The following is a 144,179-nucleotide window of genomic DNA, read 5'->3' on the forward strand; positions in this document are numbered from 1 at the left end:
CAACTCACATCTACTTAACTTCAGTTAATTGTGTCTTTAAGTTATGACCTTCTCCCAAGTATTTTCTATCAAAAATAAACTCTTCAAATGTTATTTTTGTTTATTGCTGAGACTGTAAAGCACAAGAGTGGCCAAACAATAAACAAATGATACTGTTCTATGGTATGGTATGAATTTAAAATTTCCAAAATAGAAATACTTAGATATTTTGTGTTATAAAAGTTGAAATAAGAAAGCTTTAGTATGGCCACAAAATATTTTCAATTTCTCACATCAAATGTGAATGTTTCCTAAGCCCTGGGTTTGATTCAGTTTTAACCAATAGCATAAGGACAAAATGACTTTATGTAACTTTTGAGCCTAGGCCTCCAAAGTTTCCAGGCTTGACTTGAAAATGCCTCTCTGTATGTAACTTGCACTACCTTGCTAGAAAGTTACATAAAGAAGATTCTAGGCATTGTATTTTGCAGGCCAAGTTACCACTAGACTCACAAGTGAGTCTATCTTGGAATATTAATTTCTGGTCAGTCCTCTAAGTAATCCTGATTTCACACAAGTAATGCCAGACAAGAGCAGAAAAACTACCCAGCTGATGCAGACTAAAATATAGTCATGAATAAATAAATGGTTCTTATTTTGAGCTACTAAGTTTTGCTGTGGTTTGTTGCATGACAAGGTAACTAGAAGAGATCATACTTATTCTGATGATAGTTTTTCTTTGAAAAATTATCTTTCTTTGTATACACTGGACAGATGGCTCAGTTGGCTGAGCCTTGTTCCCTACACCAAAAAGTTGCAGGTTCAGTCTCTAGCCAGGGCCCGTACTTGCAGGTTCGATCTCCAGTTGGGGTGCATATGAAAAGCAATGGATCAATGGGTCTCTCTTACACTGATATTTCTCTTTCTTTCCACCCTTCCTCCCTCTAAAAATAAATTCAATAAACATATCCTCAGGTGAGAACTTTTTAAAAATTGCCATTTCAAAAATATTTTGTTTGTATTAATGGCACCATGATAATCAGGATAATAGTAATTTTATCTCAAATAATAACGTGCACTTTAACAACTCTTATTCTAAATGCAAGAACTTAAACACGGGTATAGTAACAGAATCCTAAATATTTGTCTCAGTGTTATCAAATAAGCCATCTGAATAATAATTCATTTTTGATTTACTCTGTTGAAAAAATACTTGTTTTTGCTTTGTATAAATAAAAATAAGTTTTTTTCAATATAAATAATTAACTTTTTAAAATATATTGGTTATGTTTGCTTACTTAGAGAAAGAAAATTTATTCTTCCTTTGATATAATTGTTCATTGACTCAACTTGATAGGTCCTTCAGAAGCCATATTTTTTTAATATATTAGACCCAGTCAGAAGCAGCCAGTAATCACTTTAAGGAAAAAGCGACACTTTAAATATTTATTATTGTTTTTTTTTAATCTATTTCAATGTTATGTTTTGGCTGACCTTAAAGCTAGTCAACAAATTGTTAAAACATGCCACTCAGTGCTAAATATATAGATTTTGACAGTGATTTTTATAGAGATATTTCATGTATTCAAGCCTGGTTGAATTTTTGAGCAGTTGGACTAGGTTATAGTCTAAAAGTATAATACATTTCTGTCTTCACTTTGAGACAGATGTATTGGACATTTATGATTTTGAGTTTTCCCTTTCCTTTACCCATCACTTCTTTTGAAGACTGAACAAAAAATAGGGAAGTCTCCATTTGAGATTCTAAGCTGGAATCATTGCTAGAATTTTGTTTCATTAGAAGATGCTTAGTAACATCCTGCTCAAGATGTATACATTCTTGTATAAAAGACCAAGTTCATACTTTGGAACACATTATTTGATGTAAACACACTTCTGACAAAATAAGCAAGCAAAAGACAAATTCAGAAAATAAGAAGGCAACAATGAAAAAAACACAACAAATTGTTTAGCAAATTTATGGCAATCTTCAGATTAATTTTAACAATTAATAAAACAGATTTTTGGAAAAACAGTTATCAATGAAAATTAAGCATTTTTTTCAAGTTTTCTTTTGTCTGGATTTTTTTAGACTTCCTCATCCATTAAAAAATATTTATCTAATATTAATCATATTTGCAACTGCCCAAATTTATGTAAGAATGCAATTGCAATATGTATATTCTGAGTTTATTAGTATAATCGGGAAATTAATAATTATATATTTTTAATACTTAGACAATTCTGAAATACAAAACCTATCATATAATTTCTATGGCTAAGATACAAAATACATGAGTGTCTGAGATGGAAAACTAGAAAGTCTTTGGTTCTCAGGCCTAGTATTACACAACTGTAGAGTCATCTATGCTTCAGAAAGTATATGTTAAAAATTTAAAATTAGAATAAATCACAAGTTAGATAGAGAAGATTATTACCTACCAGATCAATTTCCAAACACCAGTTAATTTCAAAGCACTCATTCCAGTTGGTGTGATTCTCAGCCTCCTCACTCTCAAAGTAAGCTCTTGCTGTGATCCCAGCAGGAAGCCCAAGTTCAGTAGTACATTTAGGATCAACCTCTTAAGCCCAGGAGATGCCAGGGATTGCTCAAATATGAAACATTTATTTGGAAAAGAGTTTTTAAATATGCATGTATTGTTTTTAATTTGGCTTCTCACAGAATATTATATACAACCCTGAGATTTGCTGAGATTAGACTTTGACTCCCAGATTTTTTTATACTCAGTTTTACTGAACTTAATGTTTCTGCTCTTGGCAGTAAAATAAAATAATGGGAATTGCTTTGAGACAGCTAAACAATTTTTTTTTCACAAAAATTTTGTCCTATTATGGATATACTGATAGTAATTCTCATGACCATTTGATGTACGTTTTCAATAACTCATGTTTTGATGAATTTGTAATATCATCTGGTTATATGAAAGCATAGATGCATTCACTAATTTACTAGTTCAAAATGTTTACTGAGCAACTACTATATGCCAGACTCCCTTCTAAGCTAAGGAGACAGTAGTGAACAAAACAGACAATGTTCCTAACAATGTACACTGTTATCAGTGTACTTGGGTTCAAGTGGGAAAAGTCATTAAAAGTATGTAGTAAGTAAGTATACACGTGTACACACACACACACATATAAAGTCAGGCACTGATGAAGAAAAAATTGAGATAGCAATGAAAGAGTGTATAAAGAGAAAACTTATTTTTGATAGTATATTCAGAGATCTCTCTAATAAACTTTTGAGAATTTCCCACAGGCCTGAATAAAATGAGAAAATGAGCCAAGCAAATATCAGGGGAAGTAGCATTCCAGTCAGAGGCCTTAAAAGGAGAACTTAGGAGATGTTTCCAGGAACAAGGAACAGGTCAAGTTGACAGGACTGCATGAATATTAGATTTTGCTGGTTACTTTAAAGAAAAAAATTCCATTTGAATTTTAATTAAATTTGTCAGAAATTTTGTTCTTCGGCCTCACTTCAATCAGATATATTTATGTAGCATTCTCTTCTCAATTACTTACACACCTTCCACATACTTTTGTAGTTATAAACTTCAAAACTGCACATTGCACTGCCAATGGCCTACCCTCTGAGGATGAAGACAGTTAAAATGTTTCATCTAGATGTCAATGTGTTACAGAACCCTGCCCTACGCTGTTCTGGAACAGCCATGGGGCTCCATTGCCCACTGCCAAGGAATGGGACTCCCAATCCAACAATTTGGGGAAAAAGGAAAGGTGTTTACTTACAGGTTATACAGATTCAGAATAACGACATATTTTTGCTGTTAAATCCCTCTCCCTTTAAAACACCCCAAAACACATAGTTCTGACCCCCTTTGCCAACCCAAACCAGTCTCAGAATATGCCAGTCAGAGGTACTGTCTTTCAGAAGTCTGTGGCTCAGCATTTCCAGTCACAGTTCAGCATTCCAGACATTTCCCACTAATCTGTGCTTGGTTAGGCAGGTCCCTGCAATTCCCAGCTCCATCAGCTCTGCCACCATGTTCTCAAGGTAGGTTTCCCAGCAGATCCCTTCTTTCTTACTCCAGCTCTTAATCCAAAACCACATAGCACCTCCTTACACACCAGACCTCATGGCCTAATACCCCTACCCCATGGTCCCTTCCTCACTGCTGCCTCCATCTCTCTCAGCCCACATGACTGCTGCTCACTACTGACTTTATGGCCAACAGAGTGGCCCTTCCACACCCTTTCAAACCACATGGATGCTACTCTTGGCTCCCCACCCTTATTTTTAAATGCTGACCTGGAACTTCCTATATGACCTCATATCCAACCTGTCCTGCATTTGTGCTACCTTTGCCAGTTCCCCCCTATCTTTTACCTTCTTTCAGCTGCCATCTTTAGTCAGGGCAAGAGTCTTCCATGACACACAGACATTATGGTGGGCCACCTCCCCTGGCTATGTCACAAGTCACTGAATGGTCTGAAAGTCACTAGACCTTTCACCTGGGGTGGCAGCACAGCTATCAACTAGCTATCAACTTGCCATAGTTATGCAAATAACTTAAGCACAGTATCATTCACTTCCCCCAACCCCAACCATGGGCTGCGGGAATATTTTCTGAGACCCATACTTTGCACCCCATTTCATATGCATACACCCTATTGGCCTCACTCTTTTTCTCTATGTTTTGGACATAACTACTCACCATAGCCTGAGACCTCATTTTGCCAAATGTACTTTTCTATTGCAATTTATTCATTTTGTCTTTCCCCGTTAGACACATAATTGTAGAAATCCCTTAGTGGTCTCTCTTTGGCCACTTTCTATTTATTGCTGTTATTGGTACATGATGGTTTAAATTTCAGCCTTGTTCTTAAAGGTTCTGGGTTCTTGCTCCAAAAACCATTGTCATCATAGGGATCTTTCTTTTGTCACATAATTGTTGATTGATCCTGGAGCAGTACTTCCCCAGGGCTGAGGGTGTTCCAGTGAAGTCTCTTCATTGATTTCAGACTTCTACCCATTGTGTACACACTGAACATCTTGCACCAGATTTATTTAATCTGATTCTTCATTTTCACATAATCTCCAGAGGATTCACATACATACTCAATTTTGAGAAGCAATGAAATACATGGCCTCACAGCAGAGTTTCTCCTAATTATACAGTCATGCACCTCTTAACCACAGGGTGCCTTCTGAGAAATGCCTCCTTAGGAGATCCTGTCATTGTGCAAACATCCTTGAGTGCTCTTCCACAAACCTAGATGGTTTGACCTACTACACACACCTAGGCAACATGCTGTAGCTAACTGCCCTGTAGGAGAGAAAAAATAATTTTCTCTCCACCTTTCTGTGCTCTTAGCTTTATCCTTGTAATAAAAGACAGATTAACCAGAGAAAAACAAAAGCTTAATAATATGTATATACTTCCTTTATACATGAGAGAGACTTGGATAACTCAATAACTCACCAAAATTCTGAAGTTGTCACCTGAAGCTGTCACCAACATCTTTAGCTGAAGACAGAAGATGTTGGCTATGAGAGTAGTCAGTTAGGGAGGATACCAGGAATAGTACAGTAAAAAACAGTAAGATTGTTATGCAAATTTAGGCATTTGCCTTCTTCATTGATAAGAGGTTCTAGAGATGAATTTAATCTCCTATTCCTGTTACAGGGAGGGAGACATCCTTACAAATGGTGATTTCTTTTACACATGTAAATATTTTTACAAAGCATGAGTTCTACTTGGTTTTCCAAGCTTCACCCCAGTTGTTTCTTAAAATAAACCAGCATCAGAGAATCCTTATGCCTAATAGACTTATTTTTGGGTGACAAATTCTGTTCCCCTATAGCTCCCAGGCTGCAAAGTTGTACAGCATGTTACTGAACTGGATACTGTAGGGTGATTGTAACATAATAGCAAATATTTGTGTCATGCTTTGCACTGTAACATTAAGACAGCTGTAACATCACTTAGCAATAACAACTTTTCAGCTTCATTATAATCTCATGGGCCACTATCATACATGCAGCATTGAAAAAAATTGTCATTATGTGACACATGACTATAAGGCTCTTTAAAAATAGTCTCCAAGAGATCAGGGTGTGACTGATTCTCCTGAAGAGGAACATAGCAACCAATACCACACTGTATTGCAATTACCCTACCAAATTTGATTATTTTTGTTGTACACTCAAACTAATGCTCATTTACTTTCTCACCCTAAAAGATACTCCCATCTCATCTTGTATATTTCCTATCCAGTCCTAGAATCAGCCATTTCTCCAAAGTCCCTGGTTCCTTTTATGTGGAGAATAGTATCAGAAACTACAATAGGGCACTGGGTTTGATACTGAGGTACTATTTCTTCTAAGTTCTCCAGATAACAAAACAGAAAATATATTGTGTATACTAACCCACCCCCATACACACACAAATATTTCTCTATATAACCATTTACACCTAGATTCAGAGTTCATAATGATGTCTGCAACTCTACATTAAAATTTGGGTTATTCTAGCTTTCTCCCCTTACTTACTTGTACATTCCACTACAGCAAAGAGGAATAGGCTCCTACAACATGCTATCCATTTACTTAATTATACCCAGCATACGTGCATAGAAATAACAGAATTACTAACCATACCCCAGTGGGAAACAATTTTATTAACTATATATAGTGCTAATTACCAGCATTATATATATTATACATATTTTCACCTACATCATATCTGTGAAGGATACTCAGCATCCATGGTCCTCACACACATATGATATCAGCAGGACACATAATCCTACACATTTCTTTAGCAACCTCACTTCGTTAAAAACACTTTGTTAAAAACACTTTCCAGTAGGAAAGCCAACACCAATACAATAAATAAAACTCCCTTTAAGAAAACATAGGCAAATTTTGCAAACTGGGATTGCTTTTGTGACCAGAATAATTTTTATACCGTGGCAGTGCTCTACAGCTCTCCTGTGCTGCATTCTCTAGTGGTTTTGAGATACTCAGAGTATATTCTTTTGAAAGAAACTGAGCCTAGTGGTTGAGTCTTTAATACATGGGGGGAAAATCTGACAAGGTATTAAAAACACATTTTCAAAATATTTAAAAATGTTTTCTTAAACACTTTTTATATGGTGAGATAAACACATCAAATTACTAAGAAGAGGCTGTGAGGGTGATTTTGGCAGCTCATTCAAAGAAGACGGGTTTTATACTGAGGACTTAAGTGAAGTTTACCTCAAAGAGGAGAAAATACGTGCTTTTGTAGCTTTGTATGATTTTTAGGTAATTTTATTCTACTTCACAGTTAAAGCTCCTGTCATAATGAACTGATAGCAGTGACTCTTGAAAATGAATACCTGAACACCGGGGTTTAGTGTATTTTAATTGTATTCAACATTAAGGAGTTTATAGTGACATATAAGAATGAATTTGTCAGAGTACAATTTTTTAAACTTTGTGCATAAAACATCTATTAATATTTTGTCTTTTAGGGGGCAAATGAGTGCAAGTGAACACACACAGGTGAAGAGCTATGTTCAGAAATAGCACATTATTACTTCTAACTCATCTAATTGGCTGAAGATATTGCCCAAGATGAAAAATTATACTGCACTTGCATGAGGAGACATCCTGAGTCTTGTGGGGCCAACAATTTGCGGAGGGACAAACTGTATAGACATTTCAAAGTTTCTTGTGATTCTTACTGAGTACATATTTATTTCTACTTTTTAAATTATACTTCTTATTTCTATTCTACTCCTATTAATTGGGGAATCTTATAGAAGCAATAATTTCTATGGTTAAACCTGTAAACTAAATACTTTCTAACTCAAATCAAGAGCACCTTGGTTCTCCATATCTATAGATTCAATGGCATGTAAATTTCAATACCCCAGGCTTCCTCATCATGTCTAAAACTGAACATTGAGCTTATTTTAGACATCATGAATTTATCAGATTCTTTCTCTGGAACTCAGTCTTCTATATTTTATACTTAGGATAAACATCTAAAAGTCATCTTTGATACTTCTTCCCACTTTTTTTTTTACCTGATAGACAATAATTTAAGTTGATGGTACCAAAGGACAGAGGTTTGCTTACCTATGCACATCAAGCCCAATCAGGTGTGAACAGAATTAGTAGCAAAACAAAGGTTTAGTTAAAGAAATGGCATCAAACTCAGAATCACAGGTGAGCTGTAGATCTAAGATCTGGCTCCCAGATAGCTTCTAGGGGTTGGTGTATTCAGGAAGAAAATCATTAATAGAAAGTTAGGATGATGGCCTCTAGTACTTGGTCAGCACTAAGGTAGGGGGTAGTTAATCACTGCATCTGTTCTAGATGTTAGCAGTGGTGTTGTTCTGTGTGATTTAGCAAGGGTGTGGCTGGTGGGGTCCTTCTGCTTTTGGGGGTCTGTAGCTAAAACACACCTGAAACCCATATGTTATCTTTTGTTCGATTTAAACTGTTTCCATGGTCAACAGACCCAAGGCTTTGTTCCTAATATTGTTTGATGCTGACCAGAGCCTAATTGTCCTGAGGAATTAATGAATAAGGGAGTAGACATGCAAAGAAGGAAGAAAGCAAGTTAGTTTGAATCAAAAGAAGAAAAGGTAAAATTAAAGAAATAAGGCTCCTGTGCTGTTACGTCATTATCTTTTTGCTGCCCTTTATCTCTACCATTGTTACATAATCAAAGTAGGATCTGGCTGCCCACTATCATCAAAAGGAAAATTCTAGAGGCAGAAGTTGGTGAGAAAGGAAAGAGGTTTTTATTCAAAGTCTCAATGATCTGGGAAAACAGGGGATTCCCCATTTCCAGGTTCATAAGGCTTATCTCTTCCACTAAGCATAGGAAAAATCCAGCTGGCCCTAGCAAGACCAAAACCAGAGGCAGTGCCCAGAATTCTTGCTCTATTTTTAAAGTTCTCTTCTTTGGAGCTTGAGGTGGCCAAGCAGGCTGCTGTCTGACTTTCAGCTCCCTCTTGGAGGCTATGTGTGGTGCTGGTATCACCATTGGCCATGTGGCTTCTATGGTCAGAATGTCCACTAGGTGGGTAAAGAGAATATCCTTTCCTTCCCTTGGTATTATATTAGTTTGGGATGTGGGAGAGACCAGGTGCTTTCTCAAAATGCTCAAATAACATCCTAAACTTCCACGTGCTCTGGGAGGGTGAGCCAATGCCTTCTTCTCCCCAGGTTAGACTGACAGTTTTTCTGGACCTGTATCTCCCCCAGCAGCCATTCTGACCTCCATGGTGCAAATGCCTGCATATCCCCTGTCCAGCCCCATAATCAGGTACCACAAAAGTTATGAAGGCCTTTTCCCCTATCTAATAATTTCTCTAGCCTTGGTGTGCTCAGTGAAATGCTCCCCTGTGCTGCCATCTTGCTGGGGTGTGGGCGATATGTTCCCAGAAACAGGATGCTGGCACTTGGGGTGGAATGTTGGCACACACCACCCTGGTTACCTGGACAACTCGGCCTCATCTGAAACCTAAGGGTTGTTTGCAATCTCCTCTGTGGCTCCCCCTGTTCCCTGCCATTTGGCCAGACTATTGGTATCACCATTATTGCTTTACATCAAACCTTCATTATCAATATATGAAGTATCCATATGAATGCTCATCACATTCCCTTCACTCTAGACTTACCTACTGTAAATTCTGTTTCATTTAATAATAATCTGATTATTTCAAAATGAAAATCTGGTGATGTTTTTCTTATTTTAAACTTTTTTACTATTACTTCATGGTTGAGTAAAAATCTGAAGTTCTATGATTCATTCTAGTTCTAAGAATCTAATGTCTACTTCCAACTACCTGCTGCATGAAGAAACTACTTTCTTGTTTCTCAGTAAGTCATATAGTATTGCCATGGCTTTGGACATGCTACTTGTTGTACTGGATACACCTTGCCCCCCTGGTCTGCCTGAACCTGCTATTCATCTTTCTTCTCTAACTAACCTGGATTAGTTGATTACTCTGTAGTCATTGTGCCATTACCCATGGCCGTAATAATGCTACATAACAAACAAACACAATACTTCAATGACGATGACAACAAAGCAAGGCATCTAGATGGCTCTGCAGATTTCATCTGGATGTGCTTGTACCAAAAGGTCAGCTAATAGGTGGCTAATGTAGGCTGTCCTCAGCTGAAGGGATTAGTGCAGTTCAGCTCTGCCATGTGTTGCTCATCAATATACTAGCCTGGGCATGTTCTCATGAAAATGGCAGAAGTGCAAGTGAGAGCAAGGGAAAACTTCCACAACTTCTTGAGATTTAGGTTTAGAAGTGGTACACCATTAATTGTAACTCATCCAGTTGGCCAAATAAGTTGCATGAGATGAGGAATTGTATTGTACCTGCATGGGGAGAAATCCTGAGATTTATGGGTTCAGGGAAGGGTGAAGAAGTGAACCCATTAATGTACTCATTTAACCACACCTCTTTAGAGCATTTCATACCTTATTATTGATTGCACGCTTCTCATTGTGTGTTCTTAAACTAAGGGCCATGTGTTATTCAGCTCTCAACTTTAGGGACACACATGTAATTATTCTTAATAGGTATTTATTGACTAATATAGGTCATCATAATTTAATAGCAATCTAATTTTTTGCAATATCATTTCCAAAACATTAAAAATCCTTTATTATCTGAAGTGACATAAAACATTTGTTTTATATAGAGCAATCATAAATATAAAAATTAAAACTTTATAGCATCCTAGCAACTAAGTAACTTATATGGCAACAGTTTATTCAGTCCAAAGACATGGTTATACTTGTTTTACTCAGAATCTACAGTTACTAGTACTATTGAAAATATATTTTTTCATATGTTTTCATTATATTAATCTATCATAATTAATTAGTCTACTCATACACTTTGTGCTTTCAGTGAATTAATGAATTAGTTCATTAATACATGAAAAGTGCAAGTCAGTACTAACATCCCCATTTTGCAGAAACAAAATTTTCTTTTTGATGATCAGAGCATATAGAACAAAAACTATTCTTATCACTTTTCCCCCAGTAATCAGAAAAAAATATAGTGCATGATTGGGTATACTTTAGTGCATTTCCTCAGTTTTTTGATATACTCACACAATAAGAAATTTGGATGGTATAAAAAAGAAAGAAATGTCTTGTCTTTTCTTTTCAATATTTTTCAATTCATAATTGATGTTACTTAGAATAAAATATGTCATTATAAAATAAACTTAGGTTATTTACTGCATGTGGTTTGGGTCCTTAACAGAGCACACATTATGAAAGATCATCAGAATACCTCACCCTTTTGCCCTGATTCCTTCTTGTTTCACTAGTTACCCCATTCTAGAACATTCAGTAGATGAGAGTTTTTTTTTTTTCTTTAGGGATACACACATAGAAATACTTTAGAAATTTGTTCATAATTTCAAGCAAAGTCAAAGATTGCATTTGCCGTGAAATTCAAAAGGGTTGTTCAATATTTCTTTAGATGTATTAAGCTCAGTTCATACAATAGCAGCTTTGGTGACCACTGGTTCATTATCAGTCATGTGAAGGGTGTACACAATTGAAAACTACACATTAGTGAAGGTATGAATTGTTGTAAACTTTTAGAAAACTGATGTGATAGTTGCTATCACAGTTGCAAATGCCTATTTTTAAAAGCCTTTGAGGGCATCTCTCCTACAGAAAATAAATACATATTTTTTGCAGTGATCCCAAATCAGAATCGTCTGGAATGTCTTTTTTAGTTTTTGAATAAATTTTGTTTCACCCATATGAATCAATTAAAGCCATACACAATGACCTAGAAAAATACTTATGACATATTAACTTTATAAAGCAAGTTATAGAGTAAAAAATATTAAAGTTTAATTTTCATTAAAATATTTTAAATGCATATATATTTCTATTTATATAGGTTATAAAAATACAATGATGTGTGTATGAATAAGTCTCATGATCTCTTATTATTGAATACTTCAGGGAATGGGAGTCATATAAGAACATGGGATCATGACCATTATTATTTTCTATTTTAAACTTCCATATTTATGAACTCTTTTACTGACCTTAAATATCCTTTTACTTAAAAATAAGAATTATAAAGTAGTAAATAGAGGAAAAAGGTAGAAAAATTCTACCTGAGTAAGTTTTTGTTGAAAAATCTCAATGATTAGGGTTGAAACTATAGAAGAGTTATGACATGGAATATTGAAGAATAGTTTCTGATTTCTTAGACTAACTCCTGATTTAAACTTATAAAAGCTTACTAATTAATTTCCCATCTTCCATTTCTCCATTTTATTGCTGTTCTTTTTGTTATATGTTTATGGGTGTTCAATTCGTGGCCCACAGACCGCATGTGATTCAGGATGGCTCTGAATGTGGCCCAAAACAAAACTGTAAATTTACTTAAAACATTATAAGACTTTTTTTGTGATTACATGTACCAATGTATTTAATGTGTAGCCCAACACAACTCTTCTTCCAGTGTGGTCAAGGGATGCCAAAAGGTTGGTCACCCTACAACCTTTTCAAATTTTCCATGGTTTGTGCCTGGGATCTGGTCATTCAAACAAAGGCATTTCCTGAAAATAAATAGGTGGCACATTAAAGTTTCATCCACATGTTGCTTGTTTTGAACCACTACACGTTTTTCAAAGCTTGGATGTGATCCCAAGTTTGACCCACATTTACGCACTTGATCCTGACTATTTTTGTGTGATTTTTGAGGTAGAACTCTAGAACATTACTGATCTCATATCCTGGGCCTTGAAAATGTCCGTCATAAGCCCTGAATTTCTCACCTAACCTGATGCCTTTCAATTCTGAATCCATCTGATCTCTGTGCCCTTGCTGCAGCTTCCCTAACTCCCCTGCCAATGGCTAACACTTGAAAAAGAAACTTTTTCAGGAGAATATCATAAAAAGACAAACCCAAGTTTGAGGAAGGACAGCGGTACAAAGACAGGAATGTCAAATTAAGACTGGAGACTGAGTCTGAGAGATTGTGGAATGAGCCCGGGCAGAGGCTTACAGGATATACAGGGCTTTTGCTATGGAATATTGATGGCTCTGTGTTGGGAGCCAAGTTAAACAAGGACCTTTTTATACCATATGTTGCCCCGTAAAATACACACCCACAATTTAGTGCTGTTCATGTATAATGTGCATCCTTATTTTTCCCTTAAAAATTTGGGCAAAAAAGTACACATTATACACAGCAAATATATGGTAATAAGTGCTATTTAAAAAATCACCAATTTATCTTATTAAGAGTGTTACTGAATGATTATTTAGTACTTTTTCACCAAAATGATCCACTAGAATTAGCAACCATTTTTTTAAATCTTCCTGTGCGCTAAAAATTTTATACACTTTGACTTATTTCTCAAACAAACTTATAAAGTGGATATTATTATTATTATTATTATCCCTATATTACTTAGGAAAATTCAACTAATTAACTCATCCACTGTTATACAATTAACTTGTGGGAAAGCGGGGATTTGAACCTAGAAAAGTCTAGTTTCCAAGACTCTCTGCTCTTGGGCGCTATCCTAGGAAACACCCTCTCTTGCCTCCTCCATAATTTATTCTTTAAACTCTGATGTGCTTTTAGGATTGACGACTGTTTTTTTTACCACTTAAACTGCCTCTTTTTCCCAATGCAGCAGAGACCAACTAAGAGGTTAGGAGGAAGCAGCCTAATTAAACATATTCATATTAATGTAGGGAGTATTAATCACTAAACTTTCCCAAAGGTATTTTCATTTTTAAAGAGGATGCTTATTAAAACAAATTAATCTATCATTGGTGAAACATCCATTTATGTAAAACCAGCATGTAAAATAATTTAGGACTGTAAGATGGAAATAGGCTTGAGTGGGGCACTACCCATTAAACCTACTGACCTTTAGCTCCCCTAAATCACTCCTGTCTTTATATAGCTGCTTTAATTCTGCATGTTCCAACCCAAATTATCATGTTTTGGCTTGCTGCTTTTTCACTGCTTTTTTCAGTTTTAGTAAGAACAAGGAATCTGGATAAGAAACAAAAAGTTGGGGAAATAGAGCATGTAAAGAAAATAAAGTGTGAGGAAAGATAAATAGCCATTTGAGCAAACTGCAGGTACAACCTGAGGAGGAATGTGGAGAAATGGTGTCTGTATAGAAATATATGAATTTATCAAGCTTGGTAGGATTTACTGGTATCAGTAATCATTAACTATTTTACAAAAACATAATTCATTTTAGCAGCTACAATGATAACCCAGGATACATTCCTAAAATTATTAACCATGTATATTCTCTTTAAAGTTCACATGAAAAAAGTGAAATAAAATACACAAAGCCTGTAATTTAAATTAACAACTGCAGATCACTAGGATAAACTATATTGTTAAACTAATTAGCACCACTATAAGATAAACCGATACTTTAATCCTGAAATAGTTTTAGAGTCCAGCCTAATTTCAAGTGGGTCCTTCTGTGTGTGGGACCTCCTTTTGCATATTTAAATGTATTTAATTACTGAAATCTACTCTATCTACTTGTAAAAAAGCTTAGAATGAAAAGACTAAAATTGCAGCATCAATAAAAATTGTACAAGGGTATTTTCAAATAAAACTATAATTAAATAATTGTGTGATAGTATAATCTATTCTTTCCTTGTCTTCAAAAGTTCCAGGCAAAAATTTCCTAATCAATGGTGAGCTTTTAGCAGCAGCATCTTTATGAAATTTGCCAGACATGAAAGACAAGATATAAGACCCAAATAAGTGGAGAACAGATAAATATTTGTGCCTAATTCTACTGAATAATAGATCATCTTTTCATCTTTTCTGCATCTTTGTAGAACAAGCCTATGTACTGAGAATGTCCTTCAGAGTGTGAAATTGCCCCATGGTGTTGTGGAACAAGTCAAGAATATTTTATGGATGTGGTCATCTATCCTGACTGTTCGCTCGCTCTGATACACTCTGCTCAGTTGAGAAAAATCATCAATGTTATTTTATAAGAAAGTGTATTTAACCAAGTGGATTTAAAAGGTACATTCACTCTCCTTTTCATTTTAAGCAAAAATCTGAATTTGAATGTTTAAGTGGAACTAAGAAGAAAGAAACTTAATTTTAAGAGGTAATGATTTCATTTTTCACACCAACTGAGAAAACACAAATTGAGTTTTTAGAACAATACTATTGTTCTTACACCAACATTGCACCAGAACTTTGCTGTGAGGAGAAGGCCAGTTACAGTGACACATCCCTGGTGTGAAAGAAACCCCCAAGTCACCACTCTAAGTTGTTCTTTTGTTTCTTTTTCAAAAATTCCAAACACTTGCATCTTTGATTTGTGTCCCCTGGAATGTGTAATTGCAAAAACATTCTAAAAATCACAATGCTCCTATATTTGCTACCCATTCATTACTACTGAGGTGTTAAAATAATTTATTCTGTTATATTGACGATTGCTTGATACATCAAAAGATAATTTGCAATGTAATTTTGTTAAACCTGAAACGGTAGCATATTTTCTTGATAATACCATTAATATATCAAGAGTAAATAAAATGTTTAGTGGTAGGCACATTAATTATCGCCTTCATCTATTGGTGTTTAAAACTTAGAAATAATTAAATGTGCTTTAATAAGATATGGTTCCGAGAAAGCAGGATCATTTATGAATCGCTAGAGGTGCGTGGAGCTGCGTTTCCCTTGAGAGACGAAATTTATGCCTAGCACCCCGCTGATTGTTCAGTAGGTACAGAACCAATAGCTGCGTGTGCAGAGGTTTAATTTAAAGTGTGTTTCTCACTAGGCTGCTCACAACACTTAATTAAACTCTGCTGTTTTGGCAATGACAAATGCTGTAGTGCAAAAGGACCCTGAGCAGCAGTGACTGAGAGGCTTTTGTAATTTCTTTCGTGTGTGCTGGCAGCCAGCTCCAGGTCAGAAAAGAAAGTGAGAATAAAAGAAGAGGCATTTAAAGTGTTTGGATGAAGTCGCCACTTTTAAGCAAGCATCTGTTTTAGGTACTCACACGTACTGCAGTATTTAAAGGATGTAATCGTGTGGTGTTTGTGGAAAATACAGCAAACAATCTGAATTTTTAAGTTGTCACTTTTGAAAAAGCTTCCTTTTCATGAGCAGTTATAAAGCCTGAAGTACTAGTTGATTTTAACTTTGATAAACATGAAATGCTTTTAATTCCAGGCAATGTTTTCTTGTTTCATTTTATGTACCTGGAACTATATGTATAAGTTTATTTCTGGGCATACTTTTAAACTCAAGAACTCTATTATATGGATCAGAGGAAAAACCCACATGTTTATATTTATATGAAATTAATTATAAGGTGAAACACAATCAACTTTTAAAAATACGTTCTGTTGAAATGCTTAGTTTAAAAAGTGGCCTAAACATCCCTTCATATGGAACTATTATCTCTTATATCCAGGCTCATTTATATAGAACAGTGTTTTTAATAACTCATGGACCTATGACTCCATTTTTATATTAAATTTGTCCCAAAATTACATACAAGGCAAAAAAAATAAAACATAGAAAAGATAAAAAAGTCAACATTTATTTAATGTTTACTCTGTGTCAGGACCCATGTAAACATTTTTACATGTGTAAACTTAGTTAGTTCCCAGGACAGTTTATATATTTACTACCTTCATGATCTCGTCCACATGGATCAGAGGACTGCAGAGCAGAGAAATTTAAAAATTTATACAAGATCACTAATCATGATCATCCAGTGAGAGAAAAAGGATTTAAATCCAAGTGGTCTGTTGCCACAACTATATCCTTAATGAGTACACTATACTGCAAATCAAAATATTATGAATTAGGAGCAGAGAAGTCAAATCAAGTCAAAGAGAACATGACATACACACAATTCTGATTTCCTTGCTTATCATTGAAGGCTTCGACTATAATTCTGAGAATCATACTGATGGAATAAATTTAGTATCTCCTAACTCCTACCTAGGGACAGAAAGTAAGGCCCAAAAAGGTTCAGAAAATGCACAATATTGCAAAACTAATCAATGGTAGAGCTAAAAACTAAGCTAAGCTTCCTATCGCAAGTCCCTTAGCTTTCCAGCATGCCATGCTTCCTCACTCTTAACTGCAGGCATCCTACTTTAGAAGTAAGTAATTGCACAGGTTATTACAAATAATTCAAAGTGATGTTATTAGGTTTATTATTGTATTCTTTATTAATTAAAGTATGGTAATATTAAACAATTAGATCAAATCTTTCATGTGATTCAATTTTGTGGATAATAACTTCTATAGACATAGTGTTCAAAGTGGTTCAAACTATTTTATTGAATGATTCATTGTGTCATAATTTTAAATAGACCCAACTCATCTTATGTCATAGAATTATAGAAAGAACTTTGGAGCATGAAGAATTTAACTTTTCATCCCCTGATGGATGAACATTCATTCTGCACTTGAAAACATCCAGGGTATAAAATCTCAACTTTGCAAGATGGCATTTTCACCTTTGCAAAACTCCAATAAAGGATTTTCTGACTTATTTCATCTATCAGAATTTGCCACATTGGTTAGTCAGTGGCCAGAGCTCAATGTTGAATAGTATAATGAAATTTGCTACAAATCTGAAACCATTAAAATTTGTTTGAAAACAAATAGCATGAAAATATTGTAAAATGTGCAGAATGTAATTAGCTTAGTTTGTTTTTCCTGAAGATTTGGGGAAGTTCTAGAACATGCTATATTTAAAACCACATTAGAAGTTTCTGTAATTAAATAATATCAAATATTAGCTTATTCATGTACATTAAAAATATGTGGACTTCCAAAATAAGGGACTCAATAAGAATGTGTTCAGTTTTAACAGTTCAGGAGAATGTATCACAATAAGAAGGGAATAAGTCATAATTCTCTTACCTATTGGAATTAATTCAGCTTGACTGTTTCTAAGACACTACACCAAAATGTGCTGGGACATGTGAAATAATATCTCATATGAAAACATATCATGCTTTCAATTGAAACAGTTTTAATTCCATTCATTGTCAGGGGAGACATTTTTTTTTAATTTGGTGGGCTAAAATGGAGTGACACTGATACTAATTTTGTGTTTTCCACTTTGTCGTATTTAGATAACTTCACTTTTAATGAAATATTCACCTTCCTTAATAATGCCCCAGTAGAACATACTAGTCAGGTGATTTTAGCATCCGCATTAAACTTCTCAAAACTTTGTATCATATTTAGTTTATGAATATTTGAAAGTTACTGTATCTGTATGAAAACTATTTTCTTTATTTTTAAGACTATTTATTAGTCAAGACTTTTTATTTTGGCTTAAGGTGCCAACTTACAGATTCATCCCTTGACTATCCTAACAAAATTATGTTCTTTATCTTCTTAGCAATGGTAAACTATATAATATTTATATAATATTGTTATATAATAATAAATAATAGTACATTATAAACCTAGACCAGGAATAAAATCTTTCTTATTCCTGATTCAATACTCAGAATCAATACATTCCTTGTCACTAAATTGCTCACTAAATATTTACTGAAAGAATTAAGAAATGAATGGACAAAAAGTGGTCTAATTGCCTATATATATATTTACTATTATATATATATATATTTACTGTTTTATATATATATATATATATATATATATATATATATTTTTTTTTTTTTTTTTTTTTTTTTGCTGCCAGTCTGTTAGGGCCTTTGCCTGGATCTTGACTCATGAGATTTGTCCTGCTAACCAAAAGTTCACACTCTGCCCAGAAGGGAGAAAACCACTGAAAAGCTCTCACCTTCTGAGGTGCGGTTTACGAACCATAGGCTTCCTGCAGCCTGAGAGGTATTTCTCCACAATGGGAGCACATAGTCAAGGAGAGATAGGATTTCAGAGATGAGAGCAGCGGGTGTGACAGAATGTCGATGTGCTTGTGTTCAGTTTGCCTTCTAACCAACCACGTGATGTTGAGCATATCATTCTCATCTCTCTGATATTTGTATTATTTTATGTAATATGTGGGGATAATGAAATTTGGTAAAATTGTGGCAAAGAAACAATTGAGGTAATATACTTGAAAGAGCAATGGCAAGCTAAATAATTATACGTGTTCAAGTTATACTAAAAATTATGACCAGTATATTGAAAGTATAATATTCAGTAGTCTTTCATACAAAAGGAAATATTTTCTTTGAATTTTGTTTTGTTTTTTCTATATTCAATAACAGTAATTTATTTTACTCAAGCATTCCAGCAACTGTTTTATCTTGCAAAACACATTTGAGCGAATTCAAAAAAACACTATAGTAAGGTGTAGTGATAGTTACAGTTTAGTATTCCAAGCATCTGTTAGACTTTTTCTCTTTGGTTGGCCTACATATTCACCCCTATAGATCCTCCCAAAAGCTGAGTGGCTTCTGAGAAATCAAAATAGCACCCTCCCCTGTAAATGTATTAAAATGTTTTAAAACGTTTTAAAAGAACTTAATCTGTAAAGGGGCTTAGTAAATTTCACCTTTCTAGATACTCAACTCTCTTTGCTCACATCCCATCACCCAACATGTAGTGGTTATAGAATGTACTTGAGTGGTTAAAGCTGAACTTCAGGTCCCCAACATTTAGAGAAGCAATTCAAAGCAGATAGTGAGCAATTCAGCCAGGGCCTATTTACCCTAGTCATTTATTTTAAAACCCTAACACTAAAAAACAGACCATTTTAAATGGTAGATAAAAGGCAGTGAAATTGATGAATGCCTTTTGGCAAGTACAGTTGAGTTTCCATGGGGTTTTATACATTATTGACACTGTCAGTGATTTCGGTGATTATGGCTACAGCTGGGATGTTATTATTACCATGTTGCCGTACTTCTGTTGGGAGGCTATTCCGTGGTCACAGCTGGAAGTGTTAGTGGCATTTGATGTTCATGACCTATAGTAATTGTACCATTTTATAAGAGGAGTTCACAAAATCCATAGTCAAGAATTAAGCTGTGCCCGACCAAGTGACTTACGCTAGTAGGCAAAAGAATGAACAGGAGTGGCCTCAGTCAGAATTCAATAGCTGCCACAAGAGACTGAGCAGGTCCTTGTGAGGGGAATGTTACCTCACAATGGTGCCAATCTGCGCAGAAGTCTGGGGTTGCTGTGTTGGCACTGATACGTTTCCCTCAAGGCTGTCTTTGGGTGGAAATTTTTTTATGCCTTTCAGTCCAAGTGAATTCTATTCCACAAATGTATTGTGTGATGAATAACCCTATTTTTTTCTCTATTTTTTTCAGATTATAAAAGTAATACATGTTTATTACAGGTAATTTGAACAATACAACAAATAAGAATAAATTTGAAATCACATTTAATCCTACCACTCAGAAACAGCCAATTTTAATATTTCTTTGGGCAGCTTTTGAAATATATGTGCATAGAAAAATTTTTCTAAAAAATTGAATTAATGCTGTATATACAATGTTTTTAAGTAAAATTATGCTTTTTAACACTGATTTTAGGACTTAAGTAATAAACTGATAATATATAAAGAAAAGAATCAATGAAATGCATTTTCAATTTCCAAGATAAAGAATAAGTGGATTTATTACAAAAACATTAATTAAACTTTTGACAAAAATAGTCTGTAAAATATTTATTCTTTGGTGTATAGCTTAAGATGAAATTTAAAATGACAAAGATCCTATCTAGGTAAATCAGTCTTACCCTACAAAGTACAATGGGTGTTAAGAGACAACTCTAATATTCTTTGTCCAGAATTCTTTTGTTATTGATAATTTCTAGTTACTTAAATTCAATCCAGAGGACTTATCTTTTGTATGCAGAAATCCTCTGTCAAAAAACAACCATTTTTAGTGAAGTAGGGCCAGTACATAATCTGTTATTGACACAGGCTAGGTGGCCAATGACTTCAGAGGTTTTGGAAAGCAAAGAACAGGAAGCTGAGGAAAAGCAGTTTGTGATGAGGTAAATGAGAAATATGATTGGTGCATAGACTGTAATTTATATTTGTGTACAAACATGTTTCCAAAGTCATAGGACAGTCAAGGTCACCCCATAAAACAAAAGTAAAAATCAGCAGATATGATGGTTAATTTTATGTGTCAACATGACTGGGCCACTGGGTTCCTAGATATTTGCTCAAACATTATTCTGGATGTGTCTGTGAGGGTGTTTCTAAGTGAAATTACACATGATTCAGTAGATGGAGCAAATCAGATTGCTCTCCATAATGTGAGGGTAGTGTTCCCACACAATGGTGCCAATTGTGGCCTTCTCTCAGTCAGGTGAAGCCCTGAATAGAACAAAAAGGCTGATCTTATGTGAGTAAGAACCTCCATAATCCTGTGAGCCAACTCATTGTAATAAGCCTCTTTTAATATGTATATATGTGTGTGTACACACACACACACACACACACACACACACATCCTGTTGGCTCTGTTTCTCTGAAACACCTTGACCAACACCAAAGGTTTGCCTAAGAGAAGACTCACTCACTAAAGCCTGGAAACAGAAAGAAATATGATCCCTTTGAAGGGAATGTCACATGAAAGAAAATGCAAGGAGATATTTTCTCATTGAAACTATTTCTTGCTCTGACCAGCATGGCTTAGTGGACTGAGTGTTGTCCTGCAAAATGTAAGGTCACCAGTTGGATCGCTGGTCTGGGCACATGCCTGAGTGGTGGGGCCAAAGCCCCCGTTGGGGGTGTGAGAGAGACAAACCATTGATGTCTCTCTTGCACATCTGTGTCTCTATTCCCCCCCCTTCCCTTTTTTTCTAAAAGTAAATCAATAAAACAAAAACTAAAAATAAATTAAAAGAAACTATTTCTTTAAAGCAACTGCATGGATTTTTACATGGTGTTCTTTCACACTTAGTCTGTGTGTCCTGACCCTGGTCTAGACTCACTAATGTGGCACTTTAGCCCCGGGAAGCAGAGGTGCCATGGTAGTGCCTGCAGGGCCTGCTGATTTAAACGGTAACCATGACATGTTTAATGCCTTTTAAGCCCATTCATCCCATAATCTAGTTCTTTATAATAAGGTGGCAAAACTACTAATGGAAATTAAAGCCAAGAAAAATTCATGTAAAATAAAATTAACTTCTTTATAGGAAATGATCTATTTTTGTTTGATTCTTTTACTTTTTATTTGTTTTTCTAAGTAAAAGTATTCAGGTATATGAAAAGTGATGACACATTTTCTTTTAGCTTGCATTAAAGGAAAGAGAATAATTTGTGTAATTTAATTAGGAGCCTACCATTTTTAAAATTAAGGTACAATTTATATACTACAAAAGCCACCTTTTAAAGTCCATAACAATGGTTAACGTATCCTCAAAATATACAACAGTCACTACAGTCTAATTCCAAAGCATTTCCATCAATTCAAAAAGAAATTTCACACCTGTTATCAGTGAGTTTCAGTTCCTTCCTGCCTCCATCCTCTGGCTACCACTAATCTATTTCTATTTCTGTAGATTTGTCTACTCTGGCTATTTCAGATAAATGGAATTATACGTGGTCTTTGTAATTTGAATTTATTTCACATAATGTTTTTGAGGTTCATGTAAGTTGTAGCACGTAACAGTATTTCACTCCATTTTTGCTGCATAAAAAATCATCATATAGATATACCATATGTTGTTACTCACTAACCAATAAATAAACGCTTGGATTGTTCTCATTTTGGCTATTATTAGCAATGCTGCTTTAAATATTTCTTTATAGGTACTTGTTTAGATATATATTTTCGAATATCTTAGGTATATAACAAAGAGGGAAAATTGCTGAGTTATATGGTAACTCTATGTTTAACTTCTTGAGAAATTAATACTATTTTTGTAAGTGCCTATACCATTTTACATTCTCAAAAGAGATGTAGGAGGCTTTCAGTGTCTTCACATCCTGGCTGCACTTACTAATGTTTTTATTTGTTTGTTTTTGTTTTTGTTTTTAGCTATCCCAGTGGATGTGAAGTAAACTCTCATTATGGTTTTATACATAATTTTCCAAATGAATAATAATGTTGACCATCTCTTCTTGTCTTATTGATCATATAAATTAAATATCTTCCTTGGAGAAATTTCCACTCATATCCTTTGCTAATTACTTAATTAGGTTGCCTGTTCTTATGTTATTGAGCTGTAAGAATTCTTTATATATTCAGAATACATGTCTCAAATATGTGACTCATAAATATTTTCCCCATTTTGTACGGTGGGTTTTCAAATTTTTAATAGGATCCTTCAGTCCACAAAAGCTTTAATTTTGAAAAAATCCGTTTATTCCTTTTCCTTTTGTTAGTTGTGTGTTTGGTATCACATCTAAGCAATAATTGTCTACTCAATGGTCACTAAGATTTTTGCCCAATTTTTCTTCTAAAAGTTTTATAGAAGGTTACCTCTAACATTTAAATCTTTCAGAAATTATGAGTTAATTTTTACATGTTCTGTGAGATCTCTACCTGACTTAATTTTTTCTTCTACAGATATCAAGTTGTCTATACATCATTTGTTAAAAGATTATTCTTTCTCCATTGAATTGTCTTGTTACCTTGTTGAAAATAAATTGATCAGTATCATCGTTTTCTTGCTGGACTCTCAATTCAGTTCCATTGATTTATATATTGATCCTTATGCTAGTACAACACTGTATTGATTACTATAGCTATGTATTCTAACTGAATCATAAAAACAGACAGTTATGACCCCTCTGTCAATTCCCAGACTTGAGCTGGTTTATTGACCCAGGACCCCTTGAATAAAGGCAATGCCAGGTTCTCTTGTTGAAAGACCCCTAAAAACTACCAAAATTTTATCCTGTTAACCTTTCTCAAAACTTTTCCCTAAGGGAACCTTTTACCAGGGTAATTGTCTACTTCAGAAGAGGACATAACCTGACTTTTCAGAGACTTTTAGATGCTGGCTCTGAACTGACACTTATTCCAGGGAAGCAGAGACATCACTGTGACCCTCCAGTCAGAGCTGAGGCTTATGGAGGTCAAGTTCATCTCATGGTGGGCCTGTCCTGTGGTTATTTCCCCCACTTCCAGCATGTCTAATTGGAACAGACATACATAGAAGCTAGCAGAATGCCTAACTTGGTTCACTGACCTGTGGAGTGAGGACCATTATGCTGGCAAAGACCAAGTGGAAACCATTAGAACTACCTATACCCAGGAAAATGTATGTCAAAAGCAACAGTGATGCCTACAATGACTGCATTATGGGCCCATGGGGAGTAACCTGTGATTAGGTGACAGAAGAAAAGAAGATTCAGGCCTTGTTTACAAATCGTTCTGTATAACATTCAGGGGACACGCAAATGTGAACAGCTGCAGCACTGCAGCCCCTCTCTGGGACATCTCTGCAGGAAAGTGGTGAAGAAAGTCCTCCTACTGGACAGAATTTTGAGAAATGTGCCTTGTTCACTTTGCTTAGAATGAGAAATGGCCAGACATGAGATTATATACGATTCATGGGCTCTCACCAATGGTTTGGCTGAATGGTCAGAGACTTGGAAAGTACATGAATTGAAAATTAAAAATTTTCACACCTAGTAGTGGATTGATTACTCTGAACCACCCCCACTGTGGAAGGGGCAGTGTTTATTCTTACTGAAATAGACACTTAGTCTAAATGTGAATTTGCCTTTCATGAACATGTTTTTTTTACCCCAAAATACCATCTGTGTGCTTACAGAATACATTATCCACACAGCATTGCTTCTGATCATGAAACTGACTTTATGGTAAAATAAGTGTAGCAATGAGCCCATGATCATGGGATTTACTTGCCTACCATGTTCTCTGCTACCCTGAAGCACCTAGGTTGATAGACTGGTGGAACGGCCTTTTGAAAACTTAGTTACAGTACCAGCTACGTGACAATGTTTTGCAAGTCTAAGGCAATGTTCTCCAGAAGGCTACATATGCCCTGAAGCAGTGTCTCATATATGGTGCTATTTCTCTAGTAGCTAGGTTCCAGGAATTAAAGGGTGGAAGTGAAAGTAGCATCACTCACTATTACCTCTAGTGACCCTAGCAAAATGTGTACTTTCTGTTCCTTCAATTTTATGTTCTGATGGCCTAGAGGAGTTAGTTTCAGGGGGAGGAATGTTTCCCCAAGAAGCACAACAATGATTTAATTGAACTGAAAGTTAAGACTGCTGTCCAGCCACCTTGGGTCCCTGTTGCTTCCCAATCAACAAAGTAGGGCATTTCAGTGTAGGCTGAGGTAACTGATCGTGACTATCAAAGGGAAGTGGAACTACTGTTTCACAATGGAGGTAAGAAAGAGTATGTCTAAAATATAGGAAATCTTTGAGGGCATCTCTTGTGGTTAAAGTCAATAGAAAACTATAACTCAATGCAGGCAGAACTAGTAATGGCCCAGATTCTTCAGGAATGATGGTTTAGGTTACTTTAGCGAGTATAGAACCACCACACCCAGCTGAGGTACTTGCTGAATAAAGGCAAAGGCATGCAGAAAGAATCGTGTAAGAAGATAATTATACATACCAGTGACAACCATTTGATCAGTTACAGAAATGAGGATTGTAATCATCATGACTGTTGCCTCCTAATTTTGCTATGAATACGTTTATGTATCTCTATCTTTCTATCTAATTTGTGTATCTATCTGTCTATATCTATCATCATGTATCTATATCTTTGTTTTCCCTTTTTATTCTCTTATCATGTAAGATAAGCTATATTGATTTTTATTACAGTGTTTAAGTATTCTTAATTTTATATAATAGTATTTAATTTATAGAATATGAAGGAGAAGAGGAAATGTTACTCAAAGACTTTACCTGCTCTTCTAAGAAAGGGGTTAGAGGGATTTCACTTATTCACAAAATAGTTTGATCATATTAGGCAGAATTATGACCTTGTTATTGTCTCTGTTTGGATATTCAGTATGGTTTAAGGAAATGCATATGGGTGCCAACTTGACAAGGGGTCAACTTGTCATGATTAATTTTATGTGTTGAATTGGCTGGCCATTGGGTACCCAGATTAAACATCATTTCTGACTCTGTCTATGAGGACGTTTCTAGATAAGATTTGAATTGGTTGACTGAGAAAAGAAGACCCCTTCCTGAATGTGAATGGGCATTACTCAATCCACTGAGGTTCTGAATAGAACACAGTTGAGGAAGGAGTTATATGTTTCTTTCCTTTCCTTTCCTTTCCTTTCCTTTCCTTTCCTTTCCTTTCCTTTCCTTTCCTTTCCTTTCCTTTCCTTTCCTTTCCTTTCCTTTCCTTTCCTTTTTTTCTTTTCTTTTCTTTTCTTTTTTCTTTTCTTGTATATTCTCAACTGAGCTGAAATAGCTCATCTAATCTTCTCCATCCCTAGGCTGGGATTTATATCAGTCCCCTAGTTCTTAGGCCTTTGAACCTGAACTGAATTGCATTAATGGCTTTTCCAGGTGTTCTTCTTTTAGACTGTAGATCATGGGAGTTCTCAACCTTCAAGTCATATGAGTCTATTCTTTATAAGAAAGAAACAAAGATAGCAATAAAGAAGCGAAAGGAGCGAGAGCAGAGAGAGAGAGAAGAGAGAGAGAGAAATGAAAGAAGCCAGACCTAAATAAAGACTAAGAATCCCTCCCTAAAGAAAGAAAGACGAAAGAAACGCCCTCTCACATGTCCTAACTTCCTGATTCATTCCCTTCCTTCCCGGCTGCCTTGTCCTGCCTTCCGAAGCTTCAGTGAGAGAAAAATTATTATTCTTTCATGATCCTCATAATTCTCAGAAGTTCATTCCCAGTTGGCTAAGGGGTTGTATTTGCATTTGGGGCACCTTCTAAACCTCAGGTACTGGTGAAAACTTCTCTTTAGTCTTCCCTTCCTGCTTATACTGAGCATCAAGTGTGGTGACATGTGGGAGGACAAATTATGTTCAAAGGCCTGGGCATACCAATAGCCATAATCATATGTGTGTTCTATATTCCCAGAAATATCAGAGATTTTAAAGACCCATAGAGGCATCATGCTCACCATATTTTTCTTTTAGCTTTATTGTTAGCCTGTTGTTTTGTCTCAACTGCTATCCACTGCTTTCTCAGCCATGATAGTAAAAATCTACCACTGTTTGTTGTTGTGACATACTATGAGAAAAAAAGATTGTTTAGAATAATGAGCTGAGTTAGGTCACATAGACAAGCTGTCTCTGAGTGGGGTCTTCAGGAAAACCACTGCAGAAGTCAAATCATGACAATTTTCTTGGAATGGAACTTTGAAAGAGGGCCAGTCCTTTTCCAACACTCCCAGTGGCAATCAGAGTACTGCTTGTTTTCACAGTACTATACAGGTTAGTGGTTTGCAAAGCAAGAATGAAGATAGGGTGCAGGTGGTATGGGCCAAAGCAAAATAGCACAAAATTACCTGTTCTTACTGTGAGTCTGCCTTTTTTTTCTGCAGCTTGAGTTGTTACAAATCTGGTTAATTTTCAGAGTTCTGCAAAAGCTATTGTTTTGCCAGTATTTTCATTGCTTTCATGAAAGAAAGGATTTTTGATCCTTTCTTTGATCCTTTTATGGTTTCTAACACTGAACTAAGATATATGTGCATTAAGAAGGTTCAAATTAATTAGTTTATAAATTATGGGGAACTGAAAGCAGAGAAAAACAATGCAATTAAAAGCAAAAGGGATTCTTACAGCATGTGTGAAAGCATGAGATTTTTATGAGCATATGTAATAGTGGAATTGGGCAGGGTAGAGTTTAACCAATTCTTTTCACTATATTATATAAACATAGTTAATGGTTAACTCTTTCTGTTTCTGGTTATAAAATGTTACATAGCAATAGCCTTAAAGTTACATTTTATATTATGGCACGATGCTGTGTTTTCTAGTCTAAGTGGAGGGAGAGGTAGAAAGTCATTTGAAACTAAAATGTAAACCTTTGTAAATTATCTAAGAAATTGAGGAATGGATGACTAGATATCAATACACTTTAGGTAAAAGTTATGCAATTATAGGAAATTCATAGGAAATTGTCTTGAATATGTAGAGTTTATATTACAAATATTCACAGCATGTAATATTTCAGAGTAAAGCAATTTCCAGCATATACTCTTCTAAAAATTTTTTTATTGATTATGTTATTAAAATTGTCCCCAATTTCCCCCTTACCCGCTTCCACCCAGTACCCAATTCCCTCTAGCAATACCCCCCTTAGTTTCATGTCCATGGGTCATGCATACAAGTTCTTTGGCTTCTCCACTTTTTATGCTGTTCTTAACATCCCACTGTCTATTTTGTACCTACACATTTGTACTTCGTAATCCCTGCACCTTTTCTCTCATTTTCCCCCCTCCCCTTCCCAACTGGTAACCTTCCAAATGATCTCCATATATATGGTTCTGTTTCTGTTTTGCTTAGTTTGTTTTTTTTTTTAGATTCAACTGTTGATAGTTGTGAATTTACTGCAGTTTTAATGTTCATAATTTTGATCTTCTTTTTCTTAAATGAGTCTTTTTTAACATTTCACACAATAATGGCTTAATGATGATGAACTCCTTTAACTTTACCTTGTCTGGGAAGCACTTAATCTGCCTTTCTATTCTAAATGATAGCTTTGCTGGTTGGAATAATCTAGGTTATAGGTCCTTGCTTTCCATCACTTTGAACACTTCTTGCCAGTCCCTTCCAGCCTGCAAAGTTTCTTTTGAGAAATCAGCTGACAGTCCTATGGGAACTCCTTAGTAGGTAACTATCTACTATTCTCTTGCTGCTTTTAACATTCTGTCTTTATCTTTAACTTTTGTCATTTTAACTATGATGTGTGTTCCATTTTGGTCCATCTTGTTTGGGACTCTCTGTGCTTTCTGCACTATTTGTCTATTTTTTTCACCAAATCAAGAAAGTTTTCTTTCATTATTTTTTCAAATAAGTTTTCAATTTTTTGCTCTTCCTCTTCTCTTCTGGCAGCCCTATAATTTGGATGTTTGTACTTTGAAGATGTCCCAGAGCTTCCTTAACCTATTCTTGTTTCTTTGGATTCTTTTTTCTTCTTACTGTTCTGATTGAATGCTTTTTTAATCCTTATGTTCCAAATCATTAATTAGATTCCTGGTTTCATTCTCTCTTCTGTTGGTTCTCTATATTTTTTTCTTTTTCTCATTTAGTGTAATCTTCATTTCTGCCTGAGTCTTTTTTATGCTGTCAAAATACTCAATGAGTTACTTGAGCATCCTAATAACCTAATAATAACTGGGAGTGAGTCTGTGTTTTGAACTCTACATCTGATAGATTGCTTATCTCCATTTTCTTTAATTCTTTTTCTGGAGTTTGCTCTGTTCTTTCATTTGAGCTGTCTTTTTTTGGTCTCCTCACTTTGGCAGCCTCCCTGTGTTTATTTCTGTGTATTAGGTAGAGTTTCTTTGACTCCCTTTCTTAATATTGGGGCTTATTGTAGAAAAGTGCACCAGTAAGTTGGATGGGGTAGAGCCTTAGGTAATTGCCAAGGTGGGGCAACCCATGTTGCTGCCTTATGGCTCTGTGGGGTGGGAGAGGGCTTGGAGAGGGGACAATGCTACTGTCTGGTCTCTGGAGTTTTGTTAGGGAGGGAGCTGTCTCCTGACACTAGCCCTCATGCCAGTCACTTCAATTTCTCCTTGAATGCCACTAGTACCCTTCTAGCTGTTTTCCTGGTGCTGAAACCCAGTGAGAGTGAGTCTGTGTAAGTCCTAAGTCCATTGTGGGCTCTCTATTAGAAGACTCCTTAGAATCCTGAAGTTTCTTCCACCTCCTCAACCCTCACTCATTTTTACAGCCAGAAGTTATGGACACTTATCTTCCTGATGCTGGAACCCTGAACTGGATGGTCTCATGTGGGGTTAGGATCTCTAGCTCCTGAAGTATCCCTCCCAATTTTTATTTACTACACATGTGTGTGGGGCCACTCCTCCTTCATCTCCATGTCTCTGCCTCTCCTATCCATCTGCATGAAAGTGGCTTCTGTAATACCTTGGTAGTTGGACTTCCATACAGCTTGGATTTCTGAGAATCCTGGGTGATATTTGTTTTGTTGTCTAGTTGTAATTTTCGATGTGATTGTGTGAGGAGGCAAGCTATGTTTACCTATGCTTCCATCTTGACTGAAAATAGCATATAATCTTGATAAGAATATTAAGAAAAAATTTTAATTCTTATAACATAGAAAATAAATATCCATAGCAATATAATTCTTTAAAATACAGAATCAATCAAATAAAGCCTTCTAACTTTTGTAGTTTATTATAAATTGAATATTTTATATGATTTAATATCTTTTAAAATCATTTTGGAGAAATAATTTGAATTCTTTGGGAGATTTGTGGGTATACATATTCTTTCTCTCTCTGTCACTACTGTGTAAAACAATATATATACATTTTGCCCTGGCTGGTGTGGCTTAGTGATTGAGTGCCAGCCAGCAAATCAAGGGTCACCATTCTGATACCTAGTAAGGCGCATGCTTGGGTTGCAGGCCAGGTCCCCAGTAGGGGGCACACAAGAGGCAGCCACACATTGATGTTTCTCTCCCTCTTTTTCCCTCTCTCTCCCTCTCTCTAAAAAATAAAATAGACAAAATCTTTAAAAATTTTATATATACCTAGAACATAATTTAAATACAGTGATATTAAACATTGTAATTATATAAGAAAGATAAGACACTGAAAAAACATCTTGTTAAATTCTAACATTGCTCTCTTCAGGATTTACTCCCAATTTCACTCTTTTGTGGTAATAATACAAGAAAACATCTCTCAGATAAACTACTGGATCTCCCAAGAATTTGGAAGATGAATAATCCCACAAACAACTTTGTAGATATGAGACACAAATTTACTGCTTAATAAGGAAGTAGGTACCTAGCATATTTAAATGTCTCATAAATAAGAAATAGAATTTTTTCTGTTTTCCAATATTAAAATCATCAAGGAACTATAGGATGTTTTCTCTGTATTCTGAAGTCTGAATTGTCTTCTATTCACTTGTTTCACCTCTGTCCACAATATTCAAAGAGATATGTCTTCTAACTACTTTAGCCAGTTCTGTCAACCTGGTACAATGTTTAAGCTAATAAATATAGGCAATAAGAACACAGTTAACTGAGACAAACATACAGTTTATTTTGTTGATTACATTTTCCTTCTCTTTCTTTATGACCCTCATTTCTCTGCTTCCTTCTCTTTTGCTCTTTCTCTTTTTTCTCCTGTCATCCTTATTTCCTTCCTCCCGGCTTTCTTTCTTTCCCTTTTCCCTTATTTCTGTGTGCACTGTGTGTATGCTTGCATGTGAGTATTGACATCCTCTCTAATTTTTACTTTCCTGTTTTTATTAGAGGATCCAGTGGGGTATCTGAGAGATGTCTTTTCTCCCCTGCATTTTTATCACAAAATTAAAAAAAAGAGAGAGCAAACTAAAATGGCTACTAAAATTTAGGAATCTGTTCCTTAGAGAATTTATCCTTGGAGCACTAGAAATGAGTGAATGGAAGCAGATTTGTTTATTCCTTTTCCATTTTTATCAGGGTGAACCTTAAATACACAGAACTTAAGTTTAAAAGCTCAACCTTCTGTCAAATTAGTATTTTTTAATTGTTGTTCAAGTACAGTTGTCTCCATTTTCACCCCGCCTTTGGCCCTCTGCCCCACCCATCCCCACCTGGTGATTAGTATTTTTTTGTGAGAGAGCTTTGCCAGATATCTCAGAGTCACTTTATGATGATCTTAGGGTTATCTAAAAATCCAAAGGATTCTGAGGTTGTGGTAATGAAAACTATCTTTTTGCTGATTAAAGTGAGTACAGACTAAAGAGAAGGTGCAACACCTTGGGGCAAAGCAAAAGATGAGATTACCTGAACTCTGTTTTTCTCAAGTGGCTACAACAGTTGTCCTCAACAGGGCTCACAAAATAGAGTGTAGAATATGATCATAACTTTAAATATTATTGCAAAGATCCATCCCACTGTAAACTGTGTCTGAGCCACTTCTACTTATATCTTTAGCTCAGAAGGTGCTACTACACTTTTAGTGAAAAATAAAAGATATTTTAATTAAATTTAGAAAACATGCATCTTTAAAATCCACCATGAGTTATGATCAACATTCACAAAAAATTAATTTGCCATAACTTTAAAATTGAGTCACATTAAACCTTCTTCAAATTTTAAAGATGGCAACCAAAACATTTGCCCAGCCTAATGAAATCAATCTAGAATTTTTGTTATTGTTTCTCCCAAAACTATAACCTATATTTTTATATTTAACTTTTTCTTTATTGGATTTACTTATATTACCTAATACCTTTTATTATACAATAAATGAAATAATACAAGGCAAAGTTTATAAAGATTAAATAAACATCTTCTCTTACTTCCCCTGCACTTCTTCAGTCCCACCACTCTGAGGAATCAAGATAAAAAGCATCTTTATGAGGTCACTCAGGCAGGGCATATTGTGAAAACTCTCTAGTTGCTCACACACTTGCAACTGTTAAATAGAGAGGATTCACATCCTTTAGGGCACATCTTCGACTAAACAGGGGCAGAATTTCTCCAAAGGGATATTCTGAGATACATTCCTTAAAGCTTCTTAGATTGCCCTGTATGATCAAGCCACCATTTGTCTGTAGCAATAACCAATTTAATGAAATATCTTTGTATTGACTTTTTCTCTATCCATTTTTAATCCCCCATTCTTTTTTTCTAATGCATAGTTCAAATACCCAACAAGTTTGCAAAATGCTGGGGACACAGGGTATGATGTCCCAAAGTGAAGGCAGAAAGGGATGAAAAATGGTTGGATTTGGAATGTACTCTCAATGCAGGAAAATAAAGACTGAACTTTGTTTTATCAATGTATATTTGAAACAATGAAGTGATTGAATGCCATAGTGGGATGGGTTCATGCAAAAATAAGACAGAATTGGAGAAAGTAAATACTGAGGATACTTTGAGAAATTCTTTTTCTGTTGCCATGTTAGTTTTGCTCCTTTACCTTTTCTGTCTCAATGCCAACACTGCAGTGTCTTACTACTTTATTTTTACTGTTATTTTATAATATGTAGACATTCATCTACTTTGATGATCTTAAAATTATCTTGGCTACTATTGAATTTGATCAAACATATAACTTTTAAAATATTTGTTTTATTGGTTAGTAATTTCTCCCCAAACTCCATCCTTCCTCTAGATCATTTATGAATTTGACTGTCTTGTTTTTCAGTTTTAACTATGAAGTAGTGCTTCATATTTATTTTTTCTCAGATAGATAGACTTGTGTGTTAGAGTCATTTGTTTATTAAACTATTGTTTTCCCTTCCCATTGAGGATAAACATTCTTTTTATATTTAAATCTCAAAGTAGTTATAGACTAGATGTTCGTGTCCCAGAAAATTTGTATTTAGAAACCCTAACATTCCCTGAGATGGTATTTGGAGGTGGGGCTTTAGGGAGGTAATTAGGTTTATTTTCGTTCATGAGGATGAGATGCTAGTTTTAGAATTGGTGCCCTTATAAGAAGAGAAAGAAAGGGAGATCACACTCTTTCCTCTTGCACATGAAAGAAGGCCCCCTTAAGCAAACAAAGAGAAGGTGGCAGTCTACAAGCTCAGAAGCAGGATCTCACCAGAAAATGAATCTGCTAACACCTTGATTTTGGATTTTCAGCCTCCAGAACTGTAAGAAATTTCTGTTTTTTAAGCCACTCAGTTTATACTTATAGTGGCCTGAGCTAAAACAGAAATATATTTCTGGAATCTCTGAGTTCTTTTGGCTAATGAATTTAGCTGGGCAGCTAAAACCTATACACTCAACAAAATTAAAGCCAAAAAGAAAAAGGTTTTATTTGCACATAATAATTCCAATATGAATATTCTGGTACAGTATGGGAGATGAACAATTATTTACTGTGGCATGGAAAGCCCTAGAGGTATGTTTTGACAATGTTTCCTGTCCTACATCTTCATCAGATTCACTCAGAGGCCCTGTGTTACGGTCTTACTAAACTCCACTTACTAAATTCTCCGAAATTACTCTGAATCTTCTATCCTTTGACTGTGTGTTTACTTTGTCCTGGAAAGCCTTCACTACCTTAGATCATTTATAAAGCTTGCTTATTAGGTTTGTAATTCATAGTAAATCTCTTGGGTCTGAATGGGTATAACACATCTGCTAGTAGTGATCGTTTTGTTTCCAAATTTCCAGTAGTTTCACCTTTTATATCTATTTCATTTCTTTATGCATTGAGACAAAACATTGAGGACAATGTTAAATAACAATTACTTTGGTTTTTCCCTTATTTTTATAAAGAATATATCTAGACCAGGGATCTCAAACTCATTTTTACCAGGGGCCACATCAGCCTCGAGGTTGCCTTCAAAGGGCCGAATGTAATTTTAGGATTGTATATATGTAACTATTCCTTAACTGGGAGCTTGGAGATCGGAGGCAGCACCAGGTAGAAATCAGTGGAGGACCTGATTCAGCCCATGGGCCTTGTTTTTGCCACCTGTGATCTAGACATTTGCATCATATTTTTTTTAATATGTGTGAAGAAGAAAAAAAGAGGGGGAAGAAAAAAGTGTAAGGAAGGGAAGGAGAAGAAAGAAGAGACAGAAGAGAATTAATTCGCAACAGCAACTCAAATTTGAACTATAGTATAATATAATTTAAAATAATACAGTTTCATTACCTCGTGTTAAATGTTAAAAAAGCTATACTGAATTGTGTAGAAGACATTCTACAAGGGTTGTTTTGAGTAAGTAAAATACCACTGTTTTAGTATAAATATTTTATGTCTTGAGTTTGAATAGCATATTTCTTTATGCATTGTAAATGTTCTTTCAATCTTACATGTGATCTGTTGCAAGACACAATTTAATCTATACATTGCCCAAGTTATAACTAAACCTTAATTACTGTTCCTTGAGTCAATTAACATGTAGTTGTGCTTAAAAATCTAAAATTTGGGGGAAAGTCTCTACTAAGATAATATAATTTTAAAAAAGCTATATTCCTGTTGAAAGCCAGACCATGTATTACTTGTGTTCTGCTTTCTTTATAGGTATTTATTATGATTGTGAGAGAGAATAAATAGAAGTATATTGATGGTGAGTCAGTATAATGTGTTAAAATTTCAAGATTTTCTGGTGAATTTCCTTTGTTTTCATCTTATTTTTCACAACTTGCGCTATTACATATTTGATATTAAGAATATAATCACTTTTGTCAGATTTTTCCCTGAGAGAAATGGTAATGGAGGGAGAGCAAGAGAGAGAGGGAGAGAAACATTGATGTGAGAAAGAAACATCGACTGGTTGCCTTGTATGACCCCCTCCCCAACTAGGGACCAAACCTACAACCCAGGTACATACCCTGACCAATATTTGAACTGTGACCTTTTTAGGTTACAGGGCAATGCTCCAACCAACTGAGCCATGTTGGACATGGCCTTTATCAGATTTCTTAATCTCTGTCTACCTTAATATCTGATTGTATAAAAGAGGATAAGAATAGTACATGCCTCAAATGGTGTACCAAGTGGGAGTATTATGAATTAAATTACTGTAACAAATTTATGTTACAGCCCTGACCCCAAATGTGACAATATTTGGAGGTGGAGGCTTTGACAGATAATTAGGTTCAGATGAGTTCATGACAGTGTAGCCTCTATGACAGGGCTAGTGTCTATAAGTAAAGGAACAGGCATCAGAGTTTCCTCTCTTGCCAGGTGAGAAGGCAGTTGTCTGCAAGCCAGAAAGAGGTCCCTCACTAAGAAACCAACCATATTGGCACTCTGGCCTTGTCCTTCTCACTTTCCAGAACTGTAAGAAGTAAATTCTTGTTGTTTAAGCCAGTCTTCTGTATTCCTTATGTCAGCCTCAGCTAAGACATGGTGGTAGAAGTGGATGGCTGAGTGTAGGCTGTAAGAGGGTTTATTGTGGTAAGACTTTAAAAGAAATATAACTGAAATTAGTCTGCTTTATTTTTCATCATGTCCTGGAAGTTCTACAAAGTGTCTATCAGAATAGTTTTAAAAAAACTAATTTCTGCCTTACTCAGCAACCATTGCCTACATTCTTTCCTCACCCAACCATTGATACCTCACTGGTTTCAAAGGAGATTTAATTATATGGTGTTCATGAAATTCTTAGAAGATGGTTTGGTGTTTGGTATGCGATTTTAAAAATGTAATTGTGTCTGTATTATGTTTATCATGGCATCTTCATTATATAGAAATAGAAGCATGAAAACCCAAAGGTCTATTATGCAAATATTGAGAAATGTTGTACCGCATTAAGTAGTGCCCCACATCTGTCTGAAAGGAGAACATAAATTCCACTTGTAAAGGTGTCCCCTCCTCACCTCCATTCCCCTCCAGGAAGGGGATAACAACCTTATCACTGGAGATGAGATGACACCAGAAAAGACCTACACAAACAAACCTTAGTAATCAGCACTTATCTTCCATCAGTTTCCTTATATATTTGCCTTTCCATAATTTTCCATTCTTAGAGGCTCAAAGTCTTCTTCCTCTGCCTTGTCACTTTCATACATAATTATTGCTCTTTGCTAAGATGCTGTATAAGCCCCAGTACTAACCATACCTCGGAGTTACTCATCACTGAGTGCTCCTGCATCATATAGGCATGATGTTAATAACAGTGTTTCTTTTTTCTCTTGTCAGAAAAAAAGAGAAATGCAGTAGGTTTCTGATTGGTGATGATGAAGAGGTTATTTCTGTACCCATTCTTGACAGTGAACTAGATCCATGAATGTCACCTAGAAGTAGAGGATTAGAAAAATGCAAGTCATCAAGTTGCAGCTGTCATTACTGGTGCCTCTTAACTGTCCTGGAGCACAGTCTCAGACCTGATACTGCTTTTATTATTTCTGAGACAAATAGTTATAAAAACCCCATTAGGGTAAGGGATCTGCAGTTGTCACAATCTAACACAACAACTGCTTTTTATGTTGTTGGAACAACAAACTAGCAGGGCTTTGGGGTCAGTAAATATAAAATGAAAACAAAATATTGTTTTTTGCAAGATTTTCTTTTTGACCAGTGCAACATAATCAAACAGCTTTTGTATTAAAAATCTGGATACCAAGAATGATCTATTTTAATGACCCAGGAAGGTGGAGAGGATTAATGAACATGAGGTTATCTCAGCATATGGTGGAACAATAAGATTCTCCACTGAGTTCTGCAATTTTAGTGGAATGCATAGTAGACTCCAAAGAAAGAAAGCCACTGCCATCCTGGAGCTTGAACAAAGAATAACCAGCCCCTAGAAACAATTAGTTTTGTATACAAGACTTTGCATAAGGACTAGTAATGGGACCAAGGCAGAGAAAAAATAGAACTCATTTATTTTATGTGGGTGGTCCAAGATCTTCCCACTGTTGTGACTCTATTGCTTCCTTCTGATTATAGGTCTTTCCTTTACAGAACTAAGGACATCAGCAACTGAAGTATGTAAACGAAGGTTACTCTTAAACAAATATAAATCAGAGAAAACAAATTTGTATTGTCTAGTGTGAAAATAGTGTTCTCTATTTTAAAATAAGGTTAGACAAAATTTTGTTTTCATTAACCAGAGAATTTCAAATATACTTTTGGCTAAGCAAAATTATTTAACCCAGAAAAAAATGTAATAAGATTACATTTACATCACTTAGCCATAAGTTTTTGTCATAAAAGTACATAGTATATAACCATGGACACAACATCCCAGGCTCAGACTGTTAGGTTGAAACAAGGAAAAGAAACCAAAACTTGATGGCACAGGAGTAGAATGCAAACGATTTTCTTCAGTATAAGGAATAGTCAGATCGATGTTCATGATTACATGGACTTCTCCATACACTTCCCACATATAGATACACACTAACTAGTTTAGAATTTGTTGTTTTGTTCTTTTTCAGGATGGTCTTACCTAGGGTTAAAATATTGAGTGTTGGTCTCACAGTTACATTTTGCTATTATGGGAAATTTATAGAATAAATGCTGATATAATTGTATATGTTCGATGTTCAAACTGTTTATTAGGATGAAGAAAACTCAATAAATATGTATGACTTTACTACTTTCTATATCTAACTTCCCATACTTTTGGGCAATTTCTTTTCCTTTATGAAAATTTAAACAAATGTGTGAAAAATGTCTGTTGTGTTTTTGACTCTGTTGCCTGTAGATATTACGTCTGCTGGTTAATTTAAAGGTAAAATGAAAACATGTAACCACCAAGGATAAAGTGAAGTTATGCTTAGTTTTGATTAGAACAAAGAAAGAAACTGTGGCCCCCAAAAGGGCAAAATTCAACAATAAATTAAAACAAATAAAATTTCATATTAGGTATGGCTGAGTGGATTAAGACAAATAATTATGAAGTTTAGTATTTTCTCTATTTAGAAATTTTTGATATAACCTTGAGAAAACTAATTTACCAGAGATTTACATTATTCATGATTTCTTTCCCCAAAACAGCCAAAAATATGCTTTAAATACTATTAATGAAAGAAATTGTGTTAAATTATAGATTATACTCTCTCACTTATCCTACTTTAATCAATTCTGATTTTTCTAAACTATAAAGAGAGGTTATGCTTTCTATATTACTTGTCTCATTTTTGTTCACCCTGAATCAGGGTGCTATCTCCTGCGTTTACTCTTTAGACCAGTTCTGTTACTCTTACTTCCATATTGCTTGGGCTCATTTCTATAATCATGCCCACTTTCATAAGCTTGAATATCTTACCTGTATTTTTCAATAAATACTATTATAACTCACTTCCTTCTCTTATGTAAGTCCTCATTTTAACTGATATCATCTATTTCTGATACACTTACGTTATTAAAACAAAAATGTGATATCAGTCATTTTTAATGTAAACAGTAAAGTTGATTAGTTTATTTAATTTTACCTTTTGTGATAATAACTACAATTCATGCAACCCTTTTAGAACTCCATAATTTCTATAAGCAGAAACAGTTAACAGTTAAAACATTCTGAGATGGAAAATTTCTATGCCTCCATTTATATAGTCTAGGTGTGGATACCAATGTTCTTTGTAAATTTGGATTTACTGACTGAGCAAAATCAATACATAATTTTGATTAATAACTCCAGCTAATATAAGGTTTATATTCTATGTCTTTCAAAGATTAATGCAATAAATTTCTCCTTTTGATGTTCCTTGACATTTTGCAAATTAAATGGAGCCTTAAATATGATCCTCTTTAGTACAAAAGTGGACAGAATCCTTTGTGACTACTTTATTAACAATCTATCAGAGCACTCAAATCATGATCCCACAAGACAACTGTTCATTTGACAGATGATGATTATTGTTATTATATTTAAGATCCATAGCCTTTAAACGTTTTTTGTGGGAAGGTGAATAAGCACACATAGATGAAGTCTCAGTCAGAGGTTTAAAATTGTGAAAGAATTAAGCTTATTATGATTATATCCTTTCATTAAAATTGTGCAGCAACTACATTAACTCAGTGTTGTACTTGCTGAAGTGATTCTGACATCCATCAATATTAATAATCATAATGTAATTATAGTAATAATGACAAAAATATTCATAATAACTCAGTGTTTACTAAGTGATAGGTGCTCTTCAGAGTGAGTTACTTACATTAAGTAATTTAAACCTTACAAAACCCTATGAATTAGATATTATTATTAACCTCAATGCCAATGTAGGATACAAGATACAACTTCATTAAGTAATATTTTCCAAGATCACAGAACTAATGAACGGTAGAGCTATGGTTTGAAATTAAACAATCTAGTTTCAGTATCAATGATCTTCACCAGTATGATATACCTTCTTTAACTTAAGTTTTAAGAGCATACTATATGGAAGGAACTGTGGAAGACAATTGGGAATTTTAGGAATCCTACCACATGCTTCCCTTGTTTATCACAAAGTAGACAAAAATGTAGCCAATAGCTCTTCAAGTGTTGTGCATTTTTGCAAACATTCGATTTTAATTTTGCTGCTGTATAATCTGTATAGAAAATGGTATGTTCTAAGTATTCTATATTCTGTCTTTGCTCCTTTCCTTTAATAATCCTTCATGTGTAATGACCAGTTTACATAAAGTCTTTTCTGTTCTTTCAGGACCAGAATTCACTCATTTTTTGTGATCCCATGGGACCTTGTTTTTGCACTCTTACTTAGGGCCTTAGGCCTAGTGTGTGCCAAACACTATGGTACAAGGTTCCCATAAATGAGAACTAGAAACAGCAAGAACAGCAGCAGTGCAGCACAAATAGTAATAATATGACATATTTGTTGACCTGGCATTGATTGTGGCACATTGAAGATATTTATTAGCCTCTATTTCCTCTAAAATCTTTGCAAAATATTTACAAGAGAAACATGTTTCTAAAAAAGGGAGCGGTGGTCATGGATAAATCCCCTAAATTAAAATGAATGTTTTAAAAAGTGAAATATTTTTTGAAATTTGAACATGATAGATGAATGGTCACTGTCTTAGAAGACTCCAGAAACAAAATACTATTGTCCATGCAGAAAAACTGAAGAAACTTATATACATTTCTAAAATTTCACTAGGTGACCCCTGAACTCCTCTTCTCTTCTAACATTCAACGTACAATATTTTACTTGCCTTTCTTCTTGAAATTCTGACTCTTCCAACCACCTTAGCCTAATTTTCTGACTCTAAGCTTAAACGGGAAATTGTTGAGAATTAAATAAAGTCTGTTAAAACAAATGTTAAAATGCACTAACAGAAACTTTTAAGAAAAGTGTTCTGGTTTATTTTTAATTCTCAGCCCCTTTTCAAATCATTTTTATTATTTCAGGTATTACACTGAATTTTTTTAGGTAGCTTATGAACATGTTTCAAGCTTTGTAATGTAGTCATATTAACACCTAATAACAATATTGACAATAATAATAATAATAATATCAATAGAGTTAAGTCAGTAATAGCTAATAGCAAAATTTTTGAATACATAAAGCAGAAAATTAATAGAAACAAAGAAAAATTAAAAATCAACAATCACAATTGAAGACTTTAACATTCATTTCTAAATTATTGACAGAACAAATAGATGACAAATCAATAAGAAGATAGAATTGAACAGTATCTGTTAAGTTGACCTTATAGATGTCTATATAATAAAGAGGCTGTTAATAGCAGAATACTATATTTTTCTCACATGTGAATAACACTGAATAATATTGAGCATAAACTAGGCCATAAAACAATATTAAATACATTTCAAGAGGTCAAAGTTATACAGAGCACGGTCACTGACCACAAGGTATTTAATTAGAAGTTAATAATAATGAGATGTTTTGAGTTTAAAAATCACACTACTTACTAAGTGGCTGAGGGTCAAAATGAAAATCACACAAAACATTGGAATATAAATAATCAACTGGTACTAATAATGTACCTATTGAAATTCACGGGCAGCAGTCAAAGCAATCCTTAGAGGTAAACTTTCTGTATTAAAACTTTCTCCCAGTCTTCCAACATCTTTGACAATCCCTCCTTGTCCTCCTCTGATGTTACTTTTTCTCTTCTATATGTTTCTTATATCTTGGTATACTTTAAACCTCTAGCCTAATTTCTTTTTCTTCTTATACTTTTCAATCTCCAGGAGATCCAATACATCTTGAAATACTAATGACTATCATTACTTTTCAGTTACAGCACAATTTTTTGAGCTCTGACCCAACAGCCTATTATGAATCTTAATTATGATTATTCATAGTTCCCCAAACTCTGTTTATAAATACATCTGATTTTGCATCTCCTCCATATTATTTCTCTTATTTACATTTACCTATTAATGTCTCCTTAATAATTTGAGAGTCATCTTTGTTTTTCTTTGCAGGTATTCATTCTCTTCCTAATGTAATCTCCAGATTAAAGGCAGAGTGATATTTGTGAAAATGCAAATTTAACCATGATTCTTCCTTTGTCTATTATCATCAGAATTCAATAAAAAATAATTGATCATTTTTAGACAGCTCTTAAGACTTTTTAAAATTTAAATGTAAGTAAATGTTTGAAGTTTTTTAACCAGAAGTAAATATGCCTGTGCAGCATTAAATGGCAGAAGTCAGCAAGGAGAACTTGATTGTCAGAGTAGTTGTTATTCGTGTGTGAATATTACAGCAATATTTAATTGAGAAATAGCTCAAAAGGTATACTGTATGTCTTTTCAAATATTTTAGACAATATGAATCAACTAATAGATAGAATTAAGATTGAAAAACTTGTTATAAATATATTTTGAATAAGTATAGAAAGTGTGGAAAAGTAAATGTGTACTAAAATTATATATGTAATAAAAATATCATTTAGATGAAAAATAAGGTGAAAATAAAACAAATATAAAATATTTTAATAGATTTCCAAGCTGACAATAGAAGGGATGGTGCACACCGAGCTACACCCCCAGGTCCCTTTGCTGGAAGACTTGTAGCAGCTTCCACCGGACAACCTCGAGCTGTCAGCAACTTTCAGGTACACCTCAGCTTTAGAAAACAGCCTTTCCAAAGGGCACACACTTCCTAGAGTGTCTGACATCTAACGACTCACGGAGGAGACTGTATCGGGACAGCCATTTTGACTCATACGGAGCATTCAGGATGGGTCATACATGCTCCAGGCCTCCACATAGAATTACCTGAAGTGTGTTAAACCTGCATCACAGTTCAACTTTCTCAATCCTCTTTTCCACCTTCCCTTCCACAGCTGTTGATTACTAAAAAAATATCCTGCATGGTAAAGTCTATATTAGCATCCAATTCTGAAAATAAAAACACACCACAAACTACAAAGAAAGATTACCCATGGTTATGAGGAAATGGGCTCACTTGTACTGTCTATACATGAAGGGGGACCCAGGAAAAAAAAAACGAAATTATCTTCTGGAGGGTGGGACCCTTGTAGTATACAGTACAGCTTTCCTCTGCAAAGTCAGTATTCTAAGAACCTATCTGTAACAGTGAACCAGATGGTGGTATTGTGAGAGGCTGTGTTAGGCTGCAGTGAATTTTTTTTGAAGACCCTTTCAATGCTTTTGCCCCTCTCATGATGGGTGATTTATGAGCCCACCTGCCCACACCATGCTGAGTGTTCAGTTTTTGACCAAAAACAGCATTACCTTCCTGCCCCACCCTCCCTATTCACCTGATCTCTCTCTCCAGAGATCTCTTTTTTGTTTTCCTGAATGAAAAAAGTCCTCAAAGGGAAACATTATGCCAAGGTGGAAGAGGTGAAACAAAAACTGGCAGAAGCACTAACAGGCATCAGAATCAACGAGTTCAAACACTGTTTTGAGCAGTGGAGAAAACATCTTATTAGGTGTATTAGACCAAATGGAGAGTACTTTGAAGGTGACTAAACTTTAAACGTGTAAGAATAAATACACAATTTTTTATGAATAAATTCTGGGCTTTTGGGGGTCCTCTCTCATACTGATTTATTTTACAATAAGCATGTTTTCTTTTTTTCTTTTTTACATGTAATCTTATAAGATAATTACATTAGTCACTTTCTTTAATCATTATACAAATTTTCAAAAATTATAAACAAACCTTTAGGCAGGAAAGAAATATCAAACTACTCAACTAAAGTGACCAATTCCACTTGACACTTTGAACAGAAAGAAACCAAAATTGTAACTAAAAATTACTTGGAAAAGAACTATAATGAGAATGTTGTTTATAAAAAGTCATGCTAATTCTTCCAGATTCATGGCCCAAATTGTTCCAGATTCATGGACCAAGATGCTTTTTTATTTAAAGAACTCAAATTGAAAATAAATGACTGAGCATATAATTTATGAAATTGGGCCAAAAATAGGTAAAGAAAACTGTCTTTAGAATAAGGAGAAATAAATTATGTAATAATCAAACGATCAATTAAGAAAAAAGGAGAAAAATAATTATAAACATATAAATATACCCAAAATATGGACATGATATGTAAATAAATTTCATCAGAAAAATATCAATAAAATATTCACAACCATGTGACTTAGGCATGTAAAAAAAATTATAAATATATAAATAAAAAGTGATTTTTAACAATTATCTTACAACTCAATGCTAATAAATGTAGCAAGCCCAAAGGAATTAATGAAGTTGAGAAAATATAAATTATCAATATTAATCTGTAATAGTGACTACATAAATTGCCTTAGAAGAAATTGAAAAATATTTGAATTTGCAAATAATAATATTCAGATATTACACCAATTTCAGACATTTCCATTGGGTGATTTATGACAGAACTTTATGGAATAAATAATCTATATGTCTTTTAAGTCATACTCCATAACCCAGTTAAAAGGAAACAATTAATTTAAAAAATGCTTCCATGGTCTTGATATAAAAAAAGCTAATCATCAAAAAATAGGAGAGTTCTTGACAAGTAATATTTATGACTGCATGTTTATTGAGCATACCAGTGTCTATGCTGAGTACTTTACATAGAGCATACCATTTACACTCTCAACCACCAGAACAAAATGTTATTTTGTTATCTCCTCATTGCACATAAATACTAAGGCTTCACTTGTTTATACAAGTTGTGCAAGGTTACAACTTCTCATTATGGTCTCCAAACCCTGCTTAATTTGTGCTTCAATTTACCTCTCCATCTGCAGCTCTTTACTGCACTCTTTGTCACTCTGCTTCAGCCACACCTGCCTCCTTACTGTCCTTCCAGTGTGCCACATATTATTCTTTGCATTTGCTCTTCTTTCTGCCTAAAGTGCTCTTTTCTGTCTGGAAATTTCTTTTGTCAGATAGCCGCATATATTATTTTCTCATCTCTGATAAATTATCTTCCAGAAAGGCCTGCAGGTTCTGACCACCCCATTTAAAACACAACCCATTCCATTTCAAAGAGTCTAAGATGGAAATATACCTGGTACCTTCAAAGAATAGCAGGGAAGCTCTGTGGATGCAGGAGAAATAAAATGTCTAATATGTTAACCTTTGTTTTTTCTTGGTGATAGGGATTTGGATATATATTAATTATGCCTTCATGTTTTCTTGTATTTTTGAAATTTTCCATAAGAAAAATATATTACCTTGATATTTGGAAAAAATGAAATTGTAATAAATAATAAAAGTTATACTGATAGTAAAACTAGGTGACCCCAGAAATCAAGAAGCAAATATATAAATAACTGATATACAAGTGATTTCTGCAGCCACTCTCTTCTCATTGTGCATAAGTATTTCTAATGGTGAAATGCCACTATGCCATCCTCTAAAACCGGTGGCTTTTCTGCTTTTGCAACTGCTCTCAAGTCTTATTTATGCTGCACTTGCTCTCTCAGTCTCCTTGGTCTTCTTACCTCAGTGCACTATGGGACAAAAGAACTGCATAGATCACTCCAGGAATCTATGCACCATTGATACATTTTTGTGCATTAGAAAATGTGTTCTACTTTAAAATATCTGGCTGCTACTAATTTATATTTCATTATAGTTATATAGTTTATAAAATAATTTTCTCTTAATATGTTGATTGAATGGAGAGTGAATTCAAGAAATAACTACATATCTGAGTCAATTTCTTCATTAAACATGAGGCAACATCAAATCATCTTTGAAATCTAAACTATTATATTTGAAATGTATGTGAGTTTTCCATGAATGTTAGAAATATAATCTTTACTAATATAGCTTATAGCTAAATATGTACAGATAACAATATTTGATAGCATAAAATGGGAGTGTTTGGAAATTATTAAACAGTTAACTAAGCATTTCTTATTTAAATTCTTCCTCAATATAAAAGCCAATGGTTAAATTTCATTAAAATAATTATATAAAGAGTAATCACCATAACATTTATGATTTTTAAAATTTTGTGATCTTTTGATCTATTGACATCAGACATAAGGTATCATATGGCCAAGGTAGCTTTCTGTCTTTTGAATAATTTATAGAATAAGCCAAGCATAATTTTGAGGAAAGAATATACCAAATTATCTAGCCTATTTCAAGATACAATGCAATTATCATTGTGCAACATTTGGGGAAAGAAAACTTTATTATTTAAATAAAATTTGATTTAAATAAGAAATGAAGTAACAAATAAAGAATAAATGTTAATGCTGATTACTATAGATAGTCAGTGTGTGGGAAATGAGTTTATTAAAAAGTACATTTTTTTTTAGGTAGACCTGTATCACTATGATCTTCCCTCCCAGGACTGCCTTCACTGTGTCCCATAGGTTTTAGATTGTTGTGTGTTCATTTTCATTTGTATCCAGAAACTTTTTGGTTTCTTCCTTGATTTCATTATTAACCCATTCATTGTTTAATAGCATGCTATTCAATGTCCATGAATTTGTGGGGTGTTTTTTTTTTTTTAGTTTTTTCCTTCAGGTTGGTTTCTAGTTTCAAGCCCTTGTGGTCTGAGAAAATACTTGATATGATTTCAATTTTCTTGAACTTGTTGAGACTTGTTTTGCATTTTACCATGTGGTCTATCTTTGGAAATGTTCTATGTGCAGTTGAAAAGAATGTGGTCTTTGGTATGAAAGTTTCCATATATATTAATTAAATCAATTTGATCTAATGTATCATTCAGTTCCACAGTATCCTCATTGATATTTTGTTTGGGAGATCTATCCATTGTTGACAGTGGGGTGTTAAAATCCCTTGCTATAATTGTGTTGCTGCCTATCTTTTTTGAAGTCCTCCAAAATTTTTCTTTTATATCTGGGTACTCCTATTCTGGGTGCATATATATTTACAATATTTATGTATGGAATTTCCACAAAAAGCTAAAAATGGAACTGCCTTTTGACTCAGCAATTCCACTGCTGAGATTATACTCTAAGAATCCTGAAACACCAATTTAAAAGAACCTACACACCCCAATGTTCATAGCAGCAAAATTTAAAATAGCCAAGTGCTGGAAGCAACCTAACTGCCCATCGGTAAATGAGTGGATCAAAAAACTATGGTCCATTTACACAATGGAATTCTAGGCAGCAGAAAGAAAGAAGGAACTCCTACTCTTTGCAACAGCATGGAAGGAACTGGAGAGCATTATGCTAAGTGAAATAATCCAGGCAGTGAAAGACAAATACCATGTGATCTCACCTATAAGTGGAATCTATCAACCAAACAAACAAGCAAGTATAATAGAACCAGAGAGATGGAAATAAAGAACAAACTGACAGTAACCAGAGAGTGGGGAGGGGGTAATGGGAGAAAATAAGGGAAGGGTCATTAAGGAACATGGATAAAGGACACATGGATGAAGCCAAAAGAAGAGAGGATTGAAGGTTGGAGGTGGATTGGGTAGGGCAGGAGAAAGTGGTGGGGGTAAAATGGAGACAACTGTACTTGAACAGCAATAAAAATAAATAAATGAATACAAGGAACATTTTTATATACATTGTAGAATTGAACAGAATTTACACCAAAGTGAAAGAAACACATTACTGCCCATATGGTCAAAACTATTTAAAATTTTTTTTCTTTCTCAGGTTGAAAACATATGTGAGTTATTAAATATGACCTTTGCACTTGAAAATGACCAGGCAGACATGTGAAAAAGAAAGGGAAACTGTGTTTATGTTGTATTTGTATTTGAGGGCTACAGGTAAAAATATAGTTGTGGTTTTCTTCTACTCTCTCATGGAAGCATTTGCATATGTTAATTATCACAGAGTATAATATGAATTAGGACAGCACTCTTCTCTCTATATTACACTTCCTTTTATCAATAGCTCATAAGATACCTGAAACCTGTTCTTGAAAGGATTCAATAAAATTCAGCTGCACTGTTTGCTTTTTCAAAAGTAATCCTGAGGTAAGTATATATATTTTTAAAAAGACTAATAATAATTACCATGAGAAAAAATAAGCCTTTTAATTGAGATTTTGTTTTAGCTTAGTACTTCATTGAATGGAATATATATATATATATATCCTCTTAAACAAAATAGTTATACAACAATGCTAGATTCAGTTCATACTCTAAGGCACTGTACTAGAAGCTGGTAGAAACTCGGTAATATTCTTAACTTTCCTCTTGTCTGCAAGAAGAAACACAGGAAGTCATACACAGAGTTCAATAAGCATTTTTTAAAGTAGATATATTTATAAGAAAACCAATTGTCAGATTATGTTCTGAAGAAAAATTAAAGAAGGTAAAGAAGTTAAAGAGTGCTGCAGCTGTGGCTGGGACTATTGCACAGAGCACACTCAGCATAGGACTTAGATCAATAACTTCTGAGTATACATGGAGGACTTGTGAGTGTGAGCCATGCATCTAGGAAAAAATAACTACACACAGAAAAAATCACACACAAAGGCCCTGGGGCAAGAATGCATTGTGAGTTCCCAAACTGAAAGCCAGGAAATGGTAGGAGATGAAATAAGAACTAAACAGGAATTACTCATGTAGGACTTTTGTGAGCCATGAAAAACTTGTAATTTTACTCAGACACATGAAAAGTCATTGGATGGCTTTAAACAAAACCAGTGACACTATGTCATGTATGCTTTCAAAGGGCCACTGGTTTTGGTGTTGTGAATCAAATGTAGAGCGATGGAGCACAGTTAGAGCAGTGGGGAGCTAATGATGGACACAGGCAAGACTCTGTGATGGCCTAGAAGACAATAGCAGCAGTGGAGGTGATTAGAACTTTTTGGATGTATTTTGACGAGCTAACATCATACCATTCTTCTGTTTAAAATCTGAACTAGTTTTTCATCACTCCAAGTAGCAAGGTCCTAGAAGGGCAGGCCCTTGACTACTTTCACACTGAATTTCTGTTATTTCTTCATGAATGCTACCTGATGCATAAAATCCATTCACAAACACAATGTCCTCAAAAAAGTCTTCTCAGAATATTTTGCCTTAAAAACTCCTACATCACTTCATTCCCTCCTTGCCCTGATTTTCTTTGCTGAATGGCACTGAATAATAGCTGTCATTAATTATTTACTTATTTTCTGCCTCTCTGTTTACAACATAAACACAAAAATCACATTTTGAAATAAATACAGAAAAGTTCATACCAGATTTTATACATGAAAATTGCTATTACACTATAGAAGTGAATTATGTTAATTGCTGAAAAAAATTTAAAATCTTAGAAATACTAATTGAATTCTACATTCATTATAATTTATGTTTCATACCTTATTCATGATGCTGTTTTCCACTGATTAGGTAATTATCTTTTAATCATAAATGTAAGAAAAAAATTTCTAAGCCTGCATGTTGCATCTTTTCTCACATTCGTGTCTTTCATGTTAAAAAATAAGTTAAATTTCTATAAATAATACAGGTGTGTAAATATGACATTGTTTAACTACATAAGGGATCTAATATTGTCAATGTATTCTCAGCACTTCTTAATTAATTCAAAAAGTTTACTGAAGATATAATACACACAAGCCTACAGAGTTAATTAAGTTAGATATTACTGTTGCCCTCAAAAAGCTTATAGTCAAATAGAGAATAACATATTATTATCAACTTTGAGAGAAATGACATCTTAACAATACTGAGCCTTTCCAACCATAATCACAATATACCTTCACTTATTTGGTATTGTTTAATTTCTTTAATCATTATTTAAGCAGACAGATTTGTACATATTGTACAGGATTCATACCTAAGTGTTTCATGTTTGTGGTGCTATTTTAAGTGGTACTTTTTTCAATTTTACTTGAATTTCCAATATTTTTTTTGCTTATATATAGAAATACAATTAATTTTTGTTGACATTATACCCATGACCTTGCTTAATTACATTATTAATTATACTTAATCACTTACTACACTTGATTGCACTTAATCACCTATTAATTACAATAGTTTTGTTTTGTAGAATCTCTGGGATTTTCTAGGTAGACAATCATATCAATCAGAAGACTGAGATAGTTTTATTTCTTGCTTTACTATCTATATGGATTTTATTTATTTTTCATATCTATTGAACTGTTAGAATCCTCAGTATGGTGCTGAATAGGACTAGTAAGAGAACATAGTCTTGCTGTGTTCCACATCTTAGGGAAAAAAAGCAGTCTTGTAACCATTAAATGTGATGTTAGCTATAGTTGTTTTGTAGATGTACTTTATGTGGTGCAGGACTTTTCTTTATATTTTGTGGGCATTGTGATTTACCTTGATTGGCTTTTGAATATTGAACCAACCTTAGATTCCCAAGATGAACTTGGGAGTGATGTATTTTATATATATATATAAATGTATAAATATATATATATATTGCATTCTATTTACTAATAGTTGAAGTACTTTGTTGATATAATATTAAAAAAATATTGACCTGAAAATTTTTTTCTTTTTTTTTGCTATCTTTTTCAAGAGATTATATTGACTTGGTATGGCCGTTGCCCCCTTATCCGTGGGGAAAACGTTCCAAGACCCCCAGTGGATACTTGAAACCATGGATAGTACCAAACCTTATATGTTATGTTTTTTTCTATACATACACATACTTTTTGGCTTCTCTTTGGCATACTGAGAGCATATGCCAAATTGAGAGCATCAGTGCCCTTGAACTTTGGGGACATTATTAAGTAAATTAAAGGTAACTAAACACAAGCACTGCAATACCACAGCTGTGGATATGATAACTGAGATGACTACTAAATGGCAAATAGGCAAGTAGATGTGCTGGACAGAGGGATGGTTCATATCCTGGTTGAGACAGCATGAGATTTCATCATGCTACTCTGAACAACCCAAAATTTAAAACATGAATTGTTTATTTTTGGAATTTTTCTTTAATATTTTTGGACCAAGGCTGACCAAAGGATAACTGAAACCATGAAAAGTGAAACCATGGAAAAATGGTTATTATTACTGTATTATTTCTTCCTTAAATGTTTGGTAGAAACCACTGATGAAACCATATATCCTGAGTTTTTCTTTGTTGGGACACTTTTAACTACAAATTCAATTAATTACAAGTTCATAAATAATGTATAGAACTATGTAGGCTCTTCTTTGAGAGTAAATTTTGATTGCTTGAGACTTTTAAGGATGTTATTAATTTCATAGAAGTTGTTGAATCTATGGGTTTTAAGTCATTCATAATATTTCCTCATTATTTTTTATTATTGTTGGATCTTCAACAATAATCTATTTAAATTCCCTATATTGATAATTTTGACACCTCTTCTCTCTCTTCCTTTTCTTTCTGTTTAGTTGAGCTGGCTAGAAGTTAATCAATTTTTATGATCTTGTCAAATAAGAAAAATGTTTTTTCAGATTTACTCTAATTTTCCCAATTTTCAGAGAATCTTTTAAAAATCTTTTTAAAAAGATTTTATTCACTTTTAGAGAGAGGAGAAGGGAGAAAGAAAGAGAGGGAGAGAAACATAAATGTGTGGTTGCCTCTCTTGCACCCTCCACCCTCCTGGGACCCAGCCTGCAACCCTGCCATGTGTCCCAACTGGGAATCGAACCAATGACCCTTTGGTTCACAAGCCAGCGCTCATTACACTGAGCACACTAGCCAAGGCAATTTTCAGAGACCCTTTATTTCTTTATGTGGGTCCATGTCTTTGTCTGCCATTATGGTGATTCTGCCTAAAAAACTTTCTCTACCATTCTTATAGTAAAGTTTTTGTCTGTAGATATGTCATTATTTCTTCATTTTTAGAAAAAAGTACTGTGCTTAAAACTGTGTTCAAAAAGTTATTTATTTTTTTTTCTTTTAGCATTTTAATGTTTGCTTAATTTCTCGTGAGAAGTTTGTTCTAATTTTTATCTTTGTTTCATTTATGTGTAATAATTTTTTTGTTTTCCTTTGGCTAATTCAGCATTAACTTTCCTATCATAGGTTTCAGCAGTTTTATATAGTTAATTGGGACGTAATGCTAGGGATTATTTACCGTGTTTGGAGCTTGTGAGATTTTTGCATATAAAGTTTGATATCTTGCACTATTTAGGGAAAATTCTCAATCACTGTCTGTTCTTTTCTTTTTCCTTGTTGGATTATTTTTCCTATGTGTGTTTGTCTGTGTGTATGTGTGTTATGTGACAAGGTTCAGAGCATGCTGCTACAAAATATGCCACATTAGCTCAAAGATTACTTTGAGCTGACTGTAATCAGGTTCTTTACTTACTCCTTAACTGCCTGAAAGAGGTATAAATGCCCCCATTTGCAGAAGAAATCTGTAATTTAAAAAATTTCTAAATTTACATTAGGAAGGACACCAGTACCAGAAATATAGCTTCTACCAGAGATAATTTCTATCTGCTGTGTAATAGGGTAACTTTGTTTACCTCACATTTCCTCCCCTCACCTTTCTATGAATTAAATTCCTGAACCCAGAAGCTCCAAACCTCTATCCCTTTCCTCACCTCAGAATGGTGTAGAACTCTCAATCATGTCAGCACCTTTTAAGTCTCTTATCTTTGTGAGGTTTCTGTAAATAATTAAAATAGTTTTCTTTCCTCTTGTTAATCTTTCATGTCAATTAAATCCTTAGACTTTCTTAGACTAGCCACAGAACCTAGAAAAGTAGAAAGGAAATATTTTCCTCCCTAACCATGGTAGAATGATTGATATCGTCTCTGAGCTCTTCTGCAACGTTCAGTTGTTCTCTCTTCCTTTTGACACCCTTGTGTTGCAATTTGTATAATTTTAATGGATTCATCTTCAAATTCACGATGTTTTTCTTGACAGTTTTGATCTACTGATAAGTCTCTTGAAGTCATTCTTCCTCTGTGACACATATTTTATACTCAGCATCATTGACTCTTCCTTGAAATTTCTATTTCTCCATTGAAATTCTCTTTCTATTCATGCATGTTATTTACCTACTCAAACCTTTAACAGATTAAAGTACTTATCTTAAATTCCTTTCTTCATAGTTCAACAATGAGGTAATTGCAGAATTGGTTTCTCTTAGCTTTTTATTTATTGCTATACCCAGTGTGTAGAATCAAAACAAGGGAAAGTAAATGGCATGTGTAGGAACACCGTATGTATACTGGAAATGGGAACGTGTCTTCCTTTGTGGGAGATTGAGTCAATGTAGAGAGGAATTACATTGGTTTGGGGTTTGTTGTTTCTATGGTTACTTTTAAAGCACAATTGGCGTCATTTTTCCCTGGTATAATCATATGATTTAAATGGAGATTATTTGCTGGATGATTTTTTCTCAAAGTTGCTGCTTTATTCTCAGAGGAAACTAACAACTCCCCACTGCACTTGCATCACAGAGAGGGCCCCTCTCCATATTTTACCTCCTTATCCTCAGGAGACCAGTGCAGCTTGTTCTCAATGTTACCTAACTCAGTATTCAGAAACGGGTGCAGGAGTTCTCTGTGGTAGGATGCAGGCTCAGTCTAGGCTTGCAGAAGACAAGGGAGTAGCAGAAGACAATTGGTAGCCTGTGGTCAGGACAATTCCTTTCCCTTTCCCAAGGAAATACAAATGTTTACTTTTTCCCATCCACTGTACACCTTCAAGTCTTCCTTGGGGCTGACCAGGTTTCTTGCCCTTGTCTTACCAGCTTAATGACTTTGTTCCTTACAGGATAAAGGACCAGAAAATCTTAGCACTTTTCCCTGAAAGGTCAGCCTTTACGTCTCAGTCTTCATCAATTCATTAGCAATTTTAGCTGAATTCTTTTTCCTACTTGAAGAGAAGCCTCATCTGACTTGATGCTACACGTGAGCCAGTGCTCATGTCCCATCTGTCTGTGGAGGTATCTCTTTTTGTTTCCTTAAATTTCTGAAACTGCGGTTGCCTTGAAACCTTAATTCCCTAGTAGGTTCAACAAAATTTATAATTTTGCTGATTAACTGGCTTTTTCTTTGCATTAAGTTGAAAGCTACACTCTTTGAGATTTCTCTACTCTGGATGGAAACAGGAACTACTTTTGTTTGAAATTTCTCACTCCCTACATTAACCAGTGTATTTATTGATTTCTTTCATCTTTATCATTCTTTGTATCTCACTTTTTTCTACTAGTTTCAGTATCTTTCTGTCTGAAGTGTATTTTAGTATTTTGCTTTGCAATTAATTTATATAACTTGCATAAGTCTTTCAGTATTCATTTACCTAATATTGTCAGTTGACATTTTAACTAGATATAGATATGTAAGTTTAGAGTTAATTTCATTGATAATTTTAATGATACTATTGCATTGAGTTTGGTATTTACTATTTACTTTTAGGTAATTTATTCTTTCTCCTGTTTTTAAGATTTCTCTCTTTGTCTTTAAAATTTATTTCTATTACAATGAATTTAGGTTTTGTCTTTGTTTTTTTTTTTTTTTTAATTTAAGTCTAGTTCACAGCCAGTGAGTTTCTGAACCTGAAGATTCATCATTTTTCCCTGTTCTGTTTACATTTTGAAAAATTACTAACGATTATTTCTTTCAATAATCCTCTTTTCAATTTTTTGTTGTCTCAGGAAATATATGGTGGTTTTCTCATTCTATTTTTCATGCTCTTAATTTCTCATACTTTCTATCATTCTTATCTGAATTCTATTTTAGTTCCTCAAATCTATTACATAATTCACTTTCTTTTTCATACATAAATTGCTAGCTATTTATATTAAATAGCTAAAAATTGTTAGCTATTTTTATACATTGTAAAAAAAAATGGTAAGGTCGTTTTTTCTTTTGAGAACCTCACACATCATTAATCACATTTATCTCCTTTTATTTTCTATAATCCACGCAGCCAATGACAGTGATATTTGCAAATAATTTGAATATACAAAATTTACCAAATTAACTATGGTATATGTACAGATTCCTTTCAAAGCATTTGATTTAGTGTGTTATTTTTCTTAAAATAAAATTGTTATTTCTTGTATATGATGTATATGTCATCTATGATTATGGTACAAATCAATCATTCCATGTATAAATAAAGCTTACTCAGCTATTAACAGGGGTAACTGAGAACAATTTATTTGACTTTTTACAAGATGTGTATAGTATGATTTAGGCAAAGATTTCATTATGTATATCTGAAAGTTTAAAATAATGTATGGTCCCTTAACACATCTTACAAATTGTTTCATTTGCATATGGTGTAACTACTACTTTTCTACAAAATATTTCTGGAAGATCAGCCACTCTTAAGTTGAGTACAAAGTGTATAAACTTCAGAGATTTTGTTTTATTTTCAAAGCAATCATTGAAATTTCACATCTCTACCAGTTGTTTGGGGTTTACTTGGATACAAGTTTATTAGCAACCCTGGAATTACATTGCCCATGAGATCACATACTATTTGGACCAATGGGAGATATCTGGGTGTCAAGCATGAGTTGCATGTGATTGCCTTAGTAGCCACATATGTTGGAAGGCGAGGCAAAGAGAATGAAGAATACAAAAATCTATTATTTGAATCTATATAATAAGTGAGGTGTTTTCTGCATTAGTCTCAATTGTAGTGGGTGCTGAAACACAGAAGCTTCTGCAGCAGGCCCCAAAAGCCTCTACCCAGAAAAGCTATCATTTAGAGTAGAAGGATATAACAAGAGCTTCCCATACAAGAAAAGCTAAGGGAGTTCATCACCACTGAACTAGTATTACATGAAATGTTAAAGGGTCTTCTTTAAGAAGATAAAAAACTTTAAAATATATAAATAATAAAATGGCAATAAATACATATCTATCAACAACTGAATTTTAGAAAGCAAAGTAAACAATAACTAAGAGATATAGAGAACATTTTTAAATACATTTGATTGATTCTGCAATTACAGTTGTCCTAATTTTACCCCTTTGTTCCCTTCTGTCCGGTACCTTGTTCCCTCCAGCAATCCTGTCTTAGTTCTGTCTGTGGGCTGCGCTTGGTAAATTCTTTGGCTTCTCCATTTTCAGTGCTATTCTTAACATCACCCTGTGTACTTTGTACTTACCCATTATGTTTCTCAATCCCTGCACTTTTTCCTATATTCTCTTCTTTATCCCTCCCAACAGATAATCCTCCAAATGATCTCCATATCTATGATTTCATATCTATGAATAGCTCCATACCTATGGATCTCCAAATCTACAGATAGAGTAGTCTAGGTTGTAGGTCCTTGTTTTTCATCTGTTTGAATACTTCTTGCCAGTCCCTTTTTGCCTGAAAAGATTCTTTTGCAAAATCAGCTGACAGTCTTATGGGAACTCCTTTGCAGATAACTCTCTGCTTTTCTCTTGCTGCTTTTAAGATTCTCTTTTTATCTTTAACCTTTGGCATTTTAATTATGCTGTTCTTTCATTTGGTCCACATTTCTTTTGCTCCTCAATTTGGAAGCCTCCTTCTGTTTGTTTCTGTGTATTAGGTTGTGTATTTTGTTTCTGTGTATTCTGCTTTGACTCCCTGTCTTAGTAGCATGGATTATTGGAGAAAAGGCACCCCTAAGTTGTGTAGGGAGGAGCAGTATGTAACTGTCAGGATAAAGCGACCTGTTTCAGGCTCCCTGTTGTGGGGACGGTTCAGATAGGGGACTGTGTTACTGCCTGGCTTCTGGATGTTTGCCTGGCATGCACCCTGTGTGACTGGCAGCCTTCTAGTTGTTGCCTTGGTCCTGAAACTCAGAGTGGTTGGGTCTGCATAACTTTTTAAGTCTGTGCAGGCCCCTTAAGCAGAATCTCCTGAAAGCCTGGCAATTTCTTCCACCAACCCAACTCCGGCTAGTTTTTATAGCCAGAAGTTATGGGGATTTGTCTTCCTGGTGCTGGAATCCTGAACTATGTGTTCTGGTCTAGGGCTTGGATTGCTTACTCCCAAGATATCCCTCCCAATTTTTATCCACCACACATGAATATGGTACCACCCATTGTTCCTCCTCCACCTCTTCTTGCCACACATCTCTGTACTTCCACCCCTCCCACCTATCTGGATGAAAGTGGCTTCAGTATATCTTTGGTTGTTGAATTTCTATACAGCTCAATTTTCTGTCAGTTCTGGGTGTTAGTTGTTTTGAAGTTTAGTTATAATTCTTTCTGTGGTTATATGAGGAGGTGAATCATGTTTACTTACATCTTCATCTTGACTGAAAGTTGAGAACATTTTGGTGGTTGCCAGATGGGGGAGGGGGATTGGGTGATGGGTGAAAAAGATAAAGGGACTAAGAAGTACAATTTGGTAGTTACAGAATAGTCATTAAGATGTAAAGTATAGCATAGGGAATGTAGTCAATAATATTCCAATAACTACCTATGGTGTCAGATGGGTATGAGATTTATAGGGATGATCATTTAGTCAATTATATAATACCTAATCATTGGTTGTACACCTGAAACTAATAAATGTAAAATTTAATTGAAAAGTAAAAATTATTTAAAATTAAACAAAAAAGAGAAATAAATAAATAAAAATAAAGTGAACCAAACAAACAAACAAAAAAAGGCCTAATTTCATTGAGGACAGACTAGGTTACATTTTGTTACGGAGGTTGTCTTACCAGAGTCCTTGCAGATATACAGCATCATTCTGCAGTCCCTCTGATAAAATCTATTCCTTTTTTTTTTTAAGGGTCTTTTCTCCTTTATTTCACTTGAGTCAGATACATTATAAATAAGAAAATTAGCCATTTATATAATTTCCAGTCCCTAAAATCAGTTGTAACAGGTAAATTAACACTATATTTATACAGCAAAATAATTTCTGCCAAGACATCAATAACATAGCAAATTTTATTTGTTTTAAAATTTTGTCTTTGTTACCAGAAAAGCTAAGGGTTTTTTCCATGCCAAGAAAATGTTGAGGCAAATATGATCAGAGTAGACATTTTAAGCAAATTCTGTTCCTTATTTTATTGAAAAACAGAGTAACTAGTGACGTACAGCCCATATAATTTTCTGGCTTTGAAGTTAAAGCCTCAGGCAATCTGTTCTTCCCTTTGTCAGTCCCCCACACTTGCAGGACAATCCCAGTGTTAAATCACTCTACATGGAGAGGACATTTTACACTCTGACCCACACAAAATAAATGTTAAACATGTTTTATTTTTTTCTGTGTCCTAGGTTTGATCTTCAATCTATTTTTCTTTATTGTTATTAATGAATGAGGTGTTTATATATAAATATTAAAATGTATGATCAGGTCAATAAAAGACATATTTTTTAAATTAAAAAACCCAGTAAGATTGAAAATAAGGCTGTACTAACTTCAGAAGTGAAAGTGAGGTGTTAATTATACTGAATTGGAACAACACTTACCTCAATACTGATGTACAGGCAGATACCATATTTATCTTAAAGTACCCCAGAGCAAAGAACCTGGGAAGAAGACAGTTAGTTACCTTCAGAACCATATTTATCATGTAAATAGCTCAGAAAAAGATATTGCCAGTTACATCTTTAAGATACAAAAATGCATGCATTTCACTATTTTGTAAATGCCAGAGAGATGCAGCATCCGTTAGAGTTAACGGTGCGGCACTTTTGTGTTCAGTAGCATGAATCATTAATCATGAGACAGGCCATATTCTTGTACTGCTTCTGCTTTCATTACTTGGCCTAATTAAACAGTTCTCTGAACTGGAATCTCAGATTCCTCTGTTACAGATTATCATTAATTATGGTGAAAGTGCTCAGAGATGTTGGACTCAATTATATTCTACTCAACTCTGGCACCGTGTGATTCATTGCGCAGCCTGCTCTGCAGATGTACTCTTTTCTTATCTCGCACTCCCACTTTTGTAAATTGGGCTCTGGCAGCCAACAAACTAAGAGTTATGTGCTGCGTTTTCATTAAAAACATGTTGGAGAAGCACAGACCAATTAAGGACTCTGTATTTTATAAGGAACGGTGAGATGAACAGTGGATTCTGGGAGAATTAGCTCAGTGAAGAAGCAATCTCAATCCCATTGTATGCTAAATTTAGAACCTCTTTTCCATTTGGAGTTCAACTGGTTAGGTAACTGGCTTAAACTTTTAAAAATAATTTAAAATAAATCAATTTACTGCTAGTCAATAGAAGGAAACTCAAAATTTTTGTTTAATGCTTGTGTGAGCTACTGGAAAACATTCCTAGTGACATATGCCAAGCACGTTATAGTTCAAAATTTCATCAATTTTGTCAGTCATTTTCTATGTTATATAATGAAATTGGTTCTATAGCAGTAAGTTTAGGCAGACTGGACAAGTAGATGGGATAGACAAAGCCAGAATATCAAGATTAGCAGGCTTTTGGTAATATTTGAGTTGTGTGTTTCAGGGAAGAAGAGTATGTGATTTGACATATGCCACATGTAAATCTTATTTTCACCTAGTTCCACCGCATTTGGAATTTATTTGTTTAAAGACTCTTTCCTTTCTTCCTTCCTTCTTTCTTTTTAGGAAAGTCAAAATATTTGCCTTTTGTTTTCAATATTATGAAAATTGTGTGCCCTTCAAAAATGTAATTTAGCCATTAAAATAAAACAAAGCTTATAGTAAAATAATTTCCTCAGTTTTCCCATTGACTACAAATCCACACACAAACAAGCTAAATGTCTAAAATCAATAGTATTTAAGTGTTTCCTGGAAAAATGTGTTTATCTAATTTAAATGTAAAAACTACAATGTGTAACAACTACAAAAAAAAAACAATTATGTGAAACTTTATTTGCAGATTATCCATTGAGAAGCTGGATAGTCTTTGAGATATCCTGAAGCATAATTATAGTAATAAAACACGCAAACACAACTGGGTAGAATCTAAGAAAGGTAGCCAGTTTTCATTCTTTCCTACCTCAAAATTTATATTATAATAGAAATAATTTGTGTTTAGAAGAGTTGTTATTAAAGTAAAATCCTTTCTCATTCACTTCTGCTGTCACTTTAAAAAAACAAGTTTTGAAGGTTTTTACTTGAAAATATTTATTTAATAAAAATTAATATTGAGATATTTGTGCAATCCAGAGGGTTTATGTTATTACTGATAACAGAAGTTGATTAAATAGTTCAATAAGAAGCTTTTTAAAAATTATGTCAGGATGTAATTTCACAATATCATCTACAGGGACCAAAGAAAACTCTCAGAACTATATTTATAAACTAATCATTTACTTAAATGCTGCAAATGTATTAAAGCCAATACTTTTTACCAAGTAAACATATTATTCTCATTAATATGTAATGACATGTATAAACATGATTTGTTCAAAGTAAATGTGAGGTTAAGGATTTTCTCCTTCTCTGACTGATTCCACTTGAGAAGTATGGTACCAAATCAAACAGTCAAAACTGGTGTTTGTCTTCTGTTTCTCATCTGAGTAGTTAAAAAAAAAACCCCAAGTAACTCTTAACACAAAGCTATTGTCAAGGGTGAAATATGGACAGCTTTTTTTTTCTGGTTTAAGTTAACTAATAACATGTCTCACTATTATTACTAGTTTTCTAATTTTACAAATATCATCTTCATTTATTTGACATTAAAAATTATTCTTATATCATCTTAAAACCACTTTGCTATAGTGTAAGATATAGTACTGGATATAGTCATATATAATACTATATATAATATAGTACTGGATATATTCACCCTAAAGGGCAGCTCCAAAAATAAAGAGTACATCCTTTCTCTTGTTTTTATATTTTTAAAAGTCTCTATTTTGAGATTGTTTAAATTAAATTTATTTTTTATAGATTTCTATTGACTATAGATTCATTTCTCCTGAATGCAGATCCCAAAGAGAATAGAGTTAACACAATGTAGTGAAAAATAAAAGTTCTAGATATAAGCCCTATATGGCTTAATAGTTTGTAGGTTTTCATATCTTGCAGTAGCTTCAGGTTTTAATATATATGAAAATCAGTGGTCTGTATCTATGCATATGTGTTATCTATAATATAATTTTGACAGATGGTGAGCTGGATAAATCTAGTCCTTGACTGTAGAATACCTTGGCATGACTTGCCAGTCTACCAAAAGTTGTTTAAGAAGGCATTCACGTGTATTTATTTTTTTAAATAAAGATTCATTTTTTGGCCTGCCCTTATTTCTCATTGAGATGCTGGCATCCCCGTCTTTGATGGTTCCATACACACATTTTACTTGAGCTGTTATGATTTTTTTGTACAGGATTATTCCATGCATAATGCTGATGACTATACTATTCTACATCTCCTCCTTATTAAAAATAAATATGTTACCTTGCCCCTGTTTGCACCATCTAAAATTCTGACAACAATATCTTACATAAAAAATATAAACCTAGAAACCAGGAAGCAGTTTCTGTCACTAGCAGCTCCAGACAGACTGCTCATTGAAAATGTAATACACTGCTGCCGTGTCACAGGTCAGCTGGCAAATGGCAATCTGAATTTTAAAAGGAATATGAATAAAATTCTGTTTTATTTTGAAAATGAACTTTCTGCCCTCCATCATGAATCCAATATATGTCTTAATCTTCTATGCTCTTGAAGCCTGCGGCTCCTGGCTGAGTCCTTTGACTTCTGAACCTAATAAGGAAATAGGTTGTTTTCTCATCCTCGTCTCATTTTTAGAAGGGCTGAAACAAACAGTCCCTATTTCAAATGTAATTGACAAAGCATAAAAACATGTATGTTATATAATTTTAGGTTTACAGCCAAGCTCAGCAACGGCATGTTTTATTTTCAAATTTGATTACGATGTTATACCTTTGGAAACGCGCTGTCAAGATTCAAAATAAAAATTTCCAAGTGTACGATTGCATGTTTACCTTAGAACTGTACATGTGAAGCTGATAAAGAATATAATAGATAATGGCACATTTCAATTGAGAACATTTTCATTTAACCTGGACGTTACTCATAGCCATACATGGAGTTGTACGGACAGAATTTTAAAAATACATTTATGGTTATTGTTTAAAATCAACTGGATGTGCACTGTGCATCTATATGCTTTTTTACTAAATACGAGTTTCTTCATCATTATGCTCTTACCTTTCTAAACTTAACATTGCCACATTCATTAAATCCATGACACCATTACAGAATAAAATGTCTTTTTAAATGAGATTTTTATTTTTGAATGTCCTTTTATATTTAAAAATCCTTAGAATTATGTATTGCCATGACTTAACTACTCCTGTTTTTCTTTTTATAAAATAATTACGGGAATTATTTTTTTAAAAAGAGAATGGTAGAATGTGAAAACATTTAAAATGAATGTAGTTAAGCATGCTATGCTGCTATTGATTCTCATAATCGTATTTGTGCAACATCATCCCAACCTAACTGATCATTCTAAGGAAATAAATGCTGACATTTCAATAAGCATGTGTGCATATTGTGTGTGTGTGTGTGTGTGTGTGAGAGAGAGAGAGAGAGAGAGGTGCACATAAACACTAGTAAAGAGCTATTTTAGTAGTTGGATTTTCATAACCTAAAACTTGTCCCTTAATGTTTTTTGAATTGTATTTGGTTGTATTTTAAATTTATTTGGGTGTTTTTGTATATGGTCATTCTAAGCTTATAGATCTAATTATTAAATGTTACAAAAAGTCCTTTTAAAAGTTTGACTTAAATAGCTATGTTTAGTCCACTCCTTTTCTTGATATTTCAATAAAATATAGTCTCAAAGAAAACATGAATTAAAATAGGCCTTATAGGGTCACTTTACAGTTAAATAAATACTTATTGAATATCTTATGTGCCTAAATATTGAACTGACAACTAATGTACACAGATATGGTCTAGCAACAATAAGATAGCTCTTTTAGTTGGGATAATTAGACAAATAATTTGATAATTGCCATCAAGTGAGATAAGTGAAATAATAAAAATAGGCAAAATATGAGTTAGAAGCACAGAGAAGAGCAGATTACCTGGCATGGGGAAGAAAAGATGAGGATCAGCATTGTGGGAACAGTGAAGCCTAAGAATACTCTTGAAGGATGATGTGAAATATGTTAGAAGAAGAAAAACTTAGATATCTTCCCATAGAGTAAGGTTTCTTTTTCTTAATGTAGGCATGAGATTTGGGAATAAATAAATAAGGCAAGGGATTTATTTACATGTACATAGAATAACTGAAAATAAATCCTATAGGTTCCATATTGCAAATAACTTCTTAATATCTGTTTTAATGCTTACTAATTGTATGTCAGCTGAGTAGTTTGGAAGAAATTAGCTTCAGGTCCAGGGATAAGAGATACGTGTTGCTTACACTAAGCCAATTAAGTGACTTGCATTTCCCTAGGGAGTTATTGTTCCAGGAATGTAGGTTTATATAAATCATCTTCTAATGATGCATAGACATCTTATCTTGGTCAGGTGTGAGTGCATGATCTAATTGACACAATGTACACTACAGAATAGTGATTTTATTCCATAACTATGGGAATGACAGACTCTGTACTTTACTATTTATAAATGCAGCAAGGACACTAGAGCTATAGACATCATGCCCTCAGTCCAGGCAGGAAGAAGAAGGACAAAAAACAAAAGGTCAGCCTCCAGTGAAGAACCTTCCCAGAAATCATATCCAACAAATGCTACCTATATCTCATTGGCCAAAACTGTGTCAAATATCTACTTATAGCTTAAAAGGAGGAGGGAAATGTATTTTTACTTTGCATGAATCCACTCCAAAATAAATTGTAATTCTGTTAGTAAGAAAGAAGAATAAATATTATGAAGAATACTACCAGTTTCCAATATATAATTACTGACTTCAAAATGTTCACAGTCTACTATGGGGAATAGACATCTGAAAATATTTACAACCTATTTTAAATTCTACTTTAAGCCCTGGCTAGCATAGCTCAGTGGATTGAGCATGGGCTGCAAACCAAAGTGTTGCAGGTTCGATTCCCAGTCAGGGTACAATGCCTAGGTTGCAGGCCATGACCCCCAGCAACCGCAAATTGATGTTTCTCTCTCTCTCTCTCTCTCTCTCTCTCTCCCTCCCTCCCTCCCTCCCTTCCCTCTCTAAAAATAAATAAATAAAATATTAAAAAAAATTCTACTTTAATAAGTGTACCAACAAGGTATTGCTATGGAGAGAATTAATTATTGCTTGGTGGGCTTTTACTTATAAAAAATAAGATTACATTTCACAATATAGAAATTCAAGGCAGTTTCTAGCTAAAGGTACAAGAAACTCAAATATTGTAGAAAAGAAACAAAATATAAATAACTAATAATTTTTGAAAGCCAAGAAAGGACATCATCCGTGGTTGATTTCCTGATGTACTGAGGAGCACCAGAAGAAGAAAAAAAACTAAAACAAAATCAAGGTAGAAAGCCAGGCTATCATAAGAATTTGAGGCTTGTCTTAGAGGCACTCTTGTCTACTACTCTGGGAAAATGCTGAAGCATGATGCCTGTGGCCTTGTCACCTGAATCTTCTGTGGTCTACAATGCCCACTGTTATTAGGAAGACTCTGTAACCACCTTACAGGAAACAACCACAGCTGTCTCAGCAACTGTGAGAAAGCAACTGGTCCCCTTTTGCTACAGAAGAGTCCAATAAAACATCAACTGCAGAGTTTGCACGACCCCTCGTCAAGCATGAAATTTGTATGTCGTAGAACTATCACCAGACATCTGATGTTGGATAACACTTTGATATCAAGTGAAAGTAGTAGCCAAGGAAACATAAATACAAGATGATAAATGTATTTAATAATTAAAAATACATAACTAATTAAAAATATTTTAAAACTAGAGGTTTGGAGAATGAAAAATATAAATATAGCAATAAAATGTTTACTTTATTTGAGGATTCTATAGCAAAATTGATGTAGAATGAAGCTAAGAAAATCTTCCTGAACAGCATAAAAAGATGTAAAACATAAAATATAAGCTAAGAGACATAGAGTATATATTGAGAAGTTCCAATATACATCTAAGAGTAGATCCAAAACAGAAAATAAAATGAATAAGAGAAGAAAATAGTGAGGACTGTCTGTTTACTACAAATTAAATCATAATTGAATCTTTATTTTTAAGTATTTCACTTAGAAAATAAGATTATATTTTTCAGACTACATATTTTTTATAATTTATATCAAATAGAATAAGAAGGTTTGGCCTCAAATTTTTCAGGAAAAGGGAAAATTACTTTAAATTCACAGTAATTTTCTAGTGTTATAATCATACAAGGATTAAGGCAAAATAGTTTTTTTGTCATATAAAAATTCAGAAAGTTAATCTGTTATACAAGACAGTGCACTTCACCCAACAAAGAAACCATAAATAAAAAAGAATACAGTGTATTTCAAGAAGTACTAATGAGCACACATAACTAAATATGTTAAACATATACAAATATAATATTAAATAATTACTTTAGTAATAACTTTATGTAATTAATATCCCAGATTACACAAACATAATATTGGTCAGGATGGTTTGGAAGTAAAAGCCAACAAAATAAAAATATATTAAAATACTTGTATTCAGTGGTGTGTGAAGGAAAGTAGAGAATATTTTCATGGGGAAAAGGGCAAACAAAGATTTCTTAGAACACTAAAAATACAAACAAAATAAATATAAAGAAATTGATGTTATCAAAATTAACAGTTCTTTACAAGCAAGTGGTGTGAAAATCAAAGGGTAGGTAATAGAAAATATCTAAATTTGTAACAAGCTCTCTCAAGTCAACAATACAAATACAAACCAACCAAGTAAAGATGGATAAAAGAGTTTTACATAAATTTTACTTGAGAAAAATTTGAAGGCCAAAAAACAGATAAAAACATTCTCAGTATTAACATTCATCAGAAAAATACAAACTAGAAATGTGATGAAACACTACTATACATCCACTACCAAGGGGCTGAAATGTGAAAGGCTGACAAAACAAAGTGTTGTCAAATATGTGAAGCTGATACATTGTTTGTTGGAATGCAAAATAGTACATATAATTTGGAAATTTGGCTAAAATTTTAGCTAAAATTAAATATACATTGCCAATCTTGGGGAACTGAAAAAGAAGAAATTTTGTAAGTTTTGATGGAAATGTAAGTGGCATAATTAGTTTGCAAAACTGACTTGCAGTTTTTCATACATTTAAGAGAACACAAATTAGTACAACAATTGAATTCTTCATTGTTTCTGCAATAAAACTGACACTACAGACCCATCAGATATTCAAATAATAAAGGAATACTATAATCAACTCTATGTATATAACTTAAAACATAGATAAAATAGAATAATTCCTTGGATAGCATAAACAACCAAACACACAAAAAATGAAATTAATGCTTCTGAATAATACTACATTATTAAAGAAATGGAAATATATTTATAGTTTAAAGATATTCCAATTAAGAAATCTCCAGGCACAAATGTTTCCCTGGTGAATTCTAACAAATATTTAAGGAACTGTAACAAAGAAAACCAATTTTGTATAATATCGTTCAGAAAAAATATGAGGCAAAATAATTCTCATCTAATTGCATGAGACCAGAATTATCCTGAATCAAAAATTACAGTAAAACAGCACAGATAAGAACAACTACATATCAATAACTAACATGAAGATTGACACACAAAATCGTCAACAGAGTATTACCAAATTGAATCGAACAGTTGAAAAACAATACATCATCCGATGATTCCATGGCTGGGATTATACCCTAAGAATCTTGAAACACCAATTCTATAGAATCTAAGCACCCCAACGTTCGTAGTAATTTTATTTACAATAGCCAAGTGCTGGAAACAGCCTAAATGCCCATCAGTAAATCAGTGGATCAAAAACTTGTGTTCCATTTACACAATGGAATACTATGCAACAGAAAGAAAAAAGGAACTCCAATCCTTGGTGACAGCATGGATGGAACTGGAGAGTATTATGCTAAGGGAAAAGCCAGGTGGTGAAAGACTAATACCGTATTATTTCACCTATAAGTGGAACTCAATCAACAAAACAGACAAATGTGCAAAACAGAACCAGAGATGTGAAAATAAAGAAAAAACTGACAGTGACCAGAAGGGAGGGGATAGGGGGATAATGGGGGAAAGTAGGGGAAGGGACTAGTCAAGGAACATGTATAGGGGACCTATGGGCATGGACAATGGGGTGGGGATTGACTGTGGGATCAGGGGGAGGAGTGGAGGGCACAGAGGTGATAAAAAAATAATACACCATAACCTAATGGAGCTTATCTCAGGAATGCAATATTAAAACATTATTCAATTTAATTCATTATAATTAACATGATGCTATGCATCAATAGATAGAAAAGCATTTGACAAAATATAATAGTGATTCACAGTAATACCCTTAACAAACAAGAAATTCAAAGGAACTTCCTCAATTTGACAAAGGAATCTAGGGAAAAAAAATAAGATCTACAGCTAACATAATCAATGGTGAAAGACTGAATCTCCTTAAATTAGGGGACAGAGAAAAGACATCCATTTTCACCATTCCTCTCCAACATCTTACTGAAAGGTTTAGTAAACTCAATATGTCAAAAAAAAAAAAAAGAAAGAAATACAATGCCTGCAAATTGGAAAATAAAGAAATAGAACTCTTCCATTTATATGGATATAATTGTCTACATTGTCAATCTCAAGGAATGGTAAAAGATTATAGAACTAATTAATGAAAGTTTCACAAAGTTACAAAATAAAAGATTCATGAAGTTATTTTTATATTTACTAATAATGAATAATTTAAAAAATAAAAATATTTTTTATGATGGGTTTAAATCATGGATCGCACAACTGAAAATCTAATAAAATATATATAGGATCTATATGCTGAACACTATCAAAGCTCAGTAATCAAGGAAAAATTTTTTAAATGATTTTATTTACTTATTTTTGGAGAGAGAGGAAGGGAGGGAGAAAGAGAAGGACAGAAACATCAGTGTGTGGTTGCCTATTATGTGCCTCCTACTGGGGACCTTGCCTGCAACCCAGGCATGTGCCCTGGCTAGGAATTGAACTGGTGACCCTTTGGTTCTTAGGTCGGCACTCAGTTCACTGAGCCACACCAGCCAGGTAAAAGATGATCCTAATAAATGAGAGCTGTGTTAATAAACTTGACAACTAAAGTAAAACTGTCAATTATCTGAATATTCATATAAAATGTTTAACACAATTCTTTTTCTTTAGATCATTTATTTATTTATTTATTTATTTATTTTTAGACAGAAGGGAAAGGGAAAGAGAGGGAGAGAAACACCAATGTGTGGTGGCCTCTCACATGCCCCTCACTGGGGACCTAGCCTGCAGCCCAGGTATGTGCCCTGACTGGGAATTGGACCAGTGGCCCTTTGGTTTAGAGGCTGATGCTCAATCAACTGAGCCACACCAGCCAGGGAACAATTCTTATCATAATCCCAGTAAGCTATTTTGTAGATGTAAACAAGATGACTCTGAAATTTAGAAAGCTAAATAAAGGACTTAGAATAACTAAAATAATTTTAAAGCAGAAAAGAGGGAGAACACGACTTGATTTCAAAACTTATTGTTATAGCTATAGTAAACAATACTATGTGTTGTTGGGAGAGAGGTAGACATATAAATCTGTGGAATAGAATAGAGGACCCAGAAATAAAACAAATACAGATAAATCACATTTGACAAAGCTGAAAAATCAATTCCACGGAGGAAAGGTAGTCTTTTCTATAAATAATTCTACAGAAATTCAGAATTTCCTTAGAAAACTAAAAATGGAACTGCCTTTTGACCCAGCAATTCTACTGCTGGGACTATATCCTAAGAACCCTGAAACACCAATCCAAAAGAACCTATGCACCCCAATGTTCATAGCAGCACCATTCACAATAACCAAGTGCTGGAAGCAACCTAAGTAAGTGCCCATCAGCAAGTGAGTGGATAGAAAAAGTATGGTCCATTTACACAATGGAATGCTAAGCTGCAGAGAGAAAGAAGGAGCTACTACCCTTTGTGACAACATGGATGGAGTTGAAGAGCATTATGCTAAGTGAGATAAGCTAGGTGAGGGAAAAATACCATATGATCTCACCTTTAACTGGAACATAATCAACAAAAGAAAAAAGCAAACAATATATAACCAGAGACATTAAAATTAAGAACAATCTAACAATAGCCAGAGGGGAATGGGGAGGGGACAGGGGAGGGAAGTGTTCTCAGGAACTAGGAAAAGGACACATGGACAAAATCAAGGGAGAGGGTGGAAGCAAGAGAGGGAAGTGGGTTTGCCTGGGGTGCGGTAGTGGTAGGTGAAAAAGGCAGACAATTGTAATTGAACAACAATAAAATAATTTAAAAATAATGGTAATAATTCTAAATTCTATAGAAATTCAGTATCCATAGACAAAAATACTTACCAATAGTGAATTACCTGAATTACATTTGCATTATACTTATTCTTAATGGTAGAACAGTACTAATCTGTCACTCTTTTAAAATCACCATGCTTATTCTAGGTGCTTATTTCTTTCAAATATTTTAGAATCAAGGTTTCATAAAATAATCTTATGATTTTGTTTGAAGTTACAATTGACTGTGGAAAAATTTGTATTTTATGTTATGGAATCCATTCATCAGCATGAGTATGCACTTACACCTTATCCTGTATCTCTAAATTTTATACTTGTCTACTGATGTTAGATTTAATCATAGGTATTTTATAGTCTTCGTTACTTTTTCATATTATCTTTATATTAAACTATAGTTATATTTTCTAATAATGCTTTGCTGGCATAAATAATACAGTTTTGATTGAGAATAACTTACTTTATCTACAAATATTTCTATAGATTTTACTGGGTTTCATTGGTACGCAATTTCTGTCTAGAGACATTGCCTGTTTTTTCTTTAATTTCTAATATTTTTTCTTTTATTTATTTCACTATCTAATTCAATACCAAATAGAAGTATAAATTAAGACATTCTTACCTTGCATAAGGTTTACAGGGAGCTATTTTTTGGATGCATTTTGAATAGTAATATTTTATAAATGTATGATAAATAACCTTAATCAAGGTATATATGGTTTTCTATTCTTAGTGTTAGAAAATATAATAAATTTGCCAATGAATTTTACCCTATTTATGAAATTTCCATTCTTCTACATCTTTATCTACATGCTTTATCTTTTAATGTAATTGCTAAATGAATAAAGTTTTATGTTAAATCAACATTGACATTTTCAGTTCGGTGATTTTAAAAAAATATATTTTAATTTATGTTCATAAAGGTGACATATTTTAAATACAGTTTCTCCTATTCCTCTCAACACCTTTGCTATAAAATTTATACCACTTTTATTGAATGATTTGGAGAGCACTGAATTTTTCTCTTTTCTAGAAGAACTTTTATAATATTGGTCTTTATACTGATTAAATGTGAAATACAACCTAACTATTAAATCATCTATGGGGTGTCTACTTTTTGAGGGAGGGGAAGGGTGTAGATGTGTAAATACAGAGCTACTGATTTATCTTGAATAGTCTTGGTAAGTTGCAATATTCAGTAATTCTCTATTTTATATAGATTTTCACTTTTTTTTTCTTAAATAGGTATGTAAAATCTTAGATTTCTTTAAGTATCACTTGAGTAACATTCCACACATTTGACATGCACCATTTTCAGTATTAATACAGTTCCAAATACTTTCTAGTTGTCATTATAATTTCTCATGTGACCTATGGGTTATTTAGAAATGATTTACTAAGTAGGTTTTGGGAAATGACTTTTGTTGTTTATCTATCTTATCCTCCTGCAAGCTAGAGGACATTATTGTTTTGTTGTTATTGTTATTGTTAAGGTTCATTTTTAAAAATTAGTGTATAACGTGCACTTGAAAAAATTTCAAATTTTCTGCATGAGTGAAGATATTATGTGTGTCCATAAGAACATACATTTGTTCACTGAATTGTAATTTTATTTTCTGCTCAATCTAACAATAACTGAGATAAATATACTAAAATCTATAATTTTGGATATGTCAATTTCTCTCTTTATATATACACACATACACATATATGCATACATATACACAAATTAGCACATATATAAATTATGTTTATTTTTATATGATTAGAGGCATACCAACTTTATTGGGATTGTTAGTTTATTAATTTTTAAATTGCTATATTTTAATGCAAATCTCAGTCCATTATAGTTGTTTTATTTACTAATGGTTTATTTCTACCATATTATTTTTCCTTTTAATTTATCTTTATTTTTTTTCTTTTGCTCCCAGTATCTTGATTTTTATTTTCATAGATTGATCAAGTTTTTTCTGCTCCACATTTTGCCATACAGCTGTGGAAATAAATTATTTTTTATTTCCTTTTTCAGTATTAAACCTTAAACTCTTAATCTATATCTTTAGCAAGTTTAACAGTACTAACTATTTATCTGGTGCTCACAAAAACAATTTTTAAATTCCTTAATTCAAAAAGTTTACATATTTAAAATATTTTTAATTATCACATATTTTAATGTTTAATTTTTTGATGATTTTTAGTATTCATTAGTTAATAAAATCATCATCATTGTTATAATAAGTATTATTTCATGTTCTCAGAGATTATACACATTTGCCCACTTAATATCCATTCTGATTGCTAATTTTTGCTTTATATATTGTTGGGAACCACCCTGCCTGGTATCAGAAGCTGTAACCCCCGCCTAGACTAAGGCTAAGGGAACACCCTTGGAACCGTAAGCCAGCCAGGAGACAAAAGTTTTATCTCCCTGGTGGGAATGCTGCTTCTGCTGCTTCATTCATAACTGAACCCCAAAGCTTGGTCGGTTAGCCAAAGACGGGTAAGATTCCCCAAGGGGGTAATGATCTAAGACAGGCACGGTCACGTGGAAGGCCCCCCAAAGAAGGACTTTGGGGGCTACAGCAAAAGGGGGTGATGGACCCTCGCTCCTCGGCTTCCACATAGCCTGAGTCCTCATCATCTTGGGAGAAAATCTCCTCATCTCTTGGTTGCCTTAGTTCCCTTGCTCCACCTAAGCTTGAAACAATGACAGGGTGGTGCAGCTCTGTGCTGAAAAGGGCGGATTCCCTGGGTGATCAGGCCTAAGAAAGAACATGTAAATTACTGTGAAACCTGCTTTGTTTAGAATGCTCTCAGTTGAATGAGAAGGGTCCAAGGAGGAAGTTAGTTTGTTCCTCAAAGTCTTACAGCTCTTTGACCCTGACTCAAAATAGACTCGCAGAGTTTTTTGTTATCTGTTGTTCCTTACTTCCTCGTAATGAGTACTGTACTTTACCTGAATTATTATGCAAAATGAGCCCAATAAAAGCAGGTTTGGATCATAAATCCGCGTGCTCCCCACTAGAGGGGGTGGCCATTCCGTCCCTACTTCTCCACAGAAACTAGTTTGTCTCTGTGCATGTTTTTTCTCACGTATCATCGAGCCATCCACAGCATTCCATGATCACTGCTGGCCGGTGACCCACGCATCAATATATCTCATCCCTTTTTTATCATATCCTTTTTTGCTATACGTTGCTCAGTAAGTGAGTATTACTCTTTCATCTCATTTTTCTGAAAATGTTCCCTTTCTCTATCTCTAAAAATAATAAACTAGCTATATATGAAATTGACTTTTGACAAATATTTTTCTACAAACTTTAATAAAATTTTCCCCATTTATTTATGGCTTTTATGTTGCTCTTGAAAAGTCCCTATAACACTAAATGATATTCTTTTACATGTAATTTGTAATCTCCCATTGCATTTAAAACAACTTCTATTCTTTTCAGTGAAGTTCCCTATAATGCTTTGAATTATCTTCCTAAGGATTCATTGTGTATTCTACTTCTGAATATTCATGGGTTAACAATGCTGAGAAATTCTCAGCCTTTATCTCTGATTATTGTTACTTCTCTTTTTTTTTATTTCTCTTTGGTAAGGCTTATAATTATAATTGTATAGTTGTCTAGTGGTTTTCTTAACCTCTCCTTTGTACATCATATCTCATCTCTTTTACTCTCTATGCTACATACAAAATAATTCTAAAAATTTTATCTTTCATTTTATTAATTGTCTTTTTAACTATGTCTAATTTGATTATTAAGTTTTCCACTGAGTTTTTATTTATATAATTTCTTGAAGTTAAATTTAGTTTTTGTTCAATCAACTGCATAATTATATATAGTCACATTCTATTTTTCTGTTTTCTATTCTGCCATTTTTTTACTTAATTACTTAAATATGTAAATTATATTTTCTGAAGTGTAATACTGCTATTTTTTTTTGTATAGATTCTTAACATGATGTCTCTTTTATTCCCTTTCTTGTCTGTTGCAATTTTGCATTGTGGACTACACCTATTCTATTGAATTATTTTCCATCTTGCATGTGACATGTTTGGTTCTCAGTATGTCAGTAGTGAAGAACCACTTTTTTTCTCTCTAATTCATCATGGATTTTTACTTTTCTAAATAAAATAACAATGAATTAATAGAGATAATTAAATACATAAAACATGAAGCTCTGGCTGGCGTAGCTCAGTGGATTGAGTGTGGGCTGTGAACCAAAGTGTCGCAGGTTCGATTCCTAGTCAGGGTACATGCCTGGGTTGCAGGCCATGGCCCCCAGCAACCGCACATTGATGTTTCTCTCTCTCTCTCTTTCTCCCTCCATTCCCTCTCTAAAAATAAAATAAATAGAATCTTTTCTTTAAGATTTTATTTATTTATTTTTCAGAGAGGGAGGGGAGGGAGAAAGAGAGAGAGAGAGAGAGAGAGAGAGAAACATCAATGTGCGGTTGCTGGGGGCCATGGCCTGCAACCCAGGCATGTACCCTGACTGGGAATCAAACCTGCGACACTTTGGTTCGCAGCCTGAGCTCAATCCACTGAGCTACGCCAGCCAGGGAAATAAAATCTTTAAAAAATGGAAACATGAAGATAAATGTACTTGGTTTTTAATATATATTTGTCAAATTTATATTAATTATTGTGTCCTATTACTATAGCCATTCCTAGCACTCTCTATTTTGTGCTTGTTTTGTCAATAATGAAATGCAAACAGTTCATGAACTAGCACCAATCCACACATCACACTCTAAGTACCACTGCTCTAGAATGCTTTTGTTTTTGCTGTGTCAGGCATGGCATTTTTTCACTGGTGTGAGAAAAAAATTATACCTTTAACTGTTGGTCGAAATATTCTAAGTTTCAAGTGTAATATAAATTTGAAGATCCCACATACTTGAAGTACAAGGCAATGTTGGCAAATTCTTAGAAACTGCATTTATTTTTTCTACAATAGACTTGGCAGGGAAAGGTAAGATTTTTTTCCATCTCTCATATTGAAGGACGGATATTTTTCTTGTCCATTTGTTTCCTCAAGGTATCATATTTTGAAACTTTCTGTGGAGCTCCCAGTGGCAGTAGCCTGCTTCCATCAGCACAGGTTTACAATCTCATTCCTGATCTAGACCACAACCTCCTATCCCAGTAACCTACCCTCCTGTTCATACAACTAACAGAATCACATGAAAAGCTTATTTCTTTAATTTTAAGTCATGTCATTATTTTTCACCTTTGCACTGGAAAGCAAATTAATTGTATTTTAGCTTCCTATTATTCAGTCCAAAATAATCCTAGAACCTAATGCATTCCTTGAAATTCTGATAGGTCATCTTGAATTTGAAGATATCTTAGCTTCTATGTCATTTTTCTCTGCAATTCTTAGTTTTTTAAAAGCATTTTTCTACACATAAAACCAAGTCATCTTTTTTGTAGCCACCTAATTCATAACTGATACAAATCTATAATTTTTGAAAATTACCAGATGTAAATATAAATAAAACTATAAAATTATTTACATAAAAAGGACAGAAAACATAGATTTAAGATGTCATACTGTCAGTTCCAATAAAGGTTGAAACTATAGCCAGCTATGTGCTATTTATAGGAGACATCTAAATGAAGTGATGCTGTGGGATGAAGTTCAGGGTAGGAAAAATGTTATTGAAATTCTAAAATAATAAAGCAAGAGTTACAATATTAATGACAAATTATATGAAATCTACAAAATACAACAAAGAGAGACAGTAAAATTCATTAAAATGAATTACAAACTTTGTTCCAGGCACTAGTGCCATAAGAATTAATAGTACATGGAAGATACATATCAGCAGAAAAAAAGCAGAAGATCAAATGGATAAAATATTTTTTGATAGTGGTAAGTTCTAAAAAACAAGTAATAAATAAAACCTATATCAAAGTTGAGGACACACAATGTGGAGGTACATTACATACTATGGACAAGAAAGACTTTTCTCAGGAAAAACTTTTGAACTGTTATCTGAGAACAGATAGGAGACAGTGAAGAAATATATAAGGCAATGTACCTCTACCACGGTTGCACAATGGAATCACCAGGGCATTTTTGTAAATAACACCTTGACTGTTCTCTCCTCTCATCTCCAAATTCTAATTTTATTTGGGTTGTAGCACAGGCATTGTTATACATCAAACTTCCATAGGTAGTTATAACATACTACTGTGGCAAAGACTTTAGCCAGTGGGTTTCTAACTTTTCTACACATTAAAAGCACCTGAAGAGTTTTTGAGTTTTTTCTTTTCTTTTTCTCTTTTCTTTTCTTTTTTCTTTTCTTTTCTTTTCTTTTCTTTTCTTTTCTTTTCTTTTCTTTTCTTTTCTTTTCTTTTTTCTGTTCTCTTCTTTTCTTTCTTTCTTTCTTTCTTTCTTTGTTTCTTTCTTTCTCTTTCTTTTTTTTAAATATCAGTTTTCAGGTTACATTCAGATCACTTAAATCAGAATCTCAAAGTCCAATTTCCAGACATCAGTAATCTTTCATAATACCCCAGGTGATTCCTTTGTGCAGCCAAAGTCAAGAAACCTGTGCCCTAGAGAAAGCCTGTTTCGGGAAAAAGAAAAGAGAAAATTCAGTTTCCAAAACAGGGATAAACTTGATGTTTTCAAGGCCAGAAAAAAAAGTTCTAATGGAGAGAATAAAAATGTGTTACAAAGTGAGGGAATGGCAGTTTTAATGGAAATCATCTGGCAGTGATTAATCAGAATGATTTAATGTATTTTTTATTCTAAATATATTACTTGGTCACTGTGTGAAGATTAGTCAATGTACACAAAAGCATGGAAGCATTTAACTAGTTCCAAGCAAATGAATACAATCTAAAGTGAGGATGAGGAAATAATTAAATATAGGAAGAAAAGTGGAAAGAATTAAAGGGAGTATTTTGTAAAATGCTACACAAGTAAACTAGAAAATAAAGTGAAATACATGTTTTTAGTAAAATATGCATAAATTTTAATAGACCACTATAAAGAATAATACTGAAGGATTATAAAGAACTCTCTATAAAATTTTAACAATCTTTGGATTGTTTTGTTGTCAAATTCTTTCAAGTAATAATTGAATAAACAAGTTTAAATACTGCTTAAACTTATCCAAAATATAACTTTCTAAACAAAGCTTCTAAATTCTTTGAATCTATTATAGCAGTGATAGCAAAACTCGATAAACACACAAAGCCCACCAGCCAAAATAAATATAGACAAATCTCACTGATTAAAAAGATACCGAATTCTAAGAGAAAATATCAAATCGAATCAAGTTTATATATGAAATAACATTCTGTGTGCAAGTGGATTTTATCCCAGACATGTAAAGATAATTTTCTTTTGGAAAACATACTAAAATAAATATTAATTAACACACAAACAAAGGCATTTAGGAAGAATGAAATTGTATCTACATAACATTAATAAACAGTCACTTGCTTCTTGCACTGCCTGAGTTCTATGTGTTGCTCTATGTGGAGAGGCTCTACTGAGCTCTACTAGGCTATGTTGAGCTGAACTGGGCTAATGGATTCTCATTAGACTGAAGGAACAGCCCATCCGGAGCATGTGATTCTCATAACAGCTGGATGTGATAACACAAACCTATTTAAAGCTTCTGCACCCATGTATCATTGGTCAAAACAATTCAGCTTGACCCAGCTCAAAATCAATAGGCTAGGAAATGCATACAAAGAATAAAGAGAAAAAGTTACTGGGAACAAACCATTCAATCTACCTCTCAAAATAAACAAATGTAAATAACTGAATATTAAATAACTTTAATACCCTAAAAATAGAAGCTATTGAAAACTAAAAGCCAACATATTTTAGCTTAACAGTTTAACAGAAAATACATTTCATTTAAGTGAAATAAGTGAAACAGATGCTTATGTTATCAGTATTACCATACACTACTCTGGACAATGTGCCAGTGCATTACAGAAGTGGCACACACATTTACAAGGAGAATGACAATTTAATACTTTTTGCAGGAGCTTAAGGATATATAAGAAGAAAACTTCAGAGATTAAACTGCAATCGGCAAGCAATAAAGGAATTAATAATGTGGATGGTAAGCTAATTAGTATAAAAAGTAGCTTTCCTATATACACTGATGGGTTAAAAATAGCAAAAGAAAAATCCTGTTGTAATTTACATTAACATTAATTATAATAAGAGTACATATAACCAGATTATATACTGAATCAATATGAAATATAGTTTATAATTTATTATGTGACAGACATGATACAATTGAGAGATAGTGATAGTCTAGAATAAATAGTAAGAAAGACAATTTTCTTTGATTAAAAGGTATATTATAATTCTCCCCAAATTAAATTCATAAATTCTATTCAATACCAATTAAAATTCCATCAGCCTCCTTACTTGGGGGGCACTTGACAAAATGACACTAGGGTTCATCTGGGGGAATAAATGTGACAATATCCAAGAAATTTCAGAAAAAGATCAGTAATGAGACCCTTTTCAGATATTAAAAAGGCCACTAATGAGGGATTGGTTAAATAAATTTCAGTCATTTCATATAATAATTGATATAAAGCTATTAAAAATAAATATGCACATGTCATATGGAGAGTTCTGAAATATATTTAAATATATAAACATGAATAAGAATTTAAATGTAAAAACACATATATCAAATGTTTCTGAACAAATAGGAGAAATTAAGTGGCTAGATATTCAGAGAGGCACTAGTGATTTTCCTGTGGGGAAAAAAATTGCACTTTCATTGTCTTGTTGCCTCTCATAATACATACACATGTATTATTTTAGTTTTTTCTTCTTAATTTAACTCTCAAAAAGTTTCCCAATGCTGATGGTCTTATCATGTATCTAAGAATCACAAAGAAATTTTTATTCATAACAAATATATTAAAATGTTACAGAATATAAATTAAGCTTATTCTAGGAAACACTTTGATAACTTATTTATTGATTTAATGTGTGCATTGTGCTATCAGTTTTAAAGTCTGCATTTCCCCTGCATATGTATAGTTTACATACATTTCACTAGTTATAATTATAATACTAACCACTAAAATAAGAAGTGCTCTCATTTGACAATACCTGAAATTGAGCTTCCTGTTAATTTTGATGTTTCTATTCTAACTTGCCATGTAGATGTATTACTTTTCAATAAAGCCAGTCAAAAATATCTGGAATATCTTGATTTAGGAAAGAGCTGGATTAACATAACTTCTTTGAGATACTATAAGATTATGCAGCCGAATGCAGGTCCAGCAATCTGCTACTACAAAAGCCAATACTTGAGAGGCAGGTGCCAATGTAAAGAAAAGTGGTTTATTTGCAGATGCTGGCCATCTGGAAGTTGGGGGACTCATGTCTCAAAGCCCATCTCCTAAAAAATGGGGGATTCACATCCTAAAGCCCACCTCCTGGAAGATAGGGGACTCATATCATACAGTCCATCTCCCCCTCTCATTGGAGACAGAGTTTTGTTTGTTTGTTTGTTTGTTTGTTTTTGTTTTTTTAAGGAGGGAGAGGGGAACAAAACAAAAAGACCAAGAGAGGGGATTCTCTATGTGCAGGATAGCACAGCCCACTCCGATAAGGCAAGTGATGATCCAGTGTATATCATCCTGGCTTAGTCATCCTGGCTTCATGTCATCCCAGCTTCATGTCATCCTGGATCCATGGATGAAGTCAGCAAATTTCCCGGAGCTGGGATGCTTGGTGGTTGGGGTCTGTATCTTTTGCAGTTAGCTCCTAGGATTCTTATACAAACCTGTGTTCATCTACAAGCTGTGTATTAGTCAGAGTCAGCATGTACAGGAACAATGTCAAAAGAAAGGTTGGGTAGGCTACAGTTTCCCATTACAATTTTTCACCGTTACAATACAAAACTTTGAGTGAGAAGTATAATCCTCCACTCTGTTTGCTCATGCTGCCAAGTAACTAGCTTCTCATAAAAAAAATCCAATTATTATTTAAACCTTATTCTTCAGTGGTGTTTCAAAACTCTTAACTAGAAGGATCCAAGCCACTGTGACTTTCCAATATAAATTTTTCACTATTTGAAATGGGCGGGTACCTGATATGAGTACCCCAAAGACATGCAAAAGTTAATGAAGACTTAATGCAAAGGAGATATACCACATTATCTTAGTTACAGCAGCATCACTAAAACAACCTTGCCCAGGAATCTGGCCCTAAGGAAACATATTTGATGTCGAAACAAGGTCTCTTTGCTAGTTAGTTCATTCGTGTCCATCTGCTCTGTTGAGATTGTGCCAGCTCACAAACTGGTCTGCTATTTTCAGTAAGCATGTGCCAAACCCACAAATGGTTTAGACTGGCAGATTACATAAGGCTGTGAGTATCCACTATAATAAAAATTGTCTTTTGTCCAGTGTGTTTAATCACTCAATTGCTTACTGCACATTCATCAACTCTCAAAAATTCCCTTGAAAGAAGTGACATATCATTAGTTTACTTTATAGTTAGAGAACCTTGACAGGAGATAAAGTGTAACTAGAACCACAGGCAAATCTCAATAAAATGTCTGTCTGGGTTTGCTTACCTGGAAGTACATCTTGTCAACTACGTTTTTGATACTTATATTATATGGTAGGGAAGTTGCATTTATGAGATGCCATTAGAAATCCTTACTTTCAGACCAGTAATTGAAATAATACATTTTCTTCTTATAAGTCTACTTTGGTGCTTATTTAGGCCTTATTAGACTGATAGCTTCTGTACCAGAAGGGACATTTAGAAAAAGCCTTAAGAATATTTCTTGGTCCAACAGAATTCTTTAGAAATTTTGAACATAACATTTTTAGAGAGGCAAGTTCAGATAGCATTGCAAATTTTGTCAACAATTACAATTTTTAGAAGTTGAAAATTATATAAGGAAACAATTATAAAAATTCATAAATGTACTATTTCTAAATGTCTTAATATGGTATTATAGCAAAATTTCATTGTCATCATAGTTAAAAATAAGACTTTTGATAATTGGTGGTACTTTAGATTAATTGAAGCTTGTCTTCTTGATCAAAATAAATTTCTATGTTTGTGAAAATACCAAGTTTAAAATTTTCTACAGTATTTTATTAACAATGTTGTGTTAATCACTTGTTTGTGATTAAGCATACTAATCACTTTTGTGAACTGCATGTGTCTGAACAAGATATAGAAGATGTTCACTTTTGCTAATATCTTTAAAAACCTTAACAGGCAAAAAAGTAAATTGATAGACCAATATGGTTAAACTATAGTAATAATTAATATAAAATCATCTTGCCGTAGAGTCTAATAAACATTCTAAGTTTACAAGGACACAGTAAAGACGGCTTGCCTAGGAAAAACCTGTGTAAAGATCACATTGGAGGTTTAACTTTATTATCAGTGTAATGTGGCCAGACCATCATACTTGGTGAGGGGCATTGTATTTTCAGAGGAATTTTAATAAACAAAAGAAGAATTGTGAAAGACACCACCCCAAAAGTTATACAATGCTTAATAGAAGTAGTGAGATTATTTAATCTGGAAAATTTAGGCCAAGGCAAAACAAATATTTTAAAATATTTGAAAGACTGTGAGAAAATTTGCGTAGCCATTATTTGGATGATTCCAGAGACAAGAATAAAATTCAGCAACTGAGTGTTACTGAGGGATAGATTTATATGCAAATAAAGGAAACACCTTCTTTAAATAGAACTACTTAGAAAGTAAGTGGGTTTTCTAAGAGAAGAATGCTTGAAAGATTTTATGCAGAGGCTAGAAGAGTATGTGTAGTAGCATATAATAGGGGATTCAATAATCTATCAAAAATGCAAAGAAAAGTTAAGATGGGGAACATACATCTTAGTGGTCCTTTTAAATTGATACACAATTTAAATGAGAATGCTCTAGAAGCTAAGGACAACTGGTCAAGCTGACATCACAGACAGACACAGGGTATGGCAAAAGTGCAAAAGTATGTTTATAGTTGTTGGTATAACAAATAATACAATGATTAATAAATAATAGTATAAGAATGAACTGTGTTTTGCATACTCATAACTGTAAACCTACTTTTGCCCCACCTTGTACACAAATATATATAAAACATTAATGTTTAGATACAAGCACATTTGGTGAATTGGAAAATTTTTATGTTGTAAGACATTAAAGTCTTATTAAATATTTTTTAGACCTTTAGAATGGAGAAATTTGGATTCCATTCTTTTAAAACCCAAACAGCTTGTCTTTGATATATGTATCACTTGACTCCCTGCTTAACTGTATAATGATTCTACTCCTTTTCAGATGGTTAAAATTGAGCAGACATGAAAGTAACAGGGCAGCGCACACAAGGACGGAAAGGTGAGATAGAGGTGGTTCCTTAAAGATGACACGAGAAAGCCTGGATTTGCTGTAGGAGGCAAGAGGCCACAGCAAACGGACTCAGAAGGGAATAGATTGGACAGAACAACAAGAAACAGAGAAATGTTAAGCTCTCAAAAGCTTTCCAAAATAAAAGGGACATGGAGAATACAAGATTTGATATGTTCTAACACTGCTATCTAACTGAGAGACACACAAGCAATGGGCCAGATAAAACTGGCATTTATCAGGAATGGAGTAGATACACCCTTAACCTGATGACTCCATGGGCAGACTACAAGGAAGAGGCTTACTCGTTCTGGGCGGTGAGTTCAACATCGCCACTGAGGGATAAGACCTGAACAAAGAACGGCAGAAGTAAGTCTGAGGACATGAGGTGGAAGCCTAATGTGATTGGGGAGCGATTCCTGTTTCCATGAGCAAAAATGACTTTTACAGTCAGCCTCAGCAAGGGGCTGCATTTTCCACGTCCCTGTGTTACCAGGTAGTTAGTCATGATGTGGCTTGATGTGGAACATTGCAGATTTGCAGGTTCCTATTAGGGACTACATTTCATTCTCTTTTCTTATATGGAGAGATGTTTACTTTGAGACAATTTTGAACAATTTCTATTATATATACATTTCAGTACACCAAGTGCATGATTTTGAAGGGCCTTAATTCTTTTTTTTCTATTTATATAATAGAAAGAGTTTCATTTGAAGAAGTTATTTGTTAAATATGTTAATATTATAAATATGTATATATTACTTATTTATAATTTCCATTAATAAATGAGTTTAACAGCAACCATTTCTGATTCTAAATGCTCTTTGTTGAATGCATACTTACAAAGCTGAGATCAATCCACATGAGCTAAAGATACTTTCAATAAATCTCACCCCAGAGGGATTTGCTACTCCATGAAAGAAAGTCATTCTTTGGCCATCTGAGAAAGAGGGGCAGGGGAGAATTATGATGTTTGTTCATCTTCTGCAGTAGGATACCCAGAGACAAATCATTTAAGAAGGGAGCAAGTGAGGATTTCCAGGTTGGAGAGGAACTTACACATAGAGTCTGAGTTTTATAAAAATTGCTTGACTTGGGGGGAAAATTGAGCAACCCTAAAAATAAGAGGAAAAGAACATCCTGAGTTAGGCCCACTAAAATTAATGTTATTAAGTCCTTTTTAATCCCTTCACTAATTTTCCCTTTATATCCTACATAAAGCAAAATAAGATTGTGTCTATATATTAGGATATGGCAAGTGGGTGACAGGTGCCTGAATCTTAATATGGAATTATGTACATAAAAATGCTCCAACAGAAGTGAGGAAGAATCCCATCACACATCTAGATGCTTAGTGGTACTTAATTCCATGGGCCTTCAATTCAAGGAATTTCAAATCGATCTTCCCAGCACTAGAACATTCTGAAAATCCACCTGTGATTTCATGAACCACATCTTTTGCATGCTTTATGTTCATACACTGGAAGAAATGTTCATATTTTTTCTAACTAGAAGCTTCATACTTCTCTTTTTTCCTTTTAAAAGAACTTAGACTTACATTGTTAAATAGTGCTCAGCATAAGTATTAACTGATTAAAAAGACAACTAGAAATGTAGAAGAAAAACACGTGAAATAAATTAACATTGCTCTTTACCATCATTTTCTTTATTTAATTACATTATGTGTGGTTATACTTAAAAACTTTAATTTTTAAAATATTCTTTATGGGTTAATATCAATTCAACTGAATCACCAGGCTTACCCTATCTTTAAAATACAACTATGTGATCAAATTCTAGTTGAAAATGCATTTTTAGTGATTCTTAATAAAAAATTTGAATAAAGGATCATTTATAAATGTACGTGTTTAACATTTTTTGACATTCATTTTTATTCATTTTGACAGTAAAAAAAAGTCTCAAACATGGAAATAGACAGAAAAGTACAATGAGCAAGTCTAACTTAAATAATCACTTAAACTTAAGTCATGCAAGGAACATTTATTATAATAGAAGTACTTGAAATTACATGGGAAAAGCTATGACAATTGGCAGATTATGATTCAAGTACCTGTAAATTTTTATGACACTGTAATGTTTTAAAAAACGTAAGAGCAGAAAATCCACATGCTATTCACTTTAGGATAAATTAATAAAATTCTGCATATTATTATCTACTTTAGTGATATTTTTGTGGTGTCTTCAGTTAAATTCAAACTACTGTAAATCAGTTTCATAATAGTTACTGAAATAAAGAGAAAGAAGATAAAATCTTAAATAAATGTGCCAAGAAAAAACATTATAGTCTTTGCATGTTTATAGTTCAACAGGACATTAAGTTAGCAATTCAGCAAAAGAAAAAAAAATGAGCCATCTTAAATATTTAAAAGTTCTGATTTATTCTTTCATACAATCAGGTGAGTGATTTTTTAAAAAAAGATCTCTTTCACATGTGGACATTTATTTCTCACTGAAGCCATGGATAGTTTACTGCACTTTAACTAGGTAACACAGGGGTTATCATTTTTAAGAGAGGACAACCATAATTTTTTTCAATATTGAATATATGGTTTTGGCGGTTTTGCTGCATGAAATAGAGTAATGCTACTTTGCCAGAGTCTGCTATTTATCTCCTAAAAAAAAAGAAAAGAACTCCAACAAAGTTTGACTGACACTAATTTCCTGAACAAGATACCCTAGAAACTCCAGTTTATCTCATAAAATCATAACAGACAGGGTTTGTGATGTCCCCTCTGCAAGATTCTTTATTCTGTCAGTTTATAGCATTTGAAATGACGGAAAGAGATGCATTCCTTTCATATGCCATCCAGGAGAACAGAACCTGTCACCAGCAGTGTAATGTGCTGTGTATTATCACTCTGAGTGATCCAGAGGCCCGCAGACTGTCATCTTTTTAGACTGTACAAGTCAACACAAATAAAACTGAGGAGGCAAATGATAATGTCTGAGATAGAGCCAGGCTCATTCTGGCCATTACTTTTTATTCAAACCTTAGAAGTGACATGATGTGAAAAATGAGCCCATGTCTAGTTCAGTGCCCATTAGTGTGTGAGCACATTATCTCCCACTTTTCACATTGAGTATCCGTGCTCACTCTGCCAGCGAGAGTCGGCAGCCTGTCAGCTTGAGGGGGTTTTGACTCCTCTTTTTAAAAAAATTTTGTTATTATAAATAAATAGTAATATTACCCCTCTGTTGATAAAATGGAAACAATTTGAGCAACTCGTTCAAAACATTAGTCACAGTATTTCTTAAAGTTTCTTAGAGATTATTCTTCTGTAGCTATATAATTAGAGATGGCATTCAGCCTGTTGTTTTGAACAGAAAATACTCATTGAGAATAATTTTAAAAACTGAATAGAGTTTCCATATAAATAAATAATCTGAGTATTTTAATCTGTTTGCAAAGAGCATTTTGAGTGAGATAGGATCATCCTATCATTTCCTTGGATCATTCTATATCTAAATACCTAAAATATTTCCTATCAAAAATAGAATAAATAGTGTGTTTTGTGCTGTGTAAAAGACTCAGGAACATTTTTTTTGTGTAGAAATTTATTGCTGAAGAAAAGCCTGATGAATATTTTTACAATTCTGTCAGTTGCCAACATTTCACATCTCTTCCATAGATTTAAAAGAAATATCTCTGTGCCTGGTGACGTGGAGAAATCAATTAATTTATCATATCACTCTTAAAATGCCACATTATTTTGGCCAATGGTAGCAAATTGAACTATGAAAATGGGCTTTTCAACAACTATATTGGATAGAAAACTTGATATACCTTAAAGTATAGACTTGCTATTTTAAAAAAAAAGTTGAAAACATGTACACATTTTGAACAACAGTCAATATCTTGAAGAGCTTTTAATATTTTCAGTAGCATTATCTATACCTACACAAAATTTCTATTTCATTTGTAATCTTTAATTATTCCCAACATTCTCACAATATTACCCAGTTACCTTTTAAGTAGAATTAGGCACATTTAAAAATTTTTTGTAAGGATATAAACACTAAATATGAGATCATTATGCTTCAATTATTTAAATCACAATGTACCTTATTTTAAAAATTTATCAGTATTACATATGACTGAAATATATAATTGGTAATTTTTTAACAGTTAACAAATATTTATTTTTGCCATTCCACCATCACTTATAATCGGCTTCATGTTGAATTATATACCATTTTGTGGACAGGGAAACAGCCTAAACAAATCAGAATTTCTTTTTAGCAACCTTTCACACATGTCCTGTAACATTATAAAATATGAGATTTGGTTTATGCTAGAGTCATAAGCCTTTCCCTCTTAGACTGAAGCATTGTTTGGGTACCATAATTTCTTATATCACAAAATGGTTTAGAGTGTTTTCACTTCTCCTTTGCAATGTCAGTGATAGGCATTATTGTCTGTGCAGAAGTTAAATGATACAACATTGGAAATATGGTAGGTAAAGAGTGTTTATTTTAACTTCATCCTCCATTTTTTCCTGCATGGGTCATCATCCTATGTTATTTATGGCAAGTACGATTGGATGAATGTACCAAATTGTAAGTACTGACAGAGAGATATTGTAGGAGACCATTCTGCGTGGCATGAGCCCAACTCCCACTCAGAGATGCACTGGACCCATGCCCATGGATAGGTTCTCCCTTGGGGAGTTAAGACTGCAATGTGCCTAGGCTGCTTTCAGTCTTGCTTTACTAAAAAACTCCCTCACCCTGAATTGAGGACATTTACTGCAAAGTAACTTCCTAAAATCCATGCTAAACCTTCCAAGGATGAGTGTAACCAGTTCAACCACTTCTGCCTTTTCATTTGCAAATATCCTTCTTCTGTGCTGTGATTAGCAGCATTGCCTCCTTCATTTTCTGTAAAAGGTAACCACCTAAAGTGAACCTGTGCACAATAAATGAGGACCATCATGTAATGTGCCCAGAGAGAAATAAAGTCCTGTCACGGTGGAGGCCAAGGCTTTGCTCCCCTTAAGAGAAAAGCCATGCTATCCCTTTTCCTCCACCAGACTGGGTTGTCCGTGTGAATTTCTCATTTCATCCATAATCATGCAGACACTGTGGGCCGGTGTCTGCATCAAGATATTAGAAATACCATGTGACTTTCTATCATGAATATTTGTCCAGGTATGATAAAATGTTAGTGACTTTATTTGAGGTTTATTTTAAATTAGAATTCAAGTAATAAACAGAGTGGCATTCCAATGAATGACTACCTTAGAGGAAATCCCAAACCTTATGTCGCAGGAAGATGTGAGACATTGATACAGTGCATGATAAAATAAAATGTTTTACATCTTTTTAATGTAATATTTAAAAGAATTTTGTATCAACTATATAATTAATTCATTTTTACTGGAACATCACATGAGTTTCTTTCCAATGTAACAAGAATGTTAAAATTAAGAAATTTAATTCTTAACTGTACCAAATATACTAAGTCATTTAAGTATTTTTTAAAGTTATTTCCTCCCCAAAATCTAAGGGAGCTTCTTTTCCTACACATTGTGGTTTTCCAATAGTTCTGTTTTGGGGGGTCTTTCAGTTGATGAGTAAACTGTTTGGGGGATATTTCAGAATATCTTTTCCCAAATAAAAACTAATTTGGACACTTTATATATCACATAGATTTCTCTACAGATTCTTTTCCCAAGAACATAAATAAAATTGCCATAGAGTATAATTTACCTATTTAGTCATCAGTAAAAGCTATTTGTCCTAAAAAATACAATGATGTCTCCTGTGATCATCCAATTAATCAACACATTAAGAATTGTTATCTATCAACAATAATTTTTATTATATTGCTAAATAACCAACACAACATGGGTATTATTTTAGCCTTTATTGATTCATAGGCATATAAAATAGTGTCCAGCTTCTGTAATATTTCTGTAACATCCTCCTACATACAAGGCTTTGTTTTATTTTGTCTAAAAATTGAAACATCCAAATAGACTAAAATTATTTTTATTAGGTTTTTAAATTGTTTTTTTTCTTTTTTAATAGTTTATTTATTTATTTCTTAGAAAGGGAAAGGAGGGAGAAAGAGAGAGAGAAACATCAATGTACGGTTGCTGAAGGTCATGGCCTGCAACCCAGGCATGTACCCTGACTGGGAATTGAACCTGCGACACTTTGGTTCACAGACCGCGCTCAATCCACTGAGCTATGCCAGCCAGGGCATTTTCTTTTTTAATTATTGTTGTTTAGTTAGAGGTGTCCCACCTTTTCCCCCCATTGCTCCCCTTTGCATCCCCCCACAGTCAATCCCCACCCCATTGTCCCTGCTATAGTCTTCTATTCATTCTCCTTGACTTCGAATTGTTTTCTAAAGTCACTTACTAAAAAATAAAAAAACAGATATTGAACATGAAGAAGTTTCTTCAACAGTTAAAATCATTTCTTATAAAGAAATATTTTGTCTCTTAAATTTAAGTGCCCACCTGGGCTTCAAAAAAGCTAAAGAAAGAAGCCAGTGAATTTTTTTCGCTTTTTATGATAAAGCACACTGCTTTACTTTCTCAATGTCATGATGTCCTTGGCTCAAACATTCGGAGTAGCTACTAAATTGAATTACCTTCAGTTCACTAAGTGATATGCTGGCCGTCCTGGAAAGGTGAAATTGAAGGTATTTCAATTCATTAGCAAGATAAATGCGTTACCAGTAGACATCTAAATAACAAATAATGTCTAGTAATTTGAAATTTACTCCCAATTACTTTTTCTTCAAAATAAGCTTCATATATGTGCATTAACATTATATTTTATTTTCATATAAAACTCACTGAATTAACTATGAATTTCTATATTTTCAACTCCTTTGTAAATGGTTTGTTTGCCTCTAAAATATTCCTGATTTTTATATTTTTTGCCTTGATTGACCTTTACTTTTCTTCTTCTCTTTTACTCTCATTTCTCTTTTCTTTTATTGTTTGTTTGTTTCCTTTTCTTTTTTTCCCCGCTGTGGAAAATGTCAAATATCTTACTTTAACCCAGTTATTATTATATTTACCTTTTTTAAAGAAATATCCTGCCCTGGCTGGCGTAGCTCAGTGGATTGAGCGTGGGCTGTGAACCAAAGCATCGCAGGTTCGATTCCCAGTCAGGGCACATGCCTAGGTTGCAGGCCATGGCCCCCAGCAACCGCACATTGATGTTCCTCTCTCTCTCTCTCTTTCTCCTTCTCTTCCCTCTCTAAAAATAAATAAATTAAAAAAAAAAAGAAATATCCAACTGGTGATCTTTCTAACCGCAAATTTGCAAATTTATTTTGACCAAAACCAGCATATTTAAATATCGATTAATATTCTATAGAAGCAAAATCATATTACAATAGAGTATATGTTTATACTTTTTATGTGGTTGTGACACACCCAGAGGAAGTGACTAACTGTTCAAGATACTAGAATTAGGGGAAAACAGGAATAGGAGAAGGAGTCACCTTTTTAAAGGCTTAATTGCTGAAGAAAATTTTCATATCAGAACCACTTAGGATAGCTAAATAAACCGTCCCTTGGGAATATGTTTTTTAAAATGTTACTCTTACTCTAAAGATTTTTACTTCATTACCACTGGGTGTCATAGATTCTTCAATTTGAAATAAGCTCTTTATTTTGGATAATTTTATGTTAAAATAAGTCATTTGCCAAGGGACTAATGGATGTTAGAAAGAGAGGGCCAGTTTTGTGCATCTCAAGACTTGTATTATTCTGGACAGAGAACTGGTAATGAATCTCAAGTATGTTTATGAAAATAGTTCAAAATTCACTGGAAATATTTCTGGTAAATTAACATGTTATTTTTCTTCCAAGTGTCCACATGGGAAAGAGAGTTGAGTGGTAAATACTTCTTTCTTCAAATACGGAATTCAGAAAGAAGTGATGAGATCAAATAATCATTTGATACAAACTTTCAAAGCCAGAGCTTTCTCAATATATTTTATTGCTGATTATCATTATAATGGTAAAAGTTCTGTACTACACAGAGATATGAAAAAGATATTCATTAGAAACATATATTTATAATTCCTGAGTATTTTGAGTAAGAAAAGATGATTTTAATAATATTTTTTAAAATTACCAGAACCAGTAATAATAGAGACAGAGAAAAAACACTAAGGAAAAGAAAAAGAGGGATGAGAGATAAAGTATACTTAGAAACCAATATGAGCAAGTAGGGCCCAATCACCACGAAATTAGCATCTATGCATTTTTTTTCTTCTGGAGAGTTAATAGAATAAGATAAATGGGAGTTGAGGCATCTAAGAATCTCAGAACATATATCTAGCTAATAAATATACCTCCAAAATGAGAATACATCACTCAGAATAGAAACTTCAGCACCTAGATCTGAGAAAAAGAACAGTAAAATTAGAAAAGGTTCAACAAATTCTACTTTGTGAGGAAGTACAGAAAAGACTGAAGGGGCTCATTAAAAAATTGTGAGGCTAACTGAGTGGGACAGAAATCCAGTTGACCAGAATACTACTCTACCATTGGAGTAGAACAAACATGAAGGTAGGATGACTAGCATTTTCAATTTACTCTTAACTGATGGTGTCTCTGAATGCAGGATTTTAGTTTTAAAATAATCCCGAGGAAACAAAGCTAGTAGGTTATGCTACATTAAAGGTATAAAAAAAATTCTAAATAGTTGGAGTCAGAGGGTTGGGCATTTTCTTATGAACCGAAAGGTCACTGATTTGAGTCCTGGTCAGAGCACATGCCTGGTTTACGAGCTAGGCACCCAAATCACACATCTGTGTTTCTCTGTCTCTCTGTCTCCCTCCCTTCCCCTCTCTCTAAAAATAAATAAAAATAAAATATTTTTTTAAAAAGGAATTTCTCTTAAAAATTTTGATAAAATGCATCTCATATAAACATATGAAAATAAAGAGATTATTATCATACTCTCTAAAAGTGTATGAGTTGAGAAAAAGAAAATAAATTGAATAATGTAGTGATAGACAATGAAAGATCAAGAGAAAAATTATGGTCACAAAGTAGATAAAATTATTGTCTAAAATTTTAAAATGAACTTAAAATATAAAATCATTTATAAAACAACAAAAAAGTCAATAAAAATAGAGATGTTGAGAAATAATGAAACAGCAGCAGGATAGGAGAAAAGCAATAGTGTTCAGGGAAAAATTCTAGAAATCAAGTCCAAATTGCAATAAACACAAGAGTAAGGAAATATAGTAATAAAAATAGAAAATAAAAAGAAGTAAAAAAAAGACAAGTAAATAAAAAGATAAATAATTGAGAAAAAAGTTCAGAGAAAATTAAGAAAACATTTTAGAAAGTGAGACTAAATTACTATCCACCTTGATGGATGGATTAATCTTTGAGGAGCAACAATGGGAACAAGCAGGAGGAATTGCCAAAGTATCAGGAACCTAGGTATGTGGCCTGACTGGGAACTGAACCTTTAATTTTGTGTGTGTGTGCTTGTGTATATGAGGAAATGCTCCAACCAACTGAGCATCTGGCCAGGGTGATATTCAAATATACTTGACATTTGCATAAATTTGACAAATTTCTTGAAAGCCAACTTAACAAAACTAAAAAGAAGAAATAAAAACTCATAATACTCTAGTATTTAAGACAATTGAATTGTGTACTTATTAAAAACCTTTGCATGAAAAAGTAAATCATGTTCAAATGGTTTAACACTTGAGTAGCACATTTCATCTTTTTTTAGGCCATTAAAAATTTAATTTAAAAACTTTATATAGTCATTAATGAAAGTCTTCTATAGACCAATACTGTCTCATAAAAATTTATATAAAAATTTAAACTGATTACTCACAAATTAAATACACTTATATAGAAAAGTTAAAATATCTTTAACAAATGGAATTTATTTCAGGAAGACAAAAAGTGCACTAACATCTGAAAGTCAGTAAATATAATTTGCTATATTGACATTTAAAAAGAAGAAATAAATTATCATTTAAATAGATGAGAAATATTGCTTTACAAAGTGAATCTCCAGTCATGGAAAAAATGCTCAGCAAAGTTTGGGTGGAAGGAAACTTCTCTCTCTGATAAAGAATATCACATGTAGTTCTGGCTATTGTGGCTAGGTGGATTGAGTGCCAACCTGCAAACCAAAGGGTCCCCTGGTTGGATGCCCAGTCAGAGCACATGCATGGGTTGCAGGCCAGATCTCCAGTATGGGGAGCTCGAGAGGCAACCACACATTGATGTTTCTCTCTCTCCTTCCCTTCCCCTCTCTAAAAATATAAATAAATAAAATATTTTTAAAAATAATAATTATTTTTTAAAAATACCACATTTAGTAGTGCAATATTGGAAATTTTACTCCTGAAAATTGGAATGAAACAATGATTGTTACTGCCATGCATTTAATTCCACATTGCACTCACTGGAGGTCCCTACTAGTGTAACAAGGCTAAAATAAAAGGCATAAGAATTAGAAATACATAAAATTATGACAGTGTGGTATTACAGAGAAACTATTTTTCCATCATTGTTCAGCTCAGTCATCGAATTCTTAACTTTTAATTGCCATTTGTAGTATTTCAGTTTTTTCCAGTTCTCTTGGATTATTAATGTCTTTGTAACTAGTTTCTTAATATCTCATTTATGACTAAAATGTTAACCATTTCTCATGCTTTGCAAATGGAATATCATGTTTTTGTTATTTTACTGTGTTTTTCACTTTTTCAGTTATAAAGTGTGTATTTAAATATAATTATGTTCTGTTTTGAAAAGAAACTAAAAAAATAAATACATAAAATTAAAGTATCATTTCAGAGTATTTCCCCTTTGTCATTTTTATTTTTCTAAATAATAAATCTCATTTACTTATTATTGTAAAAGAACACTTTCATTTATTACTTCTTTTAATTCTCAATTTTTTTAAGATTTTGTTTATTTTTAGGGAGAGGGAAAGGAAGGGACAAAGAGAAGGAGAGAAACATCAATCAGTTGCCTCCCGCACAAGCTGCAAGCAGGGACTGGGGCAAAACTCAGCAATGAGGCCTGACAGAGAACTGAACCAGTGACCATTCAATTTGCAGTACAAGACCCAAACAAATGACCCACCCTGGTCAGGGCACAATTTTCTCTTTTATAACACATTAATTTCTAGTTTTATCTTCATTAATTCCTTTATTCTCCTTTGATTGTTTTTTTGTCCTTTATCTGGAATTTATTAGTACCATGATTAATTTTTGTGTTTGATCTATTTTATATTATCAAATTAAATATTTGTAGCTAAGAATTTTCCTCTGAGTACTGCTTTTGCAGTGTCCCATGAATTTTAATATTTGTTTTTCTAATTTTGTCTAAAAATTATTAATGTTGGCTTGTATATCTCTTTGAACATGAATCATTTTCTAAACATTTTGTAATGATCAGGTGGAAACCATTTGCTCAGAATTTTTAATTTCTTTTTAATCATATTTTATTTATTATGCTATTACAGTTGTCCCAATTTTTCTGCCTTTGCTCCCTCCAACAAGCACCCCCTACTCCCTGAGGCCATCCCCATACCATTGTTCACATCTATGGGTCATGCATGTAATTATTTCATTGCTCCATTTCCTATACTGTACTTTACATCCCCGTTGCTATTCTGTAACTACCTATTTGTACTTCTCAAGCTCCTTATCTCTTCACCCTTTCCCTTACATGTCCTGCCAAATGGCAAACATCAAAACTCTCTCCATATCCATGATTTTGTCACTGTTCTTCTTTGGTTAGTTTGTTTTTCATATTCAACTGTTGATAGATACGTTTTTATTGCCATTTTATTGTTCATAATTTTGATCTTCGTTTTCTTAAGTCCCATTAAAATTTCATATAGTAACTGTTTGGTGATGTTGAACTCCTTTAGATTTTTCTTGTCTGGGAAGCTCTTTATCAGCCTTTTGATTCTAAATGATGTCTTTGCTGTGTAGAGCAATCTTGGCTGTAGGTCTCTGCTTTTCATGACTTCGAATATTTCTTGCCAATCCCTTTTAGCCTTCAAAGTTTCTTTTGGGAAATAAGCTGATATACTTATGGGGACTTCCAGTGGGTAACTAACTTCTTTTGTCTTGCTGCTTTTACCATTTTCTATTTATCTTTAACCTTTGGCATTTTAATTATCATGTGAGTTGGAGTGGGCCTCTTTGCATCCATCTTGTTTGGGACTGTCTGTGCGTCCTGGACTTGCATGTCTTATTTCCCTTGCCAAATTAGTGAAGTTTTATTTCATTATTTTTTCAAACAGATTTCCAGTTTCTTGCTCTTTCTCTTCCCCTCTGGTACCACTATGATACAAATGTTGGAATGCTTACAATTGTCCCAGAGGTTGCTTACACATCCTCATTCTTTTAGATTCTATTTTTCTTGTTGTGATTGCTTGTTTTTTTTTTTGTTTTGTTTTGTTTTGCTTCCATATGTTCCAAATCATTGATTTGAATCTCAGCTTCATTCACTTTACAGTTGTTTTTTTCTGCAAATTGTTCTTTATATTAATTAATGTATCCTTCATTTCTGACTGGATCTCTTTTATGCTGGTGAGATCCTCACTAAGTTCCTTGAGCATCCTTATAACTAGTGTTTTGAACTCTGCATCTCATAGATTGCTTATCTCCATTTTGTTTAGTTCTTTTTCCAGAGTTTTGATCTGTTCTTTTATTTGAGCCATGTTTCTTTGTCTTCTCATTTTGTCAGCATCCCTGTGTTTGTTTCTATATATTAGGTAGAGCTGCTATGACTCCCTGTCTTGGTAGCATGGCCTAATATAGTAGGTATCCTGTAGGGTCAGTAGCACAGCCTCCCCAATCACCCAAGCTGGGTGCTCAAGCTGTGCCCTTTGTATGGGCTGAGTACATCCTCCTCTTGTAGTTGAGGCTTGGTTGCTGTTTGAGGGTCAATGGGAGGGATTTATCCAGGCCAGTGAGCTGCAAATATTGACTGTGACCACTGACGACCAACCTCTGCATTCCATGGAGTATCTGCTGTTCAGGGGTAGGTTGATGGTTCTACAATGTGGTCTGTGGCTGTCCACTGGGTGAGCAGGCTCTGGGATTTCTCTCATGAGCAAGCTAACATCAGGTGCCCACTTGTGTTTTGCCTGAAGCCACCCTGCCTGGTCTATAAAACAATCTGAGATGGCTTCTTCTTGTGCTGGGCTTGGTGATTCCCAGATGAAGACAAGCTGTGGATCTTGGCTGGCAGCTCTGACTGGTGGGCCTGAAGCCAATTAGCAAGAGTTAAAAGGGCTGAGGGGTCACTGAGGCCAGTTATTGCTTGTTTGAAAGGATTTGGGACATAGTGAATCACAAGCCAATACCAGACATTCATAGGGAAAAGCCACATTTAACAGCTGCATGTTGGATGGAACAGAGCCTCAGGGGGCCAGAGCAGGGCAAACAGTGTTAGCGCTATTGATAGAATCTTAGATATGGCACACAAATGCTGGCTCTGTCTTTCTGTCCTTTTTCAGAAAAGGACAATGGCTTCAGCCCACTTTTCTGTTTGTAAGAAAGCTGTCCACCATATCTTGCCTTGATGCCAGACACTTCAGTTCCTCCCTGTATGCCACTGGTCCATTTGAAGTTGCTACCACAGTGCTGGAACTCAGAAGGAGTGGGTCTCAGTAAGTCCATATGAGGGTTCTTTATGAGGAACTGCTTGGGACTCTAGAGGTTTCTTTCACCTACAAAATCCCACCTAATTTTTTTCAGCCAGAAGTTATGGAGACTCATCTTCCTAGCACTGGAAACCTGGGCTGGGAGGCCTGGTGTGGATTTGAGACTTTTCAATCTCGAGATGTCCCTCCCAAGTTTTTATCCACCATATGTGGGTGTGGGGCCAGCACACCTCTGCCAGTACTAAAATACTGGATGCATATGGTTTCTTTAATTCTGTAGTTGTTAGACTTTCATTCAACTCTATTTCTGCTGGTTCTGAGTGTTGGTTGTTTTATAATTTAGTTGTACTTTTGACGTTGTTGAGTGAAGAGGTGAGCCATGTTTACTTATGCCATGATCTTGACTAGAAGTTTCTAATTTCTTTTTTATTTTCAGTTGTTCCAAGGGGCAATGCCAATATTTTTTTTTCTGAGTTGAAACTAATGTTTTTATTTTCTTTCATTTGTTTTTCTTTTCTTTATTATTATTTTTTATTATTGTTCTATTACACTTATTCCAATTTTCCCCATTGTGCTCTCCCCTGTCTGTGCCCCTCTCCCACAGTTGATTGCCACCCTGCTGTCCACGTCCATGGGTCATTAATTCCTGTTTCTTAACTAGACCCTTTCTCTTCTTTTTGCCCTTATCTGCCTCCTTCCTTCCCTCTGGTCACTGTCTGATGTCACAGTCTGTTCCTTGTTTCCATGTCTGTGGTTCTATTTTGCTCACTTGTTTGTTTTGTTGATTTGGTTCCTCTTATAGGTGTGATCATATAGTCTTCCACCACTTGGGTTATGTCACTTGGCATAATACACTCCTGTTCCATACAGCTGTCTGAAACGTAGGAATTCCTTCTTTCTTTCTGCTGCACAGTGTTCCACTGTGTAAATGTATCACAGTTTTTTGATCCACTCATTTACTGATGGGCATTTAGGCTGTTTCCAGCACCTGGCTATTTTAAACAGTGCTGCTTTGAACACTGGGTTGCATAGATTCCTTTTGAATTGGTATTTCAGGATTCTTATAGCCTAATCCCGGAAGTGGAATCACTGGATCAAAAGGCAGTTCCATTTTTAGTTTTTTTTTAGGAAATTCCACAATGTGTTCCACACTGGTTCTATCAGTCTGCATTTCCACCAACAGTGTATTAGCATTCCCATTTCTCTACATTCTTGCCAGCACTTGTTGTTTGTTGCTTTGTTAATGATGGCCATTCTGACCTATATAAGGTATATCTCATGTGGTTTTAATTTGCATCTCTTTGATGGCTAGTGATGCTGGTCACCCTTTTATATGTCTCTGGGCCCTCTGTATGTTCTCCTTGGAGAAGTGTCTCTTCAGAGCCTCTGCTCATTTTCTAATTGGATTCTTTATCTTCCTAAAGTTCTTTATATATTTTGGAGATGAAACCTTTGTTCAAATACGTTTTCCCGTAAAGTTGGTTCTGTTTTCATTTTGATGATGTTTTCTTTAGCCATGCATACTCTCTTTAATTTGATGTAGTCTCATTTGTTTATTCTGTCCCTTATTAACCTTGCCCAAGAGGATATAGCAGTAAAAATATTGCTGCATGGGATATCTGAAATTTCACTATCTATGTTTTCCTCTAGGACTTTTATGGTGCCATGCTTATGTTTCACTCTTTTATTTATTTTGAGTTTATTCTGGTGTATGACTTAAATTGGTACTCTGTTTGTTTGGTTGTTTTTTTGCATATACCTGTCCAATTCTCCCAATGCCATTTACTGAAGAGGCTTTTTTTACTCCATTTTATGCTCCTACCCTCTTTATCAAATATTAATTGACCATAGAGACATGGGTTTATTTCCGGGCTCTCTATTCTGTTTCATTGACTTATGTGTCTGTTCTTATAAATCAAATAGCCAGTACCAGACTATTTGATTGCAGTAGCCTTGTAATACAGTTTGGTGTTAGGTATTGGGATCTCTTCTACTTTTTTCTTCTTTCTCAAGATTGCTGAGACTATTCAGGGTCATTTATGGTTCCATATACATTTTTGAGATATTTTTTTTAGATCTGTGAAATATGCCATTGGTATTTTAATAGAGACTATGTTGAATCTATAGATTGTTTTGGCCAGTATGCTCATTTTAATGATATTAATTCTTCCAATCCATGAACACGGCATATACTTCCTTTTATTTGTATCTTACTTAATTTATTTATTTAGGGGTAGAAAAGGCATAGAGGCCACATGTTTAAAAATATTTTACTATCAGGACTCTAGTTGAAAAAGTTCCTTGCAATGATTGTATTATGTAGGTAAATCTCATTTTATTATGTTTGGCCCTTTTAAAAAGATAACTTTAGGTCATTGACTACTTTTAAGTTGGATGGTGACCTTCTTGGCATTTTTACAAATGCAATAAACATTATTCATTAACACATCAATATGTGAATGTTTCCATTAATGTGAATGTATTTCAGCAATTTGTTGTGGGTATGTAATATCCTATGAAAGATTAATAAAAGTTGCTGCTGAAGAATTTCTGTTTTTTATCTTTGGTTTTATAGAGCAAGTCTGGTACCTTATTTCATTTGAATCCATGGAAGCATAACATAATCAACTTGTGAAAGATTTTGCACATCTGTTAAAATGCAACTGGTCTGTGCTATCCACCACAATGAAGCACAAAGGATTCCACCACAGACTATTTTTCCAGATTGTCAAATCCCTTTCCAGATGGTACTGCAGGCAGCTTCAGGAAGTGAAAGACTTTTGTAGCCAATTCAAGAAAAATTCCAAGAAAAAATATTCTATGTAGTGATATAAAATAGAGAGCTCTTAGACTGAGCCCTTTATTATCACAACATCACCTGATATTAGTCAATGACACATTCTTCTAATGGAAAGAAAGGTAAGAAGCTCCTTACATTCATCAGAGATGTGGCACTAATGAAACATAAAGTATATTTGTAACCCAATCAATTTCACTTTATTTCCCCATCATTTTAGTCTTTTTCTTAGTAGATAAACCATAACAAGAACACCATGTGGTTATTAATATGAAAACAGTTTATATGTGCCCATATTAAATAAGTTCTAGTCTTTTGCATATTGACTTTTTAATTTTTATTGAATTTATCGACATAAAGAAAACAGATAACTATTTTTTAAATGGGAAAATCCAGAAGATTACAAAGAAAGAAAATTTGATGTTATAGAATAAAAGCAAATTAGAACCCTGGCTGACGTAGCTCAGTGGATTGAGCTCAGGCTGCTAACCAAAGTGTTGCAGGTTCGATTCCCAGTCAGGGCACATGCCTGGGTTGCAGGCCATGACCCCCAGCAACCGCACATTGATGTCTCTCTCTCTCTCTCTCTCTTTCTCTCTCTCTCTCTCCCTCCCTTCCCTCTCTGAAAATAAATAAATAAAATCTTTTTAAAAAAGAATAAAAGCAAATTAAAGTGTGTATTTGTGGGTTTTATAATGAAAGAGATAAAGAAATGCTGAATTTCAAAGCTACCTTCACCATAATCTCAGGCCAAGGCATGGATACAGGCAGCCTGTGGCAGAAACTAGGAAATACATACCCAGTCCATTGCCCAGTTTTCTTGTGTCATACATTTGAGGGGAAAAGAGGCCAAGTGGGTAAGAACGTTTACCTTACAGATTAACTTCTATGAAGAAGATGAAGTGAAAAAGGTAGAATAGAAATCAGAAGCACAGAAAATTAGAAAAAAACACAGGTGACTTTTTGACAATGAAAATCAATGAATGTTTCTAGTTTCTATAGTTTTTTTAAAAATTTTCCTCAAAGTAAACACCAATTTCCTATAAGAATCAATACTTAATCAACCTTTGGGATCATTTGACTTGAGTGTCAGCTCTAGAATACAGGAAATAGAGAGAAACAAAGATTTTTATTAATTTGATGAAGAGAAAGTGTTGAATGTAAAGGTAGTTTATATAATCTAAAAGAGAGGAATTTACATAAAGCACAGCATTATCTTCTAAATCATGGGCCAGCAGATGTTTTTTGTAGAGTCGGAGAGTAAATTTTTAAGGCTTCGTGAGCTATATCGTCTCTCATTTTTACCATTTTATCCCCAAAGCAGCCATAGAAATGAAGTAGGCAAATGAATGCTACTGTGTACCACTAACTATTATTTATCAACACAAATTTACATTTTACATAATACCTGTATGTCACAATATCATATTTTGTTTTATATTTTTTTAATGTAAAAAAAAATGTTGTTAGCTTACAAAATGCTCAGAAACCAAATGGTAGGGAATAGCTGGGATTCAATTTGTAGTATGCTGTCCCTTGCTGTAAATTAATGGTCTTCACAGTCAGATACACATGTTGTTGAGGTGGGAAGGGTATAGTGACAGGAAGATAACTTACTGAAGAGTAGTCATAAATTGGTTTTCTACTTCTTTTCATATTTTATTTGTATATGTTTTATAATATAAATGTGTTTAGTATAACAATGGGTGATAAACATGTTTATAAAATATACTCCAAAATTTGTTTTAGCTGCTAGAAAGCACAATCCAAAAATTTGCTGAATACAGCTTTTATCTGTTGGTATAAGGAACACTTGTGGGATCCAGCAATATGTATGCTAGATGTGATACAGAGTTTGCACAATAATTAGCAAAAATGCTGGTCTCTCAATCTCCAGGAAAACTGCAAGGTTGATACATCATCTTGAGCCCTCATTATATATTGCGTATCTCCATCTCTGCTGTTTGACATTTTATTTGACCATTCGTAGGTTTTTCTCTCTCTCACTATTCTACTTCAGAATTGTTTAATGTCTCTCCTTATCAACCTTATTTTCTGAAAATTATCCACTGCTCTTCTACCTTATCTATTCTCCAATTCCAGGAAAGAGTGGAACAAAGCACATCAATATCTTATGCAAAAATTTTAAAGAGATCCTGGAAACACCTTCCTACCTATTTGCAGTAAATGGCTTAGTGGCAATAGTTGATGAGTGTTCCTTTTGCTTCTGTTTTATAACTGAAATACACCATTCTGAACGAGGATGGGGGAAGAGGTATTGGAAATTGGAATGGAGAGGATACCCTGTTAGGGGACATAAAAGTTCCCCATAGAACCTTTCTTAAAATTAACATGGAGCTTCAGTGGAATAATCCAGGGTGTGCTTTGGGCCTTCAGATTCAGTTTCCTTCATCATTTTACAATTGGTGCAAGGGGAAAATATCTCTCTTTTTTGGGGGGGTTTCTTTTCATTTTTTAAAATATTTTATTTTTTTGAGAGGGAAGAGGGGAAGAGGAGAAGAAAGAGGGAGAGAAACATCAATGTGTGGTTACCTCTCACGCATCCCCTACTAGGGACCTGGACCACAACCTAGGCATGTGCCCTGACTGGGAATGGAACCAACAACCCTTTGGTTTGCAGACCAGTGCTCAATCCACTGAGCCACACCAGCCAGGGCTATCCTTATTTTTTATATAAATAGCAATGCTGCTTAAATTTAGTTAAACTGGCCCCATTCAATTTCTCACTGAGTAAACTGTATTATAAAAAAATAATAATTTTATTCTTTTTCAACATGGGGATTTTACCTCTACATATGTTTTATGAGTCAGTTTTAAATTTTTTTTAATTTTTTAATTTTTTTTATTTTATCGCCCCTAAAAATTTTTTAATAGGAGAATGACTCATATTCTCCATTAGATATTCACATATTTCTTCTTTCACTTTTCCCTGTGTAGCTTCTATAAGGTCATTCAAAAATCATCTCCCCCCAGTAATTAAACCTATTTAATTTTACCTTATCTTTTTATTCAGTTGTGTGATTTCCATCAAGCTAAAAAGAAGTTGTTGGGACACATATATACATATGCACATGGCACAGTTATTTCTACAAATTAAAAGTGCTTTTCGTCACTCACTGTTTTGAGGAAAAAAACTAAATTCAATTTGAAAAATAAGAACAAATCTACTAAATCATTTTATATTTCAGCATTTACTGTATTTACTATAATTGCTAAAATTATTCCTTATCATAAATCATGCCATGAAGGCTATTCCTTTGTAATTTTATTTTTATGATAATCCAATATCATTGCTTTTATTGTATTATATTTTAAAATAATACAAAGAACTATTTTTTGTCTCACCATTCTATGATTGATGCTAATTGTACAATGTGTGAGATTTGAAATGTTTTCCCTTCTTTTGGTCTGAGCTAGCATCATTTAAATAATCCAATATAAAATTTATCTTGAGGATATTTTTATATTTGGGGGAAAAAGGAAAATTCAAGAAAGGAAGGAAGGAAAGAAAGAATGGAGGAAGGAAGACAGTGTGATAAAGAAGCAGGAGGAAGGGAAGGAGACTGAAAGTGAAGCTGGTTTAACCAACTATATATAAAGTGTCCCTTTTTTTCTGGGACCTGAAATCTAGCCAAGCCCATGCACCATTACTATTCATCACTGCTGTTTAAACTCATAAAAGTTGAGAGCAGTGACTTGATAATTCTGAATTCACCTGCTGAGCTCATCTAGTCATTATTTAGATCTTCTCAAGGTCCCGCATTAAACATGCATACACTGCACCTTCATTTACAGATACAATGAGAGAAAGCCTGATAAGATGAGTCTTTGGGAAAAGAAAAGGCATATAACAAATACAAAAATTAAAACACTCGGGAATAAGGTAAATACTGAGAGTAGGAGCTGGGAATGAGACAAATATTGGATTAAGACAAATACTGCTGCAGATTCCAATGTCAATTCTAACAGTGCTAGTAAAGATTGGATGGTGTTGACTGTTAAAGATGAGCAGCTATAACAGAAAGCAAGATAAAAATCTTTTCTATTAGAATATAATGATGTTAAAATCATTTACCACAGGTGAATTAAATTAATGATTATTAAAATAAATTTGAGCACTGGTAGTTGTCCCCTTAAAGGTAATCAATCCTAATAAGTTAGTAGAACTGAATAAATTTAAATTGACAGCTAATAGTAATACATAAAAGTTATCTGAGCCTCTAAATTCACTTATTTTTATTGAGAGCTGAATTAGCTACACATATCTCACACCTATGTAGAATTTTAATTATAAAATACAAGTTTCAATGCAAACAACTTTTTATTTATATGATATCAACACTGAACCTATAAGTTCACATTATTCACTTCATTACCCATCTTAGGTGTGGTCCTTAGACAACTTGAGTAAATTCAAAGAAGGGGGTACCTGGGCTTTCTGGGTATCCATTTGCCCCAATATGGAGCAGAGGAGGATGGCAGAGCTTGATAGCTCTCAACCATTAAACACAAAAAATTAAGTCAGATTCTCTATTACACTGGGTTATTTTGAGAATTAAATGAGTTTTTTATGTAAATGCTCATGATAATGCTGACACTCAGCAAATGCTCAATAAATCTTAGTTGTTAGCTTGTATCAAAGACGTTAAATTGGAATGTGTCTAATATGTATGCAGTGAAGGAAAAATGAGACAGAGCCATGAGCTCAGAGGTTGTGTGTTTCACAAGAGCGATGGCTGTGGGCACAGAACACTGAAGGTTGCAACTCAAAACATAAAATGAAACTGGGAGTTTCCATTTTGGTTTTAATTTGCATCTCTCTGATTGCTATGATGCTGAGCATCTTTTCACATGTTTCTGGGCCCTCTGTATGTCCTCCTTGGAGAACTGTCTGTTCAAATCCTTTGCCCATTTTTTAATTGGGTTGTTTATCTTCTTGGAGTAGAGTCATGTGAGTTCTTTATATATTTTGGTGATCAAACCTTTGTCCAAGGTATCATTGGCAAATATATTTTCCCATATGGTTAGTTCTCTTTTCATTTTAATGTTGTTTTCTTTAGCCCTGCAGAAGCTTTTTAATTTGATAAGATCCCATTTGTTTATTCTTTCCTTTATGTCCACTGCTCTAGCAGACATATCAGTAAAAATGTTGCTGCATGGAATATCTCAGATTTTCCTGCCTATGTTCTCCTCTAGGACTTTTATGGTGTCGTGACTTATATTTAAGCCTTTTATCCACCTTGAATTTATTTCTGTGTATGGTGTAAGTTGGTGATTGAGTTCCATTTTTTAAAATATATTTTATTGATTATGCTATTACAATTGTCCCATTATCCCCCTTCATTCCCCTCCACCCTGCACACCCACTCCCACCCACATTCCCCCCATTTAGTTCATGTCCATGTGTCATAAGTTCTTTAGCTTCTACATTTCCCATACTATTCTTGCCCTCCCCCCTGTCTATTTTCTGCCTACCATCTATGCTACTTATTCTATGTACCTTTTCCCTCTCTCTCCTCCTCCCACTGTCCTGTTGCTAACCCTCCATGTAATCTCTGTTTCTGTGGGTCTGTTCCTGTTATAGTTGTTTGCTTAGTTTCTTTTTGTTTTTGTTTTAGATGTGGGTTGTTAATAATTGTGATTTTTCTGTCATTTTACTATACATGTTTTTCTTTAAAAAAAAGAATGGAGAAATAAGAATTCAAAAAAATGAGGAGAAGCTTAGGAACCTCCAGGACATCTTTAAATGTTCCAACATCCAAATTATAGGGGTACCAGAAGGAGAAGAGGAAAAACAACAAGTGGAAAACTTATTTGAACAAATACTAAAGGAGAACTTCCCCATTCTGGCAAAGGAAATAGACTTCCAGGAAGTCCAGGAAGTTCAGAGAGTCCCAAAGAAGTTGGACCCAAGAAGGAACACACCAAGGCACATCGTAAGTACATTAGCCAAAGTAAAAATGAAGGACAGAATCCTAGAAGCAGCAAGAGAAAAGGAGACAGTTACCTACAAAGGAATTCCCATCAGACTGTCAGCTGATTTCTTAAAAGAGACCTTACAGGCAAGAAGGGGCTGGAAAGAAGTATTCCAAGTCATGAAAGGCAAGGACCTACATCACAGATTACTCTATCCTGCAAAGCTTTCATTCAGAATGGAAGGGCAGATAGAGTTTCATTTTTTGACATGGATACTTTTATTTCTCAATTTATAGATTATTTAAATTAAGTTAATGTGGTCACAGTTTAGAAATCACCTTTTAAGTGACTTCTCTTCCTTTCAGTACAGACGTTTGGACAGTGCTTCACAAGCTAAAGATGATAAGTCAACAGTGAAAAACTTCCAACAAAAACCAGCTAGGCAAATATCTTTCTTTGAAATCTAGAGGAACAAATCTAACTTTTACATTGTGCCCTCAGACTGCCATATACAGACAGGTAGAAAACAGTTTTTATTGATCTCTGTTCAATAGATTTAAAATACAAAATCATTCTTGGTGTTCATAAGTCAGTAAAACATGTAGTTACTATGCTTATCCAGGAAATTTAATGGCCTTGACATTGTCTTCGTCTAAAGGGCCCAGATATTTTTGTCATACTTAAACATTTCCTAGACACTAACATTCTCTACATCTTCTAATCCCCTAGACCATAATCAAGTTGATATTAAACTAGAGCTTCCAAGATGTTACCTCTAGAACCCTCTGCACTCAGAATCTGCCTGTGTAGATAAGCCCCGGACACCACACCCCATTCCTAATCCCTAGATTACACTTCAAGTCATGTAGATACACCAAACGATACATTTATAATAAGCCAAAAATATATTTACAAAAATAGGCTTGCAAAGATGTATCTTTAACTTAAAAGTACTAAATATTGGGTCAGTTGGATGTGAAGCATTGAAACCATATTTTAGTTCACCATAAAGTAAGTATACATTGTATGATATAGTTGCCGATGTGACTGAGAGGGCCTTCCTAGTGGTCTTCCAAAATGTGGCAGTCACAGTAGTCATGATAAACCATTGAGATTTTCTATTTATTAAAGACTAAGAGGGTTTGTGTTAATATTTAGCAAAAAATACCATCATGTTTTCATTAAATACCATCAATAACACTCCCATTATTTAAGTTTAAAATCCTGAATATACCCTTGAATTGATCCTAAACCTTATTCATCATGATAATCCAGGTCGAGATCTAGACATTAAATTTAGCATTGGTTACTCCAACTTCATGGAAATTCTGTAAACAAATGTTGAGTTTTATTGTTAATTTTTTCTTTAGCAGCTTTACCTCTATGCCATGTATAAAACATTTAAGTGTTTTATTCTTTCTCTTATTTGTTTCTGGGGCCATTTACTACATGTGTTCTCTTTCAATGCCTTAACTCTTGCTCTGTGCAATCTGCGGCCTATATTTTACTCTCAAACTTCCAAATTGTGGCATTATTCTACAGCTATATCTTAGCTCTTTACCTATATCCTCAATGAATTCATCCACTTTATAGTTTGGAAAAACAGGTATAATTTTCCACTTCAAATTCTCCCTGAAAACCCAATTACATATCCTTCAGAGACCAGCTGGTTAACTACGAGTACTTCAAAGTCAACACGTACAGTGACACATAAATCTTGGCTCCATACTGACTCCGCTTTGGGTTTCATTTTTCATTGAACTAAACTATCCTCTCCACCAAACCAACTTGAAATATTACTCTTTTGATTCTCTTTCTGCCTGGGAAACATGTCTATTTACACTTTAAGTTGTGTGGTTTTTTATAGTTGGAGACCTTTTTACATCTACTTCCTTTTTTTTTCCAATTTTTATTGCTACCATCCTAGTTCCTTTAACAATTGCTTTTCAAAAATATCACAGAAATAGCTTCTATACTAATTTTACCCACCTAGAGTCTCTTTTCTTTATAAGTAACTCACATTAGATCAACCTAAATATTTCTGAAGAACAATCACTCTGCTGGAAAAAATATTCACTATCAAATCATGTTTCCCTTAACTTCAAAATTCCAGCTTGCTTTTTCAACCTGTTTAACAGCTCATTTATATACAGTAAATGCTTCAACAAAACAACACTATGTACAGTTTCCTATAAAGTCTCTGTGCTCCCAACTTCACAGCTTGTACCTTTTTTTCCATTAGTAATTTCCCATCAGTTATTACATCCAGGCTGTCAAAATTTTAACAGTCTCTGGAGGCCCAGGTCAAATACTACTTTCCCTATAATACATTATTTTATCTGCCCCACTTCCAAGTTGAAGTTATCTCTTAATACCTATTGTATTTTGTTTTCACATTTTTAAGTGGAAATGACAGGAATTTTTCTTCATTATTTGTCTTCTCAACCATTTTCCTCTTACTAGATTGTTAACTCCTTAAAATAATTGTCATTTAATTGTTGCTTGTGTTTCTTTCATGACCAAGCTTGACACCTTTCATGAAATAGGTACACTTTTTTATTTTTATGTGAATACATAAATGCCTTAATTTTGTAGAATATTCTTATTTGAGAGATGAAATTTTTTTGTGGAATGACGATAAAGTAATTGAACAAGGCCATACATGTTGTTATTGATAAAGCTGAGCCAAAATCACAATACACAGAAGAAAAATAAGAGACAGAGGAGCTGAGATGTTTGCTGGTCCTTATTTCAGTGCTGGATTAATTGGGATTTTGTTTAGATAAAAGGGAATGAAAATACAAGTGCATATAAGGCAGACAATGGCAATGTGCAAATATTATAACAGGTACAAATTAGTGATGTTGATCAAATATTTAAAGTCATTTGATTAGTAATTTTATTCTTCAGAACAAAATTGGAACATAGTTTTCCTGGAAATCTCAATTGCATTGCTGCTGAAGAGAATTAACAATTATCCAGGGACTAATTAGCCTGTTTGTGCATTACCTATGCCCAGTGAGTAGATTCTTCCTCTTTGCTTACCTCCTTATTCTAGCTTTTGGCCAATTCACAGTTGTTAGCCAAAAAAAGAAATTAAAGTGCTAAAAAGTAAAAAAAAAACAAAAAAAAAAAACAGAAAAAGCAACTTATTATACATTAACCAGAATTGTGCAACTATTAGTTAGTTAAATCTTTTAAATGAAATGTCATACAATTAAACCAAAGAGTAATTTATTACAAAAGGTTCAAACTTATCTTAATTACTCAGTTGTTTCATCTCAAAATCTTAAGCGTATTGAATAAGTTGACTTAGCAATACTAATTAAAATCAAATGGGGGATTATTCAATATTTCATTAATTTATGCTGCCCTACATGAGACAGTTTGCAGGAGCATGGCAGAAGAACTTTACTAAGATTTTATACAACCATTTAATGTCAATCTAAAATATTCCTTTACAGTTTACATGCTGACAGTCCCCATTGAAATGCTCCTATTCACAGGGAAGTTCCCCATACAAGTGAAAAATCCATCTTCACCTACTAACATGCACTTTTCTATTTATGTATAGTTGGAAGGGGTCCTAAAAATCAATTTGTAGAGTTAGCCATTGGGGAATTGATTCTTCATACTTGAATTTCATTTTGGCAGAGAAGACTTTACCTGAGCACATTTTAAACATTTTTTAAATCCACATTCTGTGTCCTCTGCCATTTTGGGCCAACTCAATGTTGGCAATCTCTGTGGAGTTCTCTCTTTTCCCTGGAGGCCTCAGTTCAAAGTTTCATGAACACAATGCAGAATTTTCCCTCCCAATTGTCCTGGGACTATTCTTTTCTCTCTAAGAATAAAATTCTATTCCTGATATATAAAAGACCCAACTTCTAATAGTCTCTCCTTATTTAACTCTTACATCACATTTCCTATTTATATAAAATAATACAACATCCTGAAGTATATGATTATTCAAACAATTGCTTTATCCCTTACCATTCAATGAAAACTTTATCTCCCCCATTTTTTATTTCTTTAGTATTTATTTTTAATATAGTGCTTCTGAACATTTGTACCCATATTCAAAAAGGGAGTCCTTGAATTAAATTGCAAATGTATTTTAATGTATTCTGTACACTCAACTGTATCTCAAAATCATCTAAGAAAAGGAAAACATTAGATTTCCACACTTAATCAGGAAATAAGAGAGTGTTTCAATCTGGGAACCATGAAATTTTGATAATATTTTTACAGTGACCAGAGGGGAGAGAAGAGGGAATTTCAGGGGGGAATGGGTAGGGTTTACAGGAACAAATTTGGAGGACACATGGACAAAAACTGGGGGTGGGGTGTAAGGGGGGGGAAGAGGGGAGGGTTGGGTGGGTGGGCTGGAATGGGAGTAAGTGGGAGACAACTGTACTTGAACAATGATTAAAATAAAATTTAAAAAAAATGGAATTTATTGGGGTGACATTGGTTAATAAAATTATATAGGTTTAAGATGTACAATTCTATAATACATCATCCGTGTATTGTATTTTATGACTGTCACCCTAAGTCAAGTCTCCTTCCATCACCATATAATCATAATTTCTTTGCAGTATTTAAATTTTTTATTGATTTTAAGAGAGAGAGAAAGGGGAGGAAGACTGAGAGAGACACATCAACTTATTTTCCCACTCATTTATGCATTCATTGGCAGTTTCTTATATGTGGTCTGACCTGAGATGGAACTCCCAACCTTGGCATACATGGATGACCTTCTAATCTTCTGGAGCATTTTATAAATTGGATAAACATTTGCTTACTCTCTTGCTTATCCTGTTTAAAACAATATTCAAGCAATACTATTATATATTTCCCTTAATTTCAGGAAATTTTTAATCCAATTGTCTTTATTTTAACCTATAGAATTCTATAAAGAGTAAAATAGAAAAAGACCAAGTGAGAGCTGTACTTTCTACATGTAGTATATCTTAATTCTTTATTCTGTAGATTTTAATTAAGCATATATTCTACCCTTTTAGCATTAAAAGCAAAATAACCATTCTGTATGTATATGCAGTGGTTCACAGCTTAAAATACAGTGACAAATTTACTATACCACTTTCAAACTCACAGCAATCCTGTGTAGAATGTAGAGTGGTATAATAATATAATTAGTAGCAAATAATCTTAATTACTATTAGGATAATAATAACATGGATAAAAGTAACAAATACTAATTACTATCATTCCCCAATTTATTTTTGGAACACTGAGGCATAAAAAAGGTAAATTGCTAGGAAGTACAGTGTAGGAGTCCATTTTGTACTTGTTTCACAGACTTACGTTTTAGTGTTGTATGTTTTGTGTTTTGTGTTATATATATGTTTTATTGTTATATGTTTCACAGACTTTTCACTTGTTATATGTTTCACTAAGTTAAGTGACTTCTTGGAAAAATGAAGTAAATTTATTTGCATAATGTATTAACATTTATATCTAGAGAAGAAAAACAATTTCTACTATAGCAAAAATCTTGTGTCAGAGGAGAACTATGTTTAAGAGGGTGAATGAATTTGTTAATAATATTAAAATTTTCTCTTTCAAAGTAATAATAAAATATGTAAAAGAGGAGAAAATACTGAGAATTTCTTTTGCTGTTGTTCAGTGTGTTGATTTTTCAGATGCTACTTTATATAATAAATGTTCCATGTGTGTGGAAAAAGTAAAATATAAAATGAAAGTATTTTATATTTTTACAGGATTATCATGCATAGTTATATTTTTTTAGAAAAAGGAAGAGAGATTGAGCCATGTGCATGTGAAATTGTGAAAGAGTTGGAAAACCAAGAGAGCGTATGCTTTTTGCAATATGGTTTTAAAATATGCCTAAGGAAACATAAGGGTCATGAAAACATTTCATGTGGCATTATAGAAAGACTAAATTTAAAACCTAGTGCTTTGTTTACTAGATGGCAATCATCTTAATAATATACTCAAAGATAAATTAAAATGTATTTCAGGATAAGGTTTAGCAGCCTCTGTATCTGACATAGTGATTATTGATAGTAATGGTGAAGTTTAAAACATCAAAAAGGTAAAATACTCTGCCGAAATACCAAAAATGGTGAGAGGAAGTGGAAAATTATGTGAAATGTTAGGGATGTTTCATTTCAGTACTTTGGCCTCATTATATTATCAGCTAAATATGAAATACATAGACCAGATAAATGTCTCATTAAGCTTTTCACGGTTCGTTCTTGAAACTTGGTAGTGGTCTTGAAAATGAAAAATAGAGAAATATCTTATGTGAAAATGACGGGCCGAGTAAATATTTCACTGGAAGTTTTTATTAACTCACTTAATGACATGGTGGTAGTTATTTTATTAATTGCTTTTACTTAAAAGAATTCAAAGATCTATTTTGTGTAAAATTTTTAAGACAAAATGTGTCTATCCCATTAAAGATTTAGGTACATTCTTAAATTCTGAGATGTAGTCCAAATTAGAGCTTCTCACCTTCATTTCTAAAAAGGCTTTCCTCAGATAATACCATTTTTAGTTTAATTTGACAATATTTCTATCTACATATGCTCATGCAGTAACTCCCAGGAAACAGAAATAGATTTCACATTTATACTTATTTATTTCTGTTTTTAATAAAAAAAGATTTATGTGCACATAAAACAAGAAAATTATGAATAGAAAAAACAAATTACTTGTCAAGATAGAAATAAATTTTCTTCAACAATTAATGCATAGAATTAATATATACAATATATTGTTGCTGTATTTCTTTTTTTAAGATTTTATTTATTTATTTTAGATAGGGAAAGGAAGGGAGAAAGAGAGGGAGAAACATCAGTGTGTGGTTGCCTCTCACCGGCCCCCCACCAGGGACCTGGGCTGCAACCCAGGCAAGTGTCCTGGCTGGGAATGGAACAACCATCCCTTTGATTCACAAGCCAGGACTCAATCCACTGAGCCACACCAGCCAGGGCAGTTGCTGCATTTCTTATTCTTGCAAAGTTCCCATCGCTTTCAGATATACTTAAAAGTAACAAGGTGAATCTGATGACACAACTTTTCTTTCAAAAATGTAGTCATGCTGAAATGCCTACGTAAAGGACAAGTCACAAAGCATAGCAAACATCATAAAGGATGCTTGTTAACAACAGAAGAATATGAATGGAGAAGAGATAGAATGGTGTCAGATGAGAAGCTTTCCTAATACCTGTGATATATAAACACCAGCCTTTAGTTTCCAAGACAGTGAGTCTCAGATTGGCAGATGGTGGATGATCACTTCTGGTGAAGCTAATGCTGGTTAGTTTGCAAGTAAAAGCAGATGAAGAGCACATGAAAAACAGTGAAATTTTTGGTATGTGGGTAAAGCTTAAATTATAAGTGGTTTAAATTATAAATGGTTCATGATTGACTGGCCACAATCAACTTATTAAGAATGCACATATGGGCCCTGGCTGGTGTAGTTCAGCGGATTAAGTACGGGCTTGTGAACCAAAGGGTGGCCAGTTCCATTCCCAGTCAGGGCACATGCCTGGGTTGTCGGCCAGTTTCCCAGTTTGGGGTACTCGAAAGGCATCCACACATTGATATTCCTCTCCCTCTCCTTCCCTTCCCTCCTCTCTAAAAATAAATAAATAAAATCTTAAAAAAAACTTTTTAAAAAAGAAGAATACACATATGATAAAGAAATTGCAGTAGTGCTCAAACAGACAAACGTAGCTGATTATTAAAAAAATCATATATTAAGTGGAAGGGAGACCTAAGGTATATAAAATGAAAATTAAGCAGGTACCTGTGATTCAAAAAGCAACAACAACATGTTTAAAATATGGGCATGTTAGAATTAAATTCTGGTTGATCCCGGGACTAGGCTTCAGTTCTAAATGCAACTGGTAAAATTCAAAAAAAAAAAATAACATGAAAGTGCTAAATTAGCACATGAAATAACCACCTTAGGACTTTACCTATGATAATAATCCCAAGTACTCTCCACAGAGAACATCGCTGTCATCCACAAGGTCAGTCTCAAAATATTAGAAAAACATCACCCAAAATATTTCTTTAGAATGACCTGATCAGGTGTGTCTTTAAGAAAGGTTTTACAAATTAGTTTTTTTTTTCTCCCTTAAGAGATTATGTATATTGAGCTTTTTGCCATTTTGAATGTGACCCAAGGAATTGGTTCCTAATATATTTCTTATTTTGAAACAAGCATATGTTTATTGTTATTGTTGTACTATTGACAACAGTATAAGAATAGTATGAATGATTATAAATCATTAAAGGCTCATTCTGAAATTGTTCGTAGAAGTCATTAGCTCTGAACTTTCCTTCCATTTTTCAAATAAAAAAGGAAGTCCAAACAGTGTAGCTGAATCCCTTCAGGCATAGCTAAGACTAGAAATCAAGAATCTTATTCCCCAGTAGTGACAAAGGATTACAAATGATTTTACCAATGACAGTTTTTTAAGGAAAAGTTTATGTCCCCTTTCTCTAAAGGAATAAGGTCATCCTAAGAACACCAAAAATTTTAATTGCAGGAAATTGCATTATACTTCTGAATAAAAGCTTAATCTCCAGTTCTGTTCTTGTCTTGAACCATTTAATATGGATTATGGATTGCGGGAAATTCTGGCTTTATTTAATTTCTAAATTCCACAAAAACCACTTTTATATATCTAAGCTTGTCATTTAATTCAAATTCTGACAGACATTACTATATATGATTACATATTTGAATAATACTTTGAATGTGTATGACACATTTTAACACCTAATTTAGTTTACAGATTCTCTCTTATTTTTTCTCTATGTATGCTAGCAAAACATGCAAGGATAATTAATATTAATCTGATTCCTATCAAGAAACAGAGAGGTTAAGTGAATGGCTCCAGGTCACACAGCAAGTCAGCAGCAATTTTTAAAATGTCTTATTTGAATATAAATGAATTTAGATAATAGAATAATTATTTAGGGTCATCAATAGTGGTAACTCTTGTCATGTAGAGATAAGAAAAACATATTCTAAATCCCACAGGACATTTCCTGATAGTGAAAACTGGCATAGAAAACACTTCCCTAAAGTTATTTTTTATGTTGAACCTTGCATATACTTAAAAACAAAGAAATTCAATTCTATTTAAATAGTAAAAATGTTGAATGTTCAATATTAGAATTTTAAGAAAGCATGTAAATATTTATTTAGTTAAAGTCAATTATTTATTCTTTTGTAATTTTTATAAAATTATAAAATTAAAATACCAAAGCATTTTATTAAAATTAAATTACATTGTTTATATAGTGTATAATATAAATGAGCAATGTTCCAAAACTTTCTTGTTTGGGTGGTGAAAAACACAAGAAATGTGTTAAATATTTTTGTTTGTTTTGATTATAAAATACAAACAACATATGGACAAAAAAACTTTACGTTCCCTAATTTTGAAACACACCTAAAGTTTATTGCAGAAAAAAGATCTTCAACACTGCACTTGCTTGAAAGATTGAGGATTAGAGTTTAAGAAAAAGAGCTTTAATATTAAATAAACACTATAAGCTAAATATTTTCAACAGTGAAAGTGTATATTAAATTTTTCTTCTGAGTCATACAACAAGCAATATGGCATCCATACAAATACTGTTAACTCATTCACTCACGTGACTCATGTTTTTTTTATCTAATGTTACCACCATTTTAAAAAGATTCCAAACTATATAAAATGCATTTCGAAAAATTGGAGTCTTTGAAAATTTAGGGCAATTTTCTCATTACTGATTGTGATATTAACAAAATGATATTAATTCAGCTTATTTGTTCCCTGGTATTTAAACTGTGTAAGAAGTTATAATAAAATCAAAAGATGCATTTGTAGAATCAATGGAGAATGTAATCAGTTTTTCAGCACCCATGTGGAATACAGGCCCTGAACTTCACAGGAACAGATGCTCTATTTATTAGTAAGATACCTTCTCAGTTTAATGGGAACTATTTAGATACCCATTGTTCTTCTTTTCCATAATAGAAAGAGAAAAATTTGAGTTGATTATGGCATTTGTAAAGCAAAATCAACCAACAAATACACTTAACTCTCATTGAATTAGAAGAATTTTATTCAAATAATATGTGATTATTAAATATATTCTTAAGCTACAGGATAACAGAGATGGAGCAGTTAGCCACTATGAAAATGATGAATATAAGCAGGAAACAATTTATTTTCTCAATGGTCTGTTCAGAAAGTATCCAACCGTGTAATATGGAAAATAGAGACCTTTATTGAAGAAGATACAAGATACAACAAACATTATGCATAGGACAGTGACACCTCAGTCCCCTTCAAAGTAGTCACCTTGGTATCTCACACAGTTCTAATCACCATCACCTGCTTCCTGTGTTTTCCTGAATCTCATCAAAGTTCTGAAATATCTTCCTTTTCAAAGGTGATTTTAGTTTTGGGAAAGCCAGGAGTCACAGGGGGCCAAATATAGACTGTATGGGGGCTGTGTCACCTGGGTGATTTCATATTTCACCGAAAACCCACATGAGACGTGATGCATGAGCAGGCACGTTATAGTGATGAAGCTACCAATCACCTGTTGCTCATAGCTGCAGCCTTCTGAATCACCCTAATATTCCCTGTGGAGGACTGTTCAAGCTTAATACAAAGTTTGACTCAGTCAGATCCATTGCTCTACTTGCTCAGTCATTTTTAATGCGATGGCCATACAGTACATGTGCTCACTCAACAGTGTCTACGTGCCCCCACTGACTAGTAGAGTGAAGTCATCATCATTCATGCATGTGCATTCCAGTCCACTGTCCTTGGCTTCCAGGTCACATCAATGCCATGCAAACCATTCCCATTACATTAACAATGGCTGGGCTTTTTCCGGACAGAGGTAAAAATTACACAGAAGAATAGAAGCAAACATTTTTAAGAAATTATTTTTCATTTAAAAGAAAATGTATTTGTTATTCCAAATTTAGTAAATCCATAAAAACAAATGAGAAAAAAATGGCATAATATCCCAGCCTGAATACATTCACTATCAACATTTTGTACCATTTCCCTCCAGTTTTAAATGCCTATAGTAAAGATCATAATAAACATGGAATTATGTTTCTACTTTTTTATTAATTGCTTTGAAAATCAGAAATTCTATAACTATTATTCAATATCCACATATTAGTTTATTTGGTTTATTATATTATTACTTCTTATAATTTGCATAATCATGTCCAGAAAGCTAGCCAATATTTTGAATCTTGTTTTTTATGTTATAAAAAAAGCTGCAATAACACTATACCAGAATATGATTGATTGAAAGATTCTCAGTGTATATTGCTAAACTCTTTAAAACTCCTAATCAGTATATCCATTGTGCAGAGGCAATATATAGCATGCTGCTTAGGAGCAGAGACTCTAAAGCCAGCCTGTGTTTACTCTGTCACTAATTTCCCACGTGATTATGGGAAAATCACTTAAGCTCTTTGTGACTTAGTTTTTTCATCTCTAAAGTTTGAACAGTAATAGTATGTCCCTCATAGAATTGCTGTAGGATTAAGAGTTAACATATGTAAATATTTAGAATATGCCTTGCTCAATAGTAGTATGAACATTGATTAAATAAAAATATATTTGGGTAGGGCACATGATAGAAACTTATCGCAAATAACTATCATATTTTTCAAGGTTACTCCTTTTACAGGTAAGCAAAGCTTAGTAGATGAAATATCAATGAGAGTTAACTCCAAATTTTAGCCTTTAGGTAGAAGTTATACTTGTCAGCTGTATATAGGCCTTCATTTGGGGGAAATTTTACCCAAAGACATTTTCAAACCCTTTCTTACAGTGGTGGTTGCAGTTCTTATGAGTGGATTCATTAGGTGCCAGGTAGATAGAGATGTCGTCTTGGCCCATTGGTGCATGGCCTCCGCACCCACATCCCTACTCTAGGGACTTGACTATTCCACTTTGCATTCCATTTGGCATCTAAGCTGGCAACTGAGATTATTGTTTGACATCTACATGGAACATCTCAATTATTTCTCTAAATCCCATAACAATTTCCATAAATGAGTGCTCCATCTGAAAATGTGTTTTTTTTAAAGACCCATTTGCCTGTGCATACTACAAGGCTATTGACTATAGTTTAAGATTGTACAAACATCCAAACATCTCCTGCGAGGATGAGCTTAACTTATCTTCTCCTGCTAAATAAGTGTGTCTCAGTTCTTCCCACTGCACATTGACTTTTCCCACCAAGATTTACCTTCTGCAGGGTAGAGTTTGACTGATCCAAATAGCAACGTGTCATTTCATTTAGGACCTCTTATCAGTGAACCAAACAGCCTGCTTTCCCTCAGCTTGGGGAAATTCAGAAGGTTCAGACATCAAATTGCAATGTGGGCAGGGTGGGGGAGGTCCTCAGAGACTCAATTGTTGTCTCTAGTGGCAATGCTCATATGTATCTGCTCATAAGTGTGATTCATTAACCCTGAATTTTTCTACTCCATCTCCATGAACTTTGATCTCTATTTAAATGTTCTCTGACATGATCTGAAGACATGATCATTACTTCTGCCATCAGAATTATCTGGTGTTCTTCTGTGATGTGAGCGCTTTTGACCAGTCCCTAGTAACAAGCAAGGAATGTCCTTTCCAATGGGCAGAATCTGAGTTCAGAACCTAGAGGTCTCTACTGGGTAACCTTATTTAATTTCTGGCAAATGCTCCAGTCTTCATATATTACTCATTTTTTGCAATCAATTCAATGATTGCACCTTTATGTCATCCATGTATGGATTAAGGCAGGGATAAAGTGTGAAATTTAGAATTTTTTTTCTAAATTCATGCCTTAAACATACACATAACCACTCTGAGTTTTAGGAATGGTAGCTACCTCCAAATGGAGAATGGAAGAAAGAATGAGATACAACACTTTCAGGAAATTTTTTTTTTTGCAAATCTCCCTTCATCCTAGAACTGTATTCACTTAACCCTTGGGTCTAAGTTTATTTTTCCCAAATTCCATTAATAAGAATTGACTTTCATAATCAGCCCCAAGTCTCTTGCCACGTTCCACTAACCACTGTGATAAGTGGGCATCAAATTCTCATAATGCATTTCCATTCCCTCTTTTTTCTCTATAAAAAGTGCCTTAGGCATTATTGTTTGTATAAAATAAAAACAGCTCTTCTAACAGCACAAATCCAAGAAACATATATTATCTATGAAACAGATAACATAAAGTAATGAATGATAACTATGTTAAAATATGAATAATTTTAGCAGACAGTGGAAACTAGAAGATAAGTTCAATGAAAATATAAAAGAAAAGATTAAGTGGAAATACTAAAATAAAGCATACTATAACAAAGATTAAGAATGCTTTATACAGCCTGGCTGGTTTGGCTCAGTGGATTGAGTGCCGGCCTGTGAACCAAAGTGTTGCGGGTTCGATTCCCAGTCAGGGCACATGCCTGGGTTGCAGACCAGGTCCCTAGCTGGGGGCATGTGAGAGGCAACCACACACTGATGTTTCTTTCCCTCTCTTTCTCCCTCCATTCCCCTCTTTCTAAAAATTAATTAATTAATTAATTAATTAATTAAAAAATGCTTTATACAAACTCACCTGTAGATTCCACTGAGTTAAGGAACGAATCAGTGAACTTGGAAATAGCTTAATAGGCATTAACCAAACTAGAATGCAAAGAGAAAAAATATTTAAAAGAAATAAACCATATGTTTCATTTGAATCTGACAACAGGAGACACAGAATGGGGGAGAAAATATTTGTAAAAAGAATAGCTGAATATTTTCCTAAAATAATGAAACATAATAAATTACTTATCTTAAGCTCAGACAATCACAAGCAGGATAAATACTATAACACACATATATCACATACGAACTACTGAAAACAAACATAAATCTGGGTAGTAGATTAAAGGAAAATAGACACACTGCATGGACAGAAACAAAATAAGTTGTGAAACAGATTTCTCATCAGAAACCATGTAATACAGAAGATGACTATGTTTCCTTTTAAAATGTTGAAAGAAAAAATGAAACAGAATGTAAAATTCAGTAAAAATTCCTTTCAAAAAGACCACAGTGGTTTCTTTTTTTTTTTAATGCAGAGAATTTACTAGGAAAAAACCTGTATTACAAGGAATATTAAAGTAAGTTTTCTAGGTAGAAGGAACATGAGACCAGATAGAAATTGGATCTACACAAAGAAATGAAGCTCCCTGGAAACTAAGAAAATAAATAATATTATAAAAGACATGTAAACTTATTTTTATTTTCTCTAAAAGCTAATTGGCTGAACAAATCAAAAATAGTATTAATACATTTTGTGTTCAGAACATTTTTTCAACGTATAGTGTGTAACAAATATAGCAAAAAACATGGGAGGGAAGAAGTCAAAGTGTGCTTTTCTAAGTTCTTATATTGCACATGAAGTGCTACCATAGGACACAAAGGCAGACTGTGATTAATAAGATGAACACAATAAAGCAGGAGCTGGCAAACACACTTCACAAAGATCCAAATAGTGAATATTTTAGCCTTTGTGTACCATGTACAATCTCTGCATAATCTCTATCCATATTCTCTTTATTTTTGTTTTTATTTTGATTTGTTTTAAAATCCTTTAAATATTGAACAAAAATTTAGATTGGGGCCAAACACAAGCAATTACCAGATTAGGCCTGTGGGCCAATGTAAACTATACACCAATTAATAAAATGTTTAAAACAAAGAAAAACAACAGCTATAGTAAAGATAAAAATGGGTTTAAGTATTCTTAGTGCTGAAGCAGGACAAATGAATAAAGAAACAGAGAACAGGCAGCATAAATAGAAAATAAGTAGCAAGAAGGTATCCAACCATGTCATCAATTATATTAAATGTTAAAGTTTTGAACACATTAATTAAAAAACAGAGATTGTTAGGCTAGATTAAAAAAAAGAACCTTTTGTGTACTGCCTACAGGTAAATGGCTAGAAAAAAGTATATCATGCAAACTAATGCGAAGAAAACTGAAGTGACTACATTAATAGACAAAATGACTTCAGAACAAGGGTAAAGAATGTATTGCATAAAGATAAAGAGATCTGTTTACTAGGGAGACACAGCAATTCTAAATGTCTGTGCATTCAATGGCAGAGATTCAGAATACGTGATGCAAAAGTGATAGATCTAATAGAACCCATAGAAAAATCTATAGCTGAAGGCTTTGACACTTCTCTTTTATTAACAAGTTGACAGAAAATCAGTTAGGAAATAGAAAACTTTAACACCTATATCAAACAGCTTAATCTAATTGACATTTTAAAAACACAACACCTGACAACAGAATAAACTGACACACATATGGTCAATTGATTTCAACAAAGGTGCAAAGTCGGTTAAAAAAAAAAAAGAAAAGAGAGTCTTTTCAACAAAACGTGCTGGAACAATGGGATATACAAATTTAAAAATTTTTTTAAGGAAACAATCCACACCACACACCAACTACAAAAATCAGCTTAAAGGGAGCATAGACCTATATGCAAATCCTAAAGCTATTTAAAAAAGAATTCCAGAAGAAACCATAGTAAAAATTTTTAGTAACTTTGTGCTGGGTCAGAAAATGGAAAACTACAAGCAATGGCCAAATAAAGGCCCACCACCTGTTTTCATTAGTGTGGCTTTAGTAAAACATAGCCACACCCATTAATTACCCATTGTCTATGGTTGCTTTCAATGCTATAACAGCAGAGTAGTTGCAATAGACTGACCCACAAACCAAAAATATGTACTATCTATTTCTTTACAGAAGTTTACCAATCCCTGAATTTCTTAGGTATAACACCATAAGAAAAATGTATAAATGAAAAATATAATAGAAATTCACAAGAGTTAGAAATTTCTGCTTTTTGAAAGACAAACCACTGTGATAAAAAACATTCATAGTACAGATATCTGAAAAAATACTTGGATACAGAATATATAAAGAATGCTAAAGTGTTGACAATAAGAAAATAAATAACACAGTTTCAAAAATTGGCAAAATGCTTGAACAAATACTTCACCAAGGAAGATATACCCATAACAAATATGGACATGAGAAGGTGCTCAGCATTATCAGTCTTTAGGGAAATGATAAATAAATACAAGTTATTACTACATACCCATTAAATTGACTAAAATTTAAAAGATAAGTCTGGCATTACCAGAAGTAGAGGAGAAGATAAAAGGCAACTGAAACTCTCATACATTGGTGGTAAGAATGAAAAATGGTACAGCCAATTTGGAAGATTATTTTGACAGTTTCTTATACATTTAAACATTAAATTAGCCCAGTAATTTCACTATTTGGTAATTAATGAAAAGAAAATTTATGCTCACAAGATATTCTGTATGTGAATGTTTTTAGCAGTTTTTGCCCCCTAAACACATCAGTCTGGAAATGGCCCACAAGTGCCTTTGAATACATACCAAATACATTGGAGAGTGTATATTCACCAGTCTGCAGTGCATCCACGCAGCAGAATACTACTCACCATTAAAGTTGAACAAACCATGCAACACATATATGAATCTCAAATGGATTATGCTAAGTGAAAGATGCCAGGCTCAATATGGTACATATTGTGATTCCATTCATATTATACATGAGAAAAGGCAAAACTCTTAGTAACAGAAAACCGATCAGTGGCTGTCAGGGGCAGAGCCTTAGGGATGAGGGTGGATCAGACATAAGGGAATTTTTTGCAGCAGTAGGATTTTTTGTATGCCTTGATTGTGATTGTGCTTATAAGACTATATTCTTTTGACAGATCTCAGAAGTCTATACTAAAGGGTTACTGTTACCATATATAGATTATGCCTTAATGACCTGATAAAACTAAAAACATATCATAATTGACATTGACATAAAATAATGTTTTATTCCATGACTATAAAATTACTCAACATGAGAAATTTTGTCAGTGTGCTTCAGTATGTTAGTGCAGTGATTTTCTGCCTTTTTCATTTCATGGCACATGCAAACTAATTACTAAAATTCTGTGGCTCACCAAAAAAATATATTTTTTTAATGATCAGGCAACTCAGTATAATTTTGATTCACTCACACTGGACAGCTACTGTTGCTTTGGCTGTTTTTATTTCTTTATGTGACAATCTAAGGGAAAGGAGGTCAGAGCTCCTGACTAAATAGCCAGGTATTGCATGTTCAGGAAAAATTCTTGCAGCACACTGGTGTGCCTCAGTACATTGGTTAAAAATCATTGTGTTAGTGCTTGCATTAAAAGAGAAATAAATTGCATATGTTTTGTTGTTGTTGTTGTTGTATTTTTTGGTTTTTATTAAAGTACTGTTTTTAGAGCATTTTAAGGTTCACAGCAAAATTGGGTAGGTCAGGAGACTCCTTACCCCTTGTTCCCATACATGCAAAGCCTCCCCTATTATCCACATCCACAACCACCAATTATTTATCCCTTTTCCCACTCCTCAAATTCTGGCAATCAGTGATCTTTTTACTGTCTCCATATTTTTCTTTTTTCAGAATGTCATATAGTTGAAATCATATAATGTGTAACCTTGGCAGAGTGGCTTTTTTTTCACTTAGTCATATACATTTAAATTTCCTCCATGTTTTTTCATAGCTTGACAGCTTATTTCTTTTTAGCAATGAAGAATATTCCATTGTCTAGGTTTACCACAGTCGACATATCCATTCACTTCTGAAGGACATCTTGGTTGTTTCCAAGTTTCAGCAATGAATAAAGCTGCTGTAAACAACTGTGGGCAGTTTTTTGTGTGGACATTAGTTTCCAACTCAGTAAATACCGAGGGGTGTAATTGCTGGATTGTATATGGTAAGAGTATGTTTAGTTTCATAAGAACCCACTGAACTGTCTTCTCAAATGGCTGTGCTATTTTGCATTTCCACCAGCCATGAATGCTCACCAGCATTTGATGTTAATATTCTGAACTTTGGTGATTCTAATAAGAGTGTTGTGGTATTTCACTTTTTATTTGCAGTTCCCTGATGACATACGATGTGGAACATCTTTTATATGCTCCTTTGTCATTTGTATATCTTCTTTAGTGAGATGTTTGATAATGTCTTTGGCTCATAGTTTAACTGATTTGTTTGTTTTCTTATAACAGTCCTTTATCAATGTGTCTTTTGCAAATATTTTCTCCTAGTCTTCAGCTCATTTTATCATTCTGTTCACAATGTCTTTCACAGAGAGGAAATTTTTAATTTTAATGAAGTCCAACTTTTCAGTTCTCTCTTAAATCATACTTTTGGTATTTTATCTAAAGAATCACTACCATACCCAAGGTCATTTAGGTTTTGAACAATCACATGTTTTTTTTTTTAAATCAACAAACTTAGAAAAAAACATTTAACAATTATTAATGAATAATATGATATTTTATATCAATATATAATAGTATATTTTCAAGCATTATATAGTAGCATTTTTCCTATACATAAAAATAAAGATGTTTAATAAATCTTTAGAAAACACTGATACCAATTGTTATAAGAAAATTTAGATGTATTACTAGTTATCAGAAATAAGACAAAGAATCCTAGTAATACTCCCACAACTTATATAGTATTGGTGGTCTTGGAAGTATAAGAATTAAAAGGGAAGAACTATCCCTGGCTGCTGTGGCTCAGTGGATTGAGTGCCAGCCTGCAAGCCAAAGGGTCCCTGGTTCGATTCCCAGTCAGGGCATGTGCCTGGGTTGTAGGCCAGGTCCCCAGAAGGGGCCGCACTAGAGGCGACCCAACATTGATATTTCTCTTCTTCTTTTTCTCCCTCCATTTCCCAATAAAAAGAAATAAATAAAACCTCTTAAATAAAAATAAAATAAAAGGAAAGAGAGGACTCATTTTTTGTAGACAATGTAATTATTGTTATAGAAAAACAAAAGAAATAATAAAAAACTTCAATAAAAATAATTCAGTAGTATTCTCTCTACTAGCAAAGCAGAGTAGAAAATATAATGAGAACTAAAATACAATATTTTCTAGCAACATATCAGATATACTGTTAATAAATATATTAAAATATTATAGCAAGAAATTTTAAATTTTTATTAGAGAAAACAAAAAAGTAAAGAAATGAAGATACATACCATGTTTATAGATAGGAGAATATGATATACTAAAACTATTATATCTCAACAAATGAATTTATAAATGCATACAATACTGCTCAAAATTTGCTATATTTATATGAATTTGTAGAAAAAGTCCACAATAGTCAGATCAAGCTAGAAAATATACTCTAGCAGCTATTAAACCATACCACAAAATGTTAGTTACAAAAACAATATGGGTACAATGGGGAATCTAGGCAAATGAAAGAGCTCAAAGAGAGATCAAAATACATATTTTTAATTTAATATATTATAAGCTTGGTACCACAATGCAAAAGGAAAAGAGAAATTGCTTAATAGATAAATTTGAGAAAATTAATTCATTTTTAAAATAAATTGTTACCTTTTTTCTTTGGATTAACACCTAAATGTGACTGTAAAGCCATAACATGTACAGAGGCAAACAAGGGGGATATGTAGTGACCAAGATGAGGGACTGAATTTTAAAATAAGGAACTAAAAGTTTAAACCGTAAGAAAAAGAAAAGGTGATGCATTAATTCCAGTCATATTTTGGATTTGTGCTTATAAGACACTCCATGTCAAAGTTAATGAGGAAATAGAAATCAAGAGATTCTTTAGGTCAAAAGCAATTTTTAAAATGGGCAAAAGATACAAATAGCTAGTTCCTAGAGTGAAAATCCTGCATATATTTAAACAACAATAACATAATGTTATGCTCAAATCTACTGGTAATTAGAAAATTGCAAATTAAAATAACAATGATTACACCTGTAAACCATAAGATTAAAAAAATAAAAATAACAGCAATATAAAAGAGTGAGAATGTACAATGTACCACTGGAATCTACAGGGGAAGTTATTCTTGAACGAAGTCTGGTGCTCATTAATGAAATTGACTAGGTGTTGGTCATGCAGCTCCTGGTCCCCACCTCAAGAGAGATTCCAAAGTGGGTCTATGATGGAATATTACTGACGACACTTGTTCAAAGCATCATCAGTGTTAGTGGAGAGTTGATTAAGATGATCATCACTAGAAAAATGTGTACCATAAATATACTATGAAATGATCTGCAACCATTATAGCAATGGACCACACATGTAAAGCAGTGTGAGTAGATCCTTGAAACAGAGTGTGCATGAAGAGTGAAATTTATATAGATGTAAAAAAGAGGATTTACATATTATACATGGGTGGGAACATTTCTAATGACTTCTACCAAAAAATGAGAGTAAATGCTTATGAGGTGAATAACATGAGAATAAAATAAAAATATATACATATAAAAATAAATACATTTAAAGTGAGATAATAGGGCTTTACCAGAAACACTATTAAAATGAACTAATACTATAATTAAAGCATACAGCACTATTAAGCTATAGAATATTGTAAAGCAAATAATTGCACAGAATATACAAACTTGGTTAAGATGAAAGAGCTGCTTTTGTTTCTTTATTCATCATTTTTTTCTTCCACTTATTTGATTTTGTATATAATACATTCACAGATATTCACTTTTTATTCACTTAATATTTTCACAATTAGTTTTAGGACCCTGAATTCATTTTCTCAGTGTACATATGACCTTGTTCAGGAGATGTGAATACTTAAAACATTCAGATCTTTCCATCACTTCCACAAACATGCAATAAAGAGCTTTACAACAACAAAGACTTGGGCATGTACAAACTGATCATGCAAAGAAATGCGATTTTATTTAATGTGCTGGTGTTGTTTTGTCAAGAGGTGGACTTTGGCTGAGCATATCTTAAGGATCATATTGTTACTTCTGAATTGTTAAATAATATGAATTATACAAAAATGTCAATAATTTAATGTATATGTATATATTTTAAGATCTTCAACTTTGTTTTTTCTTTTAGATTTCTTTTTCTGGACTTTGAGCAAGATTTTAACCCAGTGTTATCGCTTTAATAATAGTAAAGTATGATGGCAGGACACTTAGGAAATGCCACTATATGTGAAACAGAATGTAAAGTGATTTTAGATCTGGAAATCGCTGGTGGTGAGCAGAGTGTGAATAAATATCAAATGTCTTCTCTTTAGCACTAAATGTAAAATGCTCCAAATCGTCTTATCCAACTCTAGCTGTTAACTTAAATGCAAATGCACATATTGACTGCAATAGTGGAATACCAAACAGAATTCATAACAAGTAATGTGATTGGGGATGCTGTTTCACTGTATTTTTAATGCCAAGAAATGGTAAATAGAACTGGTCTTTAAAAATGCAAAGCACAGGTATTTAGGATGCTAGAAAAGATAGAACTGCACTATCTGTAATCTAGATTGCATCTACATTTCAATCTTGTAACATAGGAGAGTAAGGAAAGAACCTTACCTAGGCAATTGTACTAAAACAGAATTGAACACACCAGTTCCACATGGTGAAAATATCTTCTTTAAACATACTTTCAAGTCTATCAGTCAGCTCACTTTCTAACTTTTTTTCTCCTATTCTGGGATGACCTGGATGCTTTTGTCCATAATGAAAGGTGATTACTTTCTTCAATTTGGAAATAATACTGATAAGATCACTATGTAAGCCCTATTATGTTTTATGAGATTCAACATTGTACATCATGACAATTATGTTTTATCTAAGGAGCAAAATAAATTTGGTGAACTTGTAGACTCACTGAAAATATACTTATTACAGGATCATTTAGAGATCTAAAGTTTATTCAGAAAGTTATTTATCAGACTTTGAGGAAAACGCACTATGATAAGTTCTAAAGTCTCTGGACTTTCCTTTCTGAAAAAAAAATGTATTCTCAACAGGTTATAATTTTTTTTTACTGCTCTATATTGTGTCCTTACTTTCTCTAGTAGATTGAAGCTATTTTCAATAGAATGTTAGGCATATAGATTTTGATCCCTAAATATCCCTTGATACAATTAAAAATGAATCACATGCACAGAATAATTAAGCATTTTTAAAAAACAATAGGTAAATCTGTTTGTGTCATTCTATATTTCTTAAAGCTTAGAAGCATACAATGTATGATTTATTCTGAGTTAAAGAAAAGAATATGCATATCTACCTAAAGATAATTAGAGGAAAATTAAGTTATTTTTACATAAATGCTGGTACATATGTATCATGTTTCTGGAAAGCAGCTAAAGAGAAGCTGATGGTGAATAACTTTGAAAACAAAAAACAGGGACAGAATAGTGAAAGGAAAATGTATTTGCTCCTCATGTTGTTACATTGTGTACTGTTTGGCATTTTGGCAGAAGACTGTGTTCATTTTACTTAAAATTAATCATTCACATTGTCTGCAAGGTGGGATTATGGGCTATTTCAATTTTTTTCTCTGCACTTAAAATATAAATTAATTTTTAATTAAAAACAAGACAGGAGGAAGGCACAAATAGAGAAAAAAAGTGAAAGGAAATCAGGAAAGAAAGAAGAACAGGACAAACAGAAGAATGTTTTTAAAGCAAATGCAGCTTTTTTTCTTGTATTCTGGAATGCCCAAGAATAGACAGGATTGTGGAGGCAAATGTAGCTTGAAATCATTTCCCAAATAACTGATATTACTAGTCTATTATTAGAACAGGATTATTGAGTTAAATTTCTTGATCCCTTTTCGCTATAATCTTATGTCAACTTGCTTAATATTATGACTTCTCTCCAAAATTTTAAATACCAGACAAATCCTTTTTTATATAAGCTACCGCAGGAAGCCTCACAAATCTTTTATAAAAATGTGCAACAGCAAAGCTTTTGTATCTAAGTGTTTAGCATTGCTTAGCTGGAAATAAACAATCATGAAGAATGCAGATTCTTGAAGGACATTTTACTTGTAAAATCACCAGTTTTACAACTAGATGACCCACTGAAAAATGAAATTTGACAATATTTGCTTAAAAATTTAAAAAATACCTTTGCATAAGAAAACATGTCAATAAACTATGATTCCTAATTTTGATGTGTATAAAGAAACAATAACCCCCTTCCTTAACTTCAAAGTAATTTTATATTTGTCTATATATTATAAAGACTTTTTTCAGGCACAGTGTATAGAATACCTTTAATGTGAATATATAGTTTTGATCCTTCCAGGAATTTACCCTAAAGATATAGTTAATTATATACTTTAAGGAATCTGGAAATGTATTGCAGCATTGCTTATAACATTGAATATTTAGAAATGACCAAAATATCTGACAAAATATGGTTGGTTTTATAAAATATGCTGTGAAAAATCATGCAATCTAATTTAAGAAACATAGAGTTTAGGAGTATTGCCAGATAAACAAATTCATAATATATTTTACTTGAAGACAACCACAATATGAAATGCATAATTTATTTTTCATCTGCAAGGATTATTCTTTTTTGTCATAAATCAATTTGATAATGCATATATGCATGGAATATTAGAAAAGATACATATTGAAATATTTCCAATTAGTAGGATTAATGGAACTTTTTTCTTTTTTCTTGTTTGTATTACCTAGTTATTCTATAATAAACATTTACTATTTGAGTAATTAGCATTTATTAAATATAATAAAATTAAATAAACCATAAAATACCAAATAAAAATTTCATTACCACTTATCTCTAAAATATGATTTTTCTACTCTGTTCATCTGAAATATCAACAAAAGCATCACATCCTCTAAGAAGCTTGCATTGAATCTACTTGTCTTATTTTTAAATATTAGCTATCAGAAATGAGCTCCAGTATGTAATAAGCCCAGCTTTCCAATGACCTCCTTGAAAGCTGAAACTGTGTATCTCCATTGTCTATTTAAAATAAGCCAATTAACATTTCCTTGGTGTGGTTTAATTTCAGTCCAAAAATATAAGAAAAGGAAGTTTAAAAGTATCTGTAGACCACTCTATATGAGCCAACCTTTGATTAGTCAATAGGTGATTGCACAAAAATATTATAACTTCTACAGGGAAAAATAACCTTTTTTTTTAAAGCCACCAGTCATTGAGTAATTTATGGGGATTTTATCATATTCCATGGGTCAAGATAATAGAGGATAAAATTGTTAATAGCTATGAGCACAAGATAAAATTTAGCTCATTATTGGTGGAAGAGACCGATAATCACTAGATATAACATAGAAGCTTTTTTTTTAACCTGTTCCTTTGTAAGTTACAGCCACTCAGCCAGCCATTTGCCTATTGCTCCTCCATCTGTTCTGAGCCTTTTATTTGCTCTGTTCCAGAGTATCAAGGAACGACGTTCATGTAGGCTCATTTTTTTTCCTTTTTGTAATTGTATTTTTTCCATTGCCATTTAGTCCCCTTATACCCTCCTCCCTGACACTGTCACCACATTGTTGTCCATGTCCATGAGTCCTTTCACCATTTTGTCTGATTCCTCTACCCCTAACCTCCAGTCCCCATAGCTGCCATCCTGCTTTCTATCTGTGAGTTTGTCTCTGTTTACCTTGCTAGTTCAGTTTATTCATTAGATTCCATATATGAGTGAAGTCATATAGTATTTGTCTTTCTCTGACTGGCTTATTTCACTTAGCATAATTTTCTCTAGGTCCATCCATGCTGTTGCAAATAATAATTTTTTAATCGCTGATTAGTATTGCATTGTGTAAATGTCTCATAGTCAGTTTATCCACTCACCTACTGATGGACATTTGAGCTGCTTCCATATCTCGGAGTGTCAATAAGGCTGCAATGAACATAGGAATGCTTATGTTCTTTTGAATTAGTGTTTTAGGTTTCTCCAGATATACATGTATTCCTAGAAGTGGGATCACTGTTTCAAAAGGCAGATCCATTTTTAATGTTTTGAAATATAAGTATCTCCATACTGCTTTCTACTTTAGTTGTACCAATCTACATTCCCAGTAACAGTGCAAAAGTATTCCCCTTTTACCACATCCTCACCAGCACTTGTTTTTTGATTTATTGATGTTAGTCATTCTGACAGGTATGAGGTGATATCTCACTTTGCTTTTAATTTTTGCATTTCTCTGATGATGAGTGGTGTCGAGCATCTTTGCACATGTCTATTGGCCATCTGTATGTCTTCTTTGCAGAAGTATCTATTAAGGTCCTTTGCCCATTTTTTAATTGGATGTTTTTGTTTTTGTGTTGGTGTTGACTTTTGTAAGTTTTTTAAATAAACTTTGGATATTAATCCCTTATCAGATGTATTGCTGAATATGTTCTCTCATTCCATAGGTTGTCTTTTGCTACCCAAAGCAATCTATAGATTCAATGCAATTATCATGAAGTTTCCAATGATTCAATTCACAGAACTAGAACAAATATTTCAAAAATGTATATGGAAACATAAAAGCCCCTGCATAGGAATAGCAATCCTGAGAAAAAAAGAACAAAGTTGGAGGAATCATGCTAAATAATATCAAACTATACTATAAAGCCATAGTGATAAAATAAACATGGTACTCGCACAAAAGACACATAGATCAATGGAACAGAATAGAGAGTCCAGAAATAAGCCCACACCTGTATAGTCAATATTCAACAGAGGAAGAAAGCACATACAATAGGCCAAAGACAGTTTATTCAATGAATTGTGCTGGGAAAATTGAACAGATACATGCATGAAAATGAAACTAGACTACCTTCTTACAGCACACACAAGAATAAAATGGATTAAAGACAAATATTAGACCCCAAACCATAAACATCCTAGAAGAAAACATAGGCAGTAAAATCTCAGACATTGCTCATAGCAATAAGTTTACCCATCTATCTCTCACAGACAAGGAAAACAACAAAAAAAATAAACAAATGGGACTACATCAAACTACAAAGGTTTTGCACAGCAAGAGAATATATCACCAGATAAAAAGACAACCCACAAACTCCTTTGACAACTAACTTAAAGTTAGTTTCAGCCAATGGTAGGCACAGACTGGGAGGAGGAGGGAAACCTTCGTACATCTCCTTACTTGCTCTTCTGCTGAGGATATCATGAGTATCTGGGCCTCTCTAGTGACACTAGCTACTGCCAGAGAATATCTCTCCATGTTCATAGCACCCACATGGCAGTCTGCACCATGGTTCTAAATTCTATAGAATGACCCTGGCCTCCAGATTCTAGTTACATGATTTCTATGTGTTTTCTTTCAGCCTTAGGGATGGTGTCTGGTTCTTGCTATTTACAATTTGTAGGTTGCTTCACTGGTTCACCGACTATTTCATCACACATACAATCAGTTCCTTACATCAAATTCTCTATGTTTGAAATAATTAGGGTATTTGTTTTTCCTATCAGGGTATCTTTCAATACAACATTCAAGGTTTCTTTTGTAACTCAAGTTACAAAGAAAGCTGCTGTACAAAATATTACCTGGTGTACTTGCTCCCAAAACTACGTTCTTAAATATATATACAATCGCATATATAATTGTTCATGGACATTTGCAAAACAACACCTCACACAACTCTGTTTACTTAGTACATGCTAAAGGCACAGAAAAAAATGAGAATGATTTAGCTGACTCTACACATTATGCTGCTCATAAAGATTATTGGCCAAAGTATGTACATGTTGTATAATGATATATATTATACTAATTAACATAAATGTCTTAAATAATGTATAGATATAGATACAGTGAGTTGGAATGTCTGTTTATAATCCCTCCTTTTTTTGTATTGATGAAGTCCTGTGTCTTAAGTAATTAATAGAATTATCTCTTAACTCTGTCTTTCCTAGGTTTGGGTTTTATCACTCTAATTCTTTGCAATTTGTAAATGATCTCCTGGTTATCATTGTTCCATATCTCAGGCTCCCTTTAAATTGGCAAAGATTAATTTTTTAAAAAAATTACTGTTTGAGATTTAAACAAAAGTATTTTCAAAATAGTGTCTGAAGAAAGTACTTTCATATCACTCAGAAAATGTTACTTTTTAAAACTTCTTATAAACACTGTTTTGCTAAATTTTGTATATATTTTACCTAACGAATATCCCAACTAAATAAAATGGATGTTGTTCTAACTATTTTAAGCTACAAACTATAGGTATATAGTTTTGTTTTATAATTACTTTTTGGTATTGCTACATTGAGTCAGAAGTTACCATAATGTACCTCTAACCTTTTCTATAACCAACTTCATTGCCAAATCTTTCCAAGATTTCCAAAATCTTATTTTTTCTCTTGCAAGTTTTATAGCTTTGTAGTCTTGTTAAATTTATAAACTTGGGAGAGCAAAGCCCTGACCATAGTCTATATATGGAATCTGAGGCCATATTAATCCACACCCCTATAATTATTGAAAGGTGAAGGGAACTCTCTGACTTCTCTGTAGACTTCTCATGTTGCATGATGAGCTGTCTGAGTTGCCAGTTTGACCCATCTCTTAGTCGCTGGAGGGACAGTCAAAAAGCAAGTGCCTACGGGACTTTAAACCTCCAGATGCTATCCAAAGTGGTTATAGAACCACTGAATATGTGTTTGAAGAACAGGTTGTGACATGCAAGAAGACATTCATGCATGTAGTAATGATATTTGGTGGCATTGAAAATTATGTCCAAGAGGCAACTCTGCCTCTACTTCAGTAACCTTAGACAAGTAGGTATTCTATTCTGAACCTTAATTTCCCTATCTGCCATTTTAGCAGAATTGACACTAGATCCAGAGCATGGCATTTGAAACATGAGAAACCTGGGAAGTCCTTCCAGACTATCTTCTTCAACCATCTGCTTCCAAAATTCCTCACAGTTTGAACTTCTTTCTTAAGTCCAAACAGTTATGTGATGATGATGATATTCAGCTTTGACAGCTCTGAAAGACTAGCTTTTCATGATTTGCTTAAAGGAAAATGTGGAGCATGATCACACACAGCAGTTTTAGAAATAACCTCAGTAGAACTGGAAGCACTGCAGCAGCATATTTAGGTGGAATTAGGGCCCTACTCTGAGACATCTAAAAGTATTTAAGAAACTGTGACACCTGAAATAATCTTGCAAATTGAGTGTGATTTCTTGACCCCTAATGACACCTTCCAGACTGAGAAACTGGCCTGTAGTTAAGTCCTTTACAGTCTTTGTAGTATAAGGATTGGTTTCAAGCCACCAAATTTGTTTCTAATTAATTATAGAAAATTATTTTCAGGTATAAAGAAAGTATCATTAATTTATTTGCAAGTGGATCTAAAATGGATTCTGTTTTCCTTCTAGCAAAATATATTTTATAGTTGTTAAATTTTGAGGATAAATGTTAATTCTATGATTTTTATAGGATTCTCTCTCTCTCTCTATATATATATATACACACACACACATAGATAGATTGATTGATAGATTGATTGATTTGGTGGTTTTGAAAGAAAAATCAACTAATAGATTAAGAAGATCACAAAAGCAAAAGCATTTATGTATGTATATATGCATACATACACTTATATACACAAATATATAAAAATGTATTTTATGTACTAGATTATGTGTAAATAAATATACCTTTGAATATATTATGTAGAGATTACTTCTAGTAGACAAAGGAGTGTGATTCAACACAAAAAGAAAACAAAGATATTATAGTAAAATTTTGATATCAAAGGAATCTATGAAAATTCATAAAGGAAACCTCAACTAAAACTGAAGCCAGGGAAGGCTGGTAGAAGGAGCTCTCATACCCTACCACTCCTAATCAATTACCTCCAAACAAGAAGAGACATATCTTGCATCTCCAATAGAAAGGTGTTTCTAGTTTACTACCTAGCTGAAGGAAGAAAGATTTTCTTTTTCCATGCAACAAGCCCAGCCATTAAAAAAATGCCACAGCTCAGCCAATGAGAAGCCACCATCACCCTGCACTCTTCCTTTCCTCCAATAAACTATCTATCATCTATCTATCTATCTCTCTCTCTATCTCTCTATCATCTATCTATATATCATCTTTCTATTTATTTAGCTAAAGATTTCTTGCCTTACACTACATTTTGTTTTCCCTTTTAAAAAATAATTTTAAAAAATGTATTTGTGACCTAGTAACATTTTACTAACTACTTGAAATCAGTCACAATTGTTATGGTACATTCTAAAATAAAATAATAAAAACTAAAAATGAATTAGCATCTCAGCCTCATCAATAGCTACCTAAAGTATCAATGCCAAGATTCAGATTTAACCTATTATTTCAATTTTCCAAACAATGTCTCATCTCTCAACCCCTCTCTTTCTTCAATAGACATGGCATGCATTATTCTGGGAAATCTCTCATGTTAAACTCTGTTAAAAGTTTAAGTCAATGAACAAATGCTTCTCATTATAAAATTCAATAATTATAATAGAATTATGGATTTAACATGTAAAGTCCTGAAAGCATTTTCTAAATAGATGAATTGTTTAAGAATTACCACTTTCCTTAGGTTTTCCTACATGGAAACACATATTTTCAGTTCAATTGCAAGAATATGGCTTCTGTTTAAACTTAGATTTTATTGTTTATGAAATTAGAAAGAGATGCAAATAATTATAAATACATGTACACACATATACATAAACATATATACCTAGACTACATATTTTATAGGAACAATTAAAAAGTTTAATGTGCCATATAAGATAGTTTTTTACACACATATGAGGAAATTAATGATCTTTCAAATGAACAATTCAGTTATAAACAAGCCTCTTTTCATCTCACAGATATCCTTGTGCATGCTATCACAATTACTTATAAAATGTCAAAGTTAAGTGAAAATATTGATGACCTCTAGCACCTTTATTTATTTTTAAATAAAAATTGTTTAGTCATGTTTGCCATTTTTAACTCAGAGGGGAGGATTCTATTTTAATCTAGAGTGTCTCTAAGTTTTCACCAAAACCCCACAGCTTTTTAATCAATACTTGGTTTACAGATACATGTACTTCTATTCATATCTAAATTTTAGAATTAAAAGTGATTTAAATTTTATAAATTTTCTGTAAATTATATATGGCCTTGATAATTTTTTAAGAAGTGATTTAAAAGCAGTAATTAAAACAATTGAGTATTAAATATAAATCAAAAAGCTTAGAGTTGGTCACTGCCACAAAAAAAGTGTAGTACTAAAGGGCTAATCTATGATTTTGTGACTTCTCATGGTTTGTTCAGAAGGGACATATTAAAATCTAATTCAGGCCTAACAGCTGTAATAGAAGAGGGGTATAAGGTTTGCCTAAAATGCACTCCTTGACTTTTGTTTATATTAAACTTAGAGAGTAGTGGGAGTGATTTTGTCCTCCAGTGGTGGTCACACTGGGTGAGGAAGGGGAGTGAAACTGGCATCTAGTGATGGCAATCTGCAGATGGCTGCTACTTGTGTTGAGCTTGGACATGCCCAGTCAGGACTAAGCTGTGAAACAAGGCTAGCTGCTGTTAGTGCTGGTTCTGGAGCCACCTTAGTAAGAGGTACAAAGTACACTGAGGCCAGATGCTGCTTGTTTGAGAGATTTTAGGAAAATCTGAAGAGTGAGCCAAAGCAGGCATTTGTATGCATAAGGCACTGGAAATAGCTTTAGCGGGTCCTCCTCAAGTTGGGGGACAAGGTCTTAGGGAATCACCAAGGCAGGGTGAGCAATGTGAGCTGGGTTGATGAAAACTCAGATATGGTGTTTGCCTGCCAACTTTGTGGAGAAGGACTCAGAAAAGGAACAAGGGCCTCTGCCAGCACTTCTGTGTGGGAGAAAGCTGCTCCTTCAGCTTCTGCCCTCATGCAGGACAATGCAGTTCCTCCTCATATGTCTCTGGTGACTTTCAAGCTGCTGTCCCAGTGCTGGAGCTCAGAGAGAGTGAGTTGAGTTGTTTAAGTCTGTGCATGGGCCTTTTAAGAAAAACTGCCTGGGATTCTAGAAGCCCTCTGTCTCTCTTTGCCTAAATCTTTACTATGTTTTATAGCCAGAAGTGAAGGGGACTTCTCTTCCTGGCACTGGTACCCTAAGTTGGGGGTCTTGGTGTGGGTCTGGTACCCCTTGCTCCTCTTGGGGGACCTCTGGAGCTTCAGATACCCCTCATACATTTTTACCTGCCACACATAGGTATGGGACCAGTCTGTTCCACATCTCCACCCTTCCTGTTAATCTTGATGTGGCTTTTTCTTTAAACCCCTAGTTGTAGGAATTACATTCTGTTAAGTTACTGGTTCTGAAGGATAGTTGTTCTGATAGTTGTTTAGTTGTAGTTTTAATGTGGTTGCAGGATGAGGTTAGTACCTCCTTTGTCTATGCTGCCTTCTTGTGCAATAGTCACCACTACACTCTTTTCTATTAAAACCTTTCATTTTGTATAACTCCTCGAAGTATGTGTCTGCTTGTTGCATGAAAATCTGCTCCATCATGGATTGTTTAATAAAGTCAGTTAGATCTTCAAAATTGTAGCATTTGAATTTTATCTTTGAGTAAATCTAAATTAAAACCATTCATATTTATATTTGTGTAAACTAAATTTAAAATATTAATATGATATTATATTATAACCTCAGCATTTTCTAGAAAAAGCAATTTTCCCTCTGTAACATTCTTTCACCTATAATAAAAAATCTAGCCCTGGCTGGCATAGCTCAGTGGATTGAGCACGGGCTGTGAACCAAAGTGTTGCAGGTTCGATTCCCAGTCAGGGTACATGCCTGGGTTGCAGGCCATGACCCCCAGCAACCGCACATTGATGTTTTTCTCTCTCTTTCTCTCTCTCTCTCCCCCTCCCTTCCCTCTCTAAAAATAAATAAATAAAATCTTTAAAAAAATATCTTAACTATATTATATTTCTTTGTTGTAAAAACTATTTCTACTATACTTCAATCTGTTTGTATACAGCTTTTATTTAACATTCAGAAGATTCAATTTAATTCACTTATTATTTCTTACATAATCTTACATATTATTTCTACATAAATTTAGAATGCATATTCATATATGGATATAAATATATTTAGTTTATTGTTTTACACAATCAGTAAGTTAAATTTGACTTTATTAAAAATGAAAATAAATGTCTCATTTTATATAGTTATATATAGTTATAGTGCATGCTTCTTTTTATATAGTTAAATTTAGGTTGCAATGTGTATAACCCATTTAATAATTTTAAAGTATTTTAAGTTATTTCATTTACTACCTAACATATTGTTGATGAAGATCAACATGGAAGGAAAATGTATAATTATATTTCCTTAAAAAAATGTCATTACTAGTGAAAGACAAGATTGATGACACAAAGGATTAATCATAACCATGATGTATACATTTCCCAGATATAAGAATGCTGCCAGGAAGTTAGAATTATGAGCTTCAATTTTTTTGTGCTTGAAGTAAACAACCACTAGCAGTCAGAGTAAAAAGGATTAAAATTTTTAAGATAAAATCGTTTTAAAATAGCATACATAGTTTTTATGTAGTAAGAATAGAGGAAATGAATGACAAAGAAAGACTAGTAAGTGATAATCACAGGTACAAATGACCAAAAATACAGGTATTTCATTTCTGTGCTTTATTGTTGTACAGGAGAAAAATAGTGCAAAATACTGCAATAAAAAGACCAAGCATAGTTAAAATAAAAACTATTTTTCTTCAAACCTACCAAATTTTATATCTTCTGTTTTCACATGTGATTTTTATGCCAACACATATATCATTGCTTTTTATCCTGCCATAATCACAATTAGTACAATGTAGTTTATGATTTGACTAAATTTACCCAATGTCCACTGTGTCTGTAGCAGATATCAATATTTGTGGACTATTTTAAAATTACTTTCATCAATATAATAAATTATTATTAACAGTTGAATATGCTTCAGTAGTTTCTAATCCATTGCCTTGTTTAGCACCTAAAGAGGCTACAATCATTCTGTTGTGCTTATTGTAACATTATAGTTTACGTTTTCTCTGGCAGGTTAATCCTCTTGCAAAACTACATCATTTTTAATTACTAATCTACACTCTCTTCAAAAATATCCTGGTTGTATTAACAAATCAAAAAATTTTAAAATCAATTTGGCATATTGAAAACTGCATGCTTAATATTTGCATTTGTCAACATATCCCCTGGCTAATTCATAGGTAAAAAGGGTACCTTGATAAAAATTAGTTTTCTCATTCTAGAACAGCTGTGATACTTCATATAGTCAGATCTCCTTTTACCGTATTTTCTTTGTAGAATTTTGTGGCTTTACTGTTCCTATAGGAATTCTATGAAATTAGGGGAAATTCTATTCATAGGTGTTTTTGTGTTTCCATTAAGAATATTAATTTTTATATATACTAAACTGTTTATATTTGCATGTATCAAAGTTACTGAGTTCATATGTCATTTATAAACTGACTACTATGACTATCTCTGTCTTTTTTACTCACTGTCAGGAGATTTTCTTTGGTTTTCTAGGAATATAATCTTATTAGCCATAAATAACATAATTCCTTTTTTCTGTTTCTTCTCTTTGTTGATTGTTTTTATTGTATATGGGGTTGACATTAGTTTTCAATAATGTTAAAATATGGTGACATAAAGAAGCATCCTTGAACTTTTTCTGACAATGACTATATACATAGTGATTCACTGTCAAACGTGAAATTGGCTCTCAGCTTGAGATAAGTATGTTTACTCATATTGAATAAGTAACAATCTATAATAAAATGTTTTGAGGAATGAATGTTGAAGTGTTTAGTATGTTTTGATGTCAAATACTGAGTTATATTATTAAAAAATACTTTTTCTATTTCATTATGAATTTTAGTAATTGCATTCTTATTGTGACATAAAAACAATAGAAATTACCCCCCCCACACTTTACAGTAAATAATCTTAAATCTTCACTTCAGATTTTCTGGGATGTTCAACAGATTCCCTGGCATTTCTATGAAGTCTCAGGTGCTAGTGTTACTCATGGTCAATTTTGGCACTAATTTCCAGTTTCTGAAGAACAGTTTCTCTTCTTTTTACATCTCACTATTTACTTATTTTTTTGTTTTTATATCCAATTTTATAATGACCTAAACATGAAACTTCTAACTTTTGTTTCATAATTTGATTCTTTCATTTGTATATTTATTAATGCAAATTTTTTCCTGCTGCAGGACTACTTGAGTTCACTTTGCTTTTCCAGTTTTTTATCTTGATGTTTGTGTCACATGATTGTAGCTACCACAGCTGGAGAGGTAGTGTTAAAACACTTTACCTAGCTTTGTCTTGGTCAGGGGACTTGGTTTTCCCCTCAGGCCACCACTGTCCAAATAATTGCCAAGGTCTGGAATGAAATTACAAGTGAGTTCATTTTAATTTAACATCTGTCTGCACCAGAAGTTCAATTTCTATTGGGCCCAGTACTGTGTATGAGGCACTCCTCTGTCTCTATATTCTCTCTCTTAATAATTATTTTGCAGCCAAGTAACTATTCTTTTTACTCACATTTTGTTCCTGTTCTGGGGATTTTTTATCTGCTGTTCTTCTGTCTGTAACACTCAAGCACAAAATAGCGACATGGCCGACTTCTCATTATTCACCTCACCTCCTCAGAAAAGCCTTCCATGACCACAATAGCTAAAGTATTTTGATATTCTCATCACCAACCATTGATTCTCTTTATTATCCTTTTATATTATTCATAGCACTTTATTATTATTTAAATTATTTTATTTATATAATCAGTTGTTTATATATTTAATAACTAACTACCCACCTTACTCCAGTGGACACTAGAATGCATGGGATATGAGAGCAAGGGATTTTTTCTAAATTGTTCACCATAATATGCTCAGTTTGAAGAAATGGAAAGCATTACTGGATTTTGTATAATTCAGATTTGTTTTATTTATATACAAAAAGGAAAGTAATGTGGTGTTCCATAATTTGGCTTCATCTTATATTATATTGGTACTGCATTGTAAAGTATTAATAACTATCTGTTTCTAATTTTTATCACATAGTGATAAGTAGGAATATTCAGAAGGTTTCTGCTTTACAAATTTATTTGGCATATTTCCATTTCTCCTCAATGCTATAAGATAAGAAATCAATAATTTAAGGAGCTAAAAGAGTGACTGTCAAAAGTACAGAGAATACTGTTCTATGGTATAGAAAGTCTATATAAAATCATCCATATGGAATATTTATATTGCATATTTATTGAAATATTAAGTGAAATTAACTATTGTTATGAAACATTTGAACACCTTTAACCATATAACAAATTAGATTAAAGTTAGAATGCATATTCTAATACATACACAAATATAAACACATTTAGTTTTCCATAAAAATTGATATAACTATTTTAATAAAGGTATATTAAATTTGTTATGTTATGTACCTATGCATATATGGTTAAAAATTACTGAAAAACTTGCCACACACTCAAAGATTTACTATAATGATGTTTATTATTGTTCTTTAGGGTAAATTTAACAACTGATATGAAATTGTTTTCTTTGGAAGATGCAGGATGAGTTTTCTTAAATGGCATTCAATAGGCAGTGCCTTGGGAATAAAGGCTGGAGCAAAGTGCCAGCCATGGAGTTGTTGATAAGTATAATTTATTTCTATCATTTGACATTCCTTAAGTCCTTGGTAATCACAAAAGAAAGTATTCAAGGAATTATAGGTTAACTATAGTAGTGGAAGAGTAAAGCTAATAAATTTGCTTTTGGGCTTTTAATAGCATTTTTCAGAGAATATCAAAATATGTAATGCTTGAAGATTTTATATAAACTAGATAAACATTGGTGACATTTTATCACACATTATTGCTTGCCTCATTTAATTTTGTTAGTTTTAGTTATTTTTATGTTAAAAGTAAATCCATAGGAGATATATGGAGCTCTTCAAAAATAATGGGAAAAAGTCATGAGGAAAGTATTTTCTGTAACTAATTTAAGTGGGAAGTCAATTTTATATTCTTAATGGGATAAATATCTACCATATACTTAAGAAAATATATTAAAACAAATCTTATTTGAACTGCATCCAGGTAGGCAACTGATAACTAGTGAAGTTTCTAAGACCTAAATTCTAAAATATCTAACTGTTTACAACAATTGTTTTAAATGTTGTATGTGTGTGCACTGTATATTTTATTATTATATTCTATTATTTGTTTTCTTTTTCATTTTTATCAAGCTAAGAAGAATTTTCCTTGGGTGCTTTTTACAAATTGTTAAATTTGTATCTTATGGCTAGTAGAAAAGCAAGGCACCTTGGTCAGGGTAGTATTAATACTATTTATTTTTATTTATTTATTCACATGTAACCTAAATTATTTTATTATTTATAACATCACTTTTACCAAAATACTCATAAGAATTTATGTAACATTTTGAATGAAGTTAGGAAATAATGAAGGAGGGCATAATAAAAAACAAATAATTTCAATGAAAATTATCTTGTTAGGTTAAATTCATTCAGAAAAACTAGTCTTACTGGAAACAAACCTGATCTCTTTAAGGTGACTAACTCACTAGGTGATTCTATACAAACTAAAGAGCTTTTTAACCTGATTTTTAGTTGATGATATACAACAGTGAATCTCAAACTTTAGCCGCCACTAGAATATCTAGGCTTCTTAAAACACAGATTGCTCTTTCTGTATGTCTGGAGTTGTGCCAGAGAATGTGCATTTCTTATGCATTCCCAGATGATGTTAATGCTGTTGTTGTATGAACCACAGTTTGAGAAGCACTGATTTATATGACATCACACACACATACACACACATGTGCACACACACACATAGCTTTTTTCAGAGGTCAGATTTCTCTAATAGGAATCTAATTTTAAACTTGATTGTTTAAGATTTGACATCTCTAATGTTATACAAACTTTTCTTATCTTGAAACTTAATAGAATGTACCATTTATTACTCCAGCTTCTAAAGATAAAGCAACTGTGTAAATACTATGGATAACCACATAAATTTAGTAATTTTACTCATGCAAAAATTTGTTAATTTCTGCACTTAGTATTATTACTTGAATAGAACCTTTGTTTAAATCTATGAAGGAATCTTAACTGTCAGTACTGCTGCTTGATGTGTTGTGAAAACTACTCACATTTTAGGACCACTTTCTCTGTGCTAACAAGTCTGGCTAGTGTTTTAAAGATATCAAGTTATTTAATCTTTATTAAAGCCTATTATGTGTACTGAAATATAGCTACTTTAAAAAATGTAAGAGAAAATTTAAATCACTGTAAACATGCCCATTTTCATTAATTTATCAAGTAGTAGATGTGGCATCTAACTCAATTTAACATCAGAGACCATACCGATGCAAAATTTAATGACAGTGAATGTTAACCATTGTACAGCCTCAAAATCATAAGTTCTAACATAGAAGTCTGTATGTGAAGTATACTTGATCTTTTTTAGTCGATTGATTGTTATCTGTATCAATCATAATTAGGTTTGTCTGAAAGTATCTGAAGATAAAAAGAAATGTAAAATTGGTTTAATAAAAGAGAAATTAATTTTTTCCATATTCAGAAAGTCAAGGGAGGAAAAATTAGTGATGGAAATATGCTACACCCTATTGAAGAATCAGGCACCTTACATGTTATTCTTCTGCCATGTTTGGCTTCTATTCCCAATGTCATCTAGTGGTTCAATATAGTTCTAGAGACCTTTTTTCCCCTTCATCGTGCCCAAATATAAGTAGAAAACAGGGATAAAGACAGGTGACCTTCCATTAAACACCTCTCAGTTGATATACACAGAATGTTCCTTTATAGCCTATTGCACAGAACTTAGACACAGGAGTACATCAAATTCCAAAGAAAAGCTAATGATGTAGTGTTTAGTCTGGATAGACATGCACCTTTTAAAATCTGTTGAGTTTCTATCACTCTTAAGAATGAATATTGGAAGAAAATATAAATCTTTGCCAAATTTGCTATTCAACTATTAATGAGGCAATTAAGTCATACATTTGGACACTAGCCAGGCATGACTGGCTTTCTACATTTTATCTCCTAAAAATTTTTGAATTTTGACAGAGATGATATTATATATTCATCAAACAGTTTTCTGTCTCTGGGCATATGACATTTCCCAGCCCTTCTTTAAGTTAGGTTGTATATATATGATTCAGGACTGGCCAATGGGATATGGATAGAAGTGATATAGGAACTCCAGGTCTGGACTTGAAAACTCCATAGTACAATTCTCCAGCTCTCTATACTCCTGATATAGCATTTCAGAGGCTATTTTTCCCAGATTTCCTAGTTTAAAGTTCCCATGGTTACCTGATCCACAGTGGATTTTATTTGAGTGAGATATATGCCTTCATTCTCTTAAGACCATAGTTCCAAATATATTTGCTATCATAGCATAGTCCAACCTAACTACTACTACAAGAATTATTTAAATAGAATAAGATCTTGTGCAAATTTATTGGTATAATGTCATTTATTATACCAAAAATCTGTTTATTAAGCTTCTTCAGTATATCAGGTACCTATAATAAATATTGTGGATATAATGATAATGACTAAAAGTTCCTCCCTCCTAGAAATGTGCAGGCCAAAGAGAATCTCATAAAAAGTAATGAGCTCCTAGTCTGCTGCAGTATACCAGCTTAGCAAATGTATCATCAATATTTAAAGCTCTATGAAAAGATCTATGAGTACTCATATTGCCCCTGGTAAAGGAGTAAATGAGGAGATAATTTTAGGCAAGGCAAAGCAATATAGTTGAAATGAGAATAAAAGCATATAGTGTTAAGAATGCACACTTGGAAACCAGATTGCCTCAATTCCAAGCTTCTCCACCACCTATTTTCTTTGTATCCTTGGCCACCTTACTTACCCTTTTCACACTTCCCATTCCTCATATGTAAAATAAGAATAATAATGGTACCCAATTCATATGAACAAACTGAACTAACAAGCAAAAGAGAGACAGAGTAGTAGCTAGAGAGCAGGCTGACAGCTCTGGGTTGGGGGTGGTTTTGGAAGTAGAGGTATGGAGCAAAAAAGAAGTAGAATTTATGGACATAGACAACTGTGTGGTGACTGCAGCAAGGTGGGGGGAGGGATTAGGTGGAGGTGGAAGAGTATATAAGGGGGATAAATGGTACTGAAAATAATACAATAAAATAAGCTATTAAAATATTAAATGTGTTATTATTTATAAAATTATTGGAACAATGGCTGGAATAAATAAGTATTCTCTAAAAACTTGGTAATAATATGTGGAATATACTTCCCCTTTTTTTCTTAAGCAAGATTCTTCAAAGACTAAGGGTAAACCCAATTGTGAACTTGCAAGGAATAATAGTAGCAGGTTATTAACATTTTTCCTGAATTTAAATGAAGCATCATTTCTCATTTTTCCTACTTTAAGATCTGTCAGCATAAAATACAATAATGAAAAGGGAAATATACATAAGCAAAAAAATTCCAAAATTACATTGTTCTTGTTGCTATACTCTGTATTATAATGTCTTCTTATTGTATATGTCTGAGCTGCTTTCCCACAAGAAATCATTGTGAATACTCTGTCAGGTTTAATTGGTCTACTATAGAAATATCTTTGATAAATAAAACTGTCTCCTATTGAGTTAAACTCAAAAAGGAAAATATCTAGTTTGATTCAAAACACATCCCATTAAAATTAACTGGGGCACAAATTTCTATGTTATAAAATTTTGGTAGAAGGAAATAGAGTGCTTTACACACTTGAGTACTCAGTAAACTTATTTAATGTTTTCAACTGATGGAAAATACACATCTAGCACATCTAGGCTACCAGAAAACTGTTACTTTGAAAAAAGAGCTACAGAATGTCACCATCCTGTAGAAACTTCCTATGAGAATTATTCTCAATATAGATGTTATATCAATTTATAGACAAAAATAAATATTACCTCTTCAAAATACTCAGGGTTGTTATGCCATCTTCATAAGTCCATCCATTCAGCTACTCAGTAAATATTTACTGTGTTTTCTATGTAACATGAACAATTAGCTAATTTCTGTCTTCATGAAACAAACAATAAAGTTAATAAAGAAATGAATTATACAAAATGTTCCATGTAATAATTGCCACAAAAAGTATGCAAAATAAGGAGAATGTGAAGTG

Source organism: Phyllostomus discolor, chromosome 4 (genome assembly GCF_004126475.2).
Source record: "Phyllostomus discolor isolate MPI-MPIP mPhyDis1 chromosome 4, mPhyDis1.pri.v3, whole genome shotgun sequence".
NCBI lineage: Eukaryota > Metazoa > Chordata > Mammalia > Chiroptera > Phyllostomidae > Phyllostomus > Phyllostomus discolor.